This window comes from Haemaphysalis longicornis, unplaced genomic scaffold (genome assembly GCF_048455015.1).
Source record: "Haemaphysalis longicornis isolate Haplotype H1 unplaced genomic scaffold, Haemaphysalis longicornis Haplotype H1 scaffold_7, whole genome shotgun sequence".
Classification (NCBI taxonomy): Eukaryota; Metazoa; Arthropoda; class Arachnida; order Ixodida; family Ixodidae; genus Haemaphysalis; species Haemaphysalis longicornis.
The window spans coordinates 98935586-99060373 of record NW_027526422.1 but is presented as its reverse complement, the minus strand read 5'-3'; the positions used below and the strand labels follow the sequence as shown (position 1 = coordinate 99060373).

Here is a 124788-nt window from a genome sequence, read left to right as displayed (position 1 = left end):
AGGGGACAAATTGACTTAAGTGAAGCAATTATTACTTACGAGCTGACCTAGCTGACCTGGCCATGGTTTAAGTGGCAACAGCGTGCAATGCTAAATTTTCTCCTCGCGATATGGTAACGCTTATTGCACATTGCGCCATCTGTTTAATGTTTCGCGAAGCGAGTTGCCAGGTGCCCATATGCCAGAAGTGTGCTTAGAGCTTTTACAAGCGCCCAAACCACCACTAATACATATATATATACATAAAAGATGCAGTCATTGTTGCCAGAGAGAGAGAGAGAGAACAACTTTATGTAGCCAAACAAAATTGCGGCGACTACGTGCCAGTGCTATTCGGCTACTTGAAGGTGATTTATAGCGCCATAATGAGGTGATCGTCATTTTTGTATTACTGCGGAATAAAGAAATCAAAGTCGTGAAAAAAATCCGCCATGATAAGAATATATATATATATATATATATATATATATATATATATATATATATATATATATATATAGCGAATCAGAATAGGAAATGAGGGGCTCGTTGAAAATAACACAGAAATAAGGGTTGGCAGTCGAGAAAACCTCGGAAAGCAAAGGGGAGGATGTGGTAGATCATTGAAACAGATTAAGAATTTGGAAAGAAAGAAAGAAAGTGAAGAAAAAATGCCCGCCAGGTGGGATCCGAACCCACGACCTCCAGAATACGGGTCTGGTGCGATATCGCACCAGACCGGTATTCTGGAGGTCGTGGGTTCGGATCCCACCTGGCGGGCATTTTTTCTTCACTTTCTTTCTTTCTTTCCAAATTCTTAATCTGTTTCAATGATCTACCACATCCTCCCCTTTGCTTTCCGAGGTTTTCTCCACTGCCAACCCTTATTTCTGTGTTATATATATATATATATATATATATAGATACGGGACGAGGGACTCGGTAAAGATACATATCAAGGTTGCAGTCGTCATTGCCAGTGCTATACGGCTTTTTTTTTTTTTTCGAAATATATAATAGGGCCGAATGACGTGTGCTTGTCACGTTTCTTTGATTCATTGATAAATAAGCGAAAATATAAGTCGAGAAAAAATCCGCCGTTTTCCGGGAGCGGGACTCGAACCCACATATCCGCATAACCGGTGCGGTGCGTTAACCAATTACGCTATCCCCACAGCGGCTTCTCTCTCGACTTTAAAGCGGGGGTTTATATTTACAAGAGCTCTGAGGCCGGTCAACTAGCGCCGCCCCTCGACTACCGCGGGAGACGTAGAACGTCTTCTTTCCCAGCGGCCGCCACGTAGAACGTGGTCGGAGGTCGGGGTTAGCAATTGGCATATCCGAACTGCTGGAGCCAGTGCCTCGTAATGCATGTAGCAGAACAGAGAGATACGGGACGAGGGACTCGGTAAAGATACATATCAAGGTTGCAGTCGTCATTGCCAGTGCTATTCGGCTTTTTTTTTTTCGAAATATATAATAGGGCCGAATGACGTGTGCTTGTCACGTTTCTTTGATTCATTGATAAATAAGCGAAAATATAAGTCGAGAAAAAATCCGCCGTTTTCCGGGAGCGGGACTCGAGCCCACATCTCCGCATAACCGGTGCGGTGCGTTAACCAATTACGCTATCCCCACAGCGGCTTCTCTCTCGACTTTAAAGCGGGGGTTTATATTTACAAGAGCTCTGAGGCCGGTCAACTAGCGCCGCCCCTCGACTACCGCGGGAGACGTAGAACGTCTTCTTTCCCAGCGGCCGCCACGTAGAACGTGGTCGGAGGTCGGGGTTAGCAATTGGCATATCCGAACTGCTGGAGCCAGTGCCTCGTAATGCATGTAGCAGAACAGAGAGATACGGGACGAGGGACTCGGTAAAGATACATATCAAGGTTGCAGTCGTCATTGCCAGTGCTATTCGGCTTTTTTTTTTTTTTTTTTCGAAATATATAATAGGGCCGAATGACGTGTGCTTGTCACGTTTCTTTGATTCATTGATAAATAAGCGAAAATATAAGTCGAGAAAAAATCCGCCGTTTTCCGGGAGCGGGACTCGAACCCACATCTCCGCATAACCGGTGCGGTGCGTTAACCAATTACGCTATCCCCACAGCGGCTTCTCTCTCGACTTTAAAGTGGGGGTTTATATTTACAAGAGCTCTGAGGCCGGTCAACTAGCGCCGCCCCTCGACTACCGCGGGAGACGTAGAACGTCTTCTTTCCCAGCGGCCGCCACGTAGAACGTGGTCGGAGGTCGGGGTTAGCAATTGGCATATCCGAACTGCTGGAGCCAGTGCCTCGTAATGCATGTAGCAGAACAGAGAGATACGGGACGAGGGACTCGGTAAAGATACATATCAAGGTTGCAGTCGTCATTGCCAGTGCTATTCGGCTTTTTTTTTTTTTCGAAATATATAATAGGGCCGAATGACGTGTGCTTGTCACGTTTCTTTGATTCATTGATAAATAAGCGAAAATATAAGTCGAGAAAAAATCCGCCGTTTTCCGGGAGCGGGACTCGAACCCACATCTCCGCATAACCGGTGCGGTGCGTTAACCAATTACGCTATCCCCACAGCGGCTTCTCTCTCGACTTTAAAGCGGGGGTTTATATTTACAAGAGCTCTGAGGCCGGTCAACTAGCGCCGCCCCTCGACTACCGCGGGAGACGTAGAACGTCTTCTTTCCCAGCGGCCGCCACGTAGAACGTGGTCGGAGGTCGGGGTTAGCAATTGGCATATCCGAACTGCTGGAGCCAGTGCCTCGTAATGCATGTAGCAGAACAGAGAGATACGGGACGAGGGACTCGGTAAAGATACATATCAAGGTTGCAGTCGTCATTGCCAGTGCTATTCGGCTTTTTTTTTTTCGAAATATATAATAGGGCCGAATGACGTGTGCTTGTCACGTTTCTTTGATTCATTGATAAATAAGCGAAAATATAAGTCGAGAAAAAATCCGCCGTTTTCCGGGAGCGGGACTCGAGCCCACATCTCCGCATAACCGGTGCGGTGCGTTAACCAATTACGCTATCCCCACAGCGGCTTCTCTCTCGACTTTAAAGCGGGGGTTTATATTTACAAGAGCTCTGAGGCCGGTCAACTAGCGCCGCCCCTCGACTACCGCGGGACACGTAGAACGTCTTCTTTCCCAGCGGCCGCCACGTAGAACGTGGTCGGAGGTCGGGGTTAGCAATTGGCATATCCGAACTGCTGGAGCCAGTGCCTCGTAATGCATGTAGCAGAACAGAGAGATACGGGACGAGGGACTCGGTAAAGATACATATCAAGGTTGCCGTCGTCATTGCCAGTGCTATTCGGCTTTCTTTTTTTTTTTCGAAATATATAATAGGGCCGAATGACGTGTGCTTGTCACGTTTCTTTGATTCATTGATAAATAAGCGAAAATATAAGTCGAGAAAAAATCCGCCGTTTTCCGGGAGCGGGACTCGAACCCACATCTCCGCATAACCGGTGCGGTGCGTTAACCAATTACGCTATCCCCACAGCGGCTTCTCTCTCGACTTTAAAGCGGGGGTTTATATTTACAAGAGCTCTGAGGCCGGTCAACTAGCGCCGCCCCTCGACTACCGCGGGAGACGTAGAACGTCTTCTTTCCCAGCGGCCGCCACGTAGAACGTGGTCGGAGGTCGGGGTTAGCAATTGGCATATCCGAACTGCTGGAGCCAGTGCCTCGTAATGCATGTAGCAGAACAGAGAGATACGGGACGAGGGACTCGGTAAAGATACATATCAAGGTTGCAGTCGTCATTGCCAGTGCTATACGGCTTTTTTTTTTTTTTTCGAAATATATAATAGGGCCGAATGACGTGTGCTTGTCACGTTTCTTTGATTCATTGATAAATAAGGGAAAATATAAGTCGAGAAAAAATCCGCCGTTTTCCGGGAGCGGGACTCGAGCCCACATCTCCGCATAACCGGTGCGGTGCGTTAACCAATTACGCTATCCCCACAGCGGCTTCTCTCTCGACTTTAAAGCGGGGGTTTATATTTACAAGAGCTCTGAGGCCGGTCAACTAGCGCCGCCCCTCGACTACCGCGGGAGACGTAGAACGTCTTCTTTCCCAGCGGCCGCCACGTAGAACGTGGTCGGAGGTCGGGGTTAGCAATTGGCATATCCGAACTGCTGGAGCCAGTGCCTCGTAATGCATGTAGCAGAACAGAGAGATACGGGACGAGGGACTCGGTAAAGATACATATCAAGGTTGCAGTCGTCATTGCCAGTGCTATTCGGCTTTTTTTTTTTTTTTTTCGAAATATATTATAGGTCCGAATGACGTGTGCTTGTCACGTTTCTTTGATTCATTGATAAATAAGCGAAAATATAAGTCGAGAAAAAATCCGCCGTTTTCCGGGAACGGGACTCGAACCCACATCTCCGCATAACCGGTGCGGTGCGTTAACCAATTACGCTATCCCCACAGCGGCTTCTCTCTCGACTTTAAAGCGGGGGTTTATATTTACAAGAGCTCTGAGGCCGGTCAACTAGCGCCGCCCCTCGACTACCTCGGGAGACGTAGAACGTCTTCTTTCCCAGCGGCCGCCACGTAGAACGTGGTCGGAGGTCGGGGTTAGCAATTGGCATATCCGAACTGCTGGAGAAGAAGACGTTCTACGTCTCCCGCGGTAGTCGAGGGGCGGCGCTAGTTGACCGGCCTCAGAGCTCTTGTAAATATAAACCCCCGCTTTAAAGTCGAGAGAGAAGCCGCTGTGGGGATAGCGTAATTGGTTAACGCACCGCACCGGTTATGCGGAGATGTGGGTTCGAGTCCCGCTCCCGGAAAACGGCGGATTTTTTCTCGACTTATATTTTCGCTTATTTATCAATGAATCAAAGAAACGTGACAAGCACACGTCATTCGGCCCTATTATATATTTTGAAAAAAAAAAAAAAAAAAGCCGAATAGCACTGGCAATGACGACTGCAACCTTGATATGTATCTTTACCGAGTCCCTCGTCCCGTATCTCTCTGTTCTGCTACATGCATTACGAGGCACTGGCTCCAGCAGTTCGGATATGCCAATTGCTAACCCCGACCTCCGACCACGTTCTACGTGGCGGCCGCTGGGAAAGAAGACGTTCTACGTCTCCCGCGGTAGTCGAGGGGCGGCGCTAGTTGACCGGCCTCAGAGCTCTTGTAAATATAAACCCCCGCTTTAAAGTCGAGAGAGAAGCCGCTGTGGGGATAGCGTAATTGGTTAACGCACCGCACCGGTTATGCGGAGATGTGGGTTCGAGTCCCGCTCCCGGAAAACGGCGGATTTTTTCTCGACTTATATTTTCGCTTATTTATCAATGAATCAAAGAAACGTGACAAGCACACGTCATTCGGCCCTATTATATATTTCGAAAAAAAAAAAAAAAAAAGCCGAATAGCACTGGCAATGACGACTGCAACCTTGATATGTATCTTTACCGAGTCCCTCGTCCCGTATCTCTCTGTTCTGCTACATGCATTACGAGGCACTGGCTCCAGCAGTTCGGATATGCCAATTGCTAACCCCGACCTCCGACCACGTTCTACGTGGCGGCCGCTGGGAAAGAAGACGTTCTACGTCTCCCGCGGTAGTCGAGGGGTGGCGCTAGTTGACCGGCCTCAGAGCTCTTGTAAATATAAACCCCCGCTTTAAAGTCGAGAGAGAAGCCGCTGTGGGGATAGCGTAATTGGTTAACGCACCGCACCGGTTATGCGGAGATGTGGGTTCGAGTCCCGCTCCCGGAAAACGGCGGATTTTTTCTCGACTTATATTTTCGCTTATTTATCAATGAATCAAAGAAACGTGACAAGCACACGTCATTCGGCCCTATTATATATTTCGAAAAAAAAAAAAAAAAAGCCGAATAGCACTGGCAATGACGACTGCAACCTTGATATGTATCTTTACCGAGTCCCTCGTCCCGTATCTCTCTGTTCTGCTACATGCATTACGAGGCACTGGCTCCAGCAGTTCGGATATGCCAATTGCTAACCCCGACCTCCGACCACGTTCTACGTGGCGGCCGCTGGGAAAGAAGACGTTCTACGTCTCCCGCGGTAGTCGAGGGGCGGCGCTAGTTGACCGGCCTCAGAGCTCTTGTAAATATAAACCCCCGCTTTAAAGTCGAGAGAGAAGCCGCTGTGGGGATAGCGTAATTGGTTAACGCACCGCACCGGTTATGCGGAGATGTGGGTTCGAGTCCCGCTCCCGGAAAACGGCGGATTTTTTCTCGACTTATATTTTCGCTTATTTATCAATGAATCAAAGAAACGTGACAAGCACACGTCATTCGGCCCTATTATATTTTTCGAAAAAAAAAAAAAAAGCCGAATAGCACTGGCAATGACGACTGCAACCTTGATATGTATCTTTACCGAGTCCCTCGTCCCGTATCTCTCTGTTCTGCTACATGCATTACGAGGCACTGGCTCCAGCAGTTCGGATATGCCAATTGCTAACCCCGACCTCCGACCACGTTCTACGTGGCGGCCGCTGGGAAAGAAGACGTTCTACGTCTCCCGCGGTAGTCGAGGGGCGGCGCTAGTTGACCGGCCTCAGAGCTCTTGTAAATATAAACCCCCGCTTTAAAGTCGAGAGAGAAGCCGCTGTGGGGATAGCGTAATTGGTTAACGCACCGCACCGGTTATGCGGAGATGTGGGTTCGAGTCCCGCTCCCGGAAAACGGCGGATTTTTTCTCGACTTATATTTTCGCTTATTTATCAATGAATCAAAGAAACGTGACAAGCACACGTCATTCGGCCCTATTATATATTTCGAAAAAAAAAAAAAAAGCCGAATAGCACTGGCAATGACGACTGCAACCTTGATATGTATCTTTACCGAGTCCCTCGTCCCGTATCTCTCTGTTCTGCTACATGCATTACGAGGCACTGGCTCCAGCAGTTCGGATATGCCAATTGCTAACCCCGACCTCCGACCACGTTCTACGTGGCGGCCGCTGGGAAAGAAGACGTTCTACGTCTCCCGCGGTAGTCGAGGGGTGGCGCTAGTTGACCGGCCTCAGAGCTCTTGTAAATATAAACCCCCGCTTTAAAGTCGAGAGAGAAGCCGCTGTGGGGATAGCGTAATTGGTTAACGCACCGCGCCGGTTATGCGGAGATGTGGGTTCGAGTCCCGCTCCCGGAAAACGGCGGATTTTTTCTCGACTTATATTTTCGCTTATTTATCAATGAATCAAAGAAACGTGACAAGCACACGTCATTCGGCCCTATTATATATTTCGAAAAAAAAAAAAAAAGCCGAATAGCACTGGCAATGACGACTGCAACCTTGATATGTATCTTTACCGAGTCCCTCGTCCCGTATCTCTCTGTTCTGCTACATGCATTACGAGGCACTGGCTCCAGCAGTTCGGATATGCCAATTGCTAACCCCGACCTCCGACCACGTTCTACGTGGCGGCCGCTGGGAAAGAAGACGTTCTACGTCTCCCGCGGTAGTCGAGGGGCGGCGCTAGTTGACCGGCCTCAGAGCTCTTGTAAATATAAACCCCCGCTTTAAAGTCGAGAGAGAAGCCGCTGGGGGGGTAGCGTAATTGGTTAACGCACCGCACCGGTTATGCGGAGATGTGGGTTCGAGTCCCGCTCCCGGAAAACGGCGGATTTTTTCTCGACTTATATTTTCGCTTATTTATCAATGAATCAAAGAAACGTGACAAGCACACGTCATTCGGCCCTATTATATATTTCGAAAAAAAAAAAAAGCCGAATAGCACTGGCAATGACGACTGCAACCTTGATATGTATCTTTACCGAGTCCCTCGTCCCGTATCTCTCTGTTCTGCTACATGCATTACGAGGCACTGGCTCCAGCAGTTCGGATATGCCAATTGCTAACCCCGACCTCCGACCACGTTCTACGTGGCGGCCGCTGGGAAAGAAGACGTTCTACGTCTCCCGCGGCAGTCGAGGGGCGGCGCTAGTTGACCGGCCTCAGAGCTCTTGTAAATATAAACCCCCGCTTTAAAGTCGAGAGAGAAGCCGCTGTGGGGATAGCGTAATTGGTTAACGCACCGCACCGGTTATGCGGAGATGTGGGTTCGAGTCCCGCTCCCGGAAAACGGCGGATTTTTTCTCGACTTATATTTTCGCTTATTTATCAATGAATCAAAGAAACGTGACAAGCACACGTCATTCGGCCCTATTATATATTTCGAAAAAAAAAAAAAAAAGCCGAATAGCACTGGCAATGACGACTGCAACCTTGATATGTATCTTTACCGAGTCCCTCGTCCCGTATCTCTCTGTTCTGCTACATGCATTACGAGGCACTGGCTCCAGCAGTTCGGATATGCCAATTGCTAACCCCGACCTCCGACCACGTTCTACGTGGCGGCCGCTGGGAAAGAAGACGTTCTACGTCTCCCGCGGTAGTCGAGGGGCGGCGCTAGTTGACCGGCCTCAGAGCTCTTGTAAATATAAACCCCCGCTTTAAAGTCGAGAGAGAAGCCGCTGTGGGGATAGCGTAATTGGTTAACGCACCGCACCGGTTATGCGGAGATGTGGGTTCGAGTCCCGCTCCCGGAAAACGGCGGATTTTTTCTCGACTTATATTTTCGCTTATTTATCAATGAATCAAAGAAACGTGACAAGCACACGTCATTCGGCCCTATTATATATTTCGAAAAAAAAAAAAAAAAAAAGCCGAATAGCACTGGCAATGACGACTGCAACCTTGATATGTATCTTTACCGAGTCCCTCGTCCCGTATCTCTCTGTTCTGCTACATGCATTACGAGGCACTGGCTCCAGCAGTTCGGATATGCCAATTGCTAACCCCGACCTCCGACCACGTTCTACGTGGCGGCCGCTGGGAAAGAAGACGTTCTACGTCTCCCGCGGTAGTCGAGGGGCGGCGCTAGTTGACCGGCCTCAGAGCTCTTGTAAATATAAACCCCCGCTTTAAAGTCGAGAGAGAAGCCGCTGTGGGGATAGCGTAATTGGTTAACGCACCGCACCGGTTATGCGGAGATGTGGGTTCGAGTCCCGCTCCCGGAAAACGGCGGATTTTTTCTCGACTTATATTTTCGCTTATTTATCAATGAATCAAAGAAACGTGACAAGCACATGTCATTCGGCCCTATTATATATTTCGAAAAAAAAAAAAAAAAGCCGAATAGCACTGGCAATGACGACTGCAACCTTGATATGTATATATATGTATATATATATATATATATATATATATATATATATATATATATATATATATATATATATATATATTAAGCCTTTAAAGCCACTAACCGATGCGCATTCCCTTTTCCACACCCCTCGATATCTAATCTATATTTTGACACGGGGAATTACTACGCGCTGCGACAAGAATCGCTATCCAAGGCCAGCAAAGCACTCCTCATTGTTGCCTCGACATTGCTGTCTGAATTTCGTGGGGCGAATACCATCGTGATGAAACAGCGTTGCGGCTATAGCAAAATGAAATACAGTCTCTCTTGTTTGTCAAGCAGGGTGTAGCGGAACCATCCACCACACACAACGGAAATTTAAATGGTATCAGGAAATAAACGTCTGAATATAACCAAAAGGCTCCATATAGCAGACAAGCCCAGCTACCTAATGTTTTTAGATTAGGTCAGTTGGCAAAAAGCGCGGCCTTACAAGCACCGCGGCGCGGGCCGGTGCTGTCGCCGACCAGGCGGTGGCGCTGCGGTAGCGTTGAGATTAGAGTTCCTGTATATAGCTCCCGCAGGGAGCTAAGAGTTGCGCGACCCTTTTCTACGCGCCGCCGTGATTGCGAAACTCCGGTTATCCATGCCGCGCAGAGAAGCCCCCACTACGGCTGCGCCGCAGCCGCCGACGCGGGCGGCACCGCAGGAATCCAGCGTAGCCGCCGTAAGGCGCCGCCGACCGAAGCGCCCCCACCACGCGTCGGCCGCCGTCGGAAGCGTGTCGGCGAGGCTCCTTCACTCGCGACGGGCGGCTTTCCCGCAGCAATCCGGATAACAAAGATGGCGGTCGGTCGCGCAACTCTTAGCTCCCTGCGGGAGCTATATACAGGAACTCTAGTTGAGATCGGTCTCGGCGCGTCGTCTGCTACTCCTTGCTTGGAAAGGCGCCGGTGAACGACCACCGCACACCTTTAATGTTCTTCTTTGACATGCGAAATCCAACTTCGCTCTACTCTTACGCTTTAGTGACAAGAGCTTTACATTTTTATCGACATTATAACGAGAAACAAGCTGTACTTAAGAAGAAAAAAAAGGCAAGGCAAACACTGCAGTCCGCTTGTCTTCGGCTGCTTCCCGTTCTATTTATTTATTTTTCCATTTAGTTTTTCCCCAGTACGGGATCCCTTATAGCTCAATAATGTTTAAAGCATACCCGAACACGTCTTACACTTTTGAAACTGCGAGAAAGCCTACAATAGTCAGCCATTTACTTGGAATCAAGAAAAGACGCCTCGACATTTTTCTTTATGCTGTGTAAGAAAATGCAGTAGGTACGTTTTCACAAGAACATATTTACAACCCCAACAAAACTGATCAATTGAGCCGAATGGAAACCAAGTGCTGACGTGCGCGCTCACGTTTCAGCGCTCAGCAAATTCTTGGTATTTTAACTGCGGACACGAAAAATTACGATTTGTTAAACAGCTTCGCTGTTAACAAAGAATATTGAACCAATTATTAAACCAGTGTTTTTTTTATTTCTTTGACAGGTATAAATGTGGTTTCTTAAAAGCAATAAACGTTTTTTCTCGGATGAGAACGTTTGTCGTACTGCTATTCGTTTTTGTTCGTTCGTAAATCTGATGGACTATCTGTTAGGGTCACAGAAACTTTCATTTATCTTCTTGTAGTCCTGATATGCCGATTTTTAAAAGCGTTTAGCCTGGTAGTTTTTCCGCTGAGTCATCGCTCATGCTGTCTTCTGCGTTGATTTTTTCTGCTCGTTTCTTTTTGCAATCTGCAGATAGGCAACACTTCTCAGTTTTGACTAGTCAGATTGATTTATAAGAGGTTTAACGCGCCGACACTTCACAGGTGATGAGGAGCGCCGTAGTGGAGGGCTCCGGATTAATTTTGACCACGCAGGAGATCTTTAACATGCGCTGAAATCTCGAACACACGGGTGTTTTCGCTTTCCGCCTCTATCAGAATAGCGGCTGCCGTGGGCGGGAATCGAACCCGAGTCCTTCCGCCCACTAGCACGGCGCCCTAGCCACCTCGCCGGGTTGGGATCTCATCTGACAGCACCGTGAATATGTTGTGCCACACACACTGCATGCCCTTTCACGGCAGTTGTTGCGGATGAAACGTCTGGAAACAGGTAACATTTGTTACAAGGGCTGATCTTTAGCAACAATGTAGCGAATAAATGTTGCTACATTCTTCTGTCTTGTCAGCTGGGGTTGAATATTCCCATTTTTATCGCTGTAGCTACACCGCGTAACAAGCAAACCTCTTGAATTAACTTCAACCGATAAGTGTTGCCCGACTACTGCACCCTTCTCAATCAGCACAATTGCACCCAGAATCTTCGAGCTTGTAGAGGATAACCTGGGTAGGCGAAGCCTTCACATTCTACTATTGAAATGTCGGACATTTGCTGAATTCCTGCATAACCGCGAACCACAGCTCAGTTCCCAATGTACGTGCTGACATCGGCGCTTTCTACACCACTCGCGCCACTTACGCCAGTTTCCTCGCGCAAAGACCCATCATTTTAGCAGGACGCAACATAGGTGGGAACCACTGTCATCCATTTGGGTAGTTTTCGGCATGACTTTGACGTCTTTGGTGGCGACAGATGCTCATGTATGTCAGGGAAAATACGGGGCGCCGCGCGGTCCCTCAGAGTCCACCTGCCTTACGGTATCCTTACAGTTTGACCATTCACGGCGTGTTCGTAACAGTTGACGATGTCTGAAGGCTCACAATGAATATGTCACAAACGTATGTTTACGGCGTAACCTTGAAGTTTTTCCGCGGAATCGCGCTTTCCCACGCCTTCAATCCGTCAGGACCCTTCGGCGCTTTGAAGAAAACCGCTGCACGGACTTGGCCGCTTCCGAAGCATACCCCGAACGGCAGCCCGGCGCGCAGCACGTCAACAAACCGCACCGACACTTCAGAGATCCACCAAAATATGTATGCGCGATAACAGCACAGAGCTAATACGTTAATATAGACGTGACGAACAGGCGAGCGCCAACAGCACAGCGTAAACACATGGCCGGGGCGAGCCTCGCTCCCCAAAACAGATCTCAACGCAACGCCAGCGCCACCTCTCGGAATGGCGACAAAATGGTACCGCCTCTCGAGGCGCAGTTTGCAAACTGACTTAATCTAAAAACGTTGCAGCTACCTGACGGTGACAGGAGAGAAGTATTTAGACCACTCCGGAATTTTGCGAAACTGAGAGACAGAGAACAACATCTTTATTGGCCGGCTAGAAGTTAATCAGGGGTACCAGCCTCCTGAAGGGGAGGCAGCGCCCTCGATTGCTGGCATTGGAGGGCTTCCAGAGCAAACTGGACGGCCCTTCGTTGGGAGTCAAAGTCTTCCTTGCACACCGCACGAGCAAGGTGAGGAGGAAGCACATCCGTGGGTTCCGGGGTCACTGAGCATGTCCATAGCATGTGCGCCATAGTAGCGCGATTAACACCACATAGCACACACACGTCACTGGGTTGTAGTTCGGGATGCACGTGTTTGGCCCACACCGGGGTCCATGTCGCGCGCACTTGTAGCTGTCTGAGGATCACTGCCTCTTGCCTAGAGAGGTTGGAGTGGGGACCTGGGTACCGTCTTCTGGTTTCTCTGAACCATCTCAGCACCTATCCGTATGTGTTAATCTAGGTGAAGTCTTCACCGTCGCTGTCGTAGTTTTCCGCAGGAGGGGGAGCCGGACAGGCGTTGCGTCTAGTGAGCGCACTCGCCATTCGGTCTGCGTCCTCATTGCGGTTCGCTTCGGGTCCTACCATACCCATGTGGGCTGGGAACAATTTGATGCACACGCCCGTCGATGATGGTCTTAGGGCCCCGCACACCCTCACTACACTCGGATGTACTTTGTTCTCGGCGAAGCGCAGGACTGCAGTCCGCGAGTCACTGAGGATGGTAGTGCAGTTGGGGTTGGAGAGGGCCAGCGCTATGGCTAACTCCTCTGCTTGCTCGGTGGTAGATGCCACGATGCTGCCGGCCGTATAGAGCTCGCCAGTGGTGGCGGCGATGACGGCGGTCGCGTAGGTGTTCTTGCGGTCCGGGTACCTAGCCACGTCGACGTAGAAGGCCCCGGTGTCGGTGGAATGAGTGGCCGTAAGCGCTCGGGCTCTGGCGAGCCTTCGTTCGTAATTCTCTTCTGGGTTCATGTGGCGGGGGAGGGGGGCGACGTGCAACTGTCGGAGTAGCTCCCGCGGAAGCGGCAGCCAGTCCCTACCCTCCTGCAGCCTCGATTGATACCCTAGCCTCTTCAGTATTGCCCGGCCTGTTCTAGTTTGTGCGAGACGCGTGAGCTGTGCTGTCTGTTGAGCTTCGACGATCTCACCTAGTGTGTTGTGCACGCCTAACCCTAGTAGCCGCTCGGTGTTGGTGTGATTATAGAGACCAAGTGCAGCTTTGTGCGCTTTGGGAATGAGTGCCTCTAATTTTCTGCGTTCTAGGTCGGTCCAATCATGGAAAGCCGCGACATAGGCCAGATGGCTGATGGCAAAGGATTGGACAAGCTTGAGCAGGTTGTGCTCTCTCATCCCGGCATACTTGGTTGAAATCTTCTTGATGAGACTGATGGCTCTTGAGACTTTGGAGTCCAATAGCTTTACTGTGTGACCGTTGTAACGAAGTTCCTCTATGTGGAGACCCAGAACACGCAGCGTGTGGACGCGTGGTATGGTAGTGCCGTCCTTTGTGCGGAGCTGTATGTCAGGCATGTGAGCGGCTCTGAACTTGCGGCGCGGCAGTAGCAGAAGTAGCTCTGACTTGGCCGGAGAGCATTGGAGACCCGTGTCTTCTAGGTGCTCTTCAACCACGTCGATGGCTTGTTGCAGGGACGCCTCAATCTCGCCGTCACTACCCCCGGCCATCCAGAGAGTGATATCGTCTGCGTATATGATGTGTTTGACCTTCGGGAGGGCACGTAGGCGTTCGGCCATTCCAATCATGACCAGGTTGAACAGTGTCGGCGAGATCACGGCCCCCTGCGGTGTGCCCGTACTCCCCAGTTTCTTGGTTGGTAGTTCCAGATCCCCTGCCACGATGGTGGTGGTGCGGTCGGTTAGGAAGTCTTTGATATAATGGAACGTGCGTTCTCCCATGTTGAGGCGCGATACTTGTTGTAAGATTGCCGAGTGGTGGATGTTGTCAAACGCACTCTTCAGGTCGAGGCCAAGTATCGCACGGTTATTCATTGGGCTTGTGGTCGTGGATGGTCTGTCAATGACTTCATGTTTGATGAGGAGCATGGCGTCTTGAGTGCTCAGTCCCACCCGGAAGCCCAGCATGGTGTCCGGGTAGAGACCGTTCTCTTCTAGATAATCTTGCCATCGGTTGAGCAGCACGTGTTCGAGGACTTTCCCGACACAGGATGTTAGGGATATCGGACGAAGGTTCTCGATACTCGGTGGTTTGCCTGGCTTTGGGATGAGGACCGTTCGTGCCTCCTTCCACTTGGGGGGCAGCGTGCCACTGCGCCAGCGTTCGTTGAAGAACTTGGTCAGTGCCGTAATTGCCCCGTCGCTGAGGTTGCGGAGCGCCTTGTTTGAGACTCCGTCGGGTCCTGCCGCAGATTTGCTGTTGATCTTTTGGTGTATTGCCCGTACTTCCCATTCCTCAATGTCTGCGTCGAGCTTGGGGTTGGCATCCCCCGTGTAGCTCGGAAGAGGAGAGGGTGGCGTTGCTGGTAAGTACTTGTCGTTGAGGCGCTTACAGACCTCTTCGTCCCCCAACTCCTTCCGTGCCTTGAGCAGGGTGCGTGCCAGGGTGTACTGTTGTGTGCCTTTGGTCTGGCTATCATCCAGCAAGTGGAGGAGTAACCGCCACGCACGGCTCTTGTGGATCTGACCATTAGCCTCTTGGCAGATTGCATGCCATTGTTGGCGACATAGCACAGCACAGTGCTTCTCGATTTCGCGGTTGAGCAGGGCGATGCGCTTGCGGAGTTTACGGTTATGACGCTGCTTCTTCCATCTCTTCTTCAGTGAGTCTCTGGCTTCGAGTAGGTGTGCTAACCGGCTGTCCATGTTTGGCATGTCCTCGTCGGTCTCTATCTCTGTAGTAGCCTGCTGTGCTTCGGTGAGAAGTGCCTCTGTCCACTCTTCGATGTCGTCGATGTGACTGGGTATGGTCTCAAGGCTGGCACGGAACTTGTTCCAGTCCGTGAGCTTTTGCTTGCGTGGAGGAGCAGCATGACAGTTGAGAGGGATGATGATCTCTATGATGCAGTGGTCGCTGCCAAGTGTTTCCTGGGTGTTACGCCACCGCACCTTCGTAATGTTGCTGAATGCAAGGTCTGGGTTGGAGTCCCGCTGTACTGATGTGCCATGCCTCGTATGGGGTGGATATATCGTTGATGAGGTGATAATCGGCGTTCTGGGTCTCCTCCAGGAGATTCCGGCCCTTCGCAGTCGTGCGCTGGTATCCCCATGTAGTGTGTTGGGCGTTGAAGTCGCCACAGATGAGTGTAGTATTGTCTTTCGCCAGCTGCTTGATCTTGCGGATGAGGGTACCGTATCGTTGTGATGAATACTTGGGTTTGGTGTAGATGTTCGTGATGTAAATGTGCTCTTTATGCCTCTTGCCCCTCTTGCTGACGACCACCTCGATCGTGAGATGCTCCGTATTCGTCGTGTGCTTGAGGTCGTGTTCTAGGTAGACTAGTCCCTTCTTCACCAGGGTGCATACTCCTCCCCTGACCCGTGCCCACTTCTCTGTGGACTTGGGGACTGAACTGGCGTAGGAGCGGTACCCTGGTATGTTCGGGGAGGCTTCACAGTGTGTTTCCTGCAGGTGGATGATTTCCGGCTGTTTTGTAGCATGCTTGATAGTTTGGATGAGTGCTGCCTTCTTGCCGTGAATCCCGTTCATGTTCCATTGCCATACCGTAAATTCTGTCGGTGGTGTCGAGGCCATCATAGATGGTTGTCTGGACGGTGTTGTGATGCCAGGCAAAGCTTCTGGAGTGTTTCCTGTATTTGGGAGAGAATCTTCTCTATGTTGGAGACGCGGACAACAAGGTCTGCCACTGTTGCTTCCAGGGTCGACAGCCTCTTGTTGGTAGATTCGACGTGTTGATTATGAGCCTCTTCTAGCCACGTAATCCTTTCCTCCGCACTCCGGCTGGTGCGTCTATTGGTCAGGAGGGCCCTTCGCTTCACTCTAGGTTCCAGCTCAACACTTAGGGTGCCGTCTTGCTTTTCGTCGTTGGTTGTGTTACACGCTGTGGGGGGGCTGTGCTCTGGTTGATCTTCTACTATGGGTTCCGGATCTTCCTCTTGCGGGGGTGATGGTAGTTGCATGACAGAAGGTTGTGGTGCCTGCTTGTGGTCGCTGATCAGGAGCAGTTCGAATTTGCGATTCATCTCTTCCATCCTTTCCCGCAATCTCGCGTTCTCCCCGCGCATTTGTTGTAGTTCCGTCTCGAGTTGCTTAACTCTAGAATCCGCGGCGGTGTTGTTAGGGCTGGATTGCCGAGAAGTTGGCCCAGCAGCCACCGTGGCCCATGCCTTGCCTTCGCGTTGCATTGTCTGGCGGTTCACATTGTTCGCCGCTCCGCTGCTAGCATTTGCCTTGACGTCACCATTGATGTTCGTCCTCTGTGTATTAGCGCGCGCTCTTGGCTGCAGTTGCGGGAAATTTTCCATGGTCGGCGGCGGCAGCTGTTTCACCGCTCCCGACCTTTGCCGCTCTTTTTGCCAACGTCGTTGTGTTACGACATGAGGTGTCTTATAACGGTTGCGGCAGCCCATGGTTCCAGTGGGGTGAGCCCCGTTGCAGAGCTTGCATCGGGGTTTGCACGTGGCTTCGTGCGTTAGGCCTGGGTTAGGCTCCCCGCACGCAAAACACACTTTGGTCTCCGGGAAGGGGCACACATCTGCTCGGTGTCCCAGTTTACGGCAGCAGCGGCAAACTTCGTGGTGTTGCCTATCGAGGCCACATTTCACTATCATGGCTCCATATTTGACTGTGTTGGGGACCTTAGTACCTTCGAAAGCGACAATAATTGTCGTGGTGTTACCTATTCTGTGGGCCTCTAGGGCGAGCGGATTCGCCTCGTTAACGATATTGGCCTGGCGGTCTTGGTGCGTTTCGGAGAGGTCGATACCCCTGATAACTCCTTTCGTAGTTCCATTAGGTGCGGAGACGTACGCAAAGGTCTCATGCACGGTGTTACCGATCTGCAGCTGCTTGATTTGAACATATTTGCGAGCGTGGTCCTCACTGGGCGTGCTGATTATGATAATATTCTGAGTGGGATTAGTACATATGGTGTCTATTCTAGACTCCTGCATGGTGATTCCTACAGCTGAGAAGATGGCCGTCATGAGGCGAGTGGCCTCCATCCTAGCTACATGTAGCCCTCCACGTGGTCGGATTATAATCTTAATGTCTTCTCTCGGTATCGAAACGGGCATGCGAGATGCCTTGCTGATTTTGGCGGTAACCTGCTTTACGAAACGCGAGGTGCGTGTAGGCTGCGAGGCTGCGGAGGTAAGGACTGGCTTACCTGTGGGTTCCTCGGCATGCCGGCGTTGTAACTTCTTGCCAGCTGTAATCCAGCCGTCGTTGTCCGTAGGTGAGGCGTCTTCGCCCGCTACGATGGCGAGCGTCCGGCCGTCTTCGTGATTTAGCATAATCGTTGCTGCAGTAGGGTCCGTGCTCGTGTACATAGTGGGTCCCTCAAACTCCATGTCCGCCGCGGCGTCGGCAGCCGGAGCGAACGAATTTGAAGCGTCTGCCATGAAGGCCGACGATGAGGAGCTGGGCGCCGGAGCCGGAGGTGCGCGACGCGCCCATGCACAGCCAGGCGCACGTGATCAGGCCGGTGCGGCGAGGAGCTGGTGGAACCGAGCTTGCGCTGAAGGTCAGAGTTAGCTCCGCGGCGGCGTGGTCGCGAGAGAAAGATGTTTCTCCCGGGCATAAAAATCACGGGAGAGTCAGGGAACTCACTTTTCAGGGTCCCAGAAGGTTAAAATTCGTTGAGGTGGTTCAGTTGTCCGGTGTAGAGGTGCACTAATTGAAACATGGTTTGTTCGGAGCTGATGCGAAGGGCGTTCGAACAGCTCGTCCACCTGTTGGCGAGTCTTGCGAAACTGAAAATTGAATTTGATGCAGGAACAAATATTGCAAAGCCAAGTCGAGAGTTTTCTTGCGTTTGCAGGAGTACAATTGGGATTCTATTGTTACTATGCTCGCACTTATAATTCCATGCTTATCGACATTCATGGGTGCTGCTTAAAAATAAAATTTGTTCACAATTTTTCCTCGAAACTTCTGAAATCATTTCAAATAAAATGCTGGAACGGTTTATGTGTCTCTTACAAGCTCTTTTTTTCAGTAGTGAATTGGTTAACTGCGATTTGTACCTCCTTTTCTGTCTCCTTACAGCGTACTGGAAAAATGAAGAGGGTAAGTTCCGGAACAATGGACAGTTTCTTCAGTCCAGTGGTGAAGAAGTCTCTCCATGATACTGTTCAAACCCAGTCATGCTGAAATATTCTGCCCCCCCTCCCCCCCCCTACCTCTTTTGTTACATCTAGATCAGAATGATGCAAATGGTGACGGCACGCAGGATGCCGAATTCGAAATCGAACGATGGGGCTTGACACCGTCGACACACTAAAAGCCGATGCACTTCCTGAGGGTAGGTTTATTGTACATTAAAAGCTTTGCAGAAGAATAGAGGATATCTTAACTAAAAGGCATTTTCTGGAGTCCTATTGGACTCCGCCAGAAAGGTATAGCTGCTCACACTCTCCGTCAAAAAAAAAGGGAGGGGGAGCAGAAAAGAGAAGACATTTGAGCCACTCATATCTGCTTAAATGTAAACGAATTGTTGTGTCGCACTGTCAAGGAATTATTTGTTGTAGGAGCCTACTAAAAAAATGTTTCACTACAAAAAGAATGCCCGTCACATGATTTCGAACATTTCTCGAATGTAGGGGGCTGTGAAAAAATGTTCCACTTCAAAAAGAACGTTGTGGCATCCGTTCTGAAGTAGAACATTTTTTTTTCGCTGTATGTGTTGCTTTTCGAGATTTGTGTTTTCGTTGATTAATTGGGGCTGTCGACTGTTTCGATGTTGTCGTGTGGTTATTTTCAACAGGCGATATTGTTGTGTAGCTTTCTTGCTCTCTACTATGCATGTATTAGTTGTAATTTCCTATGTTATTCTTTACGTTTTCTCCATGACTCCTACGCTTTACTTTACTTCCCTGTCTAGTTAGCTCAGCAAGGCTTTTAGAGGCGTGCTGTGCTGATTAATGCTGCCTATACTATCTTACTACATTCAGCTGGTGTTCATATTTGTAGCCGCAAATATCCAGATTCCTGTCGAGGAGGCTGCTAGATCCTCACGGCTCTTGGGTGACGCTTAAGATTACCACCTTCGTTCAATAAGGGCTCCCCCTCTCGCTGCCTTTTTAGTTTTTAGGGCTACTGAAAGGTTGAAAGGTTTAACCATACCCACCAGTCTTAACAGATGATTTTAAAACTGGTCACATGGTGGTCTGCAATATGTTGCTGACAGGTACAATAAGACATGCAATTGACAACAAATCATGAAATTTTGGTTGCAGGCGCGCGGTTAGTTGTGTCCCCACCCCCCTACCTCCGAATAGGCACGTGGATTGCCCCTGGAGGCGCTTCGGTGCAGCTCACGTCACCCGGCCAGTTCCGGCTGGTTTCGGTGCGGTTTAAGCCACGACGGCGCATGGACACCCATGAAGCGGGAAGCACTTGCAGCAAAAGCAAAGTTTTCTCTCTGCCCGCATGCAGAAGGCGTGTTTTTCGACGAATGAGAATATGAATATCGAAATATAGAATACCGACAATGTAAATGTCAGACGGCATTTTTTTCCGTGCATCGGTGCATCCGAATGAAAATATTAAAGCACGGGAATGCAAAGGTCATTATGCCATCGTTGATTGTGTGACACGACCATTACCCCACAAGCAATTATTTTGACAAATTAACCTTCAGATATTCCGTATGAAGCTGGGAGGAATACCGTTAGCTGGTCCTACAATGCTACTAATAAATTACTCAATAAACGTCGCATTGTTGGTGTGTCCTGTTCTAATTTTGCACCTACAAGCGAATACTGTTGCAGTGCTCGAAAGTTAGGTTCCCGGGTCACCATTCTTCACTATTAACAAAGAGGAGCTGACATGTTACCTAACTACCTAATCAAATAACACTAACTCGGCAAACATGATTGCTTGGCGCAGCCATAAAAAATACAAATAAATTTTCCTGAACGCCAAAACCGTTTTTTTTCCTTCAACCATCGCGCAAGAAATTTGTTTCCGCAAATACGATGGAACCAATTTTCCAACGGAGCACAAGAAGAAGCCACTTCTTGGTGGTCGATCGGGCCGTCCTGTCAAATTTCCCATACACGCTGCATAGTCAAAAATAAAAACAAAAGCCCAATAGTGTACGTTTGTAGTTATGCACACTGTATCTTTTCTGATCCCGCATTTCTTTACACCGCGATTTTATTTTTTCGCTTAATAACTATGGTGCGTTATGTACGGGTAATACCTACAGCTCCCCTCTTGTCTCAGTAATACGATACATATTTAGCCAAAACAGAAATTATACACCCATAATTCTTGCAGAGACGCCGAAGCACCGCTGCAAGCCAACAGCCTGGTAAGAAACCGTCGGCAACAACTTTAGGAAAGGAAGGCAAAATTTTTCTTACAACCATGCCACACTCTGCACATGTATAAGTCTAGTCTATTTTTGATCGCCGTTGATGTATCAAGATTGCCTGTTTTTACCGCAAATTTTCTGGGAACATCCCTGGTGTCTCGTTCAATAGGTTAAAAAATTCTAATTTATTTGCTGTTTTTCTTTGAAGTTGTTATCCCTTGTAACCATCTTGAAACTGAAGTTATGTAGCTTAAATAACCCCTTTGTTTTTGACTACTTATATTTTGCTTTTGTTTCCCGGTCTTGGTTTTGTTCTTTTGTCCAAGTGTCCTTGAGTTATGCTACTTATGCAATATGAACTCTATGCTGATGTTTTCTGCTCTGAATAATGTTCTGTTTTTGCTAATACCCGAGGTCCCCATTTAGTCTCCGACTAAATTCCTTATTATGCATATAAATTTGTCCAGTAATTCCTTAGCGGAAACAAAACAACTGATATTGCTCCACGCATCACCTCTTTAGGTGGCCAACTCACACCACGCAGAAAAATAGTTCGGCGGTCTCGTCAACAGTTCATTTGGGCGTGGAAGCGCATTCCCATTCCATATCCCATCGGGGCCCATGACGGGGAGCGGCATCAAGTCAAATCAAGTGTTAATTTGAACATTACTAACAGCAGAACTTCTATGGGCGTGATTGAACATATATCCATGTGCGTCTTATGCTCTGTTTAAACGGCCACGGTCATGGTAGTTTTGTTTAGTTTTTCTTGCAAAGGTTTTGTTCCTGGCTAGCAATGGCACGTACCAGGTCCAAACACCCCAGGCTCCAGCTTTGTTGTTTGCTTTTTAAATGTTTTTTAGTTCAAACATATTCTTGTTTATTACGCATGATATCAATGTTGGCGCATGTCTGATTAACAAACAAAATTTTGCTTTGTTTGGTCCCTTTAGTCAGTTTCATCTCTTGTTTTGTACTTTTCAGTGGTCCGGTCTCTTTTATGCCTGTTTCGGCTACATCTATTCAATATTCCTGGACTGTAGGAGGATTGTATCCATGGTGGGTGTTTCTGGTTCTGAATGTTTTTATTTTGGATGGTTTGGTCCTGTTAGGTCGGTTTCAATACACCCGTAGCCAGTTGAGCGAAAGCTAGCTGCGCTAAAGCACATGTGCGTTATTGCTTTTAAATATCTGAGGTTGTTTTGCTCGTTATAGGTTTCCTTTGATTTTTATTATTTGATTTGCTTCCGGTAGGTTCCTGCTGTCGTACGGTACCATGCAAGCTCTACTCCCTACAAGGTATGGAGTGTGAATACGCGGGCCGGAGAAGCACGCACTGCTGCCATCTGAGAGCAAGGATCGTTGAAATTTACTTATCACTGTTGCCGACGTGACATACCGAAACTGGTATGTCGACGTTAATTAGAGTCCTCTCGTCGCTAGCTCTCAAATTAACCCGTGCCGCCTGCGACTTCTCACTGAAGAGAGAGGAGGCGTCATGAAGGCAGTTCGTCAACCCTGCGTCAGCCCGGAACCTGCAACTCTGAATGCAACTCGACCGCGGCAGGAAAAAGAGGCTAGTTCCTCTGCGCGAATCGTGGAATCGGTAAAGCCTGCTTTCTTCTCGCTCCGTAGCCCTTCGCAGCACTCCGCTCTCGAAAGCCTGTTCCGTAGGGCCTCGTCCACGAAGCGGACCGCTACGGACGACCGTTTTCTTTTGCATCCAGGAACTGCCCTCCAGCAGCAGCATGCGAGCATCTGCGCCACCCAAAGAGAGCGCTGTGATTGATTCATCATGTGATTGTGCTTGTTTGTTTACTTTCAACCAGCTGTTGTGAAAATGTGAGAAAATAAATTGGTTTAATATATGCATTTGCCATACGCCAATGGCAGGAATGTCGGCCTCGACAGGCGTGATCATCCAGCAGCCGCAATGTTCGTGTAGAAGCAAGCGCATTCGAGCGCTGTCCAAAGATAAACGGGATACTGCACCGGTGATCGGGTATTGAAGCAGAGGCGGCACAAACTCGATCACTCCCACTTTTCCGGACGTCAGTGGCAGGATAATTCTTATTCTGTGGCATAAACCTTCACGCAGCGACGTAACGTGCGCCTCCGTTGCAGCCCCCGATGATTACGAGCATATAATTAACTCTAGGTTAGGACATCGACGTTTGTATGAGGTCTGTGCCTGTAGCGGACCATTTGCTTTGTGAATTAGAGTGAGCCGCTTGCATGTTATGTTCTTGCAAGTATAAATTCTGGTACGCAGATAGCGGCACCATAGTTTTGTACACTAACATAAGTGTACCCGTTCACATTTAGGTACATTTTATAGACCGGCTGTGTTTTTATTTATTCTACGATTAAGATATCTCTGCTCCCTTAATAACGTGGCACAACTACCGCAGCCAGCGACCATTTGCAACTTCCAAAAACACGATTCGTTCACTCGACTGGCGCCGCAGTGTTAAATATTTTAATACCCTTTGCCGACTTTTACAACATCCTTTGCGGTCCACAGCACATTTTTTGTTTTGGGTAACTACATGAAGGTCGTTATCCGTATAATTAGTTATCCACAGAAAATAAATTGCACAGGCAGAACATCAAAAAACGCCTTTTTGTTTTGTCTATTGTTGCCAATTTACAGCACAGTTTCCAATTAATTATGCCGATTGCAAAAACACGAAATTATATTCGTTAATATTAAACAATATCTTGAAACCTGGTGAGAATGATTTAAAAAACAAGTACGCATTGACTATATGATGCCCACACCTGCATAGATGAGGTATTCGTAAGCTAAGTATGGGAGTTTTTTTTGTCACTCACACGTGCAGATCATGTGAATTACTCTCTTATTGGGTCAATCTGTCATTTGGCCAAACTATTAATTGAAAATTTTGTTTACAAACTGCCTATCACCGGCTTCCCTTTTTTCTCAAAGCCTGGGTTTTCGGTGATTTGTCGGAACGAAGCGGGCAAATCAGCAGAATGGCACAACTGGCCTTCCTTCGCTTAATTTGATGAATTTCAGGACAGCATCTTAGGTCCCGTATTTTTAAGAATTTGCTGTGACATGGTTTCTGTTTTAACAGAGACTGTTAAAATTTGGCCACTCAGAGGGGATTGCGTTATTTTTAGTTATAAATAAGATACCGTCAACTCGGCACTCATTAATATCCCCTCCTGGTGTGATAAATTTGCCACAGGGCTAAGATTGAATAATACCGTCTCTTTTCGTATTCTAAAAAAACAATCCGTTTAAATTTTTGTACTATTTGCAGGAAACCTATTAAATGAATTTCAGGAATATCAGTGTGGGGTATGAGGTTAACTAACAACTTAAGCTGGAAATTACATACAAAAATCTTTCTTCGTCCGCCTTTCATGAACTATGTTTGCTTACTCAAGGATACCCTTGCAGAAGTTTAATTACTTTTGTACGGCGCTTTAATTCGGTTTAAACTGCAATATGACTGCAGGAAGAGCACAAAGCGACCATCGCTTTGTGCTCTTTCTGCACTTCATCTTTTATTTTCTGCCTCTTCCCGGCCCCCAAGTGGCGCACCAGCCCAAGACCACATGCATTTGCATGGCGCTACAGCGCCCCTTCAAAACGATGGCCTCTAGTTTTAGAGAATTGAGCCACAGGTTAGCACTTGCTCTAGTACAACAGCCAGAACCACGTCATCCTAACACGTCCGTGGTATCGTTACATTAGCTGTGCCCACATTCGAAGACTAACATAGAGCCGCTGGGAATACGGGGTATGCTGAGATATCCGGAAGCATTAAGGTGAACAATTCATTTGCATAGTTTGTGTCGCACCTGTGTATATCATCATTTGTCGGCGTCCACATCGGCCCCGCTTAGCGCAAGCTAATCCGTTTCATATACATATGAGTATACTTGAAGTGCACTTCAAATGTGCTTCGTATTTTGTAGGTATAGTACAAATGCAGCAAAAATGTATTTTCCGAATTTTTAATAAATACGGAAAATACATTTTTCTAAAATGTGGTGAAAAAAGTACTTATAAATACTCTTCAAATAGGTTGCGGAGGGCTTTGCAGGCCAGGAGAAAAAATGCAGCTATTCGACAACAATATTTGAAAATCTTTGACAATAGTCTAGCTAAGTTTGAATATACGAGACAAGGCAAACTTGAAGCGATCAATTCTCTATTCTTGTCTCCCGTATCACCTTATTTGAGGGCAAAACTGGCGTGTTGGCCTTCAGGTAAGAAGTGACTGCGTGGGAGTTCTGATGATGTGCTGGGGTTCACATAATACTGCTCCGCGGGCCACAGATTGCCGACCCCTGGCTTAAGGTATTAAGAATATATTAGAAATGCATTTTATTCCCGCAAAATTGACACCGTGTGATAGCACTGTAAATATACAAATGCCCTTACCTAATGCATTTCTAGCAGCACTCTGAGTGGTCATTTAAAATAGGCTGAATAATATTAATATATTACGAATATAATCGGAGTATATTTCAAGTGCCTTTTATGCTTGTGGAATGGACATGGTAGAGATACGCCATGAATAAAATAAAAAAAGTTGAGACATCTACGTTTGTATCCTAAGATGTAAGGCGCGATAGCGGTACTTCCACTCCCACGGATCGTTTTCCTACGCACTGGCTAAATTTCCGACTTATGGTTCACGATCGGAGAGAGAAAGACTAGCAACGATGGTTTTTAAATCATCGCGGCCCAAGAAAGACAAAGGCTTCTGTGGCCTAAACTGTGAGCGTGAAAGGTTTCGGAGGCGAGGTGTATGTCAGTTCGAGCGAGAGGCATATATATCAGCGTTTGAAAATGTTAATTCTGTATTTTCTAGGCCGAGCTGAACCATTGTGCTTTTTGCGAAGAGAGCGAGAGACAGAGAAAGACAGAGAGAGAGAGACAGGGAGACAGAGAGACAGACAGAGGGGAGATCTTTGTTCAGCAAGAAATAGTTGGGGTTTAGGAAAACGTGGCAAAGCGATGGCAGACACCCGAATGGTGGAATCTGAGGGCACCTGTTGTAGCAGCATCGTCCCTTGTGGCCTGTCGTGTTTTGAAGAAGGGGAATATGTAATGTTCAAGTTGATATCCCCTGATTGTAGCCTTGCACATGGCTATGTGGCGTGCAAGAGGGTGGATGTTGCCTCGGTTTTAGCAGAGTGTTAAGTTAATGTAAAGTTAAGTTAATGTTAACGTCGCTAGTGGCAATGGCGCCACCCACGACTGCAGCGGCAGATTTCCCTCTAGTATTTATTACTATGAAACTCTATGGCCGCTGCACGACATTACAGATTCAGCGGAGCCCTCGAATCTTGCACCTTCCGTCGTGGCTTCCGGGTTGCACCGGTGACATATTTCTGTGGACGCCTGATGAGCACGGCAGATAGTGGACGGCTAGGAGCCATGGGGAAATTGAAAATGAGCCTAATAACGCTATCACGTTAATAACTAATGAAATTAGGTTTTTAATGTATTAAAAACGTCGTCAAATTATAGTTGGAGTAAACTACAGGCGCTGATATACAGACCGAGCCGTTAGATACACGTAAAGGCCATCTCAAATACCAGTTAAATACATTTCAAATGCATAAAAGAACTGCGGTATTTTTGTCCTCAGTATTATTAATGATAATGGGAGAAAGCGAGGGAGAAACTTTCGCTTACTCCGCTGTCTAAGGCAGGCATACAAAGTTCAAAGCATTAAAGGGAAACTCTGCGTACAAATATATGAGCGGCGGTGTTTCAGCGCATTCGCCAAAGCAAAAACACCCAATTCAACAACCATGTATGAAGGAGCTTACAAATATTGGAAGACTTGTTACAACAGTACCACTGTAGAGGAGTCGAAAATTGTCCTTTACTAACAAGTAGGGGCCTTGGATGGAAAACATTGGCTATGCTTGGAAGTGCGAGAAGCTGGGCACCGCTCAATGACGCTCACTACCCCTTGCTTAGTACCCGGTACGTGCAGCGCTATATGTGGTGGCACTGCGCACCCCACTTTACTACTTTTCTGCCAGTGCCCTCGCTGTGCTTCCTTGGCCTGTGTATTGGTGTCAACTTTTCTAACTCTTCAACGGGCGGTCTTCGTAACGATGCAGACTCTGCTTGGACGCCGCGGGGCCGCGGCGTTTGTCTCGGCATTGCCTTTTAGCCAACGGTAAGCACGATTCATCGAAGATTTCGTGATATGGTGTCGTACCACAATTAACCGACATGGGTTTGCCTTGCAATAAAAAGAGTGTAAACGCCCCTTATGAAATGCGCACGTAGTTGTTAGGCTTACCTCCACTAGCGAGCAGGATGAACGACGGGCAAGGCAACGTGCTCATAAGTCGATGACAGGAAGAACAGGTAATATAAATAGTAAAACCCATTTCAGCGGCATTCATCTTGTGCTTGTTTTTTGAAGCTCGGGTCATGCTGAGTGGCCTGGGGACGAACCATTATTTATGGAGCGGCTGTTGCTATTAGTTTCGTTGTATATGGAGTTACTCCGCCCTACGCTTATTGAGGACAAACACGTGCATTAAACAGAGAACTGCCAGAAGTATTGGTAGTGCAGCCTGTTCACGCGAGGGGAGAATTTGCGAACTGTATCAAGAAATGCAGCTTTTTGTTTTCTGTCGGTTCCCCACCCCCCTTTTTTTTCCCCTTTGAAGTCGATGTCAGCGCGAGTCGCGCTGATGTTCGCAGCAGCCGCCGCCGGACGGGGCACTAACCCAGTTGTGACATACACGTATCCGTTAACTAATGCGCGTGGCCGGGCCGGACGACAGAGAGCGGAGTAGGCTGCTGTGCAAGAGAACGTACTGTGCGATTTTGGTCCGTCGCGTATCGGTGTTCTGTAAGCTGAATCCAAAAGTTGTGAAACAGTTTATGAGTCTGCTTGGAAGTAATCAAGACTGTTAGAAGCGACCCACGTAAGCTTCGGTACAAGTGGGTGTTCGACACTAGCGGTTCGTGCCCAGGGACGCATAATGGTTTATCCATCGAAGAAAAACTGTATGAGAGTCGCCGATAAGTTACTGTGCCATTCATTGTCATCAATTGCCGTTTCTACAGCCACTGAGGGCGAAGGAAGAACCAGTACGGGAAGAACGACGAAGAGGGGGGGGATAGATGCTCCGAGGGAGGCAAGCAGTTCTCCGCACGAACCCCAGCGATTCCCTGGACGGGCGCGTACGCCATGTTCGTCTTTCTTCGTTTATTCAATCGTCCCCTAATATTTCTAGAAACCTCGGGACGTTCGTCCTTCCCCTTTCATGTTTCCTGTCAAGATCACTCCTTGCCGTATTGTTTTCGTAGTTGATTCATGACCAGCACGTCCACGCGTTTCGATTGGCCCTTCGGACTCCTGTGTCCGGTGAGAATAACAAAGAATGTGCTCAAGGTACAGTGTACTAGAAGATAGAGGTGTGTCGCGCGGCGGACAAGCCAATGGAGAGCGCGGGTCTCTTTTGGGATGAAAAAATTGTGTGGAGCACAGGCGTTCTCCAGAGAACTCCTGTTGCAGCCAGCGCCACCTTGACGTTTTTAAACCCAACTCAATAGCCTTTTAACATGTTTTATAAAATATGTCATAAAATGAAAAAAAATAGGCTATTAAGGGCCATAAATAAGAATTAATTAAACAAACAATATTTGTGAAGCCATCTAGTAAACGACGGCAACCAGGGGTGCTGCTTACAACAGGAGCTCCTTAGCATAAACTTTCATCGCAGAAGTGACTCCGCCGACCATCCATGAAGGACACACCTTTCTCTTCTAGCATACCATACCCAAGGCACGGCAGAACATCAAGCGCGATGTGCGAGAAACCCTGCAGCATCTGCTCTGTGAATGCCCTCGATTTAGTGTGCAAAGGGTGTCCCTCGCAGTCCTTCGGGGACTGTCGCTTTCCGTGGACATTCAACTTATAAACGTTTTAGAACCATGGTTACGTTCCAAACGTGCTTCACGGGCTACAAAAGCCCTTTTTTAATTCCTTTTAAGATTCCGTGTTCCCCCCCTCCCCCCAAGAATAAAGAAAAATAAAGTGGGGAACAATACCCGCTCCAGCAAGGCTATGGCAGGTTTAAAGCCAATATGAAATAAATGAATGGGGCTAAAAGCCAAACTTTCTCTTTTTTTTGTAATGAAAGCCAATTTGCAGGGTTTAAAAAAAAGAAAAAGAAAAAAAAACACCTACTTTTCACGTTCCATATGCTCGGGCAGCAGGTACATAGAACGTGAGAAGAGAGTCGGCAATCAAGGATGTGAATGAAAGTAAACAAAGAAAACAGGTAGCAAAATGTCCTAATTGTGAAGTGCAGTTGAAAAATGTAGTAGCTAGCAGCGTGAAAAACAAAACCCGGAGAGGCAGCAGAGGAGAAAAAAAAATACAAATACATATGGTGTTTCACTTATAAAGTTCGCCACAAATGTCCGTCTAGAGGTAGCTGTTTTAAAATGAAAGTCCAGTTGGGGTATTCCCGTTCACGAGATTATCTAACTGCGACGCCCTGCTGAAACACCGAACACATTATGCACAGTATCCAGAAAATACAAAACGAAGCACCGCCGAGGCACTGTAAAGGTAATAAATAGAAAGTCACTGGGTCCAGCGTAAACACTGCTGCCACTCACTGTCACATGGTACACGCGATAAAAAAAACGATACCACGCTGAAGAAAGGCACGAATTGTCCCAGGGAACAGGACTCCAGAGAGAACACGTGTTTCCTGTCATGTGCACACAAAACACAACTTGAGGAAAAAAAAACACACGCACTGGAGAGCCGCACAGATCACACGTGACATGTTGGGCCGCAGGAATGCCCAGGCTTGTGGATGGTACGGCGCCGATAAAGGACCATTGGAGACACACCGGCATCCCACGTCGGGTAAGGAACGGGATATGAAGTCGACGAGCTCGATTAGGATCTGGATGGCTTCAGAATTATCCAATAGATGCCGAAGGTTTGGCGGTTCAAGTGGTGGCCGCACAATGCGAAGCAGTCGTTGAATGTATGATGACGTTTTTGAACACTGCGTCAGATAGTGAGAGACGGAAGTGGCGGCCGCACCGCAAAAGCACAGGCAGTCCGGCGTAAGTTCGAGACGGAAGAAATAGTGAGGGAATCGGCCATGTCCAGTTATAAGGTGAGTAAGTTTTTTAGACGGCGGAAAAGAAGCAGGCAGATTGAGAACACTCGGAGTCCAGCGGAATAATTCTGTGTCACAGTTGTTCGATGACCACGCCTCCTGCCACAATAGGCGACCTGCTTTCAATAGCGACGAGCGGACCATATGTTTGGATATTTTCCCGCACACATCCTGTCCTCTCGTAGCAGCACTTCGCGCGACTGCGTCGGCGATTTCGTTTCCCCACACGTTACAGTGCGCTGGCACATGGTACAAGGCCAAGGAGACCGAGCTCGAGAGCAAGAGAATGTCATGTTTCAATTGGTGGATTGTGGAGGACTTATTGAAAGGATTGTTGAGTGCCAGAAGTACAGAAAGACTGTCAGAGTATATATTGACAGGAGAGGAAGGCCTATTGTCCAGGAGGAACTCGATGAGTTTTTGCAGGGCTATCACTTCAGCGTCAAAGGATGTAGTGGGAGAAACTAAACGGAACCTTCTTACGGCGTGCACGCGGTCAGGCCCGTTCAGAATGACAAAGGCTGCTCCAGCCGCAGTGGGTGTGTGGGAACCGTCTGTGAAAGCGTGGAGAGCGGAGAGATGAAGTCGCTGGTTCGCCTCCGCGCTCGTCAGGCGGCCACTTCGGACACGAAGACGTCGCGCAGGGTGAGTGGCGAGACCGATGGGAAGGTCTACGTCGGCAGGTCTGAAGGAAACCGAGTGGAATGTGATTGATTGTCGATGATGAAACAGTAAAAAGATGCGCACAGCGATGTCAAGGTGAATGTGTAACGGGAGCGCATTGGCGATAACCTCAAGGGCTGCTGTCCTCGTCGTGGTGTAAGCTCCCGTGATCGCGAACAATGATGACCTAAGCAATGAGTGAACTCGAGCTTTTAGACTATGGTGTTGATTTAAGTGCCACCAAGCGGGAGCGGCGTAGGAAATTGCAGGAAGGACGACCAGATGATGCAGTTGACGCAGATGAGAACGGTTGACGAGGGTGTGCATGCGTGCAAATCTAGTGAGCGAACCAGCCATTTTCTCAACAATTGATTTTAAATGGTTGGTGTGGGCCACAAAGGTCAAGTGGTTGTCAAATACAACTCCTAGCAGTTTCATTTCGGTGACTTGCTTGAGGGTTACACCAAGAAGTCTGATGGTAGGCTTCCGTATCGCACCTCGGTCACCTCTTGAAACGAGGAGGCAAGAACATTTGGAAGGGTTTAGCCTTAGCTTCGCCTTCTCTGCCCAAGTAGTAATCTTGGAAAGCGTTTCATGGGCAGTGGCTTCTAGTTGACGGCGCGTGCGCGCTTGAATGACGATAACCGTGTCATCTGCGTAGGCCTGTAAATACGTGTCTTCCGGCATGGGAATGCAGAGCATGTCAAAAATATAGGTATTCCACAAAAGCGGGCTAATGGGAGAACCTTGAGGAGACCCCTTTGTTGTGAAGTGGGTAATGTTTCCTGAGAACGCCTCGTAACGAACAGTGCGCCCTTCAAGGAAAGATTTTAGCAGCTCATAGATGTTTCTAGGGCAATTGCGTGTGCGAAAAAAGTACACAAGTCGGGGTTGCCAAATAGTGTCAAATGCCCCAGCGAAATCAAGGGATATAACAAGAGACAGACCACCATGGTCTCGATGGTGTTGCAGACGGCTACGCAAATCAAACAAAGCGGTTGTTGTGTTGTGTCCCAAGGTAAAGCCATACTGATGTGGATGAAGGAGCCCGGAACGGTGTAGAAAATAGTAAAATCGTGAATTTAGCATTCGTTCTAGCAGCTTCCCAATCATCGACGTAATGCATATTGTCCTGTATGAAGAAGGCTGCGTTGGCGGACGTCCAGGTTTCAATAAAAATTTAACGTGGGCTTGCTTCCAGTGAGGAGGAAAACAGCCAAGAAGAAGGCAAGAGTTGAACACGTGAAGCAGGAACGAAGAGATGTGGTGAACAAGAAGATGAACCATGGGAGTGGTGATGTTATCAGGTCCCGGAGCAGAACCCAAATTCAGTTTTCTGGAGGCCAATCGCAACTCATCCAGAGTAAAAAGCTCGTCGTGTACTTCCGCGTGGTATCTAGTTGTGGCAATGACTACCCTCATTGCTTTGTGGGCCAGAGTGTCGTCTTCATGGCAATCAGAAGGGAAGTGAGTTTTCAGGAGGAGACCTGCCGACTCTAATGTGCTTGTTGTCGACGTATCATCCGGTAAGTGCAGAGGGGATAAAACAGAAGGTACTCGGTGCTTCCGAAACGCGGCTTTGAATGGTTGCCCGAACAAGCTCTTGCGGGACGCGTCTGCACATGCCTGTCTTAGGGCCTTGTCCTTCGCGATCTGTATGTGCTCTCTGTAGGCGGCGAGACTCCTGTAATAAACAATACGATGATTTGCCCGCAAGAGTGGATCCCGGCACTTCTGGTACCGCCTCCGCAATATTCGCACCGCCGATCTTTCCCTCGCCAGAGCGTCGCTCCACCACGCGTTTCCCCTGTGTTCCTTCAGGGGTCGTTCAAACATATTTTTTAATCTGGCTAATTTGGAATAGAAAACGTCAAGAACTGTGTTGAGGGCGGACTTCGTACAGACATCTTGCGGGTTAAAATTTTGAATCCAATCATCTGCTGCCAATTCCTCAACCAAATATTGTAATGATGCCTTGGTAAGTCGTCTTTTCAAGGGCAGTGGAAACCGTTGCAGGCCGAATACTACGTACTTGTGATCTGATAAAGTTGGCGTGTGATGTACATTCCACAAACAATCACCTTCCCAAATGGGACCGGAAACAAGGGTAAGGTCGATCCAAGACTCCGAGTAGGCATTTTGAAAGGTCGCTACCGAATTTGGGTCATTCAGTATTTTGAGTCGGGTTGAGTGGATGAATTGGGCGAGCTGGGCGCCGCGGGAGTTCAAAACATCGCCTCCCCAAATGGGATTCCGGGCGTTGAAATCTCCTGCCAATATCACATTCGTAGCACAGTATCGTTCGAGGACGTCATTAATCCGAGACAAAATAAAGTCCATCGGCACTGATGGCGCAGCATAAGTAGCGATGAGAAGCATGGTGGACTGCTGATTTTGAAGTCGCAGAGCTACAATATAAGGAGACACGGTGAGGGAAAAGACATCGAATTTACGCCGGGGTATGAGGACCATGCATCGGGGAGTGTCTTGGTGCAGAAAACGAAGCCAATTGGGTGGCACTCCAAGCACGGTTGATCCGCTGGCATATGGATCACAAACAACAGCCACATCAATGTGCTCTGCTTCAACGAAATCAACAAGATGTGGTGTTGCCGCACGAGTGTGGTCTAGGTTTGTCTGAAGAAATTTTAAAGAATCCATGTGGAATTTTGAGCGGTCGGTTGGTTGGAGCTGGAGCTGTTGTGCTAGGCGGAAACGGTAGAGGGCGAGGTAGATGTCAGCGTGGTGTCACAAATAGTTTTTTGACGCATGCGGGCAACCCTCCATTCGATCGTAAAACAGCACTGTGCGTTGAAGGTGTGGTTGAAACGTCGCCCTGCGGCGCGACCCTTCCTGCACACGACGTTCTCTTTGTCGGCAAGGGTGCAGTCTTCTGCGAGGTGATCACCCGCACAGTACAAGCAGCAGACACTCTCCGAGTTCCATCGTAGAGCGACGTGGCCGTATGTGAAACAACGACTGCACGCCGCCACGTAGACATTTTCTTTAATGGGACAGGACGTCCATCCGATCAATAAGCGATCTTTCGCTTTCAGGATGTGGTAGACGGACGGCGAAACCTCCACAATATGGACGTTGTTACCAGTACGGTCTTTAAAGTAGGTCCTGTGTTTAAACTCTTCATCGCGGATATTCAACCCATTGCGAACATTGATGTTCGTGCGCAATATACCTGGAAGGTTGCTGGGGTCTACACCACTGATTTTAAACTGTGGCAAACGGCGTGGAGGACGGATGACTTTGATGGCTGTTCTAAGCTGAGTGTTTCCTTCGATGGCTTTTTCGAGATTCTCAATCGAAGCTCGGTCCGCAGACACTACCGTCAGCCCGGTGCGGTTGGGAATGAGTTTAACTTGTTTCACTCCGATTCCGGATGGATCGTTGCCAAAAGTTGATTTGAGCAGGGTAATAGTTTCGGGGCCAGGATGAGCAGATGGAAGAAGAGGCCTAATGTGCAAAACGTGGTTTGGGTCAGTTGCAAGAGGCCTAACTTCTTTGTCTGGGTGGTGCTGCACAGGCTGAAGGGGAGGATAGAGTGACGGTTCGGGGACGCGTGCATTGCACGCAGAGTCCCTGGGATTACGCAGAGCATTCGCGAAGGACTGCCGCGGGACAGGTGGTGGATTATGTGGGATGACTTCTTCATGGCGGCACTCAGCTAACTGCGATCGTAGCTCGTCGATCGTGCCTTCGGCGCGGGATAACTTCGTACGTAGGGACATGAACATTGTCTGCAAGTCGAAGAAGATGTCCATAATCCTTTCGCGCACTGGGTGCAATACTTTGTTTCTTCCATCACTGAGAACATTTAGGAGCTGCTTCCCTTTGTCGCAGAGGAGGGAGGTATCTTCTCTTTCGACAGGCGATCCCTCAAAAGGGTGCGTCGGACGCGCCACAGGGCTGGAAGCACGGACACTGTCAGTGTGAGCATGATCCCGAGGGGGATTGCACTCCTCTGCATGATGATGACTACCTTGGGGATTGCCAGCTACTAATGGCTCTTCATCTTGAATCTCTCGTTGAACATCACCGTTCGGACCGTTAGCGCCGTCTGCAAGTGATCCACGAGATGCTTGGCGGAGCGCGACGGGTGGTTGATGTTCCATTGCGTCCCTGAAGCGAGATCGCCTCGGGCGCTTCAATGCAGGTTTCCCTGCAGCCTATACACGATGGCTTGCAACCCACACTAAGCCTAACCGGCAAACCGGGCTCCTACAGTAAAACCCATTGCCTTGGGAAAAACATGCAGGCTCACCGACACCACCGGAGACGCTCACACGAAGGAACGTGCCGCTGATTAATCACCTCGAGGTTCGTGGACTGGAAAATCACGCTGCGAACACAGAGCAGAAAAAATCGTGGCTTCGTCTTCCTCTGCTTCGGAAAATTTTTTCCGAAGCCAGGAAGACGAAGCCCCAAAAGCCCTGATACAGTACCTGCATCACGCAGGTCTAGACCAGTCTTTGAAATAACTGATCGTCTCTGTGCGCATCATGTTCTTCAACATCACCGCCATCATCTTATCACGTCACCAACTGGCGTAGCTAGTTAGGCATTTTAGCCCATCTAGCATGGCCAGACTTCATTACAGATCGTTCTCTCTGTCTTTCTCTAGAGTGAGTGCTCCTTAGCAGGTTGTGGGCGCTTAGCAGCCGCCATTGCTCATTTGCATCTCAGGTACATTCAATATGAGTTTGTTTTAGGTGTCTAGAGTATTATTAAACCTACTACTTTTCCTTGTTGGTCCCGGACGTTAACTGGTGTTCATCAGCCTTTTTTCTGCCCGTTAAAGACGCCAGCCCCCCCACAGGTTTTCCGCTTTTTTCGTCAACTGAAAGATTGCATTCTTTGTGCACAGCAAATAGTATAAAACGTCCAGTGATGTGCGGTGAAGAGGAAGAAAACTGAGTACAGTTAAAACCCGATCCAACAAAGTCAGCTGGAACAGCAAAGTTTTTCGTTAAATTGGGAACTTTGTAAAATGGGGGCTCTCATTTTACAAGCAGCTGATTATATTATTTCGTTGTCGTAAAGGAGGCGCATCCCCTCAGCTACCATGGCATCGTAATTTTAGCGGCCGCGACCCTCGCCTGTTGATATTGTAGCAATGCGCTAAAAGCCCGCGGGGGAAATGATAACAACCCATAAGGGGTTCTGGGGGAACGAATTTATTTCCTGAAAAAAAAAACAAGGCCTGTGATTTTCGCCTTTGCGTGCTCGTTAGAATTGGGGGGATATACTTCTTGTAGCGGGCCAGCGCATTCAACGCGTCCTAAGTTCCTTCGTGAGCCCCAGCAAAGCACCACAGCAAGTCCTTCCTTGCCTGAAGCGGCCACAAGAGTTTGAGGCGTTTCTGGGTTGTCAGCACCCTCTCACACTTCTTGTGTGCCGTAAACTAACTGTGTGGTTTCGTCATCGTTAATAACCCCCGTCGTGCCGGTGTCTGCGTCGGCGCGATATAGTCGCGGATGCTCGAATTTTGAAATTTATCCTTTTTTTAAATCTGAGTTTCTCGAAATACTTATTAAATCGGAATGGTGCAGAATCTATTTTCTTAATTCGAGTTCATAAAAGCATCAAGCTTATACCCACCTGCGGGGAATACGAATGTGTTAGTTAGATCGGGAAATTTGTAAGATCAGGTTTCGTTAGATCAAGTTTTGACTGCATGTGTAGAAGCCCAACTGGACATTTTTGCGTTGCTTGTTTTAATCGCCTAGGTTATGCACTTGACCTAAAAAGCTTCTAACTTCAGGAATGACTTCTAAATGTTTAGCTTTATTTCATCATCAAATTACTGCTTCGTTCCTCAAAAACAATGTTTGGTGTGCGCATGCCAATGCAATGACTTTTATGTAAGCCCTTCACTACCTCCCTGTCCCTTCATTTTTAAACTGTTGTGCTACGAAATATTTTTATAATGAGATCTCTGAAGAAGGTGACGCTTAAATACGGAACACATGATAATAATTATAGTTATTAATTTTATATTACTTATATGATTTTTTAGCTTTCTCTTGAGTCCTAGACCAGGTTTGCCCAAGTTTAAAAGCTAGTATGACCAGCATTTCGAGTTAACGCAAGTGCCTAAAAAAGAAAATTAGCGCCACACTAAGAATCCTGTTGCGTGCATGATAGCGTTGTTACTGTTGCCAAGCTGCATCTTCTGTTCCTAATGTGCGCTGATTGTCATTCCTACATGATCTAGAAACATATCCCCCCCAGGTCCTGAATATGCAACGCTACATGGCAATAAAATTATAAAATTGTGCTTAACGGTACCTACATTCCTTTACGTCCTTCAAAGTTGGATTGTTTGCGTATGACAGCATTTTCCCCCGGTTTTCTTTTCAACGGGCACCTAAGAAATATTTCTTCAAGGGCGAAAAATCATTTCCCTTGAAGAACGGTGGTACGCTAGAGAGCATGTGTTAAGTTCGGGCTCCGCATGTAATTAATGAAGGCCGCCGGTGGCCCATGTATTGGCGTCGCCTCCGCTGGTGGCTACTTTCCCGTGCCCCTTTCATGTAGCCGCGCGGACGCCAAGTTCGGAGCCGCGGAGAGCTGTTGTGCCCGTCCTTTTGTGTGTCAAAGGATGGGGGCGATTAGCCTGAGTGCCTCTGTCGCGTCGAGGGTGGCAGGGTCATTCGGCATAACAAGCTGACGGGCGGCCAGATGATCGTATCTCTTAGTGTTGAAAGCGCGCGCGGTGTAAGTTTGGAAAATCTTCGACTCCGGCGGCGGGCGCTCTTCGTCGACGGGTCGTTCGCCTCGACGATGGTCGCCTCGGCTGGCAGCGTCTCTCCCCGTGGTCTGTTCAGGTGGCCGGCGGCGCCCCTTTAGTCTGGGAGGGAATTAGCAATCCTCATTGTCACGCCGCGCGTGCAGACGCCCCACGTCGTGGGAGGCGTCGCGCGGAGGGAGGTCAGCCGCGCGGGGACCGCTCCGGGCCCTCGGCTTGGCTGTTGTTTGTGCAGATGCCGCCCGCTAAACGTTATGGATGGTTCACTTTAGGCCGCAGATGGCCTGTATTTCCTGGCCGGGTGCAACAGCGTGTGTAGGAAACGCACTATGAGTGTGTAAGAGAGAGTGTTAGGTCACGTGACCGCAGGTGGGGACATGTGTGTGATTGGCTGGTTCCTGTGGCCAATCAATGGTTTCTATTAATTGTTTGAAAGGTTTTTTCTCTCTTTCTTGTACGCCCCCTTCTTGGAGGCGGGGTTTTTCGTATCAAAACCGAAGTGTTGGGTTTTGTCGGGGGTCGGTCGAGAGGGGATCTAGTTCAGGATAGATCTCGGCCGTCACTCTGACGTGATGTAAACGTGGAGTCATGTAAATAATGTAAATAAACCTAATATCCAGCAAGGAAGGCAGTCCTCATCCCTCACCCGCTCCAAGCATCGGTCGTCGGTCATCGGAGCGAGTCGAGATCGTCCTCTCGGCTCGCGCATCAAAAGAACATCACTATTTCGTCTCCATCAGTTCGCCAAGAAGATGGAGAGGCGAAATTTAACTGGCGCAGCCGACAGGGTGACCACGACCATCGGTTGGAGCTGGTGGGGAACTGCGGAGAGACTCCTTCAACGCAAGGTTCGGCTCCGACCAACGACGAGCCAGACTCCAAGCATCGACGGGGCGACACCTCAGCGGGAGGCCTCGGGGGCTTCGGCCCAGGGCGGCGTAGGCCGCGGTTCAACGGGGCGACACCTCAGCGGGAGGCCTCGTGGGCTCTGGCCCAGGGCGGCGTAAGCCGCGGTTCAACGGGGCGACACCTCAGCGGGAGGCCTCGGGGGCTTCGGCCCAGGGCGGCGTAAGCCGCGGTTCAACGGGGCGACACCTCAGCGGGAGGCCTCGGGGGCTTCGGCCCAGGGCGGCGTAGGCCGCGGTTCAACGGGGCGACACCTCAGCGGGAGGCCTCGTGGGCTCTGGCCCAGGGCGGCGTAAGCCGCGGTTCAACGGGGCGACACCTCAGCGGGAGGCCTCGGGGGCTTCGGCCCAGGGCGGCGTAAGCCGCGGTTCAACGGGGCGACACCTCAGCGGGAGGCCTCGGGGGCTTCGGCCCAGGGCGGCGTAAGCCGCGGTTCAACGGGGCGACACCTCAGCGGGAGGCCTCGTGGGCTCTGGCCCAGGGCGGCGTAAGCCGCGGTTCAACGAGGCGACACCTCAGCGGGAGGCCTCGGGGGCTTCGGCCCAGGGCGGCGTAAGCCGCGGGTCAACGGGGCGACACCTCAGCGGGAGGCCTCGTGGGCTCTGGCCCAGGGCGGCGTAAGCCGCGGTTCAACGAGGCGACACCTCAGCGGGAGGCCTCGTGGGCTTCGGCCCAGGGCGGCGTAAGCCGCGGTTCAACGGGGCGACACCTCAGCGGGCTCTGGCCCAAGGAGCACGGCCCCATCCCAGCGGCGAGAGCGGCGCATCGGGTCCACTAGCTGCTGCATCAGCGACACTGCGACCCGACCGAACCCGGAGCGAGCACAGGTGGGCCCTGATTTGTTTTGTCCGGGTTTACCATGGCCACTATGCTAACGGGATGTCGCGGCACCGACCGTAAGGTTAGTGCCATTGTGCTCGAGATTGAGGAGTTGAGAGCTGAATTAGCTCTCAAAAATGCCCAGCACGCTTTGGAAAAAGCTAGGCTAGCGGGTAGCCGGGGCGCGGATAGCCCGTCCGCGTGGACGGCTGAGGAGCTCAGTGCTCAACTAGCCCAAGGGAGGGCGGAGATCGCTTACGAGAAAGCGAAGCTCCGCAGGATCGGCGAACTCGAAGAGGACGCCAATCTTTTCACGGTGTTTGTTCCCTCGTGGGCGCTTCGAGCGCCACGGGAGAAGGAGAGTGGGAATGTCGTGGAGGTGGCCGAAGCCACCCCAGTTATTGGGCAACACGTTGGCGTTCCCACTGTTGCAGATGAGATCTTGGAATCGCGTGAGACAAATGTTTTAGCTGCAGCGATTCTTTCTGTGGCGGCGGGCAATGTTGCCGTGGCCGCGCAGGGAGGTGTCGAGAGTAGCACCGCCCCATGCGCTGACATAGATTCCGCGGCCGACCGCGAGGAGCCCCGCGTGGATGAGCCAGTGCACAGATCGGGAGAAGCTGCAGAAAGCATGCTAATCTCAGAGGAGTCAGAGGAAGTGCAGGGGCCATGCAAGGCGCGCCTAATTGTGGAGCTTGCGTGCGGGAAGCATGAATGCGCAGGGGGTCCGCGGCGTCGTGCGCGTAGGTCGATTCCGACAGGCCCGAGAACGCGGAAGGCGGCGGCAGGTGTGACGGCGCAGGTGCGACAACGTCGTACGCGTTACCGCCGCGTAGGCTGTTTCTTTTCTCCCGGGAGCACGGGACACGGCGAGCCACACCAGGGTTTGCTTAGAATCAGCTGGTGGTGCATGAAACGGAACCAGCTTCCGTGCGACGGTCGGTGTGTGCCGCCGTGGAAAGGGGTGTTTGCGCTGAATAGTGTACAGTGCTAGATAGAACAGGTCAGTGTTGTTTGGCGCACACTTAGTTGTTTTTTTTTGTGTGTGTTTTTCTCTGGGTGTGTAGGGATCGCTTAGATGAGAGTTATTGTTAGTTACCTGTACTGTCGTTCTCCCCCTTGTCAGTTTTTTTTTTGTGTGTGTTTGTGCATTTGTTGGTTGTGTTCAGCTGTCGTAAGGCGCGTGATTTACGAGTAGCTCAGCTTGGCGGTTTTAACTGTCTCCTTGAGAGGTACAGCCGAGCCGCTGTTACAGCACGGTAGGGAGTTTACCTCTGAGTACAATGGCGAGTGCCTTTCTTTATTTGCGCTCGTTGGCATGTGGTCATGGTGGGCCATGGAATGTGCAAGTAGGGCCCCCTTGTGGCGCTTGTGTGTGAACTAGTGTCTGAAGTACTGGAAAGTGAACCTTCAGTACATCGAATGGGGACGGCAAATGAACCGCAACCGGGATGAACAATCTGGTGCATTCTGAAAGAACATGCGTCTGCGAGTGCGTGAAGAGGCGCTGAACTTCCTTAAACGTTTTTTATTTGTACAGGAGTAGCCTCTTTTGGTACGTTTGGGTTTTGTTCGGGTGTTGTTTTTTTTTTCTTTCATTAGAGTGAAAGAATGTTCCTACATGCGCTGAACGGTTAAGGATGGATGGTGTCATTCATCCAGTTGTCAAGTTGTAACATTTAGACCCTTCGTGGGGTTGGTTGCCTTTAATGGTAGAGGGTGCCACGAGTTTGTTCTCACGGGCCACGGGCCCTGTAGTTGAGCGCCTTCGTTTATTGTTTGATGTTGCGCAAGCCATGGCTAGGCAAAGGCACTGAGTATGCCGTGTTGTATCCGTTTTTGGTGCAGTTGGCCGGCGCGTTGTGCTGTTTGGGTAGGTGTGTAGCGGGTTAATTTTTTTTTGTTGTACTGTATTGTACCCGCGTTGTATTGTACTTGCGTAACGGCTTGAGTGTGTTTTTTTTTTAGTTCTGACTCTGCCGTAAGACATAACCTGCAGGAGAGTTGATGTTGTACGTACAGCTAGTGTACGGACAACATTCTTAGTGCGGAGGTGTTAAGTTCGGGCTCCGCATGTAATTAATGAAGGCCGCCGGTGGCCCATGTATTGGCGTCGCCTCCGCTGGTGGCTACTTTCCCGTGCCCCTTTCATGTAGCCGCGCGGACGCCAAGTTCGGAGCCGCGGAGAGCTGTTGTGCCCGTCCTTTTGTGTGTCAAAGGATGGGGGCGATTAGCCTGAGTGCCTCTGTCGCGTCGAGGGTGGCAGGGTCATTCGGCATAACAAGCTGACGGGCGGCCAGATGATCGTATCTCTTAGTGTTGAAAGCGCGCGCGGTGTAAGTTTGGAAAATCTTTGACTCCGGCGGCGGGCGCTCTTCGTCGACGGGTCGTTCGCCTCGACGATGGTCGCCTCGGCTGGCAGCGTCTCTCCCCGTGGTCTGTTCAGGTGGCCGGCGGCGCCCCTTTAGTCTGGGAGGGAATTAGCAATCCTCATTGTCACGCCGCGCGTGCAGACGCCCCACGTCGTGGGAGGCGTCGCGCGGAGGGAGGTCAGCCGCGCGGGGACCGCTCCGGGCCCTCGGCTTGGCTGTTGTTTGTGCAGATGCCGCCCGCTAAACGTTATGGATGGTTCACTTTAGGCCGCAGATGGCCTGTATTTCCTGGCCGGGGGCAACAGCGTGTGTAGGAAACGCACTATGAGTGTGTAAGAGAGAGTGTTAGGTCACGTGACCGCAGGTGGGGACATGTGTGTGATTGGCTGGTTCCTGTGGCCAATCAATGGTTTCTATTAATTGTTTGAAAGGTTTTTTCTCTCTTTCTTGTACGCCCCCTTCTTGGAGGCGGGGTTTTTCGTATCAAAACCGAAGTGTTGGGTTTTGTCGGGGGTCGGTCGAGAGGGGATCTAGTTCAGGATAGATCTCGGCCGTCACTCTGACGTGATGTAAACGTGGAGTCATGTAAATAATGTAAATAAACCTAATATCCAGCAAGGAAGGCAGTCCTCATCCCTCACCCGCTCCAAGCATCGGTCGTCGGTCATCGGAGCGAGTCGAGATCGTCCTCTCGGCTCGCGCATCAAAAGAACATCACTATTTCGTCTCCATCAGTTCGCCAAGAAGATGGAGAGGCGAAATTTAACTGCATGCCTGACATATTTATCATGTATTTGGCTCTAAAAAAACAGTGTTTTCCTAATATTCTCCTATAATTTCTTCCTTTTCACTGGAGTTGATGGCGAAATTCCCGCCTGAGAGAATCCGAAGTATGAGGACTCTAATGTACAGTGCCGCATCTGCGATGGCTGCAGGGGTGCCTGAAGGGCATTCATTCCATGCTGATGATTTTAATGAAGAATTTGGCTACTCGGCCGAGGTGTGCAATAAACCAATTTTGAAATGTAGATATGTGGGCATACGTGTTGTTTTTTGCAGTCGTTTTCTGGACCGTTCAGTGCAAGGTCGGTTTAGCTTTACATAATCGCGCATATATTTAGGATAGAGGTTATTACAATTTTTGAAACCACAAAACAAAATTTTCTGGCTTGAAAGCTAACGAATCCCCTTAAGACACATTGCACGAGCATTTTCTAAATGTATTTACTGTTTGGAAAATATAACTTCTTATTTAAAAAAGTATAACTTAATGCCAGTAATAAAAATGTACGATTTTATTTTGTCCAAGAAATATAAGCAAGATATAAAAAACTGTAACCTGTTTCTAAAGCAGTTGGGAGATTTAGTACTTAACCAGCCTAACTATAATACTCGAAAAAATAAAGTGGAATGTTCGAACATTTAGAACCACATACGGTCTTCAATCGCTGGGAAATAAACTTCCACAACTGCTAAATGAACTTAGGGATAAAGAAATTGACTTTGAAAAAGTCACCTTTAAACAACTGCGGAATCATTTTACCCTGGCGTCATGATTACTTGCTCTGTTACTTGTAATTTTCTAAAGAAGGTATTTTTGTATCCTGTTTTTGTTGACGTGTATTTTTGTATACCGCTCTGTGTTTTCTCGCGATATGTTTGTTGGTGTCTTGTTTGAATTTTTCCTAATTATTTTGGGAATGAGTATGTATTTATGGTGTTGCCAAAGCGATAAATAAGGCATTACCTTTCTTTATGATGCTGTTTTTGTGTTTTCAAGGCAAATGCGCCTCTATTTCGCATTCAGAAATTGATTATTTATTTCTAGCATTATGCGCAACAATTCATTCCACCTATAGTTGCTCCTTTTTTTTTCTCTCGTAGACCTTCTCGTATGTTTCACTTGTATGTATCACGCGTATGGTTCCTTTTTTTAAGGCAAATGCGCCTACATTTTTCGCATTTTCTCAAACTATATTTTGTTCAGGCATTGCACGTTTCGTTTCATCACACATGTACAGTGATGATTCTTCTTGTAGTAGACCTGTTTATTTCACACGTATGATCCGGAATATTTTTATGAAAGTGTGACGGCTGCTGCCATGTGTTCGGGGAGGAGGAGGAGGCCTGCGGCCTCGTCAAGCTGGCATCACGTCAGCTTTATCGGCAGGTCTCCTGCATCATGTATCCTTGATGCCAAATAAAATCATCATCATCATCATCATCATTATTATTATTATTATTATTATTATTATTATTATTATTATTATTATTATTATTATTATTATTATTATTATTATTATTGACATCTACTATCAAAACACTCGAGGTCTACGAACTAAGTCCTCTGAATTTATTAGAAATATTGTATGCTCTAAATTTTCTGCTATTGTCATTAGTGAAACCTGGCTTTCCGATGATATCTCGTCTTCCGACTATTTCCCTTCTAACTATCAAATCTTTAGAAGCGACAGAAAATTAACTGGACCTAAGCAAAAAGGCGGCGGGGTTCTCATTGCCAGTGATCATTCAGTGCAGTGCATGCGGCGTGCGGACCTCGAGACCCTAGACGAGTCAGTCTGGCTTGAGGTAGGCCTCAGGAGGGGCGAGAGGCTACTCATCGGTGCATTCTATATATCCCCGGATGTATTACCTTCTGAATTTAATCGAACACTCACATCTATAGAAAATGTCTCAAATGCACACTCCAACCATAAGCTCATTATACTTGGGGACTTACACACCCCAGGTATTCGCTGGAACAGTCTTTCCTTTGAGCACAAAAACCACTATGCAGCACAGAAATGCAGCATGCTATTAGATTTTAAATCGTTCAACTCCATGCAGCAGTTTTGCCGCATAGAAAACTCTCGTGGTAATGTTCTAGATATGTGCCTCTCAAACTTAGAAAACGTACAAGTGTGTGCCTCCGAAATATCACTTGTGTACCCCGACAAGTTTCACCCCCCTCTTATTGTCTCTGTCTCGGTCGCGACCCAGCATTGCTCTGGCGGTGTTGACAATTGTGCAGTCCCGCGGTATGCTTCCAAGCGTGGAGATTATGCTGGGCTGTATCACTTTTATTCATCTGCTGAATGGTCTAGTGTTTTGGATGTCAATGATGTTGACGAACAGGTTCGACGTTTTACCGAAATCGTCAGAAGTGGCATGGAAAAGTACATCCCTTGTTATAAGCCTGTTCCTTCCAAATTTCCCCACTGGTTTTCTAAAGAACTTCGAAGTTCGCTTAAACTTAAGGACAGCGCCCACAAAAACGCCAAGCGTTCTGGGCTTGACAAGTGGAAAGCGGAGTTTAGTAGGTATCGCTCACTTTGTAAAATCCTCTACCGGCGTGACCACCAGCTCTATATAGAATCGTTAGAGGCTGCTGCGTCTCAGAAACCGGCTGAATTCTGGAGGTATGTACGCGGCCGTTCTAAGGCGTCTAAAGAACACGTTAGCCTGCTTAATTCCAATGGGGTAGAGGTTGAGGATGTTGTCACCAGTTTTGCTCAGTACTTTCATTCTATCTTTCAACTGCCAGATGGCAACGACGAACGCCTATCGTTTAATAACTCTAATTTTAACACACTTATGTTCGATGAAAAAATTATCAATCAACCGATGAAACCATCATTTTCCTGTGGTGCAGATGGAATTCAAGCAGCCCTCATGAAGGCTTACGGCAACATTTTTGTGTCTGTATAAACTTCCATTTATAATAACTGTTTGCTTTTCGGCAAATTTCCTCGTGCATGGAAGATCGCGTGAATTTTTCCAATATTCAAGTCTGGTGATAAGTCAGCCGTTTCTAACTATCGCCCGATCTCACTCCTTTGTGCCGCCCCAAAACTCTTTGAGTCAGCTCTGCACAAAGTTCTTGCTGCCTGCGTCAAGAACGTTGTGATACCAAATCAGCACGGCTTTTTCTTGGGTCGATCGACGGTCACAAATCTTGCAAGCTTTATGGCACAGGCTTCGGCTGCAGTTTGTGAAAATGGCCAGTTGGACGTTATTTATTTTGACCTCAGTAAGGCGTTTGATGTGGTGAACCATCAGTTATTAATTAACAAGCTTGCTAAGTCCGGTGTAGACGCAAGCCTTGTTGCCTTGTTGTCCAACTATCTCCTTGACCGGTCCTTTTATGTAGACGTTAACTACGAAAAGTCTAGTATTTACCCTGCAACAAGTGGTGTACCTCAGTGTTCCGTGCTGGGTCCATTATTGTTTTCTGTCTTTATCAATGATGTGTCAACAGTGTTAACAAACTCCTCTTTTCTTCTCTATGCTGATGATGTCAAACTATTTAGGCACATTAGCTGTGTTCAGGACTGCTGTGCCTTGCAGAGGGATGTGTCGGAATTATCGGTCTGGTGCAGGAAAAACTGCCTAATTTTAAACCCCACTAAAACAAAGGTTGTCACCTACAGCCGGAAAACCCACTGTCTGCTGTTTTCCTACAGTATTGAGGGAGCTCCTCTGCAAAGGGTTGAGGAGATTAAGGACCTAGGTGTGCTTTTCGACAGTACCCTCTCTTTTTCTCCTCATATTATGCTCATCACCCAGCGAGCGCTCCGAAGTCTTGGAAATGTGTGTCGGATTACAAAGAAATTCTTTTCCCCAGGTCCATTTCTAATGCTATACAATGCAATATGTATACCACAGTTAGAATATGCCTCTGTTGCCTGGAATGGCATCTCCAAATCTAGTAGTGAATTAATAGAATGTGTGCAGAAGACGTTCTTAACCATTTTTAAGCACCGTCATCACAATCACAGTTTTCATCCAGATTCTGACTTACCCATAGTCCCTTCCATCCCTTCCTTTAACTGCAGACGTATGCGTGCAGACCTTACATTTCTTCACAAAATTGTTCATGGTGACCTTTCTTGCGCAGACCTGCTTAACTGTTTAGAGTTTCGTGTACCACGAAGGCCCACTAGGTGGCATCGCCCGTTCTTGACCGCTGCCCGCAACTCCAATCATTCTCCTGTGCGCAGAATACAGAATTGTTACAACCGCTTCTTTAACGCCTTGACATCTTTCAGAAATCCTTTACAATTTACCGTACAGCGCTGTTGAATACAGTATGTTAAACATCTATGATGTGTCTGTCGTTCTTTGGAATTTGGTTTCTCTGCGGTTGTGTCTATCCAACTCATAGTTCCCTATTTTTGAAACTGTTTACTGTCATTTGTTCGTCTTATCATTTGTCTCTACACTCTTGCCGTTGTTTTTGTTGTATTACTGTCAAACTTTGTTACTCTGCCTATAGTGTGGTGTTTACGACAGGCAGAGCAACATAGACATCTTCTTTTTTATTTTTTACTTTTTACCTGTACCCAGGCTCCGCCTGTGCTTTATTTCTGTCATTTTCACTATTTCAATTTGTGTGTGTCTTGCCGCTTGTTTGTTTCGTGCTATATGGTTCTTGTATTTTTTTTTTCATGTAACTATCCGTGCGCCAGCACTGAGGCCTCTGGCTGTTCCTGGGCACGTAAATAAACATGATTGATTAGTATTATTATTATTATTATTATTATTATTATTATTATTATTATTATTCGTCGTTCGCCGCGTGATGGCGCCCAGTACGGACAAGTGCCTCCTCTGCTGCCTCGCTTTCTTCGGCAGACAGGAGTTTTTCGATGTTCTGCGTGTAAACGCCGTGCGCACGGAAAGTGCATGGTTCTTCCGGACGAAAAACTGCAGCGTTTGACCTCCGGTGAGCAGCCGTTCGTCTGCAATCTGTGTGTGGCAGCGGCGTCACCCGCAAGGCCTATCTACCCCGGTGACCAAACCAGCGAAGACGGTGATCCGGCGAACATCCCGGCCAAACGAGTGGCGTCCCCTGTCGGAGCAAGCTTCAACCCTTAGGCGGACCTACGCGCAGAGGTAGCTGCTTTGAAGAATCTCCTGTCCGAAGCCTGCGCCAGCATCTCTTTTCTTGGAGATGTTGTCACCGAGCTGCGCGAGGAGAACCGGCTTCTGCGACGGGACAATGTGGCTGGGCTTGCCCATCAGGCTGCAATCGTCGCGTCCCTGCGTGAGGAGGTTCGCTGCCTGCGAGGGGAGCTCGCCCGTCCGCCGCCTTCCCCGCCCGCTTCCCCGAAGCCTGCTAGCAGTTCCACGCTACCGGTGACGTCACCGCACTCCGGTCTCCCCATGAGGTCGTCGTTCGCCGCAGCTGCCGCCGGTGCAGCAGGCGAAGGCGGCCCCCTTCTGTCCTCGACGAACGCTTCGGCATTCTTAGAACGCTCCAGCGGTCAACCAGGTGCGGTGTTGAGTGATTCGAGTTCCCCATCGGACTGCCCCTTGCCTCCGCCCCTACGGTCCGACACTTAGAGTAATGGCCCGCCAGTGAACTTAGTGAAGAAAAGAAGCCCTCCTCGCGTTGGTGCATCGGAAGCTTCTGAGTTGGTTGTGGTGCGCCGACCGCCGAGCTACAGGGCCATCTTTGTTTCGAAGTTGTCGGCTAACACGACATCTGGGCAACTGTTGGCCCACTTGTCGAATGTGCAAGTCACGCCATTGTCGTGCAAACGCCTTAAAACCAAGCATGACTCCTATTCTTTTTTTGTGTGTAACTGTTGACGCAGAGTGTTTCAGGCGCCTGTGCGACCCGTCTATGTGGCCAAAGGGCTGCCTCTTCAAGCCGTTCCAAGGCAAGCTCCACCCTGGCATGGTGCACAGCTGTGAAACTTGTGAGAATGACCAGTAAGAACGACACTCTCGACATCTATTATCAAAATGCTCGGGGTCTACGTACTAAGTCCTCCGAATTTTTTAGAAATGTTGTGTGCTCCAAATTCTCTACTATTGTTATTACTGAGACTTGGCTTTGCGATGATATCTCATCTTCCGACTATTTTCCTCCGACCTATGAAATTTTTAGAAGTGACGGAAAGTTAACTGGGCCTAAGCAAAAGGGTGGCGGTGCTCTCATTGCCATCGATCGCTCAGTGCAATGCGTGCGGCGTGCAGACCTCGAGACTGAGGAATCAGTCTGGCTTGAGGTAGGCCTCAAGAGGGGCGAGAAGCTACTCATCGGTGCATTCTATATAATCCCGGATATTTTACCTGCTGAATATAATCTAAAGCTCACATCTATTGAAAATGTTTCCAATTCACACTCCAACCATAAGCTAATTATACTTGGGGACTTCAACACCCCAGGTATTCACTGGAACAGTCTTTCATTTCAGCATAAAAACCATTATGCAGCGCAGAAATGCACCATGTTATTAGATTTTCAATCATTCACCTCCTTGCAGCAGTTCTGCCACATAGAAAACTTCTGTGGTAATGTCCTAGATGTGTGCTTCTCGAACTTGAAAAACGTACTAGTGTGTGCCTCCAAAATATCTCTTGTACGCCCCGACAAGTTTCACCCCCCTCTTATTGTCTCAATCTCTGTCGCTGCCCAGCATTACTATGGTGGTGTTGACGATTGTGCAGTCCCGCGATATGCTTTCAAGCGTGGAGATTATGTTGGGCTCTATCACTTTTATTCATCTGCTGAATGGTCTAGTGTTTTTGATGTCAATGATGTTGACGAACAGGTTCGACGTTTTACCGAAATTGTCAGGAGTGGCATGGAAAAGTACATCCCTTGTTATAAGCCTGTTCATTCCAAATTTCCCCACTGGTTTTCTAAAGAACTTCGAAGTTCGCTTAAACTTAAGGACAGCGCCCACAAAAAGGCCAAGCGCTCTGGGCTTGACAAGTGGAAAGCGGAGTTTAGTCGGTATCGCTCACTTTGTAAAAGCCTCTACCGGCGTGACCACCAGCTCTATATAGAGTCGTTAGAGGCTTCTGCGTCTCAGAAACCGGCTGACTTCTGGAGGTATGTACGCGGCCGTTCTAAGGCGTCTAAAGAACACATTAGCCTGCTTAATTCCGATGGGGAACAGGTTGAGGATGTCGCCACGAGCTTTGCTCAGTACTTTCATTCTGTCTTTCAACTGCCAGATGGTCACGACGAACGCCTATCGTTTAATAATATGTCTAATTTTAGTACACTTATGTTCGATGAAAAACTTGTCAATGATAGCCTTAAACGGATGAAACCGTCATTTTCCTGTGGTGCAGACGGAATTCCAGCAGCCCTCATGAAGGCTTACGGCAACATTTTTGTGACTGTCTTAACTTCCATTTATAATAACTGTTTGCTTTTCGGCAAATTTCCTCGTGCATGGAAGATTGCTCGAATTTTTCCAATATTTAAGTCTGGTGATAAGTCAGCCATTACCAACTATCGCCCAATCTCACTCCTTTGTGTCGCCTCAAAACTCTTTTAGTCAGCTCTGCACAACGTTCTTGCTGCCTGCGTCAAGAACGTTCTGATACCAAATCAGCACGGCTTTTTCTCGGGTCGATCGACGGTTACAAATCTTGCAAGCTTCATGACTCAGGCTTCGGCTGCAGTTTGTGAAAACGGCCAGTTGGATGTTATTTATTTTGACCTCAGTAAGGCGTTTGATGTAGTGAATCATAAATTATTAATTAACAAGCTTCTATGTCCGGTGTTGATGCAAGTCTTGTTGCCTTGTTGTCCAACTATCTCCTTGACCGCTCCTTTTACGTGGATGTAAATTTCAAAAGGTCTAGTGTTTACACTGCAACGAGCGGTGTACCTCAGGGTTCTGTGCTGGGTCCACTATTGTTTTCTATCTTTATCAATGATTTGTCAACAGTGTTAACAAAATCTTCATTTCTTCTCTATGCCGATGATGTCAAACTATTTAGGCACATTAGCAGTTTTCAGGACTGGTGTGCCTTGCAGAGGGATGTGTCGGAATTATCGGTCTGGTGCAGCAAAAACTGTCTAATTTTAAATCCAGCTAAAACAAAGGTTGTCACGTACAGCCGGAAAACCCATCGTCTACTGTTTTCCTACAGTATAGCGGGAGCTCCTTTGCAAAGGGTTGAGGAGATTAGGGACCTCGGGGTTCTTTTCGACAGTACCCTCTCTTTTTCTTCTCATATTAGGCTCATCACCCGGCGAGCGCTCCGAAGTCTTGGAAATGTGTGTCGGATTACAAAGGAATTCTCTTCTCCAGATCCATTTCTAATGCTATACAATGCAATATGTATCCCCCAGTTAGAATATGCTTCTGTTGCCCGGAACGGCATCTCCAAATCTAGTAGTGAATTAATAGAACGTGTGCAGAAGTTTTTATCCATATTTAAGCACCGTCATCACAATCACAGTCCGGGTCCTGATTCTGACTTACCCATAGTTCTTTCCATTCCTTCGTTGACCTGCAGACGTATGCGTGTAGATCTTACATTTATTCACAAAATTGTTCATGGTGACCTTTCTTGCGCAGACCTGCTTAACTGTTTAGAGTTTAGTGTTCCACAGAGGCCCACCAGGTCGCATCGCCCTTTCTTGACCGCTGCGCGCAACTCCAATCATTTTCCTGTGGGCAGAATACAAAATTGCTACAACCGCTTCTCTGAACGCCTTGACATCTTTCAAAGCTCCTTTACAATTTACCGTACTGCGCTGCTGAACACAGTATGTTAAACATCTATGATATCTCTGTCGTTCGTTTTTCTTTTTTTTTGCTGAAATTTGGTTTCTCTGTGGTTCTGTTTAACCAATATAGTTGCCTGTTTTTGAAACTGTTTACTTATCATGCTTGTCTTATCATTTGTCTCCATACTCTTGTCATTGTTTTTGTCGTCTTACTGTTAAACTTTGTTCTCTGCTTCTTGTGTATTCATTACAATAAGCTGAGCCACAAAGGCATCTTCTTTTTCTTTTTTACCTGTACCAAGGCTCCGCCTGTGCTTTATTTCTGTAATTTTCGCTACTTCAATTTGTGTGTGTCTTGTAGCTTGTTTGTTTCTTCCAATATGTTTCTTGTATTTTGTTTTCATGTAACTATCCGTGCGCCAGCACTCAGGCCTCTGGCTGTTCCTGGGCACGTAAATAAACATGATTGATTGATTGATTGATTATTATTATTATTATCATTATTATTATTATTATTATTATTATTGTTGTTGTTGTTGTTGTTGTTGTTATATTAGTATACACTAATAACACATTTTAAATATATTTTACAAAGTATTTTCCCTGCATTTAAAATCCACCTCTAGAACATTTTCTCCGTTTGAAATGGCATTCTCTGTGCATTTTCAATTAAATGTAAACTATATTGAATTTGAACTATATTCTTGCTGCGCTCCTAATTTATTTGGGCGAATATTTGGAATGCATTTTTAAGGTATTAAAAATGCATATGCAAAGTGGACAAAGTAATGCAACATAAAAAAGTTAATATATGTAAAAATTGCATTCAAACTATATTAAAAGTACGGCTTCTTTTCGCTAAAGTTCTCATGAAAAGAGCTCAGATTTAAAAAATCTTTTCGATGTTACGGCGTCCCGTCTGCTCTTTCCAGTTTGTAGATGCATTCGTACTCTGGGATCACCAAATAGCAGGTTCTGTCACACGGCCTCAAAATCCGAGGCTTTCAATTCAGCGATTAATAATGTCGAATAGGAATAGCGAGACGATAAAAGCTGACTTATTTCACTGGCATTTTTGTGTGTTTATGTTGATAAACAAGTGCCAGAAATGCCAGTTAAATGTCCCAATTATAAGAAAAAAACTGCGAACAGAAGCATAGCAGATGTTTTTCAAGTCACGTCATTGTAAAAAATAGCAACATGTGTCAGCTCCGCTTGAGGCTTGTGACTCTTCCAAAGATCATTTGATTTTCTGCCAGATCAGCTGTTTGTTAGCGTCAGCGTGAATTCACCATATATTTACCACGGGCTTTTCCAGTTTCCTGTTTCGTTGTCAGTGCGAACATCGACGTCTGAGCAGCACAGTAGTTCACAAGTGGAGCGACGCGCAATTTACGCCTATATGAAAGCGTGCTTTGAAGTTTAGGGATAAACGTCCATTGTGCAGGTGAGTACTGTTCATTTCGAGCGGTAGTATAATGAGGCCATGCATTTGGAAATCGAATACTACGTCCCATTTCATAACATACCTCGGCAAAGTGGGGCGTCAAATTGACGGTCTCAATAAGGGAAATCACGTAAGAGAAGTAAAAATTCCTCCTGGTCATAATCAAGACGTAGTCATGGTGAGTCATCGATTGCGTTAAAAATCAACTTGATGCCGCCGCGAGGTATGGGGTATCAAATTGACAGTCTTGATGACGGGAATCACATGGGACAAAAAAGATATGCTCCCTCGTTGTCCTCATGCGATAGTCATGGGAAGTCATAAATTAGGTTAAAATTAAAAGAAATTCCGGCAGAGTGTGTGGGGTATCAAATTAAAGGTTCCGATGAATAAAATCATGTGGGGCAGATTAAAAGGGCATGTCGTTGATCAGTACTAGTGAGGAGTAAACTACGTAAGTGAATCGCAGATGCTAGAACGGTAGCACAAAAGGAATTGTGGTGTCAAAGGGAATGGTTTGAGGGTGAAAATTAAAACCGGGCAATGACGGCATCGTAAGATCAATATGTGCACTCACTTCATAAGTAAAAATTCGGAGTTGTTTCGTAAGCTCATCGGGGCTGTACAATTATTCGTTTCCGTGTCGGGATTATCGTGTAGCTAAAGCGAAGACATGCTACTTTGTAATTGGAAGTTTTATTTTGAAGGACGGCAATATTGTAAGTGCGAAGCTCCGAAGCCTGAAAATTCATTTATTTCACTTCCACATTATCCCTATCATCACACTTGGTCTTCTTCTGGAATGATCATCATCATCATTGCTTCCTAGACCGGTGTTCGGAGACGGCTGTGTCGTAGAATAAACGTCCTACTTCATGTAAGCAAGGCCCTTACAATATTCAAAAACCCTCATCTGGTGCTTCAGAGGGATCACTCGTGCTTGCGGCAGTTGACCAGGCCATCTTTATAACGTGGCTTGGTCAACATCCTGCGGCTCGCAATATCTGGAAAAAATCCCGCGTAGCCACCAAAACAACGCTGGTGAACAGCCACAGGGGCAAGATGGAAATGTAAATTGGGGAAACTTTTTTTTTTTAAATGTCGGAAAGGGTCAACATCCGCAGCCACCCACTGCTCACTGTACCGCACTTCTATAACTTGTATAGACTAGAATTTTGCGGGGTCGGCCATTTTCCAACCATCGAGGCACCACCTGGCGGGTATTTCTTGGGAACTGCGGGGCGAGCAGACGACGTCGCAGTCCCACGTGTTGCTACGTGCCGCGCGTGTATATCAGACGTCCAGGCGGCATTGAAAATCGGTAAGTTTCCTTTTTTCGGTACGTCAGCAGCGACAAGTTCAACGGGGCTTTAAAGAGAACGTCCAAAGCGTCTTAGAGCTGTCAGATTGCCCATAAAGTCCGTACCCAACCCGCTAAGGCTGCGGTGCACCAAACAAGCGCTTTCTCCTGACGGGGGTTGCTGTGAGGTTACGTTTAACCGTGCAAGCAGCACTCCCGAATTTTTGATGTTTATTTTCTTAATTATGCGCAGGTTGCCGTCATTGCTTTTACTTCGCAATGTGCAGGAGCTACTGGTCCGGGCGTGATTACGCGGTTTGGCTGCACCAAAAATCAGCGTTAGGGCAAAGGGCTCATGCAACAAACGTGTGAAGTACACCGCGACAAAAGAAGTGTCTGCATGTCTATTCGCTGCGCAAATTTCCTGCGGCCCTTGAGTGCCGCCGCGAATTGGTCGTCGTGCTGAATCGGAAAGACTTCGAACCAAGCAAATTTGCCAGAATGCGTACATCGTACGCTGCTTCTGGAAGCACTGTTTATACACGGTCATGTTCAATCGTTATCGCACGTTTTTGTTCTCTGGAGGTATGTTCTGTTTATCTCATCGACGGGAAGCCGACAAAAATCACCCGGACACCTATGCCACAGCTGGGTATGCAAAAAAGTTAAACCGAGAGCAAAATAAAAGCGCCGCGGGAGCGGAGAACACCAGCTGGAGTCAGGAAATAGCTGATCGCGGTTCCCAATGGCCGGTGAAACGCTAGAGTTCTTTTAAGCAAGCAAACGGCCGTGAAATCTTGGTGTATCAAATAAGTTGCTTCTTTTTGGCATAAGGAAATAGTGTCATGAGGCGGCAAATATTTTACCTTTATGGGCATGTATGTACGTCTACGACCTGCAGAGTTAAAGGAGTATTTCATGGCATTGTTTAACAACTAACTAAGAATGAGGTATGGGAGCGCGTATTAAATGTCAACACCTTCTTGCACCTCTATGCTTAAAAATTTACATTATCGCGTGTGCGATCGGAGGCATTCGGTGATTGCGCCAACCCACTTACTTCTTAGCGTATACGTAGGAGGTATATAAGCCCAGTAGTTCCTAAGCTGTTTCATGAGAACGCAGGCTTGTTGACGGATGTTGAATGGTGCAATGTGTCGAACCAACCACGCTTTCGAGGTGGCGTGGCAACAATTAACGAGTGCAAATATATCTATGGGGCACTGAATAAGACTTTTTGCTCAAGTGGTCATTATTCAGTGCCATCACTTCCGATAGTTGCATCCGATCCACCTTCCTTCACCGAGACAAATACTTTGATACCCTACACGGCCTATCATAATCACTTTTAATTTTAACCCAATCAGTGACTAGCCATGACTATATCCTGATGATAAGGATGACGCATTTCTTTATTTAATCTACGTGATATCCCTCATCGAGACCTTTAACTTGATACCCAAGCATCCCTATTAGCGTAACTTTAAATTTTCAGTCAATTTATGACTCACCATCACTACCTCATAACTATAACCAGGAAGCATTTTTATATTGGTCCCACGTGATTCCCCTCAACGAGACATTTAATTTGACGCCCCACATACCCTAGCAGGATCATTTGGAATTTTAATCAAATCTGGCTAACCATGACTCTCCTGACTGTTAGCAGGACTCCTTATTTATATCCCCAACGTCATTCCCCTAATTGAAACCTTGAATTTGATACCCCATTTGCTAGAGTGGCCTAACCTTGAATTTTACCCAATCTCTATGACTCACCATGGCTATATCATGATTAGAACCACGAAGCCTTTTTTTTATTTGTCCCACGTGATTCCCCCATCAAGATTCCCCCTTTTTTATGACCTCACCACTCGATTATTATTCACACGCCCAGCCGCTCAGAACTCAAAATGCACTCGAACTCCAAATGTACTCAAAACTCAAAATGTACTCAGAACTGAAAATGTACTCAAACTCAAAATGTACTCAGCATAGGTCGACAAAACACAAAAAACTGACTCAAATTCAATCACACTTTTTTTCATTAACGCTGTACTCAATAAACTCCGACTCAAAAAGCTCGTGTGTTCTCAAAATCACTCATACTCACTCATCACATACTGATTTGAAATCCTACTCACTTGTACTCAAACTCAGTCGTCCTCACGATTATTCGTACTCAATCTGTACTCATGAGTACTCAATCTGTAATCATGAGTACTCAATATGTATTCATGAGTACTCAATTTCTTCTACTCACAAATACCGAACTCAATACTCAATACCCCCAAGCACAATTAAGTGTCCTCGTAGATTGACGTCCGTTTGTATCCAGATTACTTTCTCCTTATTCGCAGTTGCTCGATGCTGGCGTTTGTTTTAAATGCGGAGCATTTCTTAGGCTCGCGATGTCACTCGTCGATGTTGTCGGCGCCGTCCACACGCTCACTGCGCATGCGAGTCGCGTCGAGGCGCAGGTGCGCGTCTCTCCCCCGTACCCTCCTCGCTCTCAACAACAGGTGCGGCGATGCGGGAGGAGCGCGTGTACCCCGTGCGCTCTGTCGCTCTCAACAACAGCTGCGGCAGTGCGGGGGGAGCGCGTCTGTGCGCGCATGCGTCGTAGCTACCCGTGCGCTGCGTCGGGCTCAACAGTAACGGCGGCAGGGCGTGTACACGTGATAACGGCGTGGTGGGTGCGTGGAAAGTTCCCGCGCTTGTGTACGGAAGTGTGCGCATGCGCGTCTCTCCCCTGTACTCCTCTCCCTCGAACGCGGGCGGTGTGTATATAAGCGGCGGAGCGCGCGTTCGGAATTCAGTCAAGGGCGTCTTTGCTTGGCTTTCGCTTGACTTGACGCTTTGCTTGACGGCACCAAGCAATAAAGACAGACTTTAACTTTACACTCCTTGCCTTCGCGTCTCCTTCATTCAATAAATAAGAATAATAAAACGAAATAACAATTAAGCATTCCCAAACCATACCCAATTACGCAACATTCACGCGATACCCCCACCACTCTGCGACGCATTTACTCGAGTTCCCCCCGTGGGAAGATGCGGGCGGGTTTTTTTGTTGTTCCGGATACTAGAAACTTTGTTACAGGTCGTTTGTCTCGATGAGGTTCGGTGAATATCGAATCGGCTTGTTTTTTAATGCGGGTGCCGTGGTATTCACTTCGTCGGACCTGAACTTGACAGCATTTACGGCGTTGAGTTAGGCGCGTCGCTTCCGTCGGCGATCCTGTTCCTGTAGCTCGTTGCGTGATTGATGCATGTGAGAGCGTAGACGGCCGTTTGTCCGCTGGTGGGTTGTGGTGTGCAGGGATGGCATAGTTTGGCACGCTGAGGACGTTGCTTCGATTGAGATGTGCGTTGCGTATGGCGTGGAAGCCTGTTGACTTTTAAATGCAGAGCATTTCAGTAACTCACGATGTCACCCGCTTTGACGTCCGCAGTCCGCACCGCACCCCTCCCTACTACATAAAAAAAATACTATCCGGCGCCCGGTTTCGATCCCTCGACCCTGCGAGCGGAACGCAATGTACATGGTGCTCTACCCACTGCGCCACAAAGCCGACACAGAATGGGACGCTACGAACGCTCCTTATATCGTTAACTCATTCAAATTACTGCTGACGAGCGCTCTCTCGTCAGCAGTTGCCACAAGTGCAACAACATTAACGTAACGCAAACTGCTTAACGTCGTGCGCCCCCGGAAATGCTCTGCATTTGATCGTGCCCCTCGCGAGGGGGATGTTTCACTGCGTCTTCTCTCGGTCGCGGGACCCGCGGCGCCATCTGGCGGAGGCGCGGCACAACTCGTAACACTTTCCACGGCCGGTTTCCACGTAACACTTTCCTCGCTCTCTAGCCCGGCCATGCACTTTCTTTGAAAAAGCGCCTCGAAAGCGCGGCAAATATGAAATAGGGATGACGCGCTTTTTGTTTAGCGTCCGGTGGCGTCGCGTTGTCGCAGGGTGGCGTGGCAGATCGGTCATAATCTTTGCGGCTCTGCTCTCGGTTTCGCCGTGGTTGCTTCGAAAGTGAAACCTTCGTGGTGGGGCGTAGTTCGTCTCGCCCGTTTTGCCCACATTCCTTGGCACCGGATGCGTCACTTCATATGGCGTTCGATGCCTTCGTGTGGATCGCTCGTTGCCGCACTTGCCGTGTCCGTGTCGTCGCTCCAGCTCTCTTGTTTTGCCCGTTGTTTCGAGAATGCTAAAATCGCTATCCCTCCCGTACAAGCAGGCTCGAAAACGTTCCGTTGGTCCCGAGTCCGCTTGCTCGCGGTTGCGTCCTCTTGTACGAAATGGGGTTTGTCGTGTGAGTCTCGATCGGAACAGCCGGTGCCGGTGATCTTGTACGTTCCGGCTCGGACGTGCCACAAGCGCTGGCCGTGTCGTTGCTCCTTGACAGACCTACCCGCACGAGTGTAATGTCGTTCGTTCGCTAGACTCTGGTTGGAGCAGCGGGTGCCGGATAGCTCCTACTTTCCGCTATGGTTGAACCGCGTGCGCTGGGTAATTTGTTGCTTTTGAAAGGCTGATTTTTGCGGTTGTGACATTCGCTAGCGAAGTCCGGAAAACAGCACCGGGTGCGGATGATGTCGCAAATAGCGGTTTCGTGCAGGTGTGCTGGCTTAGTCGCGTTCCGCGCGCGTTGCATTTCGTTCGCCGTCGTCAGCTCCACGGGTCGAAGCTGGATGTCGTTCGTAACCTCTGGTGCGTTTTATGCATTGCGGATATGCTGTCTATGTATGTCGACGTTTAACTTAAGACTTTGAACCAAGGGCTCCCGTATGCCACGTTTGCGTACAAGACGGCGGCCCAGGAAACTACGTAGATGACACCGTTCGAGCTTGTCTAGGGATGACGGCTGGCTACGATGCTTGACGCTATGCTTCCGCACGTAGAAGACGACGACCTTAATGCCGACGTCCAAGGATACCTTCAGGGTGCAGAGGAGGCCCGCCAGCTGGCTTGAGTTCGTAAAACGGAGCAGCGGCTAGTGCATGCCATACGCTACGACCTCCGACACCGAGACGCCGAGTACCACACCGGGGATCGTGTGTCGGTTTGGACTCCCATCCGACGACTAGAACTGAGTGAGAAGCTTCTGCGACGGTATTTCGGATCTTACGGGATTCTATGACGGGATTCTATGGCCAACTTACCTATGAGGTGATACCCGATGGCGATCCGGAACATCACGACGACGCAGGCGGCCCGAAATCGTCCACGTGGTTCACTTAAAACCTTACTACGCAATTTGACGGAAGGTTTTTGTTTGTTCGGACTGTCGTTTTATTAAACATCGCGTCGATGAACTCTTAGAGGGAGGTAATGCCGCGAACCATGAATCGGGTGTGTTCGTCTATTCGTTTTGTTTTTACGTCCCGGCTGCTCCGGGCTGTGTTATGAGTGTGCCAAGTGAAGCGCTTGTTCCATTGATCATTTTATATGCCGCCCTTGTTGCTCTTTTGATATGGTGGAGTGTTTTGAACTAACGTCACCAACCTAGAATAATCTTTGATCTACAGTGTTCTCGATGTAATTCGACAGTTCGAGAAACACACGCGTCGAAAGATAAATACCCTCACATCAGACGCTGCGGTATTCGATTCGCCGACAGTAGTCTGTGCGCGTCACTTCATTGACTGCTGTTTCGCCGGCTATGTATTTGTTGAGTTGTTAGGGGAACACAATTGATTGATTGTAGGGTTTAACGCGCCGGCGCAACGCAGGCGATGAGGCGCGCCGTAGTGGAGGGCTGCGGATTATTTTTGATCACCTGGGGATCTTTAACGTGCGCCGAAATCTCGTACACACGGCTGTTTTTGCTTTTCGCTTCCATCAGAAAAGCGGCCGCCGCGGCCGGGAATCGAACCCGCGTCCTCGTGCTCAGCAGCACAACGCCTTAGCCACTGAGGTAGTGGAGCACAAGTTCGCTTCAATAAACTTGTTTTATCTTCAAGTCAACTGCGTCCTCTTTGGTTACGTGACAATATTCCAAATGTTTGCTGCAGTATAAGAGCATCTAAAGGCAAGCAAGAAGCCTCTGCACAATTCCCAGTACACAATGAGCCCTTATGGAGGCCGGTACAGGCACGCAGACAATTATTCTTGGCCACGTCGAGCTGCCTTTTACATGTTGCACAGCAGGCAGGCTGTAGCGCTGCAAGCCGCCAACAAATATTTTGCAGAGGAGCACCATGGATCGACAGTCACTGCCATATCAACTTCTGGCAAGGTGCGCAATAATTTTTGCCACCGCAGAGATACGAGTAGGCAATCTCGTGACTTTGGGCACTCAGGATAGGTTTCGACCTATGATGATCCCATGTATTTTTGGGTCCGCACGTATTGCAGGGAATGACCGCCAAGCATTACAGGGTATTCGGTCATCCGCTTGCGGGTAAATGCTATGACAAAGCTTTTCTCTGAAGAAGGGCGGAGACCCTCGGACGCTAGGTACTCAGGTACATTTCTCAAAGCTTTCTGTAGTCTCTGTTGCGTTGCACGACGTGACTTCGCCGCACACTAAATGCAGATGTCATCCGCATAAAATATGACCTTGACGCCCGAACGGAGGACACTCTTTATGTTGTCAAGCGTAAGGTTGAATGACAGAGGACTTAAGACGGCTCCATGAATCACTCCTTTCTGTATGCTGAGATGGGAAGTAGGGCCTTTCGGCGTGCAAATAAAAACTTCATGTCCTTTGAGGTAGCTCGCAATCCAGGTGTGCAGTCTTCCGCCAAGGCGAAAAGAAGCTACGGACTTCAGAATTGCACTGTGCAAGACTGAATCAAATGCTGACTTTATGTCAAGAAATACCACCATCGGTATGTGCCCACTATGTAGCTGTTCTACCAGTGAATCCACGAGAGTGATTATGCTGTCGATAGCGCATCTGTTTTCCCGGAAGCCATGAATTTGAGGTGGGTAAATTTTTATGGTTTCAACGTACCAGGTCATTCTCTTATATGGATTATTTTCATGATTTTGCCGATGCAGCTTAATAAGGCTATAGGCCGGAATGAGTCGAATCTTGTGGGTTGCTTCCCAGGTTTCAGGATTAAAGTAATCTTAGCATTTTCCATTCCCCAGAAGCACTACCACAGAGCCAGGTTGAGTTGTAGTATTCCAGAAGGCGTGTACGCGGGAACTATGAGAAAGATGGAAAATCGCTTCCTAAGGTATGTCATCAAAGCGTGGAGAAGAACACTTCTTGACATTTTAGATGGCCCTGGCAAGCTCTTGCATAGAAATCGGAAGGTCCATTGCGGCTACAGATTTTGGGAGAACAGCGTGAGGGACCCATTGAGGGAATATTTTAGGCATGGAGACTGTAAATATGAGCATAGAATACTCCTCAGCAGCTTCTTTTTGTGATTTTCATTCATATAACGGCAGTGCTTTGAATGGACACAATTGCTTCTTGTGGTTGCGCAGACCTTTCATAATGCGCAATATCCACGATATTGCCTGCTAGCTTTCTAATTTTGAGCAAACATCACGCCACTGTAGCCGGCTTTACTTCTCTATATAACGCCTCACGTGTCCTTGCGCTTTGCAAGCCTGCCGCTAGTTCTCTAAATTTCTAGTGCGTAGCACCTAATGCTCAGCGCGTCTACAAACGGCACGTAGCATTTCATATTCTGGATCGTTTTCGATACGTAGGCTGTTCCTCACGATGATCTATGACTATTACAGACAATTAGCCATGGTTGGCATTATGTCATTGTCATGATTTGCTGCAGTTATTCCCCCGTCGATACGGGTTTAGAAGGATTCCCAATCTGTGTGTAGAGACAAAGCAGTTTCCATTTCTCGTGATCTCGGAATACCGCGTACAAGGTCACTTTTCGGCTAAAAGATTATTTCCTTCACTCGCACCGGCTCACTGTAGCAGGTCGGCTGCTCATCAGTTTTCGGAAAGATGTACAGGCTGCAGGGGCACCAGTCCAACCTCAGGACACTGAGGAATATATGTGTGTTACCATTATGGTCGGGACTCAGCGGTTTATATTTACTGCTGCATGCTTGGAATCAGAACCTGTATTTAATGCTCGTTGACTTGAAAATATAATTGTAGGCACGCGCCCAATTCGCATCATCTGCGGTCATTGCAACGCACTGAGCTTGTAGCGCTTAAACCATAAGTATATACGAATTAGTAACAAATCGCAAGGAAAGATTTTGGATTGACTCGAATAAATTCTCTAGAATTTTAGTATTGGGGTTCCAGACGACAGTACTGAAAAATTCACCTGGCGCGCACAGCCCGCGGTGGTTCTTCTGAGGCTTGGAATGTTCGTACCTAACGATTGTACATGCTGTCCCAATGGGGCGCACCAAAACAAATCACGCTCAATTATTTTTGATCTACGACAGCGTCTCAGACAAACCTACGTACCACAGTGAAAACTGCCGGCATGTCCATCCGGAGGACAAGGTGGAACTTGGAGAGACTTTTGCAGGTGTGCAATCAAGATGTTTACGACAAAAAGTCATTTCGCCATCTCGGGAAGGATGCAAGTCATTTCGGGAAGGAGTGGAACACACGTAGCCATGTCAGCAATTATCTATATGGCTTTTAAAGAATCCGGCGACTTCTAAAAAATCCGGTGACTTGTCCCAAGCAGGGCGTCTTCATCTTTAGCATTAACGCTGTAGTATTTGTTTTACATGCGCGGTAGCGCTTGACAACAGCGCTGCGGGTTTTTGTTTGTTAGTTTGTTTGCTAAAGAGACGGCGCGAGCCGGGGCTCAGCGGTCACCACGAGGCACGCGCTCATGAGCGGTGCGTATTGTCTCGCCACTCAGTAATTTCGCCAGATTTTTTTTAAGTGCGAATGCACTTTATAAGCGACCCTGAATTCCATTGACCGCCGTCCGTCCACATAGCAACAGCTGCGGGTGCGCGCGCTCCTCGTCTTCTTTGGCAACGGGGGGAGATGGGCGCGCGCTGCCTGGCCGCTGACATGGCACATACCCACGTGGGGGATTGGCCAGGAATCTCCTCGTCTTTCTTGGCAACGGGGGGAGATGGGCGCGCGCTGCCTGGCCGCTGACATGGCACATACCCACGTGGGGGATTGGCTAGGAATCGGGCGTGAGAAGGGCTAATGCACCCGCTTAAAGGAGTACTGACACGAAATTTCAAAGCTGAGATCCGCTCTAGCAATCAAGTACAACGACAACACAAATAGGTGTCTGTGCATGGCACATACCCACGTGGGGGATTGGCCAGGAATCGGGCGTGAGAAGGGCTAATGCACCCGCTTAAAGGAGTACTGACACGAAATTTCAAAGCTGAGATCTAGCAATCAAGTACAACGACAACACAAATAGGTGTCTGTGAATAAATGCATCTTTCTTTCTTTGTAGTTGTGTGTGTGTGTGTGTGATCTCTCTTTCGCGAACATTACCGAACCGCGCAAATTCAACTCCTGCATTCGCACTTTCACATTCTTCCCCTCGGGGAAATGCGGGGAAATTTTTTGTTGTTGTTTTTAAAGACACTGCAGGTGGCGGGGGCGCTCGGCGGTCGCCGCGTGGCAAAAGCTCACGAGCGTTCGTATTTTCGTGGTGATTGTTTCTGCAACGGCGAACTTACGGCTTGTACAACAGGTCCGCTGTGAAAACATTTCATTCCGACAACCTGGAAGAGACTGGGGAAGTCGAACTTTGGATGGAGAACCTGTGGTAGTAAAAAGGCAAATCTGATTTCATGCGGGACCGTTGTACAGAAAAAAGCAGAAACAGCTTGCCTGGGTCTTCTGTTTTAGGCATCCCCCTTAAAATATCATTTCTCCTGACACAGTCGCGTTACTTCGATTTGTATTCGACCAATCAAGCCCGAAATCAACGCGCCTGAAAGTGCTTCTCCTCTTGATGTGCGTGGGCACCGATCGAAAAAGAATGTCAGAGTCCTATACATATACTTTTAAACTGAAGGGTGTTTTTGAAGTGGCTGCGGCAGCATTATTATTGAAGTTCAATTTCTGTCTGCTTCCAAATGCTCAGCACTCACGACCTTTACAATATTTTTTAGAGTCTCTGGTATATCTTTATAATGAGCTTAGGAGATATATGATTAAGTAAGTTAGGCATATTTTTTTTTGTTTTTAGGATTAATTTAAGCCATTCCTATGTCTTAACGATTGCAGGTGTCTAATGTCCGGAAAGAACGTGTTATTTGCCTGTTCACTTATGTGGATGGCACATCATGTAGCACTCATGACGGAGCAAAATGGAAAAAAATGCACCGACAAACCGCTTAATGTAACGTGCTCGTCTGACGAAAACAGGCGGGATAAGATTGAAATCTTAGCTGACGGAAACTACAGTAAATGGGCTGTTTCAACTGACGCTCGACAATGTTCTTCAGTTGCCAGGTGAGTAGAACACGTTATACAAATTAGTAAACCAGGTGGGACAGCTGGTGGTTATTTAATATTACTGCCAAGCAAAAGGCAACGGGACCAAACAAAAACTGTTGTCACATTGTCCCTCGCTCTCTTAGCTCCTTTTCATCGGTCTCGGTAATTTTTGCGCCCAAATTATATAGCGTCTTATATGTAACATGATTATTTCCATTTGTGTTATGACACCCGCATAATTCCAGTGAAAGGAAAATAGCGTATATATATTGCTATGTCCATTTTTGAGGTACCGGCAGTAAGATAATGACTGTGCCTTGGCTACAATGCGTCCCTATTGAAGCAAATTTTCTGCGGTGAGTTTTAGAAGTATCACGACGAAAAGAATTTTGACAGGATAATAAAAAGCAAAAGAAAAGGCCGCATTGTTAACCAGGCGTAGCCTAGTTTGATATCTTGCACTAGGAATCCAGGCGTCGTAAGATGGTCGCAATTATGATGGCAATAGCATCTTCTTTGTCTGCTTTGCCGACGAAGAAGTTAAATACTTGATTGTTTTGTGTAAATGGGGCGACCGAAAACCACAAGGATCTGTCCTGAAAGTGTGGCCTAAACAGCCGCACTGCACTAACACTACCTGTAGAGTGTGCAATAATTAGTGTATGGCGCTACGTGGCTGTGTGGATAAAAGGCAATGCTTTGCGGCGCAGCTCACTTGTGCTGTGAACATTGTTCGCATACGCCAATGTGTTTTCATGGGTGCGGGATAATACCTATGCTATTGGCGATCGACATCTGAAGCTTGCAAACAGATAAAAAGAGTCGCCAATCGCATGCAATAGCCAATGAAAAACTATTGGGCTCCTCGTGACAAATGTGCACCGTCATTTGTTTCATGCAGGACCATCTTTAAGAAAGGCGGAAAAACTGTCGACGCAACAATTGCGACACTTTTGTGCATGGGTGTGGTTATTCCTCATTCCATGGGGTTGGGTGGAGGCTTCATTGCCACCATCTACTCGCGGTAAGTGTATTTTTAAATTTAAGTAACGTGAGGGATTTATATAAAATAAATATGGCTAAGCTCTCGGCTCCTGCTCAGAAATACGCTCGTCTCTTCGTGCGAATAGATTGGCAAACAATTTTCTACAGAGAATTTTTAGCACAATTTAAGTTGTAATGGTCGAAACAAGAAAAATTGCGTTTACAGATGAACACCAATTTTAAACGACAGCAGACAACATAAAAAATGGACGGGGTGGCTCGTGAGCAGTAGTCTATTATAACTGCCATGTCAACAATAAGCGAACTTCGAATATTCTACAGTTACTACCAGTAAAAAACTTCAGAGTTTTAAGGCTTCCCCTTATTATAGGGCTGATTCAAAGCCAATTTTGTGCCTTAATATGAGGTCACCTCTGTCAAACCGCCTCATAATTTCATGGTTTACTTCACGTATTTAACGAGGGTTTTTGGGTGCGTTTATAACCAGTTCCATCGCAAAAGCGTAGTTTCTGCAGTGTTCGCATTCCCCGGTAAATCCTGATACACCCTTATATGAACTCTTTCAACCCATGAAGCACTGTGATGTAATGCTTTTAAGAAAAATTACATGGTCATGAATAGATGAAAACTAATCCCCCAGCATACGCTGCCTGATGCAACTGCTAACTGAGGTGATGCGCCATATTCTATGGCGGGAAGTGCGGAGAACAACCGTTTGTCTGGATATTCCAGCACATTTAATAAGGTATTCTTATCACGCTCCGCTCTTATATCTTTTTGGGTCTAAACCATGTGCAGTAGCAAGCCCAGCATTGTACGGCGTGACCTATTCAGTTTCATTAATTAATCTTTTACCTCTGTTTGCGTCTTTATGCTTACGTATTCTGGCGACCACTTAAGCTCTAAACAGCCATAGAACATACTTTTGGGAGCTAAGCAACACTAAGGGATGATGCCACATGCTATAAAAGCCTCGCATATATCAATCCGCGCTCAGCGTCCAACAAGACCCCCTAAGGGGAAAAAACAGTTGGCCGTATGTAAAAAAAACGAAACAAACAAAACAGATTGGTGCACTTTGGACTTTCAGGTAGACAAAATATAAGTTAGACAGCACATGATAGCTGCACTGACTCAGATAATGAAGTAATCGTTAAAGAAGAACAGTTCTTGCAAGCAGTATAAAGACACATATTAATGTTCATAATGCTCAGGCTTTCATCAAATGGATTCGGACCACTACGCGACTCATGCGCGGCTTATTAGACCAAGGCCATCGGACCCACTCGTTGACCAGTTTTTGTGTTAAATGAGCAGCGGCTATAAAAAAACGCGAAAACTGGGATTAATCTGAACATGTCACGCTACATCGCCTGCTCTACAAGGCTTAGCCATAACCGAAATTTCGCATAGACGCTCTTTATATCGGTTTAAAGTCTAAAGGCTACCTTCTTTCGTATTACGATTTTCTTCCAGTACATCAAAGATGTGGGCTACACCCATATATATATGTGTGAGAAGCTACCAGGAGGAGGTGTTAGGGTGATCACTCTTTTTCTTGTTTTCGCTGTTCAGTAATACGTCTACGGCCCAAGTTGTTATAGCCAGGGAAAGGGCACCGTCAAAGGCCAACAAGACGATGTTTAACGGACGAAAACCCTCCGATAGCGTATGGGGTAAGTGAAAGAAATGATTATATCGTCTTCCGTGCAGAGTCGTAAAACATAATTCAGGTTGAACGCCGCATGATTCGACGAAAAATGAAAATATCAAGAAATGGTATCTCATAGTGAAGACAAACGCATTCTTGATTGCTTGCTGATGCTTCGGCTCATGCCCTATACTTTTCGCTGTCTTAACTCTTACCGGATAATTTTAATACGAGGCTCTAGTCGTGTTAAATTGAGTGTAGGTAGCTTTAAGGCACGCAACGAGGCAGTAGCAGTAGAGAAATAACAGAACGTACAAGACACAGCAGTATAACGTCAGCCAGGAGGCGCACGAAAAGAAATCGTAATGTGGGCTACTTATCTAAAGGGCCCGATATATGCACTGAGAAATCTCTGAGTAGTAGTAGTAGTAGTAGTAGTAGGGGTAGTAGTAGTAGTGGTAGTAGCAGTAGTAGTAGCAGTAGTAGTAGTAGTAGTAGTAGTAGTAGTATAGTAGCAGCAGCAGCAGCAGTAGTAGTAGTACTAGTAGTGGTGGTAGTAATAGTAGTAGTAGTAGTAGCAGAAGCAGATGTAGTAGTAGCAGTAACTGTAGCAGTAGCAGTAGTAGTAGTAGTAGTAGTAGTAGTGGTGGTGGTGGTGGTGGTGGTGGTAGCAGTGGTAGTGCTAGGGGCAGGAGTAGTAGTAGTAACAATAGTAATAGTACTAGTAGTAGTAATAGCAGAAAAAATGTTTTATTGAGCCTGTGAAGTGGCAGCTGGTGAAGCCATCACATGGCTTCCTATTCCAGGAAGCCGTGATGAGCTGGAAGCGTTCGCTCTAGTCTATACAAACACTTGCGCTGCCCAGGTACGATAATGCGACTGGTTGTTACAGACCACAACGGCAGTGCGGGTAAAAGATTGCAAGAAAAGTTTGGTAATAAAATACCATGATTTTTTTCGCATACCAGAATCAAAAGTCGCTAACAGACGCAATAAGTACGTGCAAATTGCGCACGTTATGTCATAAAAATTATATTGGGGCCCTTGGGGAAGTAATCAGTAATTCAATTTTGGTGTCACAGTTATCTGTATAAGGAATACTGTTGCAAAGTAATGACGTAAGTAATATCAATACCGAAACAATAATTATCCTGTAAGCGGGCACCTCAAGCTCCTCCCACTAATGAACAAAACAACAATTTGAGGAGCTAAATTAATACAATACAGTACCCCGGACAATAAGTCCCATCTGCACTTGCGCGGAAGCGTTGCAACACCGTGAAAACCACCGGTAACTGCGTTTTTATATTACAGAAAGTTTCTAGCGCGTGATGATATTGGTTAGGAACCGCGCGTTAAGCATGAGAAATGGTCTGAGTGCATGTTTCAAGGACAACCTCATAAGTGCCACGAACTTGCAGGAGGCCTCGCTATCGCAGTTCCGGGGGAACTGCGTGGTTACCAAGAACTTCACGAGCGTCTCAACGGCTCGATTTGCTGGAAAGACCTCTTCACTGACGCCGTAACACTCGCCAGATGCGGCTTTGCCGTTGGATCGCACTTGGCCGCTGCACTGGAAGAGGGAAACCGAACCTTGACTAAATATAAGATACCATTGCCACCGAACTTCAAGTCAAGTGCTGTTTCCTTTATTTCTGTAGGCTTCGAAATAATATTTCGAAAAAGCGAAAGATATTTAATTATTTAAATTATAAAAAGGAAAAGCAATAAATCGCATAAAAAAGGGTCAGCTCTATTCAGTATACAGTTAAGATAACACTCCGTTGCGAATGTGGAGCACGGCAACTAGGAAAAAGGCCCAATGTATAGATGTTCACTAAAATTTATTTCCAGGAAGCTGACACACCCTGAGTAATTCCAAGGCGTAAAAGCAAAATAAGTGTTGCCACTAGTGCTGTTTCTAAGGAAACCGAGATTTTTTTGTAGACAGTTTAGAGTATTTTTGTTTGGATATTTTGGCGCTCTCTAGTGGTTTTCAGCTGTATGTGTCTGCATTTTTCATGGAAAAAATATCCTCGGCAACCACGGCCAATACATGCCATTTTGTGTGTATATGTCATTTTGCTAGAATACCAGCAGAAACTGTCAGATCTGCGCTGGTGTTTATGAGCTGAGGCCTAACGGTTTGGGATAGGCCCTTAAGACGGCAACCAATACTCCCCAGCTTGACGCACAAAGAGAACTTTTTCTAATAGGTATCAGTTCACGACGTTACAGATCATGAATGACGTGGGTACTCACGTCTTGTGCTTAGACATAACGTTGGTAACCTTTACGTTTGGGCCTGACGACGCGCCAAGCAAAGTCAAACTCATAGCACGTCGAGATGGAGGTATTGGTTGACGATGTTAGACCTCAAAGCGTGATGTTAGGCTTAACGTCACGCCACCGCCCATGCTCGCTCCACCCCGGCTCCTTTTGCTGCACATGCTGTGAGTTATAAGCTGGAAGATACAGGTGGATTGTCGAATGAAGCTTTGCTAACGAGGTTTTATGAATGAGGCTGACACGTTCATGCGAAACCGACCGAGCTAGACAATTAGAGCGCTAGCCCTTAAAGGGCTGAGTGAGGCTTAGAACTCTTCTTGGCATGGACCCAAGCAATGTTTAATCCCCCGGCAATGGAAGGGTGTGGCGAAGCATGAAATTTGAGACAGAAGATGCGAAAACCTCCTTAGCAGGGAATATTTTATTGTGATCTCCTTACCACTTATGCACACACAAGAATACGTCTGTCACCAGCATAGGCTGTGTTTCTGTTCTTTCAGCCACTTGGTCCTCCTATGGAGAACCCTAAACTTTGGAGGCAGTTTCCAACCATTTGCTTACTGGAGGAGTAGCTCTGGCTTGCGTTCGAAAGGCAATTTGGGAAATGGTAACTTACTTTCCTATAAAATTACCGATGTTAATTTGCTACATCACTACGTTGCCTGATCAAAACGTCAGGTTATTGCATTACGCATTACGGCTAAAAGCATTGCTATTGCTGTGATCCTAGTAATAATATTGCTGCGATACCGGCCTTTCACTCGGATTTATTGATTTGAAGTTTCTAGCAGTTAGCGTTTCGAAAATCCGGAAATTTTTCTAGACATTTGATTAACGAATGCTAGACGCGAAGCGAAAGTCGTCATTTCTGTCCAACGAAAAATGAATACAATAGAAACTTTCAAAACGCGTTCAAACAAGTCTACATCGGTGTCTGGCAAGCGATGTAGCAGTCAAACATCAAGTACTGTGGGAAAGCGGTTTGGGCTGGCACGGAAGGTTAAGCCAATCAGTCGGTCAGCCAGCCCGATAGCCAGCCAGCCAGCCAGCCGGCCAGCCATGCGAACTGGTCTTTATTAGCATATACGTGACATGAAAGCCAGCTTTCAGTAGTATCATTGGTACCATAACAAGAATGCAGAAGCGTGCCGGGAATGCCTGCGTCGTTGGTAGAAGTCTGTAGACCTTGTTTTCACGTTATTACGTGTTTTTAAGAGGCCCTCACACCGTCAATTTTTACCGCCTTACCATATAAATTACCGCATGTTAACTGCCTCCTTGATGAACATGAAAATAATAATGAAGGTACTTGTAAGTGCCTGGTTTATACCAAACATTTTTGTTGGCTATAATTTGGTTTCCAGCTTTTCAAATGCGTCCGCATATTCACTTCCAATTCAGAGACCTATAAACCCACCAAAAAACGACCAAGAAATATCTTCTTATATTTATGGCACATTTCACAAACGGATACCTTTCATATTTTGGGAGAAATGAAGCGGCTGAAAAGCATTTCAGTGCAGCTTCACTCAATCGGATGTTTTTTGCAAGAACCGCCAAACATTTCACGAAATGCTAACCGGTTCGCATGATCCCAACCCATCCCGAAATACCACGCTTACCTTTCACTTTTAACTACGGAGAACGTTAGGTGACCAGCTGGTCAGCGTAGCTCGGTCGGCGTCAAGCACACAAACAGAGGCTTAGAATAGATATCCGAGTTCGCTACTTGGGATCGAACCTGGGTCCCTCGCGTTACGAAGCCAGTGTCAGTCCCATTGCGCAAAATGGGCACTCTTTTTTCTTTAATAAATCGAAAATTTGGGTGCACTCCCAATATCACATAACGACTAAAAGATAATACAAAACCTAGCAGGCAAAAATGCATGTGCACAAAGTCCAACTGCGTTTTGAGTCGTTCAAAAGCCAGGCAAGCAGACGCACGCATCAAATAGATTCAGCCAGACCGGTTGATCATTCTGCGCCGCATAGACACTCCCCACCAACGCAGCCGGCTCACGAAAAATGGACTTAGTTGGCCTGGGGGCTTCCGCATGCCGGTCAGTCATGCGGCACTGCCACAAGCTGTATAAAAACCCAGCACTACAAATACGTCATAAGGCACCCGATTAACATCATGAAGAGGCAGGAACCGAATGGTGCAAGGAGTAATTTGAATGTCTTTCTTGAGAGTCCATTGCAAAACATTCCAACTCTGTATCACGGCGCAACTCAACAATATGGTGAGCACAACATTGTTTCGGTATTTATTGGAATACCGAAACAAACAATGCCAAAACAATTTTAACAATACCGACACAAACAATATGGTGGGACTCTACTAAAAAAGTCATTACAAATTGAAGGCGGCAAGATTAGATTTTTGCAAATATTTTGTAATCAACGCTGCAGAGGAAGATTGGTCGATAACCCTCTACAGCCCTCAGTGTTTGTGCATCCGCAGCTTTGGGTATTCCCACCGTGTGTCCTGAATAAAAGGTTGGCGGCAAGGTATTATCATCATAGGGGGCCGCAAATACGTCCAAGAGAACTGAACCGGAAAATGTCTGATATAGCTCACCAGCAAGGCCATGCGGCCCCAAGTCTTGTTAGCCTTAAGCGCGGAGATGGCATCCTTAACTTCTTCCAGTGTAATACGCCCTGACACCTTAGGCCCTGACGCCTGAAACCCTGACACCACCACCCTGATACCATCACTCATCGTCCGTTTTCCTGGGAAGGAAGCCAGTGAGGGAATGGGACTTTAAATCCCGAGCATTAATACTGGACCACCCAAATAACGTGCTGTGATGTGTGCGGAAAGCACTGGAAATTTCATTTGCAGCAGTATAACTAGCACCTTTATGATAAATTTCAATTATCTCGTTTTCAAGTGCGGATCGGCGCTAATCACTAAGACAACGGCGAGAGGGATAGCTATCAAAGAACCTTTCAGTTCTGGACCGAATTAAGGCACCTTGATATTTTTCAGTAACATATCGCTGCAATTGTCCCTGAACCCTCCGAATTTCTTTCAAATTATACTTCCCATTGACTGCTTCCAGTTCGTGAAGTGCCACCAATGTACGGGAAAGTTCACGTACATGAAAGCGTTTTCAAAACGAAAGCTGAGCTGACTTTTCTATTGCACCATTCCTAACTTTCTGTTTAAAGAGATCCCATTTCTGATACAAAGAAAGATCGAGAGCTGCGGGCGTACTATGTAAGCAATGTGATACACGTTTGAAAAAAAATTCCATCAGCCACAAGAGAGGTATTAAGTTTCCACACGTCTCATTGAGTCGGCATGTTACGTGGTCTTGCCCTACCGAAGTAGGTTGAGACCATACAGCGGTCAGTGAAAAATGTTTGACGTGCCTTATACTCCGGAACGCCAGAAACTTCCTCTGGTAATATATAATCATCATCATCATCATCACCACCACCACCACCAGCCTATCTACGCCCACTGCAGGGCAAAGGCCTCCCTCAATAATCTCCAACTCCCGGCCCTGCGCGAACTGCGACAAATTTATCCCTGCAATCTTCTTGATCTCCTCTACCCATCTAACTTTCTGCCGCCCCCTGCTACGCTTTGTGGCTGCACTGCGACCATAGCACGCAGCTGGTCTAAAACGATCCTACTCACTGCAGACGCAGTTTATACCGCCCATAAAGGGAAATTTTCTTTAAGTTCGAAGGAACTTCCGCGGCGACAAGAAAAAGGAATTACGCTCTCGACTATTAACTGGGGCATAGAAGCACATAATACGCCATTCAGCACCCCAAATTACCAGGTCACAGCAAACAAAACGCCAGGGAGTATCTACACTGCAGGAGGGACAACAAACGTCTACTTGCTTGCTGCTGAAAAAAAAAAAACATCAGCCAGAAAAGCTCAGGAATGATTGACGCATGCACTATAAATTTGTAAAAAGAGCTTTAATTGGGCTACTGTGCCTTCATCACCGCAAAGCTTTGGCTCATGAATAGCGGCGGGGCTTACGTCCATCCGTTTAAGGAGACGTAAAAGCTTGTACTGTCTCCTTTTGTTCCTGAGCCTCTCATATTAAGTGTAGTAGCGTGCAATGCTGTAAGACTTGCCTTGCCATCCCGTCGAAGCAGCTTACATAATTTTTCCTCCAGCTAAACCACCCTTGCGGATGGCGTTGGACGTTTGAGTCTTTGCGTAATTCTTAAAGCCGGCCATTGGAACGCATCCACTAACCACGGTGGCCGCATCAGCATGGTCTAAAACAGTGTACATTTCATTTCATTTCATTTATTATACCCTTAAGGGCCCGGAGGCATTACATAAGGGGGGGGGGGGGGGATAACAGGGTTTGCAGGAGTACTATTGAATGAATGAAAAAAAGAAAACAACAAGAAGGTGTACATGAAAGCCGGAAAATACAAAACAAAGAATACATTAAATAAAACTTACCAGTGGTAACAAAGGTAACAGTGAAATCAGCGAACAGAATTCAAAATATGAAAAGCAGTGGAAGCATCAATAAAACTATCAAGCCAGAACAGTAGAATTACATTGTTAATGCATCATGTGAACGTCTTTTCAAGCTTATCCCTAAATTGTTTGTTATTGGTGCATGTGGTGATGTCGGCGGGTAAAGCGTTCCATAGAATAATAGCGTTAGGAAAAAATGACGAAACAAATGCTGACGTTCTGCCAGTTATCGGAGCTAATGGGCAAGTGTGATTTAAGCGGGGTGATATTCTGTGAGGCGGCCTTAGAAGCGTGTGTCTTGATTCTGGCCTATAAAAAAATTATGGAAGAGGCATAGGTGGCAATAATGCGGCGTGATTCAAAGGTCGGAAGGGAGAGAGATAGTTTAAGGGCAGTGACGCCGACGTGACTGGAATATTGCGAGGTGATAAAGCGTGCAGCGCGGTTTTGAATGGATTCAAGTTGTACAGTTAGGTATGCTTGGGATGAATGCCAGATGGCCAATGCGTATTCCAGTTTCGGCCTTACGAATGTTAGATAGACTAGCCTTTTTATTTCTTGAGAAGCAAGTTTAAGGTTACGGCATATCCAAGAGTACTTGAGGCTTCCGAGCAAATGGTGTCGATATGCGTTGACCAAGAAAGCGATGACGTCATGTGAACTCTTAGGTATTTATATGATAGGACTGAGCTGATCGGTATATTGTTGACGTTATAGGTGTATTGAGATATGGCATGTTTCCGAGAAAATGAGAGTGATTTGCATTTTGTTAAGTTTAATGGCATGTGCCAATTTGTACACCATAATGAAATGCTGTCTAAGTTTGATTGCAGGTTAGAATGATCATCGGCGGCGTGAATGGTTTGGTACAATACACAGTCATCTGCAAAGAGCCTTAGGTTTGCTGTAATGTTAGTAGGCAGGTCATTTATGTATATTAAAAAGAGCAGAGGCGATAGGCTTGCGCCTTGCGGGACACCGGACGATACGCTGGTTAGACAAGACTTGTGCTCATTAGCCGAAGTGAATTGCGTGCGTCCTTTTAGGAAGTGTTTGATCCATGATATCAGGTTAGAGGGGATGTTAGTGATGATAGCTTAGCAAGTAGGTGGTTGTGGCTGACACGATCGAATGCTTTAGAAAATCGAAGAAAATTGTGTCTACTTGATGGTTATTGTCCATTTCCTGTAGTATGTCATGTATGAATTCGGCGAGCTGGGTATGACATGAGAACCGTTTACGAAAGCCATGTTGTTGGGGATAAAAAAAATTTAATTGATTCTAGGTAGGTCATTAAGCTAGAGGTGATTATGTGTTCGAGTAGTTTGGAAGGTATACTGGTTAGGGAAATTGGGCGGTAGTAATTAGTGTAATTAGTGAGCGAATACTGGATTTAAATAATGGTACTATCTGAGCAACCTTCCAATCGTCCGGAACGCAACCTGAGTGCAATGACTGGGTGAATATTAGATGTAGGATCAGGCTGGAATAACACTAAGTGTTTTTTAGAATACTGCTTGTAATGTGGTCGCGGCCTGATGATGATGATAATTTAACGTTACGGATCAGGTTGGATATTTCATCCGGTTTGATCTGGATATCGGGAAACGTGGTGGAAGAAAAGGAGCGTGGTAATGTGATGGTGTCGGAATTACATGTAAAAACGGAGGCAAAATAGTTGTTAAGAACTGTTGCGCATTGACTGCTTTCTATCGGCTCTCCATTAGAGCTAGTGCCGACATCTGCTTTTTGTCGGCACTGGATAATTTGTCTTTGCTGTCAGCTGGAGCAGACCTCTTCATCGGTCCACTGCTGCCTCCAGAAACGTCCTCAGGCAGAACAAAGGCATCCGCCCACGATCGGTATGAACTATCGCTTTGAAAGGCGACGGGACCGCCGGCATCAACATCACCGGAAGACATGTCACTGCGATCACTATCACTTGACGGAAGGGGCACCGCAGTTTGGTCCTCATCCAAGGCATCAACTGTAATCTGTAAATGAGTGTCCAACTGCTATTTCTGAAGCTGGTCACATGACAGTGTCCTAGACTGGCTTTGAGAAGAGCCACTATCCTGCTCACGACCCGGTGACACTGGATGTCGGCACACATCCTTGTTTTCTCTTGCTGAAGGATCCGTAGGCACAGTCGTCACGTTTTGCGGCAGCATGGACTCGCTATCTCCCCTACCGCATCAACGACCTCCATGACGTCCATTACATGGGCGGAGAAGCCCTGATCAGTCGATGATTCCTAACCTTGGCGGAGCTTGTCAGCGTACGTCATGACGCATCTCTCACATGTACAACCATATCGCCTACCCTCGCTGCACCAGGGTGTTCGGCACTATATCAGCACATGTGCAATCCTGCTGCAATGTAGACGAAGAGGTGGCCGACCAGGAATCAGGACAAGGCATTGGCATCCATAAATGCCCATCATATGCGGCACCTCAGCGGCAGAGACACGGCACATAACTATAAGGGACACTTCCCTAGCTCCGGTTTCCACGTGGTGCATACCTGGACACCGCCACATTTCGCGGACGACGGATTGGGTAGTCCCACAGGGTACAAGCGCGTCTGTAATCCGACGGTTCTCCTTGTGACGTGGCACCCAAAGTAACTTCATTTTAATTTTCCTTGTGTCCGAGTCAAACACCGTGCACCTGAGTCCCTTGACGGTGATTTTCTCGAGGGGAACTAACTTGCGCTTCATGACGGTGGAGGCGCAAATAAGCATCCACGCATGACTCATTTTGTATTTTGGATAGAGGTCCACCATGCATCTAATATCAAGAATCTCTAACAAGTAAGGTGATGTTCAGCAAAACTCTTGCCTTATGTTAGCCCGTGCTGTAGCCCACGGCAGGATGACATATGGTTTACCCGTCTATGAGTTCAAGCCAAATCCAAAGAACTCAGCATTCTGAACAGGACACTAATAAGGGCAGTTACTGGACTTCCAAAGCATACAAGAACGGACATCTTTGAATAAGCTGTTTCTCTACCACCTGTTGTTAACTTTTTCGAAGAAACACAACCTCGATTTTTAAACCATCTCGAGTATACTCCTCAGGGACGTGCCATACAAAGGCGGGATCTTCTAAAAAGTGAATTTGACCCCAGGACTGTCCCGAAAACGCTTCCACCATGGGAATGGCCCTTCCTTGGCATCATTCATCACCGCCCCATTTCTCGGCGACACACCGAGGCCAGGGAAAGATATGTGCAAAAGCTGGCAAACGCTATGGAAGAAGTCCAAGTCGATCTTTTTACCGATGCTGCCGTTACTGACAGTGCTGCAGCCATCGCATGGAAATGTCCAGAACTTCCTCAGCTGGATGGGTCTCGCAATATTACTAACACCTGTGTACTGACCAACGAGGCGGAACTCTTTGGAATATTAGGCACTCTACAAAGCATTCAGAATCACTCAGAACAACTACAAACAAGGAAATTCAGATTTGTAACGGACTCTTACGTGGCACTCCGGGAGCTTAACAAAGCCTTCACGTAAAACTTCCCAGTCAATTCCATACTAAAAACGGTACAAGAACTCAATTTTCAAGGAATGAAAGTCCACATGGCTTGGACACCAGCACGTACACCAGGAGCGCAGGGTGACCAACTGGCACATAATGCTGCCCGGGAGTGTGTACAAAATCCTCCCTCGGACCGCCCCCCCCCCCCCCCCCCCGTCGTCACTGAGTGCGCTGCGGCCGCCCAAACAGACGTACCCACTACTAACTGGCAAAAGGAGTACCGCCGATTCAAACGACTCAGCAGACAACGATTGGCTGAAGCTTCCCCACCTGGTTTTTTACACCTTCAAAGACACTATCGAGCCGAGAAGTATTCGCCAACAAGGTGTATGAGGGTGCGGCTTACACACCAGACATCATTTCTAAATGGACAAGAAATCAGGTTTCGGAATCTCAATGTTCATACTATCCCCAATCTCTCTCATCTAATTTGGTCTTGTTCAGCATTTTCAAGGGGCAGAGAGCAAATCCTAGGCTTTTAGGCAGCCTTGCATACGTTAATAGCGCACTTGCAGCTCATTAGAGGCGATCGACGCACCATTGAAAAGGTAACAAACTTTGCTGTACAAAGTGGCCTGTAGAGAGTTGTTTAGTGGTGACTGACTCCCACCATTTTTTCAAGTGTTCGTGCACGTGACTGTACTCGCGTGAACCTTCCTGACAGTGCTCCACACACCAACGACCAGTGCTATATGTGAACACTCAAACCGTGCCTGCTGCTAACAGGGACAGGAACTCTGAACGATTACAACGTGATGGGACCATTATTTGTAATACGGGTCTTCCCCTTTCCTTTTCCCCCTAACCCCCACCAGGGCCTTAGGCCTCTTCCTAAATAAAGGTCATTCTTTCATTCATTGTATTGACCAATGCCCAGTACGTCGCGAAGGTTGATCACGCGGGCCAGGGCATCCCTGAAGTCAGGAGCACGGTACGGACGGCTTTTCAAGTTTGCGTGCAGTAAAACGGTGTTCAGGACAACATTACCGGTTGGCAGACGGGAAGGAATGATATTGTAGTTATCCATGTCAGTTCCGGTCGAAGTAGAACCTCGGCACAAAGCCAATGCGATGTTTCCAGAAGGGAGCATAAAAAGACACAGCCGTTCGGAAGGCACACGTTATTTATATACAAAGCGTTCGGGGTGAACTTTGCGCTGCGCCGTTGCCACAAAGGCTGCCATCACTAGGCCGCAAATAAGTACAGAATAATATAATATAAAATAAAAATAATGAATTAACGCATTAACTTCCCCAAGTTAGCCAAAACTCAATCCGCTGTCTATAAGCATTATCGGGGGCTGTGACGCCCTCTCTTCACTACTTTCGTTGTCAACACAAGGCTGATACTGAAACTAGTCAAGAGAGGGCGCCACAGCCCTTCTGGGGTATAACTGCTCCCCACTTGACAGCTTTCACGTTGGGTGGAACTGGTTTAATATTTTTAGTGTAGTCCTAGAAATTAGAAGAACTATCAGTTGGGCTTTTTGGTATATGTTCCTGATTGAGGAAGCGCTACTTAAACACGAAGACGAATGAAGAGACACAGGACGAATTACGGCACTTTTACCTGGGTCTCTTCACTCGTCTTCGTGTTTAAGTAGCTTAGCACTTTTTCAATCCTAGAAATTATTTATTAGCCCGCACATACTTTATGTTTTGTTATTTCTTCTTTTTCTTTCTTTTGTCCATTCCTTGAAATCAGTGCGAATTTTTTATCGATACTTTGTTATGAAGCTGTACTAACTTAGATGTACGGAACGCCTTCGGGGCCTTAAGGTTTCATAAATGAAATGAAATAAAATGAAATATGATGGCACCAATTTATACCAGTAAATAATTTCTACGTCTTTCGTTAACAAACTATTCCGATAGCCAATCCGTAAGTTCGTCGAGTAAGCAGAGCACCACGGGAAAATTTTGGCGGCTTATTTAAAGCTGACGTCTTTTAATTGGAACCCGTGAACAAAACCATACTTTGTAAAAATTCCGAAAGTAATGAACGCTTCTTTCACTGAAGGAAGGTATTCTGGAACGAAAGCGAGCAGCGGATGTTGAAGGAAGGGGAATGGTGCATACAGAAAGACCTGGCGGCGACACTAGAGGCGGTGGCCAACAATGAAAGCGCCGATTACTTCTACGAAGGACCCTTTGCTGAAAGCCTTGTTAAGGAAATTAACGCAAGCGGTGAGTGTGTGTCATTCAGTTTACGAAGTGTTTACTGCTCGCTATGTAACTAATAAGACCGCAGCAAGGGCATGGCCAGTAGGTGGGTGGGGGCGTGTTTTGGTGTCATAACACCCCCGAAATTTGATAAGTGGCACACCGTCCCCCCCTCCCTTCGTTTCGGCCTTTTTTCGGCCAATGCTTTTTACACACATTATACATACATTTTAGTGTAGCGACGAGAATAAGATAAGAAAACAGATAACATATTGTTTAAGCGCAGGCTACCTTTTTAAATTCTTTTCCCGCGGTGTCGTGTAACACTCCCCGAAAAATATTTGTACCTACACCACTGGAGTGTAGAACTAAATGGGGTGTTTAAGGTTCGTATCAACTTGCAAGTTTAGCTATTAGAACAAAAACAGAATATTATATTGATACTCTAGAAATAATAAAAAAATCTTTGTGATAAAGGAGTATGTATTATTTATTTATTTATTTATTTTACTAGTTCTGGCAGCCTTGTTACAAGGCGTTAGGCTGTAGTGGGCATTCGCTGCAAGCAGAGATCAAACAAGATAGGAGACAATAAAAATGCACAATATTCAGCACAAAAAAAGTTCTTCCTTGCCACTTCGGAAGCAAACAAAAATTAAACACGACAGCAGACAACGAACAAGAAACTTCACAATAATCAGCACAAAATATTTTTCCATGCCCTGATTTTACCGGGAAAGACTGGAGATGAAAGCTATGATTTATTCGAAAGTGCAGAAAGAAATGATGAAACAATCTGGCAGTCAACAATTGGGGCGGGTAGTGCGTTAGGAGCCCGTGTAACGGTGGCTGGCGGGTAGAATGTATAAAGTTTTATCTATTGCTGTTTGATCATTATAGAGTAGGTAGAAAAACTTCATTCGGTCCCGGTAACGCCTTGTTTCAAGGTTTCCCAGTGGATCCCAGACAATCGAAGCGTATTCTATAATAGGTCTGATAAATGTTTTATATGTCAAAAATTTTAGTTCAGTGATTAGTTTCCTAGTTTCATACCAGTTTCTTCGTTGCTCCATTGTAAATGTATGTTATGTGCTGGTTACACTTAAGATCTGATGTAATTATTACCCCCAAGTATTTCTACGAAGACACGGTGGTTAACGTATTTGTATAACGTATAACGTATTTGTTAAATCAATGAGGCATCTAATGCTCAATGCAGCCTTTACACGCAAGGAAAGATGTAGTGAGGAAGGTACCAATAACTAATTTTCCCCTTTGACCCAGCAGTTTGTCAGTTAGTCCCACTTCTGTTCTAAAAAAAAACTGGCGAAGCTTGCACTAGATTGAGCGAGGCTTGAACCGCAGCCAAGTTGCAGGATTTCTTTTAACGTTGGCACTGAAGGACACATCGCCACTCATTTGTACAATTTCAAAATTGTTTATTTACATGTTATGTCGTCGCTCTGCGCTGAACTAGTAGTAGTCGTTGTCATACGCATCGATATCGTCGTGTTCCTCATGCCAAGCGTTACATGCGCGGTGGCGCTTGGCGACAGCGAGGGTGCGGCGGCGGCGTGTACGTGCACAATGCATGCGCGGGGGTCCTGGGGTCGCGGCGAGGTTCTGTGGAGAAAGAGTTTCCCATCTGTGGCGTTGTTGGTTGCTAGGCAACGTTAGTTTTAAAGTTTTCGCTGGTTTTAAAGACGATAGCCTAACTTGGGATACTTGAACGCAAAACGTTTGGTCTGCCTGTCAGAAAGACAGTACATTCAGCCGTCCAGACAAAGTTAGGGAAGCTACTGAACAAGACCTTTATATACCCACAACCATTTCTAAACATATAAATCTGGTGAATTTATTGAGTGATTGGGGGGTTTGATAAGTAGGCGCTACGCAGGCGATGAGGTGCGCCGTAGTGGAGGGCTCGGGATTAATTTTGACCACCTGGGGATCTTTACCGTGCGCCGAAATCTCTAACACGCGGGCGTTTTTCATATGGCCTCCATTAGAAAAGCGGCCGGTGCGGCCGGGACCCGCGTCTTTGGGCACAGCAGCGCAGCGCCATAGCCACCGAACCCGCGTCCTTGGGCTCAGCAGCGCAACGCCATAGCCACCGAGCCACCGCGGCGGGTATAAATGTGGTGGGAATGTTCACGCTTGTCAAATTGTTGAGCAACAACAAAACATTCCGCATATCTGAGACAAAACAGCAATACATAGGTGACATTTGCAATGTTTCTTTATGAAAAATTGCATAGATGCTGGAATGTTGCGGCAGAAAATGAAATAGTACTGACCCGTAACAAAAAAAAATGCTGTACAAAAGGGCGCCATCTGGTGGTGGTCCTGGGAAAGCAATCTTGTGCGTCGTTTCTCAGCGCCAGTGCAGGGTGGCGCCACTGTTATAAAAAAGATAATCTCCGTACGTTCACGGCCGGGCTAGAGCGGCGTCGCGGGTGCGTAATGTAGAGATGGGCAAAACGGCTCACTTCAGTGAGCGGCTCAGGACGGCTCAGTTCACCGTAGTGAACCGGTTCATATGAACGGTTCAGCGCTCAATTAAGGTCTGTAACCTGTGTTAAGCATGCATAATCTAAATTATTACTTAATTGTTATTGAGTCATTTACTTTGTAACAACATCCGGTGTATTTGTACTCAAAACAATTGGCCTCACTTTCATTACAAATGTTTTTATGTGTCAGTGATATTTCAGGATCACTCTCGGTCGATATATAAAAAAAAAATGCAATTTTTTGTCAACTTTATAACCTCACAAATATGATCTCTACTAGTGAGCTGTGACGACAGAAAAAATTATTCTGGAAAACATTATACAAGAAACTAATCTTAATATTGTGGTGGTGAACAACACTTTGTTCAGTTTATTCCAAGCGAGACGGGTCCGCTTTTTGGCAGCGATAATAGATGGCGCGAAAGTTGCACACAAGACCCAGCTGGGTCGGCCGATACGCCTCTAATAACTCTACCGGAAAGTGCCGACACGAGTCGTTCAGAGCCATGCTCAGCACGATTCTCTAATCGAGCGAGCAGCCGCTGAACGGCGGATCTTAGGAGAGCCGCTTTGTCAAAGAACCGCCAGGAGCCGAAAATTGCCGCTGAACTCAGCGGTTGAGAAGACGGCTCGTTCCTGACTCGGACTACAGCTGAACGCACAAATGTAACTGTGGTGAATCATATAGTCACATGAGTTTATTTTCCTATTACTTTGAAAATACAGACGCAGTTCGTTTACTGCTGCCATTGCGGCCTCCCGATCTGTCATTCACTGCCGCCGCCGCGGTCTCTCAACCGCTGTTCCCAAATGGCGCCTCAGAAGATCGGTTTCGCGAAGAGCGGCTCTCGAAAAGACCGGGTCAGAATAACCGAAGAACGGCGCAAAAGAACCGGCTCTCCTTACTCGGATGGTCTGCTCACACGACAGCAGGCGCTGGAGGAATTTGGAAAATTAGCCTCACCGAGCAACTGCCCCGGCCAGACAGGGCAGTTGCTTTCTTGCGCCTATAATAGATCGCGCGAAACTCGCCCCGAAGACCCGGATTTTTGAGCCATTCTTCGGCTCTTCGGCTCAGCCCCTCAACCGCAAGCTACGACGTTTAGTGGCCCAGCTTAGTAAGGAGGCAGAGGATTACGCCGTAAAGCTTGTTAATCAAAACTGGCGAAAGTTTAGCGACAGCATGTCGGGCCAGTTAGGTGTGGCGAAGACGTGAAAGGTTCTTAAGGCAATGATGGAGCCATCTGCCACGAGGACTGAGCTTGCCAATCGCGACTTGCTAAGCTGGTGCACGAATACACCGGGACGAACCAAGAATTTATTGACGACCTCAAGGCCAAGTATCTCCGAACAGACCGCCGGGGTGATTACCCAGATTACCAAGGAGAACCCAATGCAGCCTTGGAAGAACCTGTCACTATGCACGAAATCAAACCTGAGCTCGCCAACATGATGAAGACCACAGCTCCGGGACCACATCAAATCACAGCGAAAACCCTCTACAACATAGGTGAAGCTGACATTCAAGCTTTGGTCGACCATTTCAATCAGCAGTACTGGATCCCTGGTTCGTTACCGCAACAGTGGAAGACAGCGGAAATTCGGTTTATCCCGAAACCGGGAAAGGACTTGAAGGTAGAGAATCTCAGGCCCATCTCGCTAACATCCTGCCTGGGGAAACTTTTTGAGCGAGTAGTCAACACTCGATTGCAACGGTTTCTCGACGGCACAGACCAACTTCCGCACAACAGTTTGGCTTCAGACCACACCTAGGCACTGCCGATGTGCTTTTTCAGGTGTACAGGGACGTATACCTTCACCCAGACCGTGCGCGGTGCTGGCCCTTGATTTAAAAGAGGCTTTCGATAATGTCCTACACTCGGCCATACTACGCACCTTAGCGGAAACTAATTGCGGCTCCAGAACCTAAACCTTAATCAAGGCGTTCTTACAAGATCGGAAGGCCAAACTCTCCATGGGGGGACTCGAGTCAGACCTAATTGAGCTGGGATCGCGGGGTACACCTCAGGGTGCAGTTCTCTCCCCTTTGCTCTTGGCGATGAAGGATCTGCCGCCCAGACTAAACCGAGTGCCAGGCATTTGTCACGCACTGTACGCGGGTGACGTCATCATATGGTCAAATCAGGGAACTAGGGCCGACATAGAGGACAGCTTCCAACGAGCGATAGAAATCGTGCAGACCTTCGCCCGGTCCCGTGGCTTGGAATGTGCCCCGGATAAGTCAAAACTTCTGGTGGTCTAGCCCAAGAAGCCCAAATACCCGAAACAAGTCCCCATCAAGCTGCACGTGGATTTCATGCCTATCCCCGCCAGGCAGGAGATCCATGTTCTCGGCGTGCACTTTTCCAACATGGCACACAACACCACAGCGGTGAGTCGCCTTATAGCGGCTGCCAACCAGGTAGCCCGAATGACCAAGCGAGTGACCTCCAAAAACTACGGAATGAAGGAAACTGAAACCACTAACCTGGTAGACGCCTTTGTGGTCTCTAGATACACGTACGTCACTCCTTTTCTGAACCTCAAACCAAGAGAAGAGGACAGACTAGACCGGGCTCTTCGTAAGTGCGTCACGCTATCTTTGGGCCTCCGAGTATCTTAGTCCAAAGAGCGCCTAATGGCTCTGGGGGTCCATAACACCACAAAAGATCTCGTAGATGCCCAGAGAATAGCGTAACAGGTGCGCCTCACGAGGACAAAAACAGGCAGAGCCATCCTAAATAGACTGACATAACCCCTCCGACCACGGTGCAGGATCGATTCGACATCCCTCGGGAAATAAGAGAACGCATTCACGTCCATCCCCTCCCCAGACACAGGCACCCGGAACACGATATAGTCCGCAGAACACTCCGGGCCCAATACCTCTCCAAAACGTGGGACTCCCACCCTGCTACAATCTACGTGAACGGTGCCGGCTCCACCAATGGGGTTACCACAGCAGCAGCCTGCTCGTCCAGTGGTAACCCCATTGCAATGGCATCCATCAAAACGACGGATCCGACCCGCGTGGAAGAGGTAGCCATTGCCCTGGCCATCTTGGCGCATCCTCGCGCCATTATACTAACAATTTCCCAAGAGGCTTGCCGAAATTTTCTCAGAGGCAGGATATGTCGCCAGGCCCTTCGCATAATTGCGAATCAGCCGCCTGAAGGGGCACAGATCATATGGTTCCCGGGTCATCAGGGACAGACCGGGGGAATGTCGCGGCGCACGCGTTAGCCCTCGATTTCTTATTCCGGGCGTTCATCACCGCTGGTTGCCCCCCAGGCAAGGGTGCCAGCCGATCACCTTCACCCCCTTCACTGTGTACCGCCTACAGGGAAATACTGCTTGAACAGAGGCTCGGCAGGAGATTTCCAGCCCTCATCCGTCACTCACAAGAATGGAGGAGCTGTTACTCCGACAGCTTCACACAAACACACTTCCAATTCCCGCAACCCTACATAAATACTACCCAGACATCTACCCAACACCACAGTGCCCGCACTGCGACCAGACGGGATATTTACTTCACACGTTGTGGCACTGCACACAAAATCCCAACATGAAGAACATTACACCGAACAACAGATCCGCGACACAATGGGAGGCCACCCTGCTCAACCCGCATCCACCTTGCCAAAAATGGCTCAGGGACCAGGCTGAGAGAGCTACTCGTCGGCCACCGGCAACCCCGGATTAGCGGGCTCGACCATGGCTCTGAGCAAGTAAAGTTTCTCTCTCTCTCTCTCTCTCTCTCTCTGTCTCAGTAACTGAGCGGAAGAGCCGGGAAAGCCGAAGAATGGGTCAAAACTGCATCCGGTTCTCCTGACTCGAATTGTCTGCTCCTACGACAGGGGGCGCGCTGGAGGAATTTGAAAAATTAGCCCCAGGTGGCCCGGCAGTCGTGGCCTCCGCGATTTGCTGCCGGCGGCGCGCCGTTGCTCCGGCCGCCCCATTCGGCACGGAAGCAAGGGGAGCGGTGGCTGGTAGCCGATCGCGGAGGCCACGCGGCAGTACAGTTGCTTTCTCGCGTCGATAACAGATGGCACAGAGAGACGGCTCATTTGACCCGTATCTTCGGCTCTTCGGCTCTTCGGCTCAGTAACTGAGCGAAAGAACCTGAAGAGCCGAAGAACGGGTCAAAACTGCATCCGATTTTCCTGACTCGCTTTGTCTGCTCCCACGACAGGGGGCGCTGGAGGAATTTGGAAAATTAGTCCCAGGTGGCCCGGCAGTCGTGGCCTCCGCGATTTGCTGCCGGCGGCGCGCCGTTGCTCCGGCCGCCCCATTCGGCACGGAAGCAAGGGGAGCGGTGGCTGGTAGCCGATCGCGGAGGCCACGCGGCAGTACAGTTGCTTTCTCGCGTCGATAACAGATGGCACAGAGAGACGGCTCATTTGACCCGTATCTTCGGCTCTTCGGCTCTTCGGCTCAGTAACTGAGCGAAAGAACCTGAAGAGCCGAAGAACGGGTCAAAACTGCATCCGATTTTCCTGACTCGCTTTGTCTGCTCCCACGACAGGGGGCGCTGGAGGAATTTGGAAAATTAGTCCCAGGTGGCCCGGCAGTCGTGGCCTCCGCGATTTGCTGCCGGCGGCGCGCCGTTGCTCCGGCCGCCCCATTCGGCACGGAAGCAAGGGGAGCGGTGGCTGGTAGCCGATCGCGGAGGCCACGCGGCAGTACAGTTGCTTTCTCGCGTCGATAACAGATGGCACAGAGAGACGGCTCATTTGACCCGTATCTTCGGCTCTTCGGCTCAGTAACTGAGCGAAAGAACCTGAAGAGCCGAAGAACGGGTCAAAACTGCATCCGATTTTCCTGACTCGCTTTGTCTGCTCCCACGACAGGGGGCGATGGAGGAATTTGGAAAATTAGCCCCAGCTGGAGTTGCTTTCTCGCACGCGCAATAGCTGGCGCAGAGAGCCCGGCTTTTCGGCTCCGTTGGCTCTTCCTCCATGGTTTGCTGTGCTGTGGCTCGCCCCGTTCGACACGGATAACTGAGCGGGCGAGAAGGGGCTCGCTCTCTCCAAAAGAACCGCCGCTCACTTTTACTGAGCGACGGTTCACTCTCTCTTCAAAAAGACCGGCTCCAAAGTTCCGGATCACTCCGGAGCGAAGCATCTCTAGTGTTATGTACAGCGCGCGTATTGCATAACACAGCGCATTATGCACATCATTGTATTATTATAATGTAATAAATGAGGCTGTGCGTCGATTTGAAATTTATTCGATTGGTTGAACAATCTATTAGTTAACCAATTAGTCGAACGTCTTCCTTTAAAAAATGGATTAGAAATGGGCCATTTTTAATGGTTGTTTATTGGATAGTCGATGCTACTGAATACAGGTCATTTAATGCGATCAATGGTAACTCGTCCATGCAGCTGCAATGGCCGAGAAATTCGTTGACAATCGATCCGACGACAGGGAGTTTGTCTTCTTGTTGACAGTCATCCCGGCTGTGCTGATCAGCACAGCACGCGAGCGTGTGTTCAACACACGCGTGCGTTGAGGACACAAAGTAAAATCTCTACCTGTTTCAACGATAATAAATGACCTACCACACATTTCCCCTTACTTTCCTTGGCTTTCTTGACTCCCTACACTTATTTCCGTATTAATTCAACTAGCCCCTCATTTCCCTTTATGATTCGCTACATGCAGCGAGGGAATCGCTTCCGGCAGTCTTGGTGCCATAGGTAGCTTAAGAGGGTTCAACACTAGTCGGCCGCTCTCGACATGTCGTAGACGCTGGAGTGACGGCCCCGTGGCCTAAAAAATTCCCTCGCACTTCCCCGAGGGGGAGAGTGTGTAAGTGCGAATGCACGGTTGTTGATTGCGCGATTACGGTGGATATCGTGATCTTGGAGTGGAGAGGAGGCGCCCAACACCCGCAGTCACTGAGCGGAGAGAGGAGGAGGAGAGTAGCGCCCGCCGTTACGGCGAGGGCTACACGAGCGCCCTCACGCGTCGGAATGCGGAGCGCCCGCTACGCGAGCGAGAGCTCTCCCGCCCGAAGTGGAGAGGAGGCGCCCAACACCCGCAGTCACTGAGCGGAGAGAGGAGGAGGAGAGTAGCGCGCGCCCATCTCCCCCCGTTGCTAGGGAAGACGAGGAGGAAGACGAGGAGCGCGCGCACCCGCAGCTGTTGCTATGCGGACGACGGCGGCGGACGATTCAGGCTCGCTTAAGAAGTGCATTCGCACTTAAAAGAAGGTCCCCTTCACCCCGAGCAGCCGGAGTAGCGCTGGCTACCACCCCCAAGCGCAGAATACACTTCATCATCATCATACTCCTCAGCCTTTTTAAGCCCACTGCGGGGCAAAAGCCTCTACCGTAGATCTCCAATTATCCCGGTCCTGTGCTAACTGCGACCAATTTATCCCTGCAAACTTCTTGATCTCACCTGCCCATCTAATTCTCTGCCGCCTCCTGCCACGCTTGCCTTGTCTAGAGATCCACTCTGTTATTTTAATTATTAAACGTTGTCTTGCATTCGTATTACACGCCCTGCCCACGTTCATTTCTTCCTAACTTCTACTTACTTAACATGCGTTTGTTCCATGACCCACTCCGCCCTCTTCTTGTTCCTTAGGCTACCTTGGCATCTTCACTGCCTTGGCATATTTTTAGGCTACATTGACATCAAGGCTGCCAGAAGGATGCCTTTCTTTCTTACGTAAACTTAAAAGTGTTAACCTCACTAACCGTAGTCAATAAAAAAAACTAACGATTCCCTTATGAATTTTTGACCATGTGGACTGCCGGCCTTTCTTTGTGCATTTTGCTCAAAGATCCCCTCATTTCTATCAATATTACTCTGCGAAGGCCTAGCGAGGGCCTTCGTACTGCCGGCCTTGATGCCAAGATAGGATAAGAGGGCTTCCCACCAGCTGACCTCTCAAGACAGGCTGTAGACGTTCGAGTCACACCCTGGGCGTTGAAAAGAAGGTCCTCTTCTCCCCTTAAAGTTAGTGTGGCGCTGGCTACCATCCTGAGGGGTCAGATACAGTCGTAATAAATATAAATACCCTAGAAAGTGAAAGAGAACACAGGCGCCCAAATATCCGAATTGGTGAGGCCTGCAAAATCAAATCGAAAGGCGTGGGTTCGGTACCCCCCCCCCCTCCCCTGAAGGCTTGTTTTCCTCCCTTTCTTTCTTTCTTACGTAAGTTTAAAAATGTTAATTTCACAAACCATAGAAAAAAAAGCCTAACCATTCCCCTATGCCCCCTTTGGCGGTGTAGACTGCCGCCTTTTCTTTGCCGGCGAAATGAAAACTTCCCGTCTTTGAGATACACGGCCAATTTATTATTATTTTTTTCTAAAGCCACTGCACGAGCCTGGGACGCTCGGCGGTCGCCGCGATGCACGCGCTCACGAGCACTCGGCATTTTCTCGCTCCTCGGAGTTTACTCCTGTTTTTTTTTTTGTTGGTTTGTTTGTTTTGTTTTCTTAAGCCACTGCGCGTGCCGGGGACAATCGGCTGTTGCCACGTGGCAGGTGCTCACGAGCACTCGGCATTTTCTTGGTATTTTAACACATTAAGCGCCACGCATTACGGCCAGCTACACAGCTCCGCTGTTAAAACTGCTGCCACAACTCACCACGTTTTGAGCGCACCTTCATGTGCCGGAAAGATGGTGATAACAAAAACCGGCATCGTTTGTTGATGTAGGCAAACAACTATGCACCCCTCCGCAAAAAGACAACGAGGAGGCTTGAACGCAAAGTTTTCTCCTGAGGGATTCCTAAGTGTCGTTTGAGTTTATACTTTGACTCATAGACGGTTTGGACTTGGATTCGTTCAGCTTTGACTTTGACGTGTACGCAGTATGGAGTTTTCATCGCAACGGTTTTGACTTGGGCACTTTTCAACTTGACTTCCCACGAACAAAGCTTCGCGTCAAACCATTGCCGGCGTTAAATAGAGGAATACATGATTTTTCTGAGTAATTTTGCAGGCCCATGCACCCCTTTCCAAATCCGACACTGCTTCGACAGTGCCGGAATGGAGTAATCGGATAGACATCGGCTTCGGAAAGCGAGGTACCCAGGTTCGATTCTGAGTGCGAAGCGTTTTTTTTTTTTTTTGTTTCACTTTACTCAAGATTATCATCATCGTCCGAGAAAGTTGGCTATCCTGGAGTGCGTTCTCGTTGCGGCTTACGCCTTCAGTAAGACATAGAAAGCTTTGCTTTAATATGCATCATGGTAAAAGATTAAAGACGCTGAGACGGGATGCTTTCAGCGATTCGCAGCGATATCTAGCGCTATAGCGGGATATTGAAGCGGTTATGGTCACACGGCGAGCTGGCTGTTGGTCTGAACATTAACTACGCACTGCCGTTCCTAAGCGGCCGCTCGGCAACCGCGGGTGCATATTCTCGCACTTACGCAAAAAAATTTTCACTCAGTGGACAGTTCATGGTGTACAAATTATAACGTATAAAGTACCATGGCCTGATTTGATTTGGACTGATTGTTGCTGCAGGTGGCATAATAACCACGGACGACTTGAAGAACTACACAGCAGAGTGGAAGGAAGCCGTGAACACTACTTTCGTTGGCGACTATACGATGTTCTCCGCGCCACCACCCGGAAGTGGCGCCGTGCTTGCCTACTTGCTCGGTATAATGGACCAATACCGAAACCTATCACTCTTTTGCTTTGATGACAGCATCTTAACCATGCACAGGTATGTCTTTTATTTAGTGAGAAAAATATATCATAGACTGTGGCGCCAAATTCAGTGCGAACCACAGCCCAAAATTTAATGAGTACGCAACATAATATCTTGTGCGATGTTTAGCTGGCACGACCACTATCCTGCATGTTTTTCAACAAATAATCAGAAAAGAATTCTCTATACCTGGATTCGAAACCTTTCTTTCAAGACAAAAGAAGGCCTCAAAGCGCTCCTGTTGCTAAACGTCACGTTACAGTTTTCAATGAAGATATGAAATCTAAGTATTGTACGTTCCACGCTACAACAGGGTGCCCGCCTTGCGAAAATAACACAGCTTATGAATAGTCGCAACTGGCACCAGCAAAATCTCTGCAGATAGCAAATTACGAGTAATATTTCCGCTAACATGTATAATTTTTGTTTTGTAACCACCACCAGGCCATTCTGGCCTATCTTATCCTTTTCGAGACGAGCGCGCTTCTTTTTGTGACGTGTGCCGCGCCGGGCAATCTTTGGTGCATAGAGAGAAATTTTGAACCTGTCGTCACTGGCCTAGACAATTCTTTGCTGAACTATTCTCTTGATCTTAATCGACTGTGCCAAAAAGAACAGTGGTGAGAGATAAAATATCGCCGGGCAAACGCCGCGGCATTCGACTTAGCCACCTGTGATTGCTTTTTCGCCGCCTGTGTTTCCTTCTTTACTTCCGTGCACGAGTTCGCTTGAATAAACCGTAATTTTAACAAGCAGTTTAGTTCCTTATCACTGTGGGACAATATAAGATAGATCCGTAGTAATATCACAGAGCTTTAATCATACATTTTTGGTCTCCCACTCTGATCAGGCAGAAGGTGGGTAGGCTACTGCGTTCTTGGCTAAAACCGGCAGGCTATGAAGGCGCAGCGCATTCCCCACATTGCGTACGTTCTGGTGATCATATGATCGTGCCTCCTTGATTAATTGATTGTGGGGTTTAACGCGCCGACGCAACGCAGGCGATGAGGCGCGCCGTAGTGGAGGGCTCCGGATTAATTTCGACCACCTGGGGATCTTTATCGTGCGCCGAAATCTCGTACACACGGGCGTTTTTGTTTTTCGCCTCCACCAGAAAAGCGGCCGCCGCGGCCGGGAATCGAACCCGCGACCTCGTGCTCAGCAGCGCAACGCCTTAGCCACTGAGCCACCGCGGCGGGTCGTGCCACCTTGCTACATGGGCTTTCTCGATCTGAAAGCAAGTTATGTGGCGCTGTCAGATGCTCGTAACCTCATTAAAGATTCGTGCTAAACGCTTTGTATGCATCGTGGCATGGCTCAAAAATCTTCCGCGTGAGTAGCGGCTGCCAGCGTGCGTGTTGCACATGGCATGGGGTCCGGCATTTGTGGCGGGTAAGCAGATTGTTGGGAACGTCAGTGATGACAGATCAATGTAGTGCCAGTATTAAAAAATGTTGTGTATGACCTGCGTTTATGCGAAGGAACAGCAAAAGAAATCCGGAAAATAATAAAGAAGCAATATCGTCAAAATAAATAATTCCGAACGAGTAACGGTACAGTATCATATAAATGTCAAGCTAGCTGCCACAATACATTCGCGTTATGGTCAGCATGCTTTTCAGACGAATTAGAAGTCTAGCTGACATCTAAAAATATATTGTTAAGGCTTAGTAACCGCAACATGTGAATTACTAATACGTTACCATTTAAAATCACAACGCAGGCAGAATTACGCATTCACAACACATTTTTGGGCACAGCTGCTGGAATTCAGCAACAACCATTCTGTGCTCAGGCTTCACTAATGATTTGGATAAAATTTCCGGGAAGTGAATGGAAAGTTTTACGCTAGAAAATTTTACTGCAGGTTTGCCGAATCATGCAAGTTCGCTTACGCCCAGAGATCTCTTCTTGGGGATACTAAGAAGTCTTCCGAGGTGCGTATACTTTTATGGAGATTGTGCCATACCACTGCGATGAGGGAACTGCTAGCTGCACGTCTTTGAGAAAAAGTTTTATCATGCAATATTCGCCCCGAGATCGAAGACAGTCGATATCGGTCACAGTCGATCTCGGAACACACTCGATCTCGGAACACAATCGATCATATAGCGGTTCGTCCCGCCGCCTAGCGGCGGCGGGACGAACCGCTCTATGGTAAGGTCCCTCTATGGCGCTCTTGCGTCGTCTGCTCGTTCACGTTGCGCGCGGCGCAAGACGCGTGCTGCCCACGATAAAACAACCAATATGTGTTTTTTTTTACAGTAAGCAATGAAATAGTTACCTTTGCTTGCGTATTTCCTCTAGAGACGCAATAATCAGCGGCCGTTGCGGGTTGAGTGTGAAACGTGTTATAAACATTGCTTCGACACATTGCACTTTTCTTATTGATGAGTGCAGTCGTCTGCTGTTTCCGCAACGTCAAAGGGTGCTTTTCGAATGTGGCTTGGTGATTAAGGATAAAAGTATAGCACACGAAACTGGTAAGAAGTGACGAGACATGTGCATACCCATGCATTTGCCACACCCTTGTAAAATTGCGCTGTGTTCTTATAGAAAAAAGAAAGAAACAAAAACAATTACACTGCACATGACCCGTGCGCTATCGCCCATACTTTACCGGAGACGTATTTTACACCAGCAAGCGCCTGTGTGATCGAATTCTTCCCGTACCTTTTCGAAAATAAATACCATGTTTGGAAAGTCGTTCCTGATACTCTGTTGCTAATTTTGCGTATTATTTAAAATACGTTTCTGTGGATGCGCAAGAGTATTTCGGGGGATTTCTCGGTGAAATTTAGCAGTTGTGAGCTTGCGTCTGTCCTGTGGCATTTCGTGTGTCACTTTCATGTATTCCATTTTAAGATCTCGACATGAATCACCTTGTCTAGAAGTGTGTTTCACTTAGCATAACCAAATGCCTTACATGGTCACGTCTTAACCTCTTAAGGTGGACCAAAGTTTAAAGAGGAAAAATCACGTAATATAATGCACGTTGTTGCCCACATCTTTGGAGGGTCTGGATTTTTTCCACAATGCTTGCTCTCAATACACTTTTGAAAAAGGCGAGCTACAATTCCTGGACAATCAAGGTCCAAAAGGGAGGTTAGTCAGTTGTGAAAATACTGGCGTCTACTTGTTGAAGTATTGCTTTTTCACCGCTACGGAACACGACTCATAGCGTACTTTCATTTGGAAGTATACTGATAACCAACGTTTGGCTTCTCGCGTTACATGCGTTCTCTTCTGGCTGCTCTTGGAACGTAGGCAAAACACCCCCCCCCCCCCCCCCCAAAAAAAAAAAAAAACCGAAATGCGCAGAAAGCTTTTACCCATGCCTTTTAAAACCAATCCTCAAGAATTAAATGTTAAATGTCAAGTCAAAAGCGAGGTCCAGTTTACAAAACAAAGTAGTTTCCGGAAACCCGTTGCGCTGTTTCGTAACGAGTGTTAAAAAGGAACGTTTTACTACAACTGCAGCAGGGCAACTTAATTTGCCATCTTTATGGTCCGTAAGCGACATTACGCAAGAATGCAAATCTAACAAAAAATCTGTGCTCACTTTAAGGTCCCAGAAGCTTAGTTTACACACTGTAGATCCGCTTGTCACTTTGCAAGTCTAGCTAAACATGAGATATTGATTGTACTGCGCGCGTTATCAATTTATTTCGCAAGTTAACTTGCTACGAAAGCCTTAAATAAGTGATCCGACACCGTTAATAATGAAAGTGCCTTCAGAGTCACTAAAATTATATTTAACTAAAGCTGCGCGCAAAAGACCTGTTAGAACAGTTGCATTTATATCTCTGCGCTGGTTAAAATTCAATAATTTTATGATACCTTTCCAATGCAGAAAAGATATTGTAAGCTCCTAGAAAAAATGTCGGGGCAGTTTAAGTGGCATTAGCATTTCAGGGCATCCCACAAATGCAAGAATGCGTCACGCTAACAATGAAAGCGTGACGCTAACAATGAAAGCGATTGAAATTCCTTTTCTAAACTGAATTTCAGAGATCGAGGCTTCATGATTTGTTTCTATTTATATAGTTTTATTGAAGACTTAAAGCCAGAGTCTGGAAAGATCGAGGTTGCTACGAGCCACGGTGTACAAGTTCATTGTTATTATTTCGGCCGTTCTGAGACTCCCGATGGGTCACCGCGTTTTTGGCGTAGTAATAAAACTTATGGCCGCTTCCATGCTATACATTGAACGTTGAGGAACAGAACTACAGGATACCACTCTTGTTTGCGGCTTTCATGCGCTCATATGGCACGAAAAAAGCACAAAGCGCGCCCACAGTGTGCATTCTTCCGGGCCCCTCAGCGGAGCATCCACACTAGCAGCGCGACGCTGTCGCCACCTACATGTCGATCTCGCGGCGAATACTACTGAGCATTAGCCTGTCGGCCCAGGTGGAAAGATTGGATACCAACCTAACAAATGTTTACTATCAGCAGGGAAATTGTTGTTTGTCGTTTTTAAGCTAAAGTTAAAGCGTTTAAGAATTATTCATTGCATTAACTGGCTAGAATACACAAGAAGAGAAAAATCAAAAATAATTTGCTTAGTTCTCGAACATCTACTAAGCAACGTCTACAGCGCAGCTGTAGATGGTGTGTTTCTTCGTGGTCATTACTGTAACGGCTCTATCTCATAGGCGACCGCGGCTCCAGTGACGTCGCTATGGTAGCAGTAGAGGGCGAGTAGGTAGTGCGAAACCAGAGGACATATTGCTGTCACAAAGTGCAGTGTGCAATCGCCCCTGTTGCACCGAGAAAGGCATCGTTTGCACGCTTGCCAGTTGGAACGGTAGAAGCAGATGCGGTGGCTTCTGGAAATACGTCACCGAACCAATGCAACTATTTGCACCCCTTTAAGCCTAGCGAACATATTTTTTATGCGTTAAAGGTCAGTGCGGACCCAAACCACGAGAAAGAAATGAGGCGCAGAATAGGACTCGGATGGGGTGCATTCGGCAACCACTCGCAAATTATGAAATGTAAGATGCCTCAATCCCTACAAAGAAAGGCATTCAACCAATGCGTCCGGCCGGTGATGACATACGGAGAGGAAACTTCGCGACTTGCGAAACAATAAGAAAGCCAGCTTAGGTGCGCTCAACGTGCCATGGAGAGAATAATGTTAGGAGTGGCGATTAGGGACAGAAAACGAGCTACCTCGATTAGGGAACAAACTCACATAGACGATATCATAGTTCAGGTTAAGAAAAAGAAATGGACTTGGGGCTGGCCATGTGGTACGACGAACGGACAACAGGTGTACCACACGGACAACATAATGGACACCGCGAGACGGGACTAGAAGAAGAGGAAGGCCATTAACTCGATGGAGCGATGAAATAAGAAAATTTGGAGGCAAGGAATGGACACGGGCAGCACAGGACAGAAACGGGTGCAGGTCAATGGGGGCATAGAGTTTCATACTAATATATACTAGAGGGAAATCTGGCGCCACTGTCTAGGGGAGCCGCGCTTCAGCGAGCGTGTTGTCATGTACCGGGCAGGCACGTTCCACTTGTCGTTGGCATGGCTCACGAACAGGCTAAGAAGTTGGCTTTGGCTGCAAAAATGCAACAAAATTACTGCAGCAAACAATTGAATTTGTTTTGTTATTATAAAATTAAAGCTCCAGAAAGATTTATTTGTCAGGGATTATTTAGAATCTTCATGGAAGATGAACAAAAAAACAATGTTACGTCTTTTGGCATCAAGACGAAAAAGAAGCCATGTGGCTAACCAAGCCAAGGAGGTGAGGAACGTCACTAGCTGCACTGGCGCACCCACGGCGGCTCGCGAATGCAGCGCCAGATTTCTCTCTTGTATATATTAGTATGAAACTCTATGAATAGGGAGGCCTTCGTCCTGCAGTGGACCAAAATACGCTGTTGATGATGATGATGAAGGAGAAATGAAATATAACAGGGATACTTCCACGAGTGTTCACAATATTTGAAATGCTACTGCGTCGGAGGTAATGGATGAACATTTTGGATGGAACATAGATAATGCAGGTCTTAAACCTTGCAATAAATATTATTTCCGTCAGTACCATCCCTGTTTGAAATATACAGGGTGTCCCAGCTATCATGCACCAAGATTTAAAAAAAGAGTAAAGGCGTAACTCGAAAGAAACCAGGTGCATAATGTTTGTAGTACTGTGAAGAAGCGGACAGTATTTTTTTCTTTAATAAGACTTAATTAACTAATTGTAATTAATTATCTAACTCAAGAAATACTGTCCTGATCACTAAAGTGTCAATGAGGCACTTGTAGGTAACCATGAGGGGCATCTAACGGCGATATTTTCAGCGATGAACTAATTGTGTACACATTTATTCTGACTGATAAAGGAAACCCGCGAAATATGAAAAATACCACGTGACGGCGCCTCCGCGCGCACCGTAAAGCAACGCCCTCAAACAGGCTGCCTCTGAGTTAGCCAGAATGAAATAGACAAAAGAAAGAAAGAAGAAATCGCGACCGAGTTTGTTCCTTATCTGCACACGCGTCGCGCGAATCTTGCTGCTGCTGCTCCTTCCATGCATGCTATTATCAAGGTGATGCGCTGTCTCTTCGGGCGGGTAACATGCGAAGCAGTTGCTTTCAATCAGCTTTGTTTGGGGACGCTGCTCTACAATGCGCGCGTAAGCGTCGTCACGTGGTATTTTTCATATTTCGCGGGTTTCCTTTATCAGTCAGAATAAATGAGTACGCAATTAGTTCGTCGCCGAAAATAGCGCAATTAGATGCCCCTCGTAATTACCTACAAGTGCCTCATTGACACTTTAGTGATTAGGATTATATTTCTCGAGTTAGATAATTAATTACAATTAATTAATTAAGTCTCATTAACGAAAAAATCACTCTCCGCTTCTTCACACTACTGCAAACATTATGCACTAGGTTTTCTTCGAGTTACGCAATTTCTCTTTTTTTAAATCTTGGTGCATGATAGCTGGGACACCCTGTATAAGCTGCCGCTTCCGTGAGTGAGCACGCACTGATGAACTCGAATGTTGCAGAAACGAAGATAGCCGATACTTTTTCCAGTTCGATTGTTATGTGCCTCCATATTTATACCTGAGGAGTATCTACTCAGGATGGTGAAGAACGGTTTTTTTTAAATTGAGGCTGTCTAGCATTATGTGAATCGCAAAGGTCAGTTGCTTTTTCATTTTAATTAGACATCTACATGCCTTACACACATAAAAATGCGTTCTGTTTGTCGCGTAATAACTGAGAAGCAGTTGGCGGGTTCCGTCCTTGTGCTTTTTCAAGAGTAACTGGAAGTATTAAGGAATTACTTTTTAAGACAATTTGTAATTTTGATGTAGTAGCGATAATTGTTGCGATAATTGTAGCGAAAATTCCACCATTGCGATAATTATTGTCCTTCTTAATTAGCCTGCAAAAGTAATCAGTAATGTAGAATATTCATTATCAAAAGCAACTTCTCCAGTCGTGTTAGGGAATCACTGTCGTAAAGGCAATCTGAGATCAGTTGTTCGGTGTCGTTTGGAATGGTGCATCTGCAGCAGTAGAGGGGGGTCCACCCAATAATTTCCTCAAAAGATTTTGAGAATGGAATAACAGTACTTGTCTAACAAGAGAATGGGTGCATTTTACAGCGAGCTGTGTATGAATAGAGTGCCGTGGAAGTTTGGTGTCCGTAGGTAAAAACTCCCAATGCTATACCGGTGAAGGCAAATTATTGTTCGTGGTTGCGTATAATCCATTACCATGTTTGACAGCCACCAGAGTTACGTAAATTCTAGTAAATTATAGTAAATTCTCGTGGTCTAGATTTGACGCCTCCCCGATAGAAATACCGGTGTTCTGTTTCTCAGAAGCTTGGACACATTCACTGCTTGAAGTCGATGAGAACCAGATTGGGAACGTGTGTGACAAGAGCGTGGGCACGCGATCAAGTTGCGTCGCTGTAACGTATGCGTGTCGACGTAGGTCCCTAGCATGGAAATAGGACTAGGATGTTGAATGCGGTAATGTCTGTAGCCTTAAGGCCAATGATGCCGTTGTAATATCTACGATATTGCTGCTCAAAATGGCCTTAAGGGACACAGAAGTGAATTTGTCTAGCTCCCTTTTTTCCCTGCACTGCGTAGACTGGCCCAAATTAACACACTTTTTATCGTTTATCTGGTTAATAACGCGGTAAGTATTTTATAAAGCCCGAAAGAAGAAAAACTACCATGCGCGGTCTGCAGCGGCAGCCCGAACCTAAGGCTGTGGCGTCAGGAAGAGGTGCACCGTGATTGGACGATGTCCAAAATTAGCATTCAAACAAGTTTCGTTTCCAGTTCTGTGAAACAAAATGCTTGACATCCGACATTATCGTTGGGTGGGCATTCTCGATATCGCAATAATCGTCATACCGTGCTTCTGCCATGCTGCCGGCTGTAAAATGCCTACGATAAGCCTCCCAGGATGGCTTGTAATCGTAGCGATCACTAGCCGAGGCCTACGCAGTGGATGAACACCCTCCGCGTCACCGCAGACGCTCAAATTCCATGCGCGTTTGCCCCCTATTTGCAGCTTGCCTCACTCATGCCTGTATCGTAAAAAGCGTGTTCGCACCGGGCCAAGGGTCTGCTGATTCTGGCCTGTGGCCACTGCCCCCAAGCAGTCGGTGCTTATGGCAACAGCACGCCAACGAGAACTCGCTAGCGCGTTAGTGTCAGTCTGCGCGCGTTCTGCGAACTCGCTCGCGGAGCAGTGAACGTTACGGCCGAAAAATAGTGAACTCAGGATAGAAAACATCTGCCGAAAACGAAAAAATCAACTTACAGAAAAAAAAAGAATCTACCATCGGAGATTCGAACTTCCGACTTGGTAATTAAAATACCTTGCTCTCCAGACCACTCGGCCACGGGCTTTTTTTTTTTTTATTGCCTATCTCGGACAGCAACACCAGGTACCAGGTACAATGAAAAAGAAAAAAAATCCGAGTAATTGCACCATGCCCCCCAGGGCCGGTGTTGTCATTTAAAATTCCTTAAGCGTAGTTAGGGGTTCAATTTTAGACAACCACTCTGGTGGAGAGTTCTTCGCTCTCTGAGCTTCAACAAACTGTAACACACGTTCCCTAAAATACTGTCTCGTTGGTCGCGCGTCTACATCACAATGCAGCCAAGCCAAGCCATGCGCGAACGCTAAATGCTGTGCAGACCCAACAACATGACACTGTCAAATGTCACACCGTCCTCTCTATCAATGCACAAAAAACGTATGCCGTGCGGGATAAGTGGAAAATCTTTCTGGAGTGACCGTTGGAGTACATCCCAAAGGAACGCTGCGGCCCAACAGTGAAGAAAAACATGCTCCACAGTTTCGGGTTGTTTCAAATAGGACAGTCGGTTCCCCATGGCACTGAGAGCCCCCTTTCCTCCATCCAAGTAGCGGCTGAAAGTGTGCCCGTGTGCAATTTAAAAAAGAAAGTCTTTGAAAAAAGAAAGGTGACACTTCCATTCGCTTCAATCGTTTTAACACATCTTGTCCTGAACCATTGTTGTACAGAGCTCTATACAGTGGCACTGGGAACACTACGTCACATACATTCTCATACAATTTTTTCTTAGTTACATTGGCCAGATATTGCATTGAAAAACGCGTTGCTAAAAATTGGAATTACAAAACAATTTCTTTAAAATATATAGGGACACCACCTGGCATGCAACTCGAAGAAACCACAAATTCTGGCAAAGCAGGCATTAACCGAACTTCTCGACCACGGGCGAACGCTGCCGCTGTTGGAAATATGAGACACATAATGTATAACCAGTTTACACTTTTATTTAGTTTTGCATTTCAAGCAGCTTAGGTGACTATTTGTTGTTTAGCGCTAGTGCAGTAAGCGTCCCCCAAATTTCCACAATATCTCACGTCTAGCAATTGCATTTCTTGGATGGAAAAGAGTTCGCAGATGTGTGGTCGTGGTGCTGACCACGGTGTTTGTTTACCCAGCTCAAAAAAGTGCTTCCTGCTCCCTAGTTTTAAAAGTTCTAGTAGATTTTATTTCCTTAGTACATATATCGACTTCGCTGACTCTTCTCCCGCCTTCAAGTGGCCTTAGGTTTTCCTACTAGCAAACTAGTCAGCCAAGCGTCGCATGTGCACTTGTGCAACGCTTGTGTGGAGCGACCGGACTCGGAGCTTGATACAGTGTACAAACTATCAAAGTAAAAAGGGCACATTCTTCCATTCACAAACCTGTTTTGTGGGTTAGTTTCAACTGAGCGAGCGAATTGCGGCGACTCGTCGGCTGCCGGCGCACTAAACGCTGGGCCGACTGACTATGCCGGAAGGTCAGCGAGCCATGCAGTAGCGCAGTCTAGCCAAGTCACCTCCTCCTGACGTCACACGAAAACGCCGCAGAAAATGGGTGAGGATACAGATAGGAGGAAAGCATTTTGGAATTGATGTGTATACTAAATAAATTCGCATAAACGCGCCTAGAGTGGTCGAAACATGGCCTATGGTCTCCGGACTACAATTTGCGCTAGTAATCCCGCAATGTTTACATATCACTTCAGTGTCCCTTTAACAGCGGAGCTGTTCAAGCTTGAGCTCAAGCCGTGCCAACAGTCGCTCAAAAATCGGCGAAGCAAAGTGGATTGGCAGGAGGAAAATGCTAGGCCAAGAGTGGTGAGTGGTGGTGAGGAGGCAACGAGCCGACGAAAAGGCTGGGAAATTGCGGATCGCAGCGCAGATGTTCAGATGGGGAGGAGAGCGTCGGGGAGTTGCTGCGCCTAGTGATGACATAGCTCTGACGTGCGGGTGCTCCCCTAGTTGAGAGAGCCGGCGTACACTCGGTGGCATGAGTGTCCGATCTTCCCGATAAGATGGGCGGACTTAAGAATGACCAAGTTAAAGTAAGTAAAGACCACCAACTCCGCTGTTGCCTCAGTCTTCGCACCTCATTTACCAAGGTGGCCGATTTTTTTTTCCACCAATACTTTTTCTTCCAAGTTTTTTCCATGCGTACTACCATTTTTGTGCGTTTACACGATGTAGGCTAATTTACTTCCTTACATATTTTGGTATTTTCCCTCCTTCTTTCTATCTTCCACAAAGTCCTGCGCTGCTCAAATTTAGCTACGATTAACTCATAGATAAACTGAATCGTCAAATTCACTACAATTTCAAGACGCTGATGTCGTACGCAGTAAAATCCTTGGCCGCATCAACAGCCTTAACAGGTTTAAAGCCTCACGCATACAATTAGAACTTTCCAATTGAATTTTTTTCCCGCTATTGGTGCTTAGACGACAACGTTTTGATGCAGGATTAGCTCAAGCAATCTAATCACGCAATAGTGTTTTGACTAATCAGCATCCCGCGTACTGCATCATTTAAAGTTACATAAAACATTTACACTTTTTTGCAGGTTGTTCGTAATTTGACATCCCCAGATTTTGCCCGAGCCGCCAAAGAGAAAATAAATGACAACAGAACATTCGACGATCCCGCGTACTACGGCTACCTCAACGAGACGCAACAGCCAGATCATGGTACTGCGCACGCTACTGTTTGGGGCGATGACGGTGTGGTCATCGCAGTATCAAGCACCATCAACTTCTAGTGAGCTCTGTTCCTTTCTATTTTTGTAGAGAATGGGTATTCATAGTCCCGCAGGGAGTTCGAAACAGTTGTAAGTAACCGTGTCGTTGCTTGGCTTTTGCGCGGGGTTATTGTCGACGGCCTAACTGCGCACGCGCGCAGCCAAGCTACGGACCGAAGCTCACGTAAGGATGCCTAGCTATAAAGCCGCCCGAGCGTTCGGAATTAGGAGGGCTCTCACTAATGGTGGTGTGAGTTGGGAGGCGCGCAAAGGGACCTTTATGCGGCTGACGTTTTGCTGAGCGTGGACATACGTGGCCCGGTTGCGGGCTCAGGGCGTGCCGGCACGGTTTAGTGCGCATTCGAGGAATTTAAACTTTACCTCACTGCATTTTTTTGGGGTGTGGATCAGGCAGACAGCTAAATTTTCGACGTTAATTCATTTGTAGGGTTGCGCAATTACTGCGCAAATATTGGAATAATACTCGTAGACTGACAGGCGAGCTCACCGTTTTCGGCGAGAGATGGTAGGGATAACGCAAATGTGCATTTTTGAAAAAGCGTCAAAGGTGCGAAGTTACACTTCGCCAAGTTTATGAGCGCTACCTGGTTAGGCGAATTACTGATTGCTAAATGGGTACACGTGCAATAGTGCGGCCGGTACACGAAGGCACGTTGCATAATCTATTACGGTGTCACTGTAACCAGATTAAGTTGCTATTTTGTTTAATAATTGCAACAACGCACAAATGTGTGTCATCAACCAGGGTGACTTTCTTAGCTTGATGAGTAATGACCCTATGTAGAGAGTACTTAACATCATTTGCGTTAGAGACGCTAGGGGTAAGGAATGTCGTTGCAGTCAGTAACCCGTCCGCATTCAATGGAGCTGCCATAGCACACGCCTCAATTGAGGCGAAACGATTTGGCCTAAATGTTTTCCCGAGCTCTTTCGCGGCACTAGCGTGGCTTCTGTATTATGTCGACATAATCTTTGGTGTTATTTGTCGTATTTAGAGGAGGGACTACAAATATCATTGAGCTCTTACTCTCAGATAAAGCACGCTACTGTCATCTTTGGTGTTCCTGGCCACACCTTGTTCACACCGTTGCCATTGCGCGAGCTTCTGACTGATAATCCCGCTATGATGCTGGCGTGAGCGGGCTTACGTCGCCTCAAAGGCATGTGGCATACGGGGCACCCGTTACATCCGTGCCCTCTCACGAGGATACAGGGATCCCTTTCATTGTATTGTCTAGCGCAGCTATTAAAGTTGAGAGGGATAAGTGTTCTGGTGTCTGCTTCATGGGCTCTGCAGTATAGAGCATGCCTCGGCAAAGTTTGCGCGGCTCACTCAAACTCACTCACAAATTTATTTTCGAATCACCACTCACTGAAACTCAGACTCATTCCTGAGCAGCACATCTGCGCTTACTCAAACTCAAACTCAGTGATCGCAAAACTTAGAACTCACTCTGCTTTAAAAGTCAAAGTGTACTCAGAACACAAAATGTTCTCAAACTCAAAATGTACTCAGAACTCAAAATGTACTGAAAACTCAAAACGTACTCAAACTCAAAATGTACTCAGAACTAAAAATGTACGCAAACTAAAAATGTACTCAAAACAGGAAATGTACTCAGAACTCAAAATGTACTCATAACTCAAAATGTACTCAGAACTCAAAATGCACTCAAACTCAAAATATACTCAGAACTCAAAATGGACTCAAACTCTAAATGTACTCAGTACTAAAAATGTACTCAAACTGAAAATGAACTCAGAACTCACTCGGTCTCAGGCGTACCCAAACTCAGTCGGGCTCAAACTCGCTCAAGCTCAAACTCACCATGCCACACTAGCCTCGCGCTCACTCAAACAGGAACTCACGCGTGAGTTTGAGTTCAAATGATTCTGAGTGAGTGGACTCATGAGTGAGTCTGCCGACCTCTGGGATAGAGGGTCATTTGCTCTGCATTTTGATCGAACGTGACCGCCCACGATCGCGGGACGCGTCCAGACAACATTTAAATACCTGAAGTAAAGGAGCGGCTACCACGCGCCCCGTCGCTTCACAGGATAGCAGCACGGTTCACACCCGAGGTGTCCCTTCGTCGAGCTGTAATCTGCGGCAACGCCGTCTTATAACACCAGACCACGTGCGATGGGCAGACGTTGCAGGCGAATTCTGTTGCCCGCGCCGCCGTTGATCGCTCGTCTTTTATCACAGCCACTGTTCGGCCCACACCGTTTGAAGCTTAACATAAACCATAAGTAGAACACAAACGTGCGCTAGTTGGCACAATAAGCAAAAAACTGCACGGAAGACGAGGGGCCAGCAGAAGTGCGCCCTGTATGTCTAGTTGTCCTATTATGTCCCTGCCTTCCACTAAGTTTTTTTCTTGGGTTAACAAACCATTGTTGAGCACGCTTTCCAATTGTGTTCGCCTGTTTACTACGTTATTTATAAACGTCTTTGGAAGGACGCTACTTCTAACCGGATTACGATGCAATCTAGATATGGCGTCCAAATTGTGTGTTTACAATAGTTCGACGTTACATTGCCGTGAAGAAATGAATGCACGTGCCTGAATATCTCGCACGAAGGAAACAACATGGTACGGGCATTCATTAATAACTTCCAGAAGTAAACGGAAACAGTGGCCCCTACAGCCCCAAGCTAACCCTCGCCTCTTAGAGCTGAAAAGGCACTGGTTTGGGCAATAGGGAGCGAATATCTGTAACTCTAAAATTAAATAAAGTCGACCAAATAGAGGGCTTTTTCCGCACCACAATACCGTCTATTAACCAGACACGAATATTAAGCCGGCGCAACTTCTTTCGGTGTTGGCAGAGCTGGTTGCCATTCGTGATGGCCTGTGTGCTTCTGCTTCTGAGCTCTGCGCTGCCCACCACCCTGCTTGGTAATACACACGGACTCCACCCAGGGTGCTCGGGAGCTCGGCGGAGCTGTGAACAGTACACTGGGTATTAGATGCGAGGTTAACCAGATACTCCAATCATTCCCGCGCTCTGATCGCATCCTCAGGGCTCGCTGCAGCACGACCGCGCAAGTTCAAGCCGACTCGGCCGCTCATCCGCATCAAGTGGTGTATCCGCTCGTGCTTCAGCAGCTGACGCTGGACTTTAGCACTTCTCAACAAAAAAGATATTCTTCGGCGCTCCAAGCGTGCCCTTTTCTCTCCGCCGTGGGTCTGACCTCCCTGGCGGCTTAACCCCCCGTGAAGAGGTTGTGCTTCGGTGAATTCGCCTGGGCGTCGCACTGACGTCTGCTCTCTGCGGACTTCTAGCCTTGCAGTCGCCTCTTCGACCTGCCTCTACTGCCCTGCCCGTGTTGCAGAGGCGTCATTGGACCCCTTCCTTGGGACGTGTCCAGGGCTCCAACGAGACCGAGCTCGACACGCGGGACCACAACACGTCGCCCAGGCCGCCATTCCAATATTCATCGGTGGACGCACGGCCCCCTTTAACGGAAACTGCTGGAGTTAATTTCGACACTAAATGACGGCCTAGTTGGTATTACATTATGTAGAGCTCTTGAGTTGTGTCTTTTCTGAATCTTGTCTTTTTTTTTCGCTGAACTGTACATAATGAACTTTATAGTTTTCTCCAGTACGTGAAGCCACCCACAACCTGTTTGTTTTTTCTTTTCTACTTTTCTGTACCGCAGCAGCAGTAGCCTATCTTGTACATAGTCTCTTCATGTTTATTATGCCCTGGGCAAAAGGGCGCAATAAAAAATAAACATAGGGCCGCAGATAAACAACCAATTTCTGCTTTACAAGCATGACACGTGCTACTTCATTATAAATGCAATGTAGTTGGAAATTTCTCTACCAGTGACGTTGCATGCTTTGTCAATAATTACCATTGATTGCGTTGTGCGCACTGTACGTCCGTGATTGTGGAGTAGGACTACTTTTTTACTTGTTTCTTCAAGACAGGCGCAGCTATGATGGAAGTAGGGCGAGTGTAAATGTGGCCTGCGTTTATTAACGGTATTGGTAAATATAGACTACTTATAAACCGTTAGAAAGGATCTTCGGGGATATAATTCTTCCTGTCATGAAATAAAAAGCATTATGGTTTGACGAACTGCTTTTTATGTGTGCGTAGACTATTCCCAATATACCCACAATTCACGTTCATAATTTTTCATTCCTTTTATGCAGCTTCGGCAGTATGGTGCGCACCAGCAGCGGAATCGTGCTGAATAATGAAATGGACGACTTCTCGAAGCCCGGCACGCCCAATATATACAAGATACCACCCTCCAAAGCCAATTATATTGAGCCCTGGAAGCGACCCATGTCTTCCATGGCACCCACAGTGATTGTGGACGAGTACCAAGATCCCATACTCGCCCTAGGGGGAACCGGCGGAGCGAAGATCACCTCTGGTGTGGCACTAGTATGTGATTTATAAAACTACTGATGTTTGTAAGCCCATGAGTGCTAAACTTTCATAGCCGATTGAGCTTGAGTTAACTATGACTGAGCTGTAGTACATAACATGTGCGCTATCGCTAAACTATGGGCAAAGACGAAAGTTCTGTAGCAAGCCAGGTTTACGTGAACACTACTTCAACCGTTCGAAAGTATGGGGATAGCTATTGTTATTCTAAGTAGAATGTGGCGCTCAGCAACGGCTGGTGGTGCTATTCTGGAGTGCGAAGTGTATCAATTCAAAAATGAAGGAAGCTCACACCAACGCCGCCTGTATCAACATTGCCTGACGCGTCGCGCGCTTTTCAATGGGAAGGGTAGGGACGCTTAGTTCAGGCACTGATCCGCTATGTGGCGCGTGCCGGCGGACATCTCTCCTTACGTCACTGCTCTCGAGTCGCGAACGCTGCACCCACTTCTACGACGTGTGTCTGTCAGCTTGCCTGTTGGGCTTCGAGGGCCGTTTCGCTTACATCTTAGCCGCGACGGGGAGCTAGTTCTGTGGCGCACTGGGGATCTCGTTCAACATGTCGGTCGCTTCATACTTGCTGCATTTTTCCAAAGATAAAGATGGAGGCGGACTCAAATAGTGTAAGAACATACTGATTGTCAGGTAGACATATAGCTAACAGTAAAACGATATTTTCGGTTGGGGCAGCCATTATTTTACTGATATTTTTCTTTATGGAGTATTTAGAGAAGAAAAAATTGCGTGCACGTTTTTTATTCAGGCGCTCACTTCTACGATTACTTTCCAATAATATCACGTGCTTGTAAACTTCAGAAAATAATAGGAAACAAAAGGATAAGCAGCTGGGATCCCGCCACGCTGTCCGGGCGCTTCTACAGTACAGTCCTCAATTTTAGAAGTGCGTACCGATGCGGACTGCGAACACCGGGGTCAAAACAATACCTAAATGCGGAGGGGATAGAGGTGCGATGCCCCACTCAGAAAATTTCAGGGCCTGTGATCCGAGTAGATAAGCGCGCAAAGCCGGCATCAGCCTGCGGCAGCGGAAGGGATTTTGCTTCGTGACAAAGGAAGTTTTATCAGTGACAGACCAAGACAGACAGGCGTGGTGAAAAACAAGAAGGCGTGGGAGCGCCGCCTAGGGAACGCTAAACAAACTTTCCACTATTTTGCATAGTTTCCGAGAAGCGGCGCTGGCTGGCGGACACGAAAGCACGCTGGAAGGCTACGGAGTGGGAAAGGGTAGGAGAGAGCAACAGGAGAGTGGCTGTTTGGCCATTTTTCGCACACGCGTTAGGCAATGTTTATACAGGCGGCGTCGCTCACACTAACGCGCAAGACTTGAAGGTAGCAACGCTGTACGCAGCCTTCACGACCATCATCATCATCGTCATCATCATCATCATCATCATCATCATCATCATCACCCGCCTATCTACGCCCACTGCAGGGCAAAGGCCTCTTCCATTATTCTCCAATTCCCTCGGTCCTGTGCCAACTGTGACCAATTTATCCCCGCAAACTTCTTGATCTCATCTGCCCATCTAACTTTCTGCCGCCCCCTGCAACGCTTGCCTTCTCTAGGGATCCACTATGTTACCCTTAATGACCAGCGGTTATCTTGCCTTCGCATTACATGCCCTGCCCACGTCCATTTCTTCTTCTTAATTTTTATTATTATGACTTTAACACCAGTTTGCTCCTTGACCCACTCCGCTCTCTTCTTGTCCCTTAATGTTACACCTATCATTTTCCGCTCCATTGCCCGCTGAGTCGTTCTCAATTTAAGTTGAACCCTCTTAGTGAGCCTCCAAGTTTCTGCCCCGTAGGTGAGTACCGGTAAGATCGGTAAGATGCAGCTGTCATGCACTTTCTTCTTCAGCGACAATGGTAGGCTGCTATTCATTATCTGAGAATGTCTGCCATATGCACCCCACCCCATTCTGATCCTTCTAATTATCTCTGCCTCATGATTGGGATCTGCGGGTCACAACTTGGCCTAAGTAGATATATTCGCTTACCACTTCCACTGCCTCGCCACCTATCTCAAACTGCTGTGCTGTCCCGAGGTTATTGATCATTACTTTAGTTTTCTGCATATTAATTTTCAAGCCCACGGTTCTACTCTGTTCGCCCAGTGCGGAAAGCATGCTTTGCAATTCGTCCCCCTAGTTACTTAGCAAGGCAACGTTTTCAGCAAATCTGAGGTTATTGAGGTATTCTCCATTAGCCCTTACTCCCACCTGTTCCCAATCCAACGTTCTGAATACTTCTTGTAAGCATGCTGTGAATAACATAGGATAGATTGTGTCTCCTTGTCTGACACCCTTCCTTATAGGTATTTTACTGCTCTCCCTATGGAGGATGATGGTAGCTGTAGACCCATTGTAGATATCCTCTAGTATTCTTATATAATGCTCATCTATCCCCTGGTTCCCTAATGCCTGAATGACTGCTAGGGTTTCGACCAAGTCAAATGCTTTCTCATAATCTATGAAGGCTAAATATACGGGTTCAGTATACTCAGCGCACTTCTCTATCACCTGATTGATCGTGTTGATATGGTCCATTGTTGAATAACCTTTAAGGAACCCTGCTTGTTCTTTAGGTTGACTAAAATCTAAGGTTGCAGAGATTCGGCTAGCGATTACCTTGGTAAATACCTTGTAGACGACATGTGACAGTAAGCTGATCGGCCTGTAATTTTTCAAGTCCTTCATGTCGCCTTTCTTATGGATTAGGATGATGTTCGCGTTCTTCCAAGATTCCGGTACCATTGCGGTCATTAGGCATTGCGTATACAGGTTTGCCAGTTTTTCAAGTACAATTTCTCCGCCATCCTTCAAGAGGTCTGCTGCTATCTGATCCTCACCAGGTGCTTTGCCCCCTTTCATTTCTTTCAAAGCCTTCCGTACTTCTTCGGTCGTTACTGGTGGGATGTCTATCTCCTCTGAACTACTGTCTCGTTCGGCATTATCCTGTATGTCCCGGTACTGTACAGATCCCTATAGAACTCCTCGGCCACTGTGACTATTTTATCCCTATTTGTGATGACATTGCCTTGCTTATCCTTAAGTGCATACATCTGATTTTTCCCCACGCCAAGACGTCTCTTCACTGCTTTCAGGCTACCTCCGTTCTTTACAGCGTCTTCGATCCTCTGCATATTATACTTCCGTGTGTCAGCTGTCTTACGCTTATTGATTAACTTCGAGAGCTCGGCTAGTTCTATTCTGTCATCTGCGGTAGAGATTCTCATGGTTTGCCGTTTCCTGATTAGATCTTTCGTCTCCTGTGAAAGTTTACCAGTATCCTGTTTAGCCATAGTGCCCCCGACTTCTACTGCACACTCCGTGGTAATGCGTGTAAGGTTGTCGCTGGCTTCCTGTGTCGTAAGCTCGGCTTCCTCGTTAAGGGCGGAATATCGGTTCTGCAGCGCGATCCTGAATTCTTCTACTTTATGTCTTACTGTTAGCTCATTTATTGACTTCTTTCGTACTAGCTTGTTGCGGTCCCTCCTCAAATCTAGCATAATTCGAGATGTTACCATACGGTGGTCACTACACCTTACCCTTCCGAGCACTTCCACATCCTGCACGATGCCAGGGTTATCGCATAATATGAAGTCTATTTCATTTTTGTGCTCCCCATTCGGGCTCCTCCAGGTCCACTTCCGACTCTCCCGTTTACAGAAGAAGGTATTCATTATTCGTAGGTTATTCCGTTCTGCAAACTCAACTAGTAGGTCCTCCCTGCTATTTCTACAGCCCAGACCATAGTTCCCAACTGCCTTGTCTCCAGCCTGATTCTTGCCTACTTTAGCATTGAAGTCCCCCATAACTACGGTATACTGTGTTTTTACTTTAGCCATTGCCGATTCCACATCTTCATAGAAGCGTTCCACTACTTGGTCGTCGTGGCTGGATGTGGGCGCGTAGCCCTGCACCACCTTGAGCTTGTACCTCTTATTGAGCCTAATTACAAGACCTGCTGCCCTTTCGTTAATGCTATAGTATTCATCTATGTTGCCAGCTATGATTTTATTGACTATAAATCCCACTCCCAGTTCTCTTGTGTCCTCTAGACCACGGTAACATAGGACGTGTCCATTTTTCAGCACCGTAAAGGCTTCGCCTGCCCTCCTAACCTCGATAAGCCCTATTACATCCCATTTAATGCCCTCTAATTCCTCGAACAACGCCTCGAGACTTGCTTCGCTAGATAAGGTTCGCGCGTTAAACGTTGCCAGGTTCAGATTCCATTGGCGGCCTGTCCGGATCCACGGATTCTTAGCACCCTCTGCTGCGTCACAGGTCTGACCGCCGCCGTGGTCAGTTGCTTCGCAGCCGCTGGGGACTGAGTGAGGGCCGAGGGTTAATTGGCGTATTCATGGGAGGTTGTGGCCGTTACTACACCAGGGTGGCCAATCCTGCTCTGGTGAGGGAGTGCATTACCGGCAATGGTCGCCGCGGTCAGGCCGCACCCTAAGCCCCTTTGTGCAATTCCATCAATACGCGGATTTTTTTTTTAATCCTGTGGGAATTGTCCGGCACCGGGATTCGAACCACTGTCCTTCTGCACGCGAGGCGGGTGTTCCACCTCTACGCCATCACTGCAACTCTCACAGCCATCACGGAGATTTAAGTCCACGATTGCCCCCGATTGGCTTCTTCGCTGCCGGAACAACCTTCACTCCGTCGCTGTTGCTGTAAATGTGAGCTTCTTTCATTTCTTTAGAAGTGGTAATTATTGGACATCACCTTGTAGGGGCGTGCGCTATGACGTGTTTTGTTTTTCCGAGCAAGCGTTGCCACGATTACGGCGAACGCTTAGTTCTTTTTTTACAGCGAAGCTGTTAGCCTCTCGTTTGTCGGGAAATTTCGTGCCCTAAGCAAAAAACTCAGGCAGGACCCCGTAGTTCTCGCTCAAGATGTCAAACGCATGCGTCAGGTTATTCAGGTATACAGCATAGAGCTCAGTCTTCGTTTAAAAACCACAAAACAAGAATCGAAACCACCTTATGGGTGATAAGGAACCTGTGAACAATGGCACCCCCCCACCATGCGTTCCTGATAAAAGATGAAGTTTGAATGCCAGGCAGGACTAGTGACACTAAATAGAGCAGTTCTTGCCCAACACGCTTAGCGCATGCGTCAGGCTTAGGCGGGACCCAGAATTTGCTCCATAGAAGGGGAGCACAAGCGGCAAGCCCGCCGAGACGAGGTGAGACATTTCATTCCCTCCCCATCACCATTTTTAGTAGTTTACAAGAGTTTCGCTTGACATCCACTTTCGCAGGCCCGGATGGCGACCATTTTTTTCTCAGTCTTGCCAATCTGCCTAAGTTGGTATGCTTGGCTTAACAAACGTGCGTCGGGGACGCTGGGACGTCGCCCCTAAGCAAGCAAACACAAACGCTCGGCCTTTTCTTTCTCGGCCTTTTCGGTCGCCACGAGGCCCGTGTTCACGTGCGTGTGCTGGGAAATTTCTTGGTATTTTTAACTGCGGATATGCTAAACGATATAAAAAATAACGATATGCTAAACAGCTTCATGGTTAAAACAATAAGAGAGCGAGATCAGATGCCTTGTATCAACCGCTTTGTTCGTTAGCCTCCTGCCTGTAGGGTTCACACTGAGGTACACGAACTTAATTTTGTACGTGTGCGGAAATGAATAGAAGAAAGCAAAGTGTGACCCGTGGCGTCAGCTGTAAACATATGACAGTTCTTATAACTTAAAAATAAAGTTGAATTAAAAACGCAAAACCAATAAAATTTAAGAAATTTCTGTAAAATGTCTTGCAAATGCTGCTCACAGCGATCGCGTTGAATGTTGGACGCTTGAAACTAGGCGGAAAACTTAGTACACAACGTTCGGCATTGTACAAAACTGTTCGGGAATGTTACGAACCGAATCTTACGGCTGCCACATTACTTTCATCTTGAGGACACGGTGAATATTAAGGACGCATTTCAGTTTTAAGCGACCTTTTATTTTTTATTTCGTTGTCGTCCCCAGCTCGACTCACGGGTCGTTCGTTTCCTTTTGTGAAGGCTATTTCGCTCCAATCTTTTCACCCATGACAACCACACGTGCGATGGGTGGGTTGGTCTACTTGATCATAACGAAAACCAAAAACTCTCGTGTGTCAAGATTAAGGCGCAGTAAGGAATATTAAGTGTTAAAAATTAATTCCTATCCCTGCGCTACAGCGTGCCTCATAATTTTGGTGTAGTTTCGGTAAGCAAAACCTCCAAAAACTGACACTGGATAAATTGCTGTTTACTTCGAGTCGCCACTGAACGAATAACTGATCTAAGTTGATATTATTGAAGAATGTACCGTACCTTATATGCTTGAACACATCTGAGATTCAAGTGCTCGAAAAATAACATGCTGCCTGAAGTGTTTAAGTAGTTTCGACAATAAGCGCCGTTCGCAGCATAGATTGGGAAATGACCGAAATAACTTTGTTCTCGCTTCAAACAGCAATCTCTTTTCTTGAGGTTCAAGACTGCTTCAGCAAACTCAACTCACCGTGGATAGAACTGAGATACTTAATTAACCTCGACTGCTGATCGTTTGATCAGCTGATGTTCATTTGTAATTTATGCCCGCCGCAGGCGTTGGAGTCTTATATGATCGCGCATGAATGAGCACTGTGAACCCATTCCATAAATACAGGAACTGTAATGAATAGCTTCCTTGCAACTTGATTGCTTGGTTGTCAGGTTTAACGCGCCGAAGCAATACAGGCGATGAGGGGAGCCGTAGTGGTGGGTTCCGGATTAATTTTGACCACCTGGAGACCTTGAACGTGCACCGGAATCTCGAACATACAAGCGTCTTGCAACTTCAATTGTTCGTTGTGTGGTTACTGTTTTAAACAAGCGCAAAGTCATATTTCTTGATATATTTGGCCTCTCTTGCATGCAGGTCACCTTGCGCGCACTTTTCATGGGCTACAATATAAAGGAGGCCATTGACTTGCCCAGGGTCCACCACCAGCTCATCCCAAACAACCTTATGGTGGAACCAACACTTAATGAGGTGAGCTTCCGTTTTGCCGTGACTACCGCACTTTGGAATCGAACAAAATTCGGACGTAAATATCTTCGCTTTTCTTTTACCGTTATAAAATTTTAAACGCTCAAAAATCATGTGACTCCGTGCGTATTCATTATTCGCAATGCAGAGTACCGGCTAATGTCGTTTGCCAGATTAAGTGCAGCTTGAATACCACCACGTGTTGATAAACAGCTTGCTCAACATACGTGCAAGTTCATCACAAATTTTGTATTATGATGTGCGTCCAGTTCTTTGTCTTGCGGTCACCGAAAGAATTTTTAGGGTTTTTTGCATGAACCTGTACAATAGCGCGTGTGTATGCTTTTGTTGGGTCAACTGCTCGTGTCTGTGGTCATCGGCGTGTAAAAGATCTTAAAGAACAATTGCTTCTTGTATGAAATCTGTCACTGGTGTCTTTCCGTCGGATACAATGTTTTCCGACTGAGATGTGCTGATGTGGGCTGGAACCGCGTTGAACGCAGCTCGCACTCGAATAAAAAACAGTACATGTAGAAGCAACTCTTGCAAGAGGTTTTTGGCTTGCATTAAGGAATGTAACTCGCTTTAAAAAGGGTAGACACATGGGTATAGGCTGTCGTGTCCGTGTCTGCGTTTACCAGTTGTTTTAGGCACTGGCTGAACCTCTTAAATATCGATGCTGATCTATATTTCGATTTGACAGGAGGTGAGACAAATGTAGTTTAAAAGCGTGAGGGTTCCGGCTAGTTGGTAATCCATTAGCAACACAGCGCAAAAAAGACCAAGGACGAGACGGTTTGTCGTCTCTTGTATGTCGTCTCCGTCTCGTCCTTCGTCTTTTTTGCGCTGTGTTGCTAATGAATGTAGTTTGTTCTTCAGAAAACGTCAGCTGAACGTGTGAGTTCTACAGAAAAACGACAAGAGAAAAACTACGTGGACTTGTTCTCATGAAAGTAAACTCGACTTTGGAAGCCAGCTGAGACGGCGTATTGCGAAATTTAGAAGGCTTAGCTAATACTTGCGCGGTGTGGACTAGTACTCACTACGAGCTCAGCGACAATGGCCTAATTCCTTGTATCGAAAGACTGTCAGTATAGTGCATACAGCAAAGAATATGTTTTTCTGCAATCCCTAGCAAAAAACGGATCCGCCGCATCCGTCCGAGCAAAGAGATGGCACTGCTCGCCATCTAGTGAGCTCGAACGGCTCGAATCGTAAAAGTTTAAAAATGACCGATAGATCACGCGAAAAAAAAAAATCAGTTGGGAGGAGGAGGGGCAGCTACTTAGCATCACTATCAGTGGGCGCTTACATCAAGGCGTTTTCTCTATGGCTAACGTATATATAGCAACATTAAAGAGGACCCACCATGGAAGAAAGAATACTCGGAGAGGCCCCTAGCATCATTGCGACAAGTGTAGAAGAAGTGACGTTATTTTTCTTGAGCCCATAGACAGTGTTGCCTAGTTTCTTACGGCTGCGGTGGCTAAACCTGGCAAAATGCCACGGACAATTTTTTACGACGGTTTCATTGTGGCTTCCTCGCTACGTTGGCAACACAGCGCGGCAGCCGCTGGGGTGTCGTCGTCTGCAATCTGTGCACTACAGCGGATTTCGCACCGTTTCTTCAACTGCCATTTCTTTTGTGGTCTAATGTTCCTCCAAAAACAACACCCGATGGTTAATAATTGGCGTGGTCGGTGAGCATAGCTGCCGTTATCTTGTGGCGATATCTCATCGATTCGCGCACTGGTTTTCCATCCTTATCGGTCTGCCGGTGAAAAGGTGCGCGTTGGCAGCTTCGGCAGCGTCGACCCACTTATTGGGGCGATTTGCTTCAGTTGGGAATCTATTCTCAAAGAACACAAAACAAAGTAAGGCAGACACGTAGGGCTTCCGTTTTGCTCGACAAATAGCGCATGGGTGAATAGACTTGCCTGTGAACCGAAACTGTGGCCGGCAACCCGGCACGCAACAGTGCGGCATCTTGCAAACCCCTGGAGCCACTTATTCACGTGAAGTGAGATTAGACAGTTTTATTTTCACGAGTGTACAGAGTTCATGTACGCAAATGTGAAAGCGTACGTAGTCCACGCGCATGTAGTAACGTTGCAACTCGTGCGCGACGCTCACCGCGTGTAGGGTGCCTGGATTCCTAGCGCCATCTACGAACAGACAGTGCAGTAGCCACTCGTGATCCCGCGAGCATGTTGCTATGACGACGATAAACGCTACTTTGTCAGGCTTAAGAGCTGAAAAATCGTCCTTCTATCTCAAAAAGGAAGGCCGTTTTTCGATTGAAACTTTGGGTGAGTGTTAGAATGGGCAAACTGAAGGCGCAATCAACAGCTTAAAACATGACATCGCACCGATGAATTAGCGACGAAGCTGTTTTCGTTGCGAAGCGGGAGGGCAGGGCGACGCCATGCTAGTCAAATCAAACCGGAAACAGCAAAGGATGATGGGATAGATTGCTAGGCTCAGTGGGCTCAAGTCATGGCGGGACTCAGCTTCACAAATGTGACTTCAGGGCATCTCCTAATCTTTTCTTTCCTCTGTGGGCCCCACGCTGGCGGACACAAATTGGGGAGAAACATAGCACAACACAGCGACATACACTTCATTGCAGGCATTGTCAACGCACAATACATGTAATAGACAACAGCGCAAGCATAATACTGCCGCGAACCATGTATAAGTTTATTGTTTGTTTTGCGGCTGTGTTATCTGCGTCCCAAGAGAAGCGCGTCTTCCATTTTTTTTAATTTTTATCCCGCACGGGCTATCACATTCAGATAAGCAGACTGTTTCACCCTAAGGTCACCAGCCCAGAATTATCTTCTTTGATCTACAATGTTCTGGATGTTAATCGACGGTTCCAGCAACACTCGCGCCAAGAGATAAAAGCCGGCAGAGCCGACGCCATGGCATTCGAATCGCCGACACCAGTTTACGCGCGTCACTTTGTTGATTGCTGTATCGCCGCCTAGTATTCTTTGAGTTTTTAGGGGAGAACAAGTTCGCTCCAATAAACTTGTTTTTCTTGAAGAAAACTGCGTCGTCTTCGGCAACGTGACAATACACGTATACACACACATTGCACAACAGATAGTACACTTTTCACGTATCCGCAAAGCACAAAGCACAACTACACCTTAAACGGCCACAAAGTATTTATAACACTGATTGCAGAGCGTGAAAGTAGGAACAATGAGCGTGTTGTTTGTTTCGAATAACCCTCAGCACTGCGTGAGCCTCAGCTGTGTTTTGTTGTTTCGTCAAATGTGACTCGTGCAATTGCAACCTTTTATTAGTTTCAGGTTTTTTAAGAAGTAGTAGAAAGCTCAAAGAAGAAAAAAAAAACGTGTAACGAAACAGTACGGCGGGTATGTTTGAGGGATAACATTGCCTTCGCTCTTTTAGTGAAGAGCGCACCGCTGCTCTTGCAACCATTCAAAGACGCCAGCCGTAATGCTACCAATGCTACTGCAGGGGTCTTTTTGTTGTTGGTCACAGATGCACCAATATGCTGCTGTCCGAGCTCGTTGATGAAGAAATGGGCAGTTTAGTATAATCACTACCCTCTTTTACCCTTAGGAGTGAGTAGAAAGCGTACCCAAATGCGGTGGTAACGCTGAACTGGGCGCAGGCAAGTCGTACCCAGCAACCATGCAGCGGCTACCATGGAATGTGCGCGAAACACACGGCTGGAGAAGCGTGCGTTTCCGTGGCGAGCACATGTTGTTAAAAAAAGAAAACATTGAGAGGACAAGGAAGCACCACATTGTAGGAGCGGTGTTGCACAGAATAATCGCGTACGCCCCATCGGTGAAAGCCGTTGTGCAACGAAGAACGGTTTTGTTATCGGCGTAGGCGCCGACGGCAGATCGCAGACGACAGGGGAGAATGTATGCTCCCCGTGTCTGTGTTTCGTACGGAGGGTGCTACGTGTAAAGAGCTAAGGGAGAAACTCGCTGGGCTGGGGGAGAAAACCCGCATTTTTCTCCCTTTTTATACCCTTTGATCTTAGAGTAAACTGCACTTAATGTTAACAGAAGAATATTTGGAAGACAATCCAATGGATATTTACTTATTTGTTGCACTTGTAGAAAAAGGATTTTATTTAACAGCGGTACTTCTCAAACCACTGTGGTCTCCGTCAGTGAGGGGTAAAATTGGATGGGGACCCCGTCAGTATTGGGAAAGTGGACTCCGAAGAGCGGAAGAAGTCATAAAATTTGTTTCTGCCGCTACGGCGTTTATTTTTAATGGGGAGCATTATTTGCGAACTAGACACTGGTTTATGCTCAAGACCTAAGTCCTTGAAGCTTCAAGAGCGTGCAAGGCGTCACAGCACGAAAAAATAAAATAGGCCCCAGGGCTTATATGTTTTGAGCGTGAATATTATATTGTTCCCAAGAAAACGTTTTCTCAGCAATGCGTTTGTGTGTAGTAGTTAACCCGATCCTAATGCATGAGCAAGTTAATCATATATTGTATTCTAATTACCTACAGGCGTACACATGTTTGGACCAATTAAGTGTTTAATACAGCGGCCATTTTAGATTTCGAAGGTTCTCAAAAAGTTACGTCGCTGATTCCCAAACGTCCACAGCAATGTCGGGCAGGCTCTAAAAAATCAAGGCGGCCTATACCGCCCGTCCGGTCATTGCGGTGGTGGGCCGTTGACCACGGCCACGTGTCAGCGAAATCGCTCATTACGTGGTGACACTGTCGTGTTTTTTGTTGAATTTATTTATTTCTCTTTTAGGTGGCGTTTTTTCACAACGGCTCCATAGTTAATTTGGAAATTTGGCCGTGTCAGTACATACAGGGTGTCCCAGCTATCATGCACCAAGATTTTAAAAAAGAGTAATGGCGTAACTCGAAGAAAACCTAGTGGATAATGTTTGCAGTACTGTGGACAAGCGGACAGCATTTGTTTCGTGAATGAGACCTAATAATTAATTAAAATTAATTATCTAACTAGCGAAGTACTGTCCTAATCACTAAAGTGTCAATGAGGCACTTGTAGGTACCCACGAGGGGCATCTAACTGCGGTATTTTCAGCGACGAACTAATTGCGTACACATTTATTCTGACTGATAAAGAAAACCCGCGAAATATGAAAAATACCACGTGACGGCGAGTCCGCGCGCATCGTAAAGCGACGCCCTCAAGCAGGCTGCCTCTGAGTAAGCCAGAATGAAATAAACAAAAGAAAGAAAGAAGTAATCGCCACCGAGTTTGTGCCTTATCTGCAAACGGGCCTTATCAAGGTGATGCGCTGTCTCTTCGGGTGGGTAACACCGGAAGCAGTTGCTTTCAATCAGCTTATTTAGGGACGCTGCTTTACAATGCGCTCGGATGCGCCGTCACGTGGTATTTTTCATATTTCGCGGGTTTTCTTTATCAGTCAGAATAAATGAGTACGCAATTAGTTCGTCGCTGACAATACCGCAGTCAGATGCCCCTCGTCGATACGAGAAAATCGACACGAAAAAATCTGTCGAAGTTTACAAAGCTATTCTTCGCATAAAGAAATCGACTCAACAGACGGATGCAACAAAATCTATGTTTAACATTCGTTGCCGAAGGACATGTTGGGGTCGCCAAATATATTTTTCGTATAAAATACTAATGTTTGCCTTGTTGGCTGCTCTAATTGTGGAAAGCACCGTTCTTGCTTTTTTTAAAGTCCGGTCCTCGAAAAACATTTCTACTTTCAGACTTACGTTCAAGGGCTCGAAGAACGCGGCCATAACGTTACAAATGTCACGGGCAGGTTTTCAGTGATCATGGCTGTACTGAAGAAGGGCGGCCGACTCTATGCCAATGCTGACTTCAGGAAGAACGGCACGGTGGATGGCGAGTAGAAACGCTTCACCGGAAATTCTTTCAGGACACAAGATTTTTCTCATTTTTTTGAGCGACCATGCCTGCCCACTTAACATTTCTACGCTTTGTAGCCCCAAGCTTCTGTTGTTTCCTAAACGAAGTGGCAGACTTAGGGTGACCGAGGGTGATAAGTGGCAGCGTAACGCAAGGCTTAATAATAGCCTATTGTTGAATAAATTGTTATCCATACCAATTGTGACTCCCTGCCTCGTTGAAAAAATAAAGGTCGTTGGAACTGTTCTCTGGTGCCAATTAATGAGAGCTCGCTCGCATCGTGCCTAATATTATACGAGCCATCCCGAACGGCATTTTTTTTTTCAATTTCTGCAGATTTCTAGCTTCTTAGTACCACAATGTGATAATGGATCGAAAGGCTTTGTCTTACTTCTGACATGTAAACAGCGATATTTTCTTCGCATGGGCAGACAGGTGGTACAAATTTCACATGAAATAGGCCAATATTTATACTGTGGCCTATATTGAAAAGTTTCCTTACGTAGTGGGTAGATATCTGCGTGTCTGTGCGTGTCCAGCCACGAGGTTGTGGCCAGAAAACGTCCATAAGCAGGCGTTGCTGGAAGGTTGCGGACTCCGCTGCAGACAAGATTTTATTCCCAACAACGTGCAGACTGAGAACGCAGCCCTTGGCCACATGCACTCACATCCCAGTGTCCCACGCCACCAAGCGCCAGTGACATTTCACAAATGGTAAACGCATACGGCTACGCCACGGCCGCTTCACTCTCCACTACGCCCACTGGTCAAGTACACGTCGAAGCACTGTGGGCACACTAGGCAGGTTAGTCGCCGAAGCATTCGCTGCCTATGGAGGCGAAAAGTAAAAACGCCCGTGTCTGCGCGATTTCGGCGCACGTTAAAGATCCCCAGGTAGTCAAAATTAATCCGGAGCCCTCCACTACGATGCGCCTCATCGCCTGCGTTGGGTCGGCGTGTTAAACGCTACAATCAATCAGGATTCGCAGCCCATGCCAGTCGTTTCACCGCTCATGTGCACTGTCCCACTAAATGACCGCTCAACTCTACCGGTAACTTTTGATAGCGCCTTTCACTAACTTACCCCGATATAGACTCAGTAAATGAATTATGTCACAGTGCATTCCGTTGAAGAGGTCCTAGCAGCATTTTACTGGAGCGGTTCCCTGCAAGACCATCCTCTATTCTCGACCAAACAGCTACAATGAGACACATGAGAAAAAAATTATCAGTGGCTCAGCTCGGCTATGCCAGGATATACGTAGCGTAAGCTAAGGTTCAGCTGGTTATTCTTAGGTGTCCTGGTTGTCTAGGATTACCTGATTACCATGCTCCGGCTTGATAGCTGTGAACGCGCCGGCGCCAGTGCGTCTGCCGCGGCTATGACATCACTCCTCTTGAATACGCTGACCGGCGAATGTGCAGACTCAATTCTCTACATACCATTGCTCCAATTGGATTCTATTTCAATCCAACACAATCCAATTTAATTCAACCCAATCCAAATCCAATCAAAGCCAAGCCATGTCAAGCCAAGCCATACCAACCCAGTTCAATCTGATCCGATCCGATCCGATCAAATGAATCCAATGTTCCTCCCGCTTGCGCAGAACGGCCCTTCACGGCACACGCGAAACTGCTCAACTTCGGCCAGTCTAGCTTGCGCTACAAAATTAAGCCCAGTTCCACCCAGTGCGAAATCTGCTGAAACAGCCGCAGAGATGTGGTTCTGTTGTGTCGGCGTAAACATCGACGGGTGCTCGCGCCTGAACGGCGGCGCCAGTGGCTTCGCAAACTCTACGGTTTCCGCAAAGGAACTGGCAACTAAACGTTAGCAGAGGGAGGCTGCCTTTCCTCTCCCTCGCCTAGCGAGAGGAAGATGAACCCGCTCTTCGAGACCACTGCGTTCTCAATCGGTGCGTCTGAAAAATGGTATGGGTTCGGCGTAGCCGCCTGCGTGAAGCACGACCTCCAGCAGACCACGGCCAGCCTGGACGCGATGGCGCGCTCTGCGCCCGCTCAAGCGAGCGCAGAGCGTGCGAGCGCGTCCACACAAGTCGTGAGAAGATTTACGAAAAGGCTTGACGTACAAAACGGAGTTGTTAATGTCTGCGCAAGATTTGTAGAATTCCCTGGAAAATGGACCGGGTGTTTTTTGTAATATCTTGTTCGTACGAACAATCACGACGACCCCCACTTAGCAGGGACCACGCGCATTGGAATGGTGTTTGCATAGACAACTTACCCGTGACTGTGTACCTCGCGGAGTGCACACATCTTAACGCTGAGATATTCGAAGTTTCTTTCTCTTGTCATCGAACAAAAATGTGCATGCTTGGTCATCTGCTGCACGGCTATCAGCTCAGCATCTCGCTACGCGTGTTGGCGACTTAACCCATGATTCAATATTTGAGGCGAAAGTCTTTCCGCACAACTAAATGCGGTTCTCGTGGCTTTTTCATGTGGGTTTTGTCTCCAGTGAAGCGGCTGTAGTGAGTTCGCCAATGGAAGCCATGCGCAGTCGACTCGCGCCTCGTCGCTGATGGATCGCTTATTCAGCAGTGGTCGCGCTTTCCTGTACTGCGTGCATGCCCTTCTTATGTTGGAAGGTTCCGGTGGCCCTGAAGCAAGGGATGCGGCGTTGCCAGCTTGAAACAGGTCCGAGACATCGGGCTGGCCAAGCACATTGACTGTGCTGCTCGCTCCGAAAGTTAATGATAAATCGGCTGGCACTAAACCAGCAGACAGCGTCGCCAAGCAGAAGCACCATGAAGGTGTCGTGGAGCGGGAACACCCGTTCCCGCTCAACATACGGCTGCTTGGGAGGTGTTCGCGTAGGGAAGAATCATTGTTTGTAAAACAAAACAAGATAACTATGCGAGGCTCTCCGTCATGCCAAAATGGATTCTCTAAAAGCTTCGTATCAAGCATGACAAAAATAAAAGACACTGACCATGTAAAACGTCTGAAACATTAAAATCTATGGCAGACAATAGACCTCTAGGCTTCACTACGGTTGCCCTACCCAACTAGGTGAAGAAGGCTTCCTGACAAAGGTCTTCGTAGTGAATCTGGGACATACTTTTTTTGGCCTGATATTTTAAAGTTTTAGAGGTCCTATTTCGCCGGCATATGCCTTTTTAACGTGATGCTTTATTCCTACCAGACTTGCTTATGTCGAACCCTATCTTTCGGCTTTGTGTGATTATGATGTCCCGCAACAAGAAGAAGGGCAACTGGAAGGCCCACCACAAGCTCAGTTGGGCACTTTAGTGCTCCAGTGAGAGTTCGTCATTACGTCACTCCCACGAGGAGGAGGGAAAGGGGCGACATGGGGAATGGTTTCATTTTTCCCGCTCATGGCCTTATGTCGGGGGTAGCAGGAATACATCTTTTCGCTACATGTCAGGCTCAACGCAGTATCGCCGTCATTCGCGTGATTCTTGAGGCAACTGCAATATCTCGTCCGTCACGACTTACTTCGTACCCCGCCGTTTCTGCAGCTAAGTCAGACTGGTTCCGCATATCAGTAATGAATTTGGTCCGTTTTGATTAAAGTGAAAGCATTAAAACAGTCCATTGACCAGAAAGAGTGCCCTTAGCGTCTATAGCTGCGACGCGGCTCCTAAACTTCGATTGGCTGTGAAGTGTTTCACAGTGCGCGCAGCCGTGTCGCAGCTACAGACGGTGCGTGTGCTTCAAAATTAAAAACACAAGCCCTCACGCCGTTGGCTAGGCGACACTTGGGCTTGCGCAAAGAGAAGAGAAACAGTTCAGCGCCTACAGAGGCCTTTAAGCCTCTATACGGTGCTCCTATGTGCTGCGGTGCTTAGCAGCACCGTTACGCGAAAGAAAAAAAAGTAGACCGAAAAAGACCTTTGAACCTTGCACTTAGTAATAAAAAAATAGGAACTCTTGACATGACATTCATGGTCGAAAGCAACTGTGGAACACTGGCACTATGTTTTAGTGGTTTAAAATACAATGGGGCTGTTCGATTCACCTGTACCACGTGAACCAGTTGATGCAGTGCAGCACTGCCCCCGAAAAGGTGCGACCGCCGAAGTAACGTTCCTTGGTCTGGGTATAAATTCAATGCTACCCACGTTTCGCTATCACAAGGTGAGTAAAAGCGATTATCGTCTGTAACTGCGTAATCATCATTAGCTTGCGCCGCTGGAAGAGGACTAGATCGGCTCGGTTGGCGTTCTTCTCCTTTCGTTAAATTTATTCCTCATCTGCCTCCTTATTAGTTAGAGAATAAATATTGGTTAATGAAAGTTAATGCGAATTTTCTTTTGAGGGCCATTTTGTGCACAGCTGGGTGAGCTGTCAGATGGCGCCCCACTGGTCAGGGAAAGGGAAACGGACGAGGCGGTTTTGCGCACGGGTGCATTCCCAGGCTAGATCGTAGGTGGCGCTCGCGATTGAACAAAGGGGAAGTTGTAGAGGTAAGTTGAGGGGGAAATTTCCGATAATATTTATATCACAACAGCCAACTCTATCTTCAATACCGTCCCCCTCACCCATCGCGCAGAACACAGGCTGCTCGCATTTGCCGCCAACTACAGACCAACACATACTGATTTGATTGATTGTAGGGTTTAATGCGCCGACGCAACGCAGGCGATGAGGCGCGCCCTAGTGTAGGGCTCCGTGTTAATTTTGACCGACTGGGGATCTTAAACCTGCGCCGAAATCTTGTCAACTCGGGCGTGTATGCTTCTCGCCTCCATCAGAAAAGAGGCCGCCAGGCCGGGAATCGAACCCACGACCTCGTGCTCAGCAGCGCAACGCTAACTTAGCCATTGAGCCACCGCTGCGGGTACCAACATATACTACAGAACCTCGATATTCCACGAAATGCTTTCCTCAATTTTTTCTTGCCAAAGCATCCGGAGAAAAGAAATGCCGCCATTTCGATATTTTTGAAACCTTTGAGTATGACTTGTGTCATGAGTAGAGATGTTATTATGAACATCTGTTGGGCGTGAAAAAAACAGGCTTTTCCTTGTTTTTTACATAAAAATAAAAAAAAATGAGATAAGGCGATTCCGCACAGATCTATGAAATACTCGACATACTTCTTAAGGCGAAAGATTTCTCATCAAACCCGAAAAAGGACCGTAGTGGCTGGCGACTACACTCATGAAACCAAATTATGGCCGCTGTAAAAAAATAAAATATACGTAGAATCGCATTTGAATTCGAATTGGATTTGAACCCGGGTGGCCAAGAGCCGCAGCCAAGTGTGACAACTGCAGCCCTAACCTTTTTTTTTTTTTTCATTGCATAAAAATCTACCCCAAAAATTTTAACATAACACTTTAACTACAATGATGGTACGTTCCCCGA

The 124788-nt window shown here is 47.3% G+C and overlaps 2 protein-coding genes across 2 annotated transcripts; one reads left to right on the top strand and one right to left on the bottom strand.

Annotated features, from left to right (window-relative positions):
* Nucleotides 1-12813: 12813 nt before the first annotated feature.
* Nucleotides 12814-16039, bottom strand: LOC144146434 (uncharacterized). The gene is made up of 4 exons (XM_077678389.1): nucleotides 15500-16039; nucleotides 14586-15417; nucleotides 13718-14240; nucleotides 12814-13069 (listed from the first exon to the last, which is right to left on the bottom strand). The coding sequence occupies exons 1-4, from the start codon at nucleotides 16037-16039 to the stop codon at nucleotides 12814-12816; spliced, it is 2151 nt and encodes a 716-aa protein (XP_077534515.1).
* A 47910-nt stretch (nucleotides 16040-63949) lies between these two features.
* LOC144146433 (scoloptoxin SSD14-like) lies at nucleotides 63950-119637 on the top strand. The gene is made up of 11 exons (XM_077678388.1): nucleotides 63950-64151; nucleotides 65038-65160; nucleotides 66717-66817; nucleotides 68214-68424; nucleotides 79111-79277; nucleotides 90266-90470; nucleotides 92323-92392; nucleotides 101881-102074; nucleotides 106248-106485; nucleotides 113430-113543; nucleotides 119271-119637. The coding sequence occupies exons 1-11, from the start codon at nucleotides 63967-63969 to the stop codon at nucleotides 119415-119417; spliced, it is 1755 nt and encodes a 584-aa protein (XP_077534514.1). The 5' UTR covers nucleotides 63950-63966; the 3' UTR covers nucleotides 119418-119637.
* Nucleotides 119638-124788: the final 5151 nt, after the last annotated feature.

Excerpts from the sequence above, each read along its gene's own strand:
- LOC144146434 (XM_077678389.1), bottom strand. The coding sequence starts at position 16,039 with ATGAACGGGATTCACGGCAAGAAGGCAGCACTCATCCAAACTATCAAG. Across the intron at positions 14,241-14,585 it reads GGTCCTCATCCCAAAGCCAG|ACTTCCTAACCGACCGCACC; the intron begins GCAAACCACCGA and ends ATTATATCAAAG. Across the intron at positions 13,070-13,717 it reads ATCAAGAAGATTTCAACCAA|TGACTCGCGGACTGCAGTCC; the intron begins GTATGCCGGGAT and ends TACCATCCTCAG.
- LOC144146433 (XM_077678388.1), top strand. The coding sequence starts at position 63,967 with ATGTGGATGGCACATCATGTAGCACTCATGACGGAGCAAAATGGAAAA. Across the intron at positions 90,471-92,322 it reads AGCATCTTAACCATGCACAG|GTTTGCCGAATCATGCAAGT; the intron begins GTATGTCTTTTA and ends ATTTTACTGCAG. Across the intron at positions 92,393-101,880 it reads ATACTAAGAAGTCTTCCGAG|GTTGTTCGTAATTTGACATC; the intron begins GTGCGTATACTT and ends ACTTTTTTGCAG.